Consider the following 144,179-nt stretch of genomic DNA (forward strand, 5'->3'; position numbering starts at 1 on the left):
TGTGACCCTTATTTGTGATGGGAATCACAACACAGCATCAACATGCAGCATCTGAGGAAATGCCAAGTACTGAAATGTTCATATTTATTTTATTTTGCATAATTTAGATTTAGTAGTTACTAATATGCTACCTTGTGGCCCAAGCCAGTTCGGCCATGGACTCTCTGCAGGTCAATGAGTTGTTTTAGATAGATGCAATGAAAAGCTGCAACAGTGCCAATATAATTTACTAATAGATAAGCAAAATATTCATGAAAAACTTTTCAATACTGTATAACTGATAATGAACCGCTTAGCATAGCCCATATGCATACTGCATTCCATGTACACCAACCTACTGTATATGCTAAGACCAATCCTTTTCTCTTTTAAGTGGTGGATGTGCTTTGCAAAGAAACAGTTCATGAACAAATCTCTGTCTGCTCCTGGGCAATAAGGAAAGAAGACAAAGAACATTGAAATAGTTGTCTTATTTTGTTTCAATTTGGAAATAAAGTTTTATACTGTGTTGTAATATGGCCAGCTGCAGCCAAACAAGGCAAGAAAACTCCGGCATTTTGGGGCGAATATTCAGTGTTAAGCTGGTGCTTAATAAAAGTGAGAAATCCTTTCCTTCTGAATGTTTGGTGGCTTTGTGCTTTAGCTGTCTTTCCACTGGTTGGAACAGTGATTTGTTACCATGCACATCTTCTGTATACCAATAAAAAGGTGTATACGTACCCTAACAATGGCTTGTTCTAGTTTCAGGAGTGAAAATACAAAGTTAGAAGATCTTGTCGGAAGGTATGCAGAGTAGAAAAACCAGGGGGTTAAGGACATGTTTTATGTATTCTGTTATTACCTCTATAAAAAAAAAATAAAAAAATAAATAAAAAATAAATACAGTGAAACCTCTCCAAAAGACCACTCCTTGTCAATACAAATATTTTGTGTGACCAATTTTCAGTCCACCTACGTTATGCATGGTGGCAATTTTCGTGAAGGCCACCCATTAAAAGACCAGTTTTTATAAAAATTTGACATGTACATTTACGTCCTGTGTCGTTAAGGGGTTAACACACCAGGACGTACATTTACGACCTATACATAACCGCGAGCATCAGAGCAATGCTCGGATCATGCGGGGCAGGTACCGGCTGCTGATAGCAGCCAGGGACCCGCCGGTAATGCCGGACATCCGTGATTTTAAGTTTAGCATTTTTTTTTTTTTTTAAGCTGTATAATAATAGAAAAGTATGTAATCATGGGTATCATTTTAATCGTATTGACTTACAGAATAAAGAAAACAGGTCTATTTTACCTTAAAGTGTACAGCATGAAAACAAAACCTTCCAAAATTAGCAAAATGGCGGTTTTCTTAACAATTTCCCCACACAAATTATTATTTTTTTTGGTTGCGCTATACATTTTACGGTAAAATGAGTGATGGCATTACAACTGGTCGCGCAAGAAACAAGCACTCCTACTAGTCTGTGGATGAAAATATAAAAGTTATGATTTTTAGAAGGCAAGGAGGAAAAAAACAAAAATGTAAAAATAAAATTGTCTGAGTCCTTAAAGGGGTACTCTGTCCCTAGATATCAGATCGCCGCTGCGGCACCCCGCTGTCATTACTGCACAGAGCGAGTAATGACAGGCAATACAGGGGCCGGAGCATCGTTACGTCATGCCCCGCCCCCTAAATACGAGTCTATGGGAGGGGGCGTGGCAGTCGTCACGCCCCTGCCATAGACTTGCATTAAGGGGGTGGGTCGTGATGTCACGAGGGGCGGAGCCATGACGTCACACTGCTCCGTCCCCTGTATCGCCCGTCATTACATACAGAGCAAACTCGCTCTGTGCAGTAATGATATCGCAGTGCCGCAGCGGCGATCCCGGGGCTCCCCAGCAGCGGGACCGCGGAGATCTGACATCTTATCCCCTATCCTTTGGATAGGGGATAAGATGTCTAGGGGCGGAGTACCCCTTTAAGGCCCAAATGGGCTGAGTCCTTAAGGGGTTAAAGAGGTTTCACTGTAAATAAAATGAACCCTTACAATAGATCTGGGGAGGTCACTTCTCAGCAGTCATCTTATTATAACAGACACGATTATAAGAAAAGGTTACACCTCACAGGATCACACCATTGCAAATAGGTGATGGTAAAATTCCCCTCCCTACACCGGTCACAGAGCACATCCACAATATTCTCCTTTTCTAAGGGAAGTTCCTTATAAACGTGTAAGTGCTATAAATCAGATCTCGACTGGCTGTACATAGGTCATAGAAGCAGTACGTGCAAAAAGGCTGCTCCCATGATATTGTAAAGGAAATAGATTTAAAGAAAACTATTAAAATATAAAAACAGGTCTTGTCTTCCTACCTAAACCTTGTTGGAGAGAAAAAACAACAATGAAACTCTTGTCCTCATATCCCAATCTCACATCATGTTCTTAGGTGGGGCTGAGCTATGATGAAGAGATTGTAGTCCAAAAATAGAAGTGGGTGTGGTTTTGCAGAGGCGTGGCTTGTAAGCCTGACAGACACATTCACCTGAAGATATGGAGTAAGGGGTGTTGAAGGATGTGATGTGGGTGTATCTGGCAAAAAATTTTTTGGCCTTGAGCTGAAACAAAAAAGGGCTATGAATAGAAGAGCATGGCACGTGAGATAAACCCTGCCCCTCACAAAAGGAGGTAGGATAGGGTTAATTTAACTGCCCAATATTTTTTTGTTGTTGACATATACATAACGTGTATCAAGTTTAACAAAGTAACTGAGAAGATGGGATCATGTGATATAAGAACCACATTAGGCCAAGTGAATAGTTGTGCGCATTAGAGATTCTGTAATCTGTTACAAAACAATACATTGACATTGCCAGAAGGTGAAGGGAATAGCAGGATAGGACACTAAGCTTCTATTTGGCTGCTTTGTACTTGTAGTTAATGAATGACCTGATAGAAAATATAAATGGTTCTTCCTGATAATCCCATTTCTGGTAATCCTCCATGACAGCACCTCAGGAGGTTGACTCCACCTCCTATTACGGACACCCCCACACAGCTCACTGGTGTATTTCCAATAGTTGTAAATGATCAAATAACACAAAGAAGGGAAGGAATTATGAATAATGTTGGGGAGGATTTCCAGAAATTGAATTATCGGAAAGAACTAATTCCATTTCTCCAGTCATCCTCCATGACAGCACCACAGGTAAATACCAAAGAAATGCCATATACCAGGACCACAGCTTGTACTACTTTTCTACCAAAGGAGAGGACTTCCACTGACAACTTATCAATGACAGCATCTCAAGAAAGTGTGAGCAGATGACCATGTGGCGGCTCTGCATTATCTGTACAATGGAGGTCCAGAAATCCAACATTGTTCTTTGAAGGACCAACCCAAGGTAGAGGAACACTTGCAGGTAGTTTTTATTTTTCCCCATTTGTTTGACAAGGTATTCTTGGAGATTTGCTTTTGTTTATTCATACCTTGACATTGAACAAAAAAGTTCTGGTCTTTGTGCCTGAAGTCAGGGATCTTTAAATACCTTAGAGTACCTTTCATTTGGAAAAACTTTAGCTATGGGCAACTAGGCAACTTTTCCTCTGCACAGGTTTTGATAAATCTCCCCCTAAATGTTTTGGTGCACCTTAGCTTGATAAGTATTTTCTCTGTACAATTTAGACAGAATTGTTACCAGATAATTTCCTGATGTAGATAGAACATGTATAGATACTATTTTCTTTATTTCCTTTCTTCCTATAAAAAGGATGAAAATAAAGGGTCCAAAAGGATAAAAAAAAAAAAAAAATTGCCCATAGCAAAGGTAAGATTGTCTTTACAGCCCCAGTGTATAGATGTGCATGCCACAGCCATCACAGAGCAAATCATAGTGATGCAGATGCACAAGGGTCTGGCAATAATATGCCAAGCTCAACAGCCAGATGTGTGCTTGGTATAGGTGTCCGGCTCTACACAATCCCTGCTTTTTCATTAACTAGAGGCAAAAAAAAATGCTATGAGATAAGAACACGTGACAATATTGCCTGTGCACTACTCAGTCCTGTTCTATGGGAGATGCATCCATGTCATTTTGGGGGTGGAAGGTTCTTGGCCTGGATGATGAGGTGGCTGTGCAACCTGCAGCAATCAGACATTTATGGTCCATAGATGTAGAAGGGGGAAGATTTATCTAAAACTGTGCAGAGGAAGAGGTGTGCAGTTGCCCATGGCAACCAGATTGCTTTCATTTTTAAAGAGACCTGTTAATAAAAAAAAAAAAAAGAAATACGCTGATTGGTTGGAAATGTATACCCCAGAATTCCTTAAAGAGCACCTATGATAGATCTTGTTAAATTTTATAATCTTCCCAGTTCACTGCCCCCCATCATTATAAACCACCCCCTGCCTTTTTTTTTTATATAGTTTTCTACCTTGATATTGCTCTGTATTTTCTGCTCAGTTAGATGCACAGACTGGGAAGGGGTGTTACCCAGTAGGTGTGACATCCTCTGAACCCACACAGCCCACAATAAGCCTGTATTGGGGAAACATTGGGTCACGGAGGTCTAGTGAACACTCACCCAAACCAATAGGTAATTACTTTTATGCACATTATCGCCCTGGGCTCTCAGCTTATAGCTCACTATTGTTAATTAGGTGAATCTTTTTTCTCTTTATTAGAGCATGCACTTTAGGATTAATTTCCCCAAATTTACTTTACTATACTTACCATGGGCATTTTACCCTCTGTGGGTCTCTGCTTTTTACATTTATAGCTGTTTGTTACCATAAGCTTGTTGAGCCCACACCAGACCCTCTTCCTACCTCTATGATCAGAGTTATATCTCTTACTTTCATATTTTATATGCTTTTAAATGTCTGATTTTTGTGCATTTTAGTACCAATAAAATTTGATTTTTTTTGCTACTGGGTCTATGCTTTTTTTTTTCTTTGATGTACACAGAGATGAGTGAACTTCCAGTAATTCAATTATGAACTTCTCAGCGTTTGCTGACTTCAGTCTGCATAAATGAGTTGAGCTTCCAGGTGCTACCGGAGTACCTGAAAGCTGAACTAATTTATGCAGGCTAAAGTCAAACACCAAGCCGAGAATTTCATGACAAATCGAATTACTGCAAGTTTGTTCATCTCTAGTACACAGCCCAGTGCGAGATGAGCTATGATTGTATGATTGGATAAGACTGTACACACCCCTCCCTCAGCATTTCCTGCTTTTAGACTTCTGCCAGGCCAGCAAGAGTACAAAGTCTGTGCAAGAGGTGGGGAAAGTGTACTCTGTCACGAGGTGTCTCCCTACTTGTCCAGCTTTTTTTTTTTTTTTTTTTTTTTTTAAACACACACACACAAAAAAAAAAAAAAAAAAAAAAGAGGAACTAAACATTACTTAACCCCCTCCACTAGAGATGAGCGAACTTACAGTAAATTCGATTTGTCACAAACTTCACGGCTCGGCAGTTGATGACTTATCCTGCATAAATTAGTTCAGCTTTCAGGTGCTCCGGTGGGCTGGAGACTCGCCTAGGACTGTATCCACCTTTTCCAGCCCACGGGAGCACCTTAAAGCTGAACTAATTTATGCAGGATAAGTCATCAACTGCCGAGAAGTTTGTGACGAATCGAATTTACTGTAAGTTCGCTCATCTCTACCCTCCACTAATAAAATGTTTAAGTTTGAATCACCCCCTTCCCCCCCCCCCCCCCCAATTTAAAAAGACAAAAACCACATATAAAAATTAAAACATGTATTGCCACGTATGTAAAATGTCCAAACTATAAAAATATATTGTTAATTAAACCACACTGTCAATGGCGTACGTGTGAAAAGAGTCCAAAAAAGCGTATTTTTGGTAATTTTTTTATATCGTGAAAAAAATATAAAGCGATCAAAGTCAGATCAATACAAAACCCCGTACGCGGAAAAATAAAACGTTATAGGGGGTCAGAAGACGACGATTTTAAACATTAATTTTCGTGCATGTAGTTATTTTTTTTCCAGGAGACAAAATCAAACCTACATAAGTAGGATATTTTAATCTTCTGGACCTACAAAAGATAACGTGTCATTTTTACCAACAAATGTACTGTGTAGAAATGGAAGCCCCCAAAAGTTACAAAATGGCATTTTCTCTTCAAATTTTGTCTCACAATGATCTTTTGGGGTTTTGACGTAGAGTTTTGGGTAAAATGACTGAGGTCATTACAAAGTAGAATTGGTGGTGCAAAAAAATAAGCCATCATATGGATTTTTAGGTGCAGAGTGCCCATTTAAAGGGGTATTCCAGGATTTTTTTTTTATTTGACTATACTACAGGGGCTGTAAAGTTGGTGTAGTTCAAAATACAAGTATACTGTGAAAATATAAATTACCCCACAGCGGGTACTTTTCAGGTATTGTCCTCCCAGCATTGAATCAAATACAAATAATAAGGGGGTATAAATGCCCAGGGGAAGTGCTCTAAAATTTAAAGGAGTACTCTGGTGCAGAGTATTCCTGCTCAGTCCTGCTCCCAAAAAATGAAAATAAACCATCTCTCACCTTCCTGGGTTCCCACGGAGCGCCACTACAGCTGATCGGTTCTCCGGTCCATCCTCTTCATACTTATGGGTGTAACGAAGTGTCACATGGCACTCAGCCTATTATGGGCCGAGGCAGAACATTGTGGCGGCTGGCGATAGTCTGAGCGCCATGTGATGCTTCGTTACACCCGGAAGTATGAAGATGATGGACCGGAGGACCGATCGGCTGTAGCGACGCTCCGCGAGAACCCAGGAAGGTGAGGGATGGTTTATTTTCATTTTTTGCAGCCTGGGCAGGAATACTCTGCACCAGAGGACTCCTTTAACCTTTTATTATGTTTGCTTAAAATTACACCACAAAAATCAAGTGACCCATAAAAGTCCAATTAAATTATAAACCTATTGTACCAAATATTTTGTCCCAACGCATTTCTGCTGCAAGCCACAGCTTCCTCAGGTGAATAGCAATGGTAGATACAATACACAGATATAGATATAGATAAAAGTCATTCTATGAAATACGATAGAGTGCAATAGCGGACCAATAGGTTTCCAATGAGCCCTCAATTCCGGAATCAGCGTAGGCAGCGAGCGCAACCCACAGTGGTGGGGAGCCAGGTTATGGCTACTGGCGCTCTGTAGCCAAGAGCCTGACTGATGACAGGGATCCTGTCTACTTCAATGAGTAGAGGGATCAATCTGCAACTAATGCAACAGCTGTAGGCACCCCGATTGAAAACCATAGGTCTTTGAAGGGATGCAGCTCATTTATGTTTCAATGGGTGGGGTGACTGTGTGGGAGGGAGGAAAATGGAATTGTGAGATTAGTAAAAAAAAAAAAAAAAGTCAGACAGGAAATACCAGTTCACAAAAAGCTAGCCACACAGTGTTATGGTAATCTCACAACAGCCATTTAGCCCCAAGACAAGCTCAGATCCTTCCTAAGCATGTCCATTACTGTCTGACAGGTACGTATTAAAATCACCTGATGGTGGATAACCCCTTTAAAAAGGGGTATTCCGGGCAAAAACCATCTTATCGCCTATCGAAAGGATAGGGTATAAGATGTCTGCTTGCAGGGGGCCCGCCACTGGGACCCCCCACGATCTCCCTGCAGCAGCCTGCATTCTATGCGTAGCTGCATCTGAAGTTTCGGAAACCTCCAGGCTTCCGAGACAGGGACGTGACACCACGCCCCCTCCATTCATGTCTATGGGAGGGGGCGTTGCTGCCGTTATGCCCCCCCCCCCTCCCATAGAAATGAATGGAGGGTGCACGCGATCAGACATCTTATCCCTATCCTTTTGATAGGGAATAAAATGTTTTTGCCTGGAATACCCCTTTAAGGTCTATGACAGGAATTCCTCTAAAACAGGATTCACAACAATATATGGGTGCCATATTACGGCCACAAGTGCAAGTCCAACTGTGGTCTGACAGCATTAGTGATCCTGATCTAGGATTCAGTCAATTCACATCATTAAATCTGCTGTAGTGCGAGGACTTGTGCTCATAAGGACACAGAAATGCACCTGTATTACTTTCATAAAAACCCAGCATGGTGTTCCTAGTGTTTCATGTGCTTTTACTATGCAGTAAGTATTGAGCTCAGGCCAATAGAAGTGTTTAAAACCCCCGGTGCTTATTACATTTTTACCTAAATATAAAAAAGTTAACCTTTGCCTAGGGCTCTATTCAATCAATGGAATGGTAACTTATGTGCTGCACCTAAGCTAGTGCAATGAATGCCAATTACTGGTAGGCATTCTAGCACATACCCCCCTTTACCATGTCGTACAGTTGGACATTGAAGTTTACATGAAAGATTAAAGAACAGTTATCAAAACATCTCAAAAATAGTTTAATTCTGTAACCAAATAGTTGTTTCACAAAACAAGAAAAACAAATTACACAAAGGGACATTATACAGCATAAGATTAATATAAAAAAAGATTTAAAGCATCTAGTCTATCAAGAGGTCCAAGTGTGGTCCATGAATCTTCCTGGTTCTATTAAAGGGTTGCAACATCCAGCAATCCATAAACTGTAGCAAAAGCCAAAATGTGTGTGACAAACTCAACTTCCAGACGCTAGCCAAGCAGGTGATGTGCTGTGGCTACAAGACTTGTTATGGGCAAAAGGCATTTAAAGCCAATGGTTTAGGCAAGGTTTCCCTGTAACTTAATGTGAAACATTGTCGCCGTTTCACTCCAAGACCTTTCACAATGCAAAGACTAGTGCTGTAAAGGAAGCCACTTCAGCTTTATTGAAGAAAATAATAAAGAGACATATGCAAAAATATATATTTGAATAAATAAGGAACTCCTGGTGGGATTGAAGATCAATCTGCAGGTTTGCAGTTAAAAATGTGAAGTCTATCATATATAATTTATAAAATAAACCAGTAAGTAAACTGCCCACTGAGGGTAAAACAGAGGTCAGTGAATCGCCACACACCCGGCTGAATTCTGCTTCTGCCTGCGAATGATATTGCTCTTCAGATGGCCAAGTCCACTGTAATGAAAGGAAATCATTTATAGTTACATGCGATTCTATCACAAAAGGACAACTTCAGGTAGTATTTCGTTTATTGGCAAGGGCTTTATAGGGGTACTCTGGTGGGAAAACAATTTTAAATCAACTTGTGCCAAAAAGTTAACAGATTCATAAATTACTTCTATTAAGAAATCTTAATCCTTCCAGTACTTTTTAGCTGCTGTATACTACGGAGAATTCTTTTTTCTTTGCATTTCTTTTCTGTCCACAGTGCTCTCTGCTGACACCTCTGTCCATTTCAGGAACTGTCCGTAGTATACAGCAGCTAATAAGTACTGGAAGGATTAGGATTTTTTTTAGCTTTAACTTTCTGGCACGAGTTGATTTAAAATTAAAAAAAAATTTCCACCGGAATACACCTTTAAAGGGTCACTGTCATGTAAAGAAATTTTTGACATATGTCCGAGACAAGTCAAAACTCTGGGTGCTAAGACCCCACCCTCAGAGCAAATTGGGAGAGGCACTCAGCTGAGAACTCTTCCCATTTGTTCTAGTGATCATGGGGGGGGGGGTCTCAACAATAAAGTTTTGAGATGTCAAGTTCTCTTAATTGACAGTAACACTTCTAGAAGCACCACCAGCTACTGGAGAATAATGTAGAGGGTCTTTTGTATGCCTTCTGCTTACCTGTTTTAGCTGTTGTGGCAGGCGTGAGTTTAGATTTGTTTGCTTGCAAAAAACACAGAATTTTCTAATGCTGCCTATGCTTCTAATGAACCCTCTTGGCTGAGGTTATGGAGCTTTATGTAACTGCAACTTGTCATCTAATCCGATTGCTGGAGTTCCACTTACTCATAAGTGGGTTAAGGTCAGTTCACATTCTGTGCAGTTTTATTATTCAGAGTTTGTTTTTAGAGAAATCCTGCCCTGAGGCAAAAGTGAATTGACCTATAACCACAGTTGTGCTTTATGAAGCTGTCTTTAGGCTGTGTTCACACATTGAATTTACTGCATTTCTCACACATTTGTGGTAAAAAAAAAAAGTACCTGCTTTTACTGTGATTTGTGCAGTCCCTTAAAAATGTATGGGTCTTTGAAGGTGAGGAGAAAAATATATATATAAAAAAAAAAAAAAAAAAAAAAAAAAAAAGGCCACAAATCAAGATTTAATGGGTCATAAAAGGGTTAAGCCATTACATTTTCAGTGTGTCATCCTGGTGATCATGTGTGCCAAAAGGAAACAGCGCTGTAGGACTAATTATTGAAAGTTTGCAAGATTTGGGATAAATAAACCCCATAGTGCTTCTTGTAAACAGACTAAGGCTGGGTTCACACTACGTTTTCTCCCATACGGGAGCGCATACGGCAGGGGGGAGCTAAAAGCTTGCGCTCCCGTATGTCACCGTATGCGCTCCCGTATGTCATTCATTTCAATGAGCCGGCCGGAGTGAAACGTTCGGTCCGGTCGGCTCATTTTTGCGCCGTATGCGCTTTTACAACCGGTCCTAAAACTGGTCAACCACGGTTTTAGGTCCGGTTGTAAAAGCGCATACGGCGCAAAAATGAGCTGACCGGACCAAACGTTTCACGCCGGCCGGCTCATTGAAATGAATGACATACGGGAGCGCATACGGTGACATACGGGAGCGCAAGCTTTTAGCTCCCTCCTGCTGTATGTGCTCCCGTATGGGAGAAAACGTAGTGTGAACCCAGCCTAACACATAAAAAACAACTGTACAACTTACTAGTTCATTCAAAAGCCATTTCTTGACTTTTCCTAACACAGCGAGCAACTTTTCTTTTAAATTCACCATTTGGATCTTCCCTCCATTCTTTCTGTTAAAGGGGGAAAAATGTAAGGATAAGAAGTTGTCATTCTAGGTAAAAAAAGGAGAAAATGTATGTTATCTGTTACCATTACAGTGATCCCTCAAGTTACAATATTAATTGGTTCAAGGACGACCATTGTATGTTGAGACCATATCTCTATGGAAACCTGGTAATTGGTTCTGAAACCACCAAAGAGTCATCCAAAAATAGGAAAAAGTGAGGATTAAAGAAAAATAAGTAGATAACTAATACAGATAAAGCAAGTCCTTACATATAAAAGAAAGAAAGATCTGCTGGAGCTGTAATCACTGTATATGTAGAGAACAGGAGCTTCTTCAGGGTCCTGTACAAAACCCACAATGTCCTAAAAAAGTAACATTGAGCCGCCCTCACCTAGTGTCCAAAATAGCAGCTAACCCTGGTACAGGTAAAAAGTAGTACAGAACATGTAGTACCCCCTGTACTGGAGGGGGCGCTACCAGACAGGAATTCAGTGCCTACACTTCAGTAATACAGGTGTTTTACATTGACACGTTTCACACGTCTGGACTGTCTGTAGCATTGTATGTTGAGTCTGGTTTCAAGTTACAATGGTCCAGAAAAGACCATTGTATGTTTAAACTATTGTATGTTGAGGCCATTGTAAGTTGAGGGATCGCTGTATTCTGGTTATTCCATATAACCAAATCTGAGTCCATTTAAAACTATAGCTCAAGAAAGGACCAGGAATCCGCTAGTAGAGATGAGCGAAGTTAGTAATTCGATTCATCACAAACTTCTCGGCTCGGCAGTTGCTGACTTTAACCTGCATAAATTAGTTCAGCTTTCAGGTGTTCCGGTGGGCTGGAAAAGGTGGATACAGTCCTAGGAAAGAGGCTCCGGTGGGCTGGAGACTCTTTCCTAGGACTGTATCCACCTTTTCCAGCCCACCGGAACACCTGAAAGCTGAACTAATTTATGCAGGTTAAAGTCAGCAACTGCCGAGCCGAGAAGTTTGTGATGAATTGAATTACTGTAACTTCGCTCATCTCTATCCACTAGAGCAGTGGTCCCCAACCTGCGGACCTCCAGATGTTGCAAAACTACAACTCCAGCATGCACAGACAGCCAATGGCTGTCTGAGCATACTGGGAGTTGTAGCTTTGCAGCATCTGTAGGTCTGCAGGTTGGAGACCACTGCACTAGAGTGTTTTACAGCATTTAAGGCTTACACCATTGTGTCCCAGCCAGGGTGCTGGCAGCTGTTGCAAAACTACAACTACCAGCAAGCCCAGTCGAAGGCTGTCCAGGCATGCTGAAAGTTGTAGTTTTGCAACAGCTGGAGGCACCCTGGTTGGAAAATACTTGCATACACAAACAACTGCTGCTCCTTTCCACTTTTGCACCTAAACAGCCTGTCCTTTTGCTCAATGAGACTTTAAAGGGCTACTCCGTTGCTACCCAAAGGATAGGGGATAAGATGTCTGATTGCAGGGACCCCCATGCGATCTCTGTGCAGACAGCCAGCGTTCTGAACATTATTTTCAGAACACTGGGTTAGGCACAGAGATTGCATGAGGGTCCCAGGTAAGATGTCTAGCAACGGAGTACTCCTTTAGCCAGAAGCAATATATGTCTATTGCCAGATTAAGACTTGGTAAGCCAGGACATTTGGGGGTTATGAACCAGAGAATAAACCACAATATTGAACACCGTTCCACGTATTCCTCCCTAGACATGCTGAAACAGTTAGCCAGCAACACCAAGCTGCCAGATCAAGGGGAAGAAATCCCCAAAGAAAGCCTCTACATGGCAAAGAACTGTTCAGAACTCAACCAAGAAGAAAAAAAAAAAAAAAAAAAAAAAAAAAAAAAAAAGTTTCCTGAAATCAAACTTAGCATAAATTGCAGAAGTGTACATGCATGTAGTGTTGAGTGGTACTCACTGCTGCATCTACATTGGCTGGAGAATCACTGTTTGGGTCGGCAAGCATAGAAATAACACTGATCATTATGGTCTCCACAGTGTGAATGGGTAGCCAGCGTTCTTCAGGTTTCTCATAGCCAAATTTATCTTCTCCGGGCTCATGAAGAATGGATATACAAACATCACCATTCTTTGCAACTGGTGGTAAAATGAATGACAGGTAAGAAGCAGGAAGCCGGGACAATCATTAAACTACTGCTGGATATTTCTTAAATGTCTTATTCAATGTATCCATGAAGTGTCAGCTGCTACTCTTATGAGACACATGACCATCAGGGTAATAGTTGCAGACAAAATTAATGTTTTTTGTTGTAAAGTTAAATGACCAGCTTCTAAGAGCAATTATCCAATTGATACTATTTATGTTAATCACCTCTTTACCTAAAAGAAAACTGCACTTAAAAGGGGTACTCTGGTGGAAAATAATATAAATATATCTCAAGTCAACTGGTTACACACCTGTAAATTTCTTCTATTTAAAAATCTTAACCCTTCCAGTACTTAGTTGCTGAATGCTCCACAGGAAGTTATATTTATCTCTTTCTGGAATTCTTTTCATGTCTGAGCACAGTGCTCTCTGCTGACACCTCTGTCCATGTCAGGAACTGTCCAAAGTATGAGCAAATCCCCATAGGAAACCTATCCTGCTCTGGACAGTTCCTGACATGGACAGAGGTATCAGAGAGCACTGTCAGAAAATTACAGAAAGAAATGCAACTTCCTGTGGAGAATACAGTAGCTGATAAGTACAGGAATGATTAAGATTTTTTTAATAGAAGTAATTTACAAATCTTAATTTTTTTTATATCAACTGGTGCCAGAAAGTTAGTTTTCCACCAGAGTACCCCTTTAAGGCTCAGCCACTAGGTGCCTTCCTTCCCTGTGATCTGCAATCCACTGCTTGTTAAGGCTATTCTCTGTCTCTAGGAACAGTCACAGCAAGACTACGCACAGAATGTAGGGGTAGAGCTTAGCTACTGCTTCATGAAGAAAAGCGTAAGACTGTACCTGCAAGCTGTGGCTGTTCTCTATAGGATCCTCACTTTTCCTGAAGGGTAAAATCAAGGCTTCCCTCATGCTAGCAGCATTTCAGTGCTAATGTAACCCATTCCTTGCTGTTATCCTGCTAGCTTGTTTAATTTCTGCCTACATAGCCCCTTGCAAAGACAGGACATCAGTAATCCTTCTCTATATTCCATCTATAAGAGACAGTACATTTATACACTGTACAATATGTAACAGTTACCAAAGCTGATCATAGACCAACATTTCTTGCTTATAACCACATGGCTGTTTCTCCATTATATGAGCCATTTGTATAGCTTCCTTGGCAGGAGCAGATACAACCAAAAGAGTACATAAACCTTTCCTTAGCTAGTCTCTGCACAATAATAAGATGGAACATGATTTTTCTTCATTCAAGTAGTATCTTTAGGGTGTATTCACACGTACAGTATACTGCACATATTTGATGTACAGGACTTTAACCCCTTAAGGACCAAGACAATTCAGTCTGTACGCCCCTTAAAGACCAGGCCTGTTTTTTCAAATAGGGGATGTCTGACTTTAGAGAATAACTCTGGTAACATTTTGCCAATCACGATAATTCTGACGTTTTTTGTCACAAGTTGTCCTTCAGGTACATAGTAAAAGTTTTTTTTTTTTACAATGCAAAAAATCATGACACAAAACTATTAGCTATTTTAACACTAATAGGTTGCATATATTTATACTTTCTGACCAAATAGTTTATGAAACTTATAATTTCAGATGTCTATTTTGAAAGCTTTTTTTGTTTTTAATTACATTGTAAAGCTTCTAAATCATTTAAAATGTTAACTTGAAATTTTGAAAGTTTGAAAAGTAAATTTTTTTTATGTGCCAAGGTTTGCAGAAATTTGAAGGTGGTAGAACATAGTACCCCCCCCCCCTCCCCTCCAAATGACCCAATTTTAAAAACTGTACCTCCTAGTGAATACCTTGAGAGGTCCAGAGTCTTAACACTAGGGATCGACCGATTATCGGTATGGCCGATATTATCGGCCGATAATCACGATTTTGGGCATTATCGGTATTGGCAATTACCTTGCCGATAAGCCGATAATGCCCCGCCCCCTGCACCGCCCCCCCCCGTAGTGCTGGGCGGTATACCGGTATGGATTTTTGCCCATACCGCTATACCGGTCGGGCTCCTCCCCCACCCTCCGTGTCAATAAAAAAATAAATAAATCAAACATTAACTTACCCGTAATGGGGGTGGTCCGGGCCATCCTTCCTGTAGTTTCCGGCGGCATTCCGGGTGGAGGGTGAACCGGTCCGGGCTGTCCTTCTCCGGGGGTCATCTTCTCCACTCCGGGCAGGCTCCGGCCTAGTACGCTGCATAGACGCCGCGACGTCAGGTGCGTCGCTGCGCACGGGCGTCTATGCAGCGTACTAGGCCGGAGCGGAGAAGAGGACCCCCGGAGAAGAAGGACAGCCCGGACCGGTTCACCCTCCACCCTGAATTCCGCCGGAAACTACAGGAAGGAAGGATGGATGGCCCGGACCACCCTGGCAGGTAGGGGGAGAGAAGCGGGTGGTGGCGGCGGCCTATAGCCCCGCAAAAGCCACTGCAGTGCATTGATTTAAAGTGCCCGCTTTAAATCAATGCTCTGCAGCGGTGTATAGGGGGGGGGGGGGGGGGGATAAATAGCCGATAACTTATACTGGAATATCGGTATAAGTTATCGGCTATCGGCCCTAACCTCCACCGATTATCGGTATCGGCCCTAAAAAAAACGATATCGGTCGATGCCTACTTAACACCATAGTTTGGCAGGAATTACCGTATTTTTCGCCGTATAAGATGCACTTTTTGTTCCCCAAAACTGGGGGGGAAAAGTTGGTGCGTCTTATATGGCGAATACCTGCGGCCATCAATGGCTGGGACCCGCCGCTAATACAGGACATCACCGATTGTGGCGATGCCCTGTATTAACCCTTCAGACGCGGCGATCAAAGCCGACCGCCGCGTCTGAAGCGAAAACAACACTAACCTGGCTGCTCAGTCGGGCTGTTCAGGACCACCGCGGTGAAATCGCGGCGTCCCGAACAGCTTACAGGACACAGGGAGGGACCTTACTTGCCTCATCGGTGTCTTCTCCGTGCCGGGATCCCCTGCACTCTCCTTCAACGTCATCACCCAATAGGAGCGGCACGCGTAGCGGCGTGACGGCTACGGAGAGCGTGGATCCCAGAGAAGAAGAAGTCCGGAGCGTCAGGGACACCACGGTGACAGAGCGACATCCAGGGAACCGGTGACTGGTCCGGAGCGGCAGGGACATGCAAGTACTACCTCTTATACCAGTGGTCTTCAACCTGCGGAGCTCCAGATGTTGCAAAACTACAACTTCCAGCATGCCCGGACAGCCAACGGCTGTCCGGGCATGCTGGGAGTTGTAGTTTTGGAACATCTGGAGGTCCGTAGGTTGACGACCACTGGTGGGTTCAGAATATTTTTTTTTTTTTTAGATTTGGCACCTATAAATTGGGTGCGTCTTATACAACGGTGCGTCCTATAGGGCGAAAAATACGGTACTACAGAGTCAGTGTTAAAAATTCGAAATTTGCTTTTCACAAATGCATCAATTGTGGGACTTATTTTTTTGTACATCACTTCTGATATTGAAAGAAATGCACCCTATATTTTATTGAGCTGCTTGTCCCGTGTTTGGAAATACCGCCACTTAGGCCATATTTGGTTCCCTTGCCGCGTGGTAGGACCCAGGAGAGGAGCGCCATTTGGCTTTCAGGGCACCATTTTAGGCCGAACTTCACGTCTGCAAAGGGTTTTAGCTGCCAGAACCATACAGAACCCCCCACAAGTGACCCCATTTTGGAAACTACACACCCTAAAGTATTCAACTAGACCAAAAGTGAGTACTTTGTATCCATTCCAGCCACACAAAAAGGACTCAGTCAGTGGAAATTGTTTTATTATTTTCTTTTCCCCCCCAAAAATGCATCATTTGTGGGATGTATTTTTTGTCCATTGCATCTGAAAAGTAGAAAATGCACCCCATATTTTATTACGCTGTTTGTCCAGTGTTCGGCAATACCCCTGTTTAGGCCATATTTGGTTGCATGGTCACATGGTGGGACCCAAAAGGAGAGGAGCACCATTTGTCTGTCTGTGACAGTTAAAATATTCCTAATGGATATATCCGTCATGTTGTGGGAACAAGCACCCACTCATGGCCACTGGGCTTTTTTTATTTATTTATTTTTATTTTTTAAACTGGTTTATTTTGTTTAGGGGGTGGAGGGTGGGGTTGGGCGACAGTCCCCATTCATACTGCATTTCTGCAGTATAGGAGTCTTGTCAAAAAAGGGATGCTAATGTATACTGTAGCAATCTCATTCAGTAATGAAGGGAGCTGCTACAGTATGTCAGCACCCCTTTTTCTGATGGATGCTGACGGATACCTCTAAGAGAGCCCCCCCCCCCTCCCTCAAAACTTACAGCTCGCAGTTGCTTCCGACCGCAGCTGTAAGGTTAAACTGCTGGGACCGAAGTATACTTCGGTCCAGGCAGTGCAGCAGGGTCCCAGCTGTGTGTTACAACAGAGTCCCTGCCGCGATCTTGTGTGCGCACTGGGCAGCACCCACGAGAACAACGGAAGTGTATACTTGTCCTGGAACTTGCATCCTGCCTGGGATGTGTATACACGTTTATGGTCGTTAACGTGTTAAGCTGCAGATTTAAAGCTGTGTTCAGTCATTTTATTTACATTAAACTCTGCAGCATAGAAGTTTCAGCTTCAAATCCTGCACAATAAATGTGCAGGAAACTGTACGTGTGAATATACCCTTACAGGGTTAATCCAGGATCAGCAAAACAGCAAGACACCTTTCCTCAGGAGGTGTATGGTATGACAACTCATTATTCACTTCAATGGGACTGAGCTGCAATCCTGGACACCAACTGAGAAAGAGTGGCACTGTTTTCAGAGAAAAGCAGCTATTTTTTTGATCCTGAATAACCCCTTTAAGGTGTACCAAGCCTATTTAGAGCTTGTAAGTACCACACCCAACTGTTGGAAAAGTCTAATGTACAACACGCAATTGTTTGGAACAGAAAACAAGTCACTCACCGTTAGGATGCCAGATTTCAGTTATAAATTTCATTTTAGGAGGTCTCAGTGGATAGTCAACTGGAAATGTAAGATGCACCTTAAAAAAGCCGCCCTCACTTGAAGAAAAAACATGCAGTTTAAAAGAAATACATTTGGTCAAATGGCAAACCAACAACATACCAAACTAAGGGAGGGGGGTGTAATTTAATATGTTTCTGGTATAGAAGGACTTACTAAAAAATACACCTTGAAACAGGCACAAGTTTTAGCAGAAGTCTTTGCCATCTCTGAGATGGTATAGAATTCACTAATAAGTCCCTGGATCAAGAAGTGTGCAACCCTTGATAAATCCAGTGCAATCATACATCAGGGGTTAACTTAGAGGGCATGTTTAACACCAGAATCCAGAATATGAAGCACCAGTCTAAGTGCACATTAATGTACGTAGCAAACCCCTTTAAATAAAAAACAAATGTTTTCCCCTCCAAGGTCCCAATTCTATCTGTAATACTTCTAAACTAAAAGTCTTGGTCACAGGAATACAGCTACACCATTACCAGCATTCTAGAATTTACAAGTATAGAGCAAATACTTACAATAAAGTGTCCTGTGGGCCAATAAGTAGCACCTCCCATTTGTAGATATCATCGTCATCTATCAGCCCAGCAGAAAATCCCTCAACAGGATTCTTGTTCAGTTCTGAAATGCAATTCATGAAAGTAAAGTATTTACACTGTTTAGGTTTACTCACTGTTCTTCCTGACGCTTTAAAGTGGAGTTTGTTTTCTAAATTTTTACCTCACACACTTATATCTGGCATTTTTTAATCCTAAAGAAACACCAAAACCAACCTAAAAAATGTAAACATTTCAAAGCAAATATGCCCCAAAAGGCACTGCAATACTGTGTACATTAGGCCATAGAGTGCTGAGGATAGAAGAAATGCCCTTGTTTCGCTGCCAATTCTGGCACAGCAATGGTGGACAGTATTACAGGCACCTGTACAAAAACATAAGCATGGTGGATTAGGCTGGGTATGTAATGGATTTCAATGAGCCGACCAGAGTGAACCGGTTGGCTCATTTTTGCCCGTATGTGGTTTTCTACTGGACCTAAAACCATGGTTGACTACGGTTTTATGTCCGGTAGAAAACTGCACATGGGCAAAAATGAGCCAACCGGTTCACTCTGGTCGGCTCATTGAAATACATTACATACAAGCAGCATACGGCAGGGAAACAGGAGCGCCCGGTTTTAGCTCCCCCAGCTGTATGCGGTCCTGTATTGGGAAAAACGTGATGTGAACCCAGCCTTACCAATAAACAAAATAAGCTGTTCTGTGCTTATAAAAGAAGCAGCACTATTTCTAGCACTTCTATAACTTGTATGAGATTTTTCAGCAGACTCCAACCATAATTTCCAGTTCTCCCTGATGTGGTGGGTGGAGTCTATTTGGAGACCACTGGTTTATGGTGTCTCATACACCGCATAAACAGAGGGAGAGATCCTGCACTGCTATGTCTCTGCACAGCCTAAAAAGCAGCTACCATAGCATGAGCAGTCTAAACTGTATATAAAACACTGAGGGAGACAGACAGACTTGTCTCTGTGCATGGTCATAGGAACTACCCATCCCCCCACCCTCTATAGACTTGTATCGCTTGTAATCTGACCCCTGACTAAGCTACAAGACAAACCCTGAGCAGACACAACAAAATTAAAGTGAAACTGACAGCCTGACAGGATCTGTCCCTCCAAAGTTAGTCTTCCATGTCCAGTAAATTGTGCACTAGAGGTGGTCCTGCCAGCTCAGTATGAATATTCACTGTCACGGGTCATGTAAGCGCTGTGCCGACGCAAGCGCCCCAGCCCCAGTGTGCAATTTACGGAGGATGAAGGCCGATCTTCAGGAGGGACAGATTTCCAGAGTGCAGGTACGTGAAAGGAGTCTGACTCCTCATCAGTCTCCTTTTCCCCCACACTATATCCCAGTGTATTAAGTTTAGTGTGGGTGAACAGGATGCCTGTTTTTCTTTAATTGCCGCTTTGCACAATGGAGGTGGGACCAGGCAAGGAGGCAGGGATGCGGAGTATGCAGGGTCCTGCCTCCAATGTGCAAAGCTGGTGATTAACATTAGTAATTCCAGTTAATAACTGGTCTCTTTCTGGAACCGAACAGCAGATCCAGGAAAGTGATACTTCATTCTACTGTTCACCCACACAACAACCCTGTGTATTGGGTATAACGTGGGTGAACTGGCTGTCTTGATTTAAATGGGCACTGTCAGGTTCAAATACTTTTGACAGCACTCCCCCCGTGCCCCCTCCTGCCCGACAGCACTCCCCCCGTGCCCCCTCCTGCCCGACAGCACTCCCCCCCGTGCCCGACAGCACTCCCCCCGTGCCCGACAGCACCCCCCCCGTGCCCCCTCCTGCCCGACAGCACCCCCCCCCGTGCCCCCTCCTGCCCGACAGCACTCCCCCCCCGTGCCCCCTCCTGCCCGACAGCACTCCCCCCCGTTCCCCCTCCTGCCCGACAGCACTCCCCCCCCGTGCCCCCTCCTGCCCGACAGCACTCCCCCCGTTCCCCCTCCTGCCCGACAGCACTCCCCCCCCGTTCCCCCTCCTGCCCGACAGCACTCCCCCCCGTTCCCCCTCCTGCCCGACAGCACTCCCCCCCGTTCCCCCTCCTGCCCGACAGCACTCCCCCCCGTTCCCCCTCCTGCCCGACAGCACTCCCCCCCGTTCCCCCTCCTGCCCGACAGCACTCCCCCCCGTTCCCCCTCCTGCCCGACAGCACTCCCCCCCGTTCCCCCTCCTGCCCGACAGCACTCCCCCCCGTTCCCCCTCCTGCCCGACAGCACTCCCCCCCGTTCCCCCTCCTGCCCGACAGCACTCCCCCCCGTTCCCCCTCCTGCCCGACAGCACTCCCCCCCCGTTCCCCCTCCTGCCCGACAGCACTCCCCCCCGTTCCCCCTCCTGCCCGACAGCACTCCCCCCCGTTCCCCCTCCTGCCCGACAGCACTCCCCCCCGTTCCCCCTCCTGCCCGACAGCACTCCCCCCCCGTTCCCCCTCCTGCCCGACAGCACTCCCCCCCGTTCCCCCTCCTGCCCGACAGCACTCCCCCCCGTTCCCCCTCCTGCCCGACAGCACTCCCCCCCGTTCCCCCTCCTGCCCGACAGCACTCCCCCCCGTTCCCCCTCCTGCCCGACAGCACTCCCCCCCGTTCCCCCTCCTGCCCGACAGCACTCCCCCCCGTTCCCCCTCCTGCCCGACAGCACTCCCCCCGTTCCCCCTCCTGCCCCATAGCACTCCCCCCGTTCCCCCTCCTGCCCCATAGCACTCCCCCCGTTCCCCCTCCTGCCCCATAGCACTCCCCCCGTTCCCCCTCCTGCCCCATAGCACTCCCCCCGTTCCCCCTCCTGCCCGATAGCACTCCCCCCGTTCCCCCTCCTGCCCGATAGCACTCCCCCCGTTCCCCCTCCTGCCCGATAGCACTCCCCCCGTTCCCCCTCCTGCCCGATAGCACTCCCCCGTTCCCCCTCCTGCCCGATAGCACTCCCCCGTTCCCCCTCCTGCCCGATAGCACTCCCCCGTTCCCCCTCCTGCCCGATAGCACTCCCCCGTTCCCCCTCCTGCCCGATAGCACTCCCCGTTCCCCCTCCTGTCTGATAGCACTCCCCTGCGCTCTCTCCTGTCTGATAGCACTCCCCTGTGCTCTCTCCTGTCCTATCAGACAAAGCACAGATGAGTGCTAGCCCACCCTCACTTACTGGACTTTGTCTATGCCTGTGCTTCAGCTTGGACAAAGCCATGATTTCTATAAAAAAGGAAATAATATTTTCTTATGAGGCCTATAGAAAGAACAGTTTAGGGTTAGTTTCCCACATACCACAGTACAGGCCTTTTCCAGCTGTGCTCGGCATAGCTTAGCACACCCTCCTGTAAGCTCTTTCCTATTAAAGGGGTAGTCTGGGGGAAACATTCTCAAATCAACTGGTGCCAGAAAGTTAAACATATTTGTAAATTACTTCTATATAAAAATCTTAATCCTTCCAGTACTTAGCGGATGCATGCTCCACAGGAACTTTTATTTCTTTCTGGAGTTCTTTTCTGTCTGACCACAGTGCACTCTGCTGACACCTCTGTCCATATCAGGAACTGTCCAGAGTAGGAGAGGTTTGCTATGGAAATTTGCTTGTACTCTGGACAGTTCCAGACATGGACAGCAGAGAGCACTGAGGTCAGACAGAAAAGAACTCCAGAAAGAAATACAACTTCCTGTGAAGCAGCTGATAAGTACTGGTAAGATTTTTAAATAGAAGTTATTTACAAATCTGTTTAACTATGGCACCAGTTGATATATATAAAAAAATTGTTTTCAACCGGAGTACCCCTTTAAATGAGGCCTTTATATGGAGAGTGGTTTAGGGTTAGTGTCCCTCAACCCACAGTATAAGCCCCCATCCACCAGCAGCACTACACTACATAGCCCAGCACACCCTCATATATTTAGGCTTAGTGTCCCTCAACCCACAGTATAAGCCCCCGTCCACCAGCAGCACTCTACACTACATAGCCCAGCACACCCTCATATATATATATTTAGGCTTAGTGTCCCATAACCCACATTATAAGCCCCCTCCACCAGCAGCACTCTACACTACATAGCCCAGCACACCCTCATATATATTTAGGCTTAGTGTCCCATAACCCACAGTATAAGCCCCCTCCACCAGCAGCACTCTACACTACATAGCCCAGCACACCCTCATATATATTTAGGCTTAGTGTCCCATAACCCACAGTATAAGCCCCCTCCACCAGCAGCACTCTACACTACATAGCCCAGCACACCCTCATATATATTTAGGCTTAGTGTCCCATAACCCACAGTATAAGCCCCCTCCACCAGCAGCACTCTACACTACATAGCCCAGCACACCCTCATATATTTAGGCTTAGTGTCCCATACCCCACAGTATAATCCCCCGTCCACCAGCAGCACTCTACACTACATAGCCCAGCACACCCTCATATATTTAGGGTTAGTGTCCCATAACCCACATTATAAGCCCCCTCCACCAGCAGCACTCTACACTACATAGCCCAGCACACCCTCATATATTTAGGGTTAGTGTCCCATACCCCACAATATAAGCCCCCTCCACCAGCAGCACTCTACACTACATAGCCCAGCACACCCTCATATATTTAGGGTTAGTGTCCCATACCCCACAATATAAGCCCCCTCCACCAGCAGCACTCTACACTACATAGTCCAGCACACCCTCATATATTTAGGGTTAGTGTCCCATACCCCACAATATAAGCCCCCTCCACCAGCAGCACTCTACACTACATAGTCCAGCACACCCTCATATATTTAGGGTTAGTGTCCCATACCCCACAATATAAGCCCCCTCCACTACATAGCCCAGCACACCCTCATATATTTAGGGTTAGTGTCCCATACCCCACAATATAAGCCCCCTCCAGCAGCACTCTACACTACATAGCCCAGCACACCCTCCACCGCCTCCATTGTGACGCTCTGAGAAGAAAGCCGAGGCCTGGCCGCCCGGGCCCCCATGACAGACGGACCCCAGGACCTCCGCCCGGCGGGCCGCGAGCAGACAGTAGCTGGACACCTCGTGGTTACCGGGTCGGAAACTAAACCCCCCCGGAGCTGCCATCCCACCCCAACATTTATGAACACAAATGAAACAAAGGCAAGCCATGAGCCATACCTGCGAGCTGCTTCCTGAGCAGGAGGACTGACTGTTCGGACATGTTGTGACCCCCTAGGCGCTCCCGACTACCTGTCACCACAATCTTCCCTGATCACCCCTCGCCTTGCACCACTTCCGCCCTTATAGATTTCAGTCCTCTCTCCGGAACGCACATGCCCCGCCCCTCTGTGGAACGCACGACTGAGGCCCAGGTCGCCGTTTTGAAGAGAGTAGGTGGCCTAGGGTGCCTGTGCGGTTGATGTCTAATACCACTACCAAAGATAGCGACCACGTCTATTCACTTTTTATAGTGTACACTGAAGAGTGAAACAAGAACGGGGAGGAGTACCGTGCAGTGTAGCCATGGCTACTGCTACGTGTTAAGTGCGCAGGCGCGACGCGGACACCTATGGTATTTTTTACGTTAGGTCGTCATCTAGCGCCATCATTTAACGCGAGCAGCGGTGCTGGGCGGAGCTCTTGTACTGTACAGTGTGTATTGGAGGCTGCGGGATCTTCTGACTGACATGAGTGTGATCGATCATGTACGGGACATGGCGGCGGCCGGGCTGCACTCCAATGTGCGCCTCCTCAGCAGCCTCCTGCTCACCATGAGCAACAACAACCCGTGAGTCCCCGGCAGTACTGCTGCAGTCCGTTATGTCTAGTGGGGCGCTATGTGTGGCCCATATACGGTGGGGTGGGCACTGACAGGCCTAGTGCAGGGGGCGCACATGATGTAAATCACATACCTGGTATCCCAAAATATGATCCCCCGACACTTGGAAACGGGTTGTCTAGAATAAGAGGAACAAAATACATCAAAAACCACCTAGTTATAGAACTGTATGACAGCAGATGGTTGTCATGATGGCGTAGTGAAGGCGTTTCCTAAAGCAACCAATCAGAGAGCAGCTTTCATTTTCAAAGTAGTGATCTGATTGGCTACTAGCGTTTACACATAAGGCCCAATGCAGTTTTTCAGGAAAATTTGCTGAGTTGCCTATAGCAACCAATCAGATCACTTCTTTCATTTTTCAGAGGCCATTTAAAAATGAAAGAAATAATCTGATTGGTTGCTATGGGCAGCTCAGCAACTTTTCCACTGGACAGGTTTTGATAAATCCCCCATTGTGTCTCCAGCAGTTGCAAAACTACAACTCCCAGCAGACCCAGACAGCCAAAGCCTGAGAACATGCTGGGAATTGCAGTTTTGCAACAGCTGGAGACACAGTGGTTAAAAAACACTGTACTAAAGCTTAGGTCTTCAAACTGTGAACCTCCTACTGCCTTATCTTATGAGTGATAAATCTGATAAACAGCAATGTGACCACCCCCTTCACATCACTGGTCTTGTCCCGAGCAGACAGAAATGGGAGAAGAGATGAGAAGCACATTGCATTTAGAGAGTGTGACAAGACCTCATGGCTACAAGCCTGACAGCTTAGCTCATATGGAGAGATCTGTGCAGTATGGCTAATAATATTATATTATTAAGTTGCTTTATTATACTTTTTCACACCATACGCAGGCTGTTCTTTTCACAAGGCAGCACGTTTAAAGAGGACCCCAAAAAGGAGACTGTGTTGTTGTTAAATAGCTTAGGGTGCCCTGATCACACACCTTTTTACAGGTTCTTGATGCACCCTTCTGTTCCTGAGATATGTGGGTTTATAGTTTTGTCTGACACTTCAGGGAATCAGTCAGATGGGTGTGAACCTAATTTTAATAATGGGAGTGAATATCAGGTGATGGGCGGGATTATACAGTCAGGGGGTGTGTATTGGGCATACACGCTCCTCAATGTACAACATTCACACCCCCTGACTGTATAATCCCACCTATCACCTGATATTCACTCCCATTATTAAAATTACATTCACGCCCATCTGACTAACTGAATTGTCAGACAAACTATAAACCCGCACACATCAGTACAGGAGGGCGTAAAGAAAGATGTGTAATCAGGACACCTTGTGCTATTCATTGATCGTAACGTCTCATATTTTGTTTTGGGTTGGTCACGAGTCCTCTTTAAATCTTCTGGCAACTTCGCAATCATAGACTTGATGTTTACAGGAATTGTACAAACTTTATAGTACCTCTAGTTATAGAAACAGTGTAAAACTGCAGCAGCCAGGTGGGGTATCCTGTGGATATGGCATAAATATTTGAGGTGGGAATGCCCCTTTAAAAGGGTACTCCGGTGAAAACCTTTTTTCTTTTAATTCAACTGGTGGCAGAAAGTTAAACATATTTGTAAATTACTTCTATTAAAAAAATCTTAATCCTTCCTGTACTTATTAGCTGCTGAATACTACAGAGGAAATTCTTTTCTTTTTGGAATGCTCTCTGATGACATCATGAGCACAGTTCTCTCTGCTGACGTTATTATAATAATAATAACGCTTTATTTATTGTTGTCCTTAGTGGAATTTGAACCCAAGTCCTCAGCACTGCAAGGCAGCAGTGCTAACCACTGAGCTACCATGCTGCCCTTAGCATACATCTGCTATGCATGGTTGCTAAAATGGACAGAGATGTCAGCAGAGAGCAGAGATGTCAGCAGGAATTTTCTCTGTAGCATTCAGCAGCTAATCAGTACTGGAAGGATTAAGATTTTTTAATAGAAGTAATTTACAAATATGTTTAACTTTCTGCCACCAGTTGATTTAAAAGAAAAAAGGTTTTCACCGGAGTACCCCTTTAAGAATCATCACACTGCAGTTAGCGAATGTCCCGCCTCGGCCGGTGATAGGCTGAGCGCAGCGTCAGGTAAGGAGCCCGGGCAGCAGAGAGAAGGCGGGCCCAGGCTCCTCATATGACACTGCGCTCAGCCTATTACTGGCTGAGGTGGGACATCGGACCAGAGTACTGAAGAGTTATATCGGTGCAAGGGGGAACGGAGGAAGGTGAGTTTATTATTATTTTTTTTTTTTTGTGGCGGTGGATTTACAGGCTTTATTCACAAACTTCATTAAAATCCAAGTGTAACATCGTGGAGATAGAAACATATACAAATGAAACGAACCCACGCGTTTTAACTTGTTAACAAGTCTTGGCACTGGTTTGTGACAAAACATTGCAATGTATACCTCATCTTTCCTGTTATGTCACGATGAGAAGTTCACGCCCACCAAGACAGGGCACCTCTGGCAGGGCACCCATAATATAAAAATACATACAACCTGGTCTGGCATATATAAATTATGCACATCTCAAATCACATGTAACATATATACAGTCATGGCCATAAATGTAGGCACCCATGAAATTTTTTCAAGAAAATGAAGTATTCCTCACAGAAAAGGATTTCAGTAACACATGTTTCTTCCCTTTGTGTGTATTGGAATTAAACCAAAAAAGGGAGGAAAAAAAGCAAATAGTTCATAATGTAACACCAAACTCCAGAAATGGGCTGGACAAAATTATTGGCACCCTTAACCCCTTAAGGACTCAGCCCATTTGGGCCTTAAGGACTCAGACAATTTTATTTTTACGTTTTCGTTTTTTCCTCCTCGCCTTCAAAAAATTATTATTCTTTTATATTTTCATCCACAGACTAGTATGAGGGCTTGTTTTTTGGGCGACCAGTTGTCCGTTGTAATGCCAACACTCACTTTACCATAAAATGCATGGCGCAACCAAAAAATACTATTTATGTGGGGAAATTAAAAAGAAAACCGCAATTTTGCTAATTTTGGAAGGTTTTGTTTTTACTCCGTACAATTTACGGTAAAAATGACATGTGTTCTTTATTCTTTGGGTCAATACGATTAAAATGATACCCATGATAACATACTTTTCTATTACTGTTGTGCTTAAAAAAAAAAAAAATCGCAAACTTTTTAACCAAATTAGTACGTTTAAAATCCCCCTATTTTGAAGACCTATAACTTTTTCATTTTTCTGTATAAGCGGCGGTATGAGGGCTCATTTTTTGCGCAGTGATCTGTACTTTTTATTGATACCATATTTGCTTATATAAAACTTTTAATCTATTTTTTATTAATATTTTTTTGGGAATAAAATGTTATAAAAAAGCAGCTATTTTGGACTTTTTTTTTTTTTTTACGTTCACGCCGTTCACCGTACGGTATCATTAAAATTTTATTTTAATAGTTGATATTTACGCATGCGGCGACACCAAATATGTATATAAAATATTTTTTAACACTTTTTGGGGGAGAAATAGGGAAAATGGGACAATTTCCATTTTTATTGGGGGAGGGGGTTTTTCACATTTTTTTACTTCCTTTTATTTTTACACTTTAATAGTCCCCATAGGGGACTAATTATAGCAGTCATTCGATTGCTAATACTTTTCAGTGCTATGTATAGGACATAGCACTGATCAGTGTTATCGGTCATCTTCTGCTCTGGTCTGCGGGAAGGCAGATCAGAACAGAAGACGCCGGGAAGGCAGCAGAGGCAGGTGAGGGGACCTCCGTCTGCCGTGCTGGATGATCGGATCGCCACGGCAGCGCTGCGGGCGATCCGATCATCCATTTTAGTGACCGCGATGCTGTAGATGCCGTGATCTGTATTGATCATGACATCTGAGGGGTTAATGGCAGACATCCGAGGGATCGCGGATGTCTGCCATCACTGGTGGGTCCCTGGCTGCGTTCAGCAGCCGGGACCTGCTGCGCATGATCCGGCATCGCTCCGATGCTCACGGTTATGCTTAGGACGTAAATGTACGTCCTGGTGCGTTAAGTACCAGCTCACCAGGACGTACCTTTACGTCCTGCGTCATTAAGGGGTCAAAAGGGCACTGTCAAATGCTAAAACTTTTGATATGTTGTAAAGCGTGCAAAACCAATAGGTTTTGCAATTGTTTTCATTAGAAAATTTTCAATATTTCATACTGAAAAAGCCAGTCAAACAACTGCCCCCCCCTGCCTGCTTGGACACATACTAGTCCTGTGTGTCCATGCATTATCACCTATGTCATGGACACACTTCCTTGATTGACAGCTGTGAGCGCAGGGATCACAGCTGGAGGAAAAATCCTCCCACTGTCAGCTTGTGTCCCGCTACTGTCAGTGAGGACAAGCTGGGAGTTGTAGTTTTGCTATTGCTAGGAGAGATGTGAGCATGCAGCATACTGAGGGAGGGGGCGGAGACCTGCACAGTGAGGCCACGCCCCCTCCCTTTGAGAGGAATTCAGACTAGTGAGCTAAATTAAAAGTGTAATAAAAAAAATAAAGGTGCTAGACACAAAAAAATTAGATGTACATGGTCAGGATTAGGTACGGAGTGATATATTAAAAAAAAAATGTTTTTGTTGGATCTGATGGGTACGCTTTAACTTAATATTAGGTTGCACACCCTTTGGAAAAAATAACTGAAATCAGTCACTTCCTATAACCATCAATAAGCTTCTTACACCTCTCAGCCGGAATGTTGGACCACTTTTCCTTTGCAAACTGCTCCAGGTCTTTCTTATTGGGAGGGCGCCTTTCCCCCTTCGCCATGACAGCACCACCTGAGAGAGGGACTCTGCCCCTAGGCACAGGAAACCTGAGAATAAAAAGAGACCTCCTCTCCAGCCTCAGTGTGTTTCCTGTCCCTATGGAAACCTGACTGAGCGGGAGTCCCTGTCTCAGGTAGTGGAAGAAGCTGGGGGTGTGAGCGTAATTTCCTTGTAGTTTCGTTGTTTCTCCTTTCCCCTGCATACCTCCCTGATATGGTGAGGTTGTGGAGACTGTGGCCACTTACTTGTTCCGGGTGCGGCCTTCAGGTGGGGAGCTCTGGTTGCCGTCACACGCGCTTCAGGCCAGAAGAGAAAGCGAAGGAGCAGCTGGTAGTTCCTGTTCCTCTGCACGTGCACCTTGCTACATCCTGTATGACGGAGGGACACAGGGCTGTGACGCTACTGGGCGGACCTGAAGTCGGAGGGGTTCAGGTGATCGGGACCCGGATCTGACGTCTGACGTCAGACGCGGGCTCAGCGGTATGGAAGTGCCTCCTGAATAGTATTTTGGAGGCCTCTTTGCAAAGTAGCGGTCCATTTGTGGTCCCAGCCAGCTACGAAGTATCAGCAAGTTGAAAACTCCTCTCATTATGAGCTCTAACAAAGACCCCGCCCTTGGTACCTGCAAAACCGACCTGAGTGAATGTACCTATTCCTTCCTTTTGGGGTTCATATGCTTAGTCTGGTTTGTTTCTGTTTTTTGTAGGGTGATGTTACTACAAAAAAAATCCAAGCATGCAGAATAGGGATCGACCGATATCATTTTTTTTAGGGCCGATAATCGGTGGAGGTTAGGGCCGATAGCCGATAACTTATACGGCGGTGCGGGGGGGGGGGGGGGGGGGGGCGGGGTGGGGGGGTGGTTTGGGAATTATCGGCAAGGTAATTGCCGATACCAATAATGCCCAAAATCGTGATTATTGGCCGATAATATCGGCCATACCGATAATCGGTCGATCCCTAATGCAGAATGTAATGCATGTAGGACTAAGCTGCCACAGGGATATGACAAACAGACTTGTTCTTCCTGTGTAGTTAAAGTTTTTTCTATTGGGGTGCCATCTCTGCTATCCTCGATGCTTGAGATAGGAATAAAGATTCAGAATTCTTGAAAAACTATGAATACCTCTGCACCCGTTTCTGTGACTGCTCCCTCTGCTCCTGACGCTCCTGTGGGTGATGCTTCGCGCTGTACAGGCTCAGAAGAGGGTATTATCCTGGGCTCTGTGGACTCATCTGCGGAAGATTCTACATCTGGGAGGCCTTTTTTTCTAGCAGAGGACACTGATAGCCTTGTCAAAAGCATAAGACATATCATGAATATTGAGGACCCCAAACAGGTCAAATCTGTACAGGATATCATGTTTGAGGGTTTGGAGCAAAAAAAAAAAAAAAGCGAAGGGTGTTTCCAGTACATAGAAGCATTACTTTTCTAATTAAAAAAGAATGCAGTAATCCAGATAGTCTTTTTTTTACCAAGGGCATTCAAAAGAAAATACCAGTTTGATGACACAGATCTAGTTTCCTGGGAGTAGGTTCTGAAAATTGATGCCTCTATATCTAAACTATCTATGAAAGGAGCACTCCTGATGGAGGATCTTGGGCTTCTAAAGGATCCTATGGACAAAAAAAAATTCGCTTTTTGAAGCGTGCATAGGAAGCTTCTACGGCTTGCTTTAAACCTAATGTTGCAGCCTCCTGGGTAGCTAGATATATGCTAATCTGGATTGACCAGTTGTCTATGGACATTTAAAATAATGTCCCTCATGAGCAGTTGTTGTCTTCTGTCCCATTAAGTAAAAAATCGGCAGCATTTTTTTTGCAGACACCTCTTCTGGTGCTTTAAGGCTGTCTGCCAGATCTGCAGTAATGTCCAACTCTGGTCGTAGCGCCCTCTGGTTAAAATTTCAAACCGCTCCTGGGTCTTAAACACTATAAAAAATGGCCTCTCTCTAGAATTTCTCATTCTCTACCCCCCCCCCAACCGGCTCGACTAAAGGTCACCGTAAGGCTAAGTTTCCACTTGTTTTTTTTTCTGGCAGTTTTTGGATATCTGCCACTGCAGTTTTTGAGCAAAAGTCAGAAATGTATTCATCATGGAACAGAGTCTGGAGGTTGTAGTACAGAGGCTGAGGGATTTATCTCATCGGGTCTCACTTCTGAGACCCGATGTGATCAGAAATTATTAAGCAGGGGAGCGGGCGGCATGGTCTGCTCCCCTGCGATGTATCCTGTTTTAACTTTCATTTTTAAATCCCCCGCGGAGAGCCCTCAATGGCTGGTACTGTGGAGCCATTCAGGGCTTTCAGCGGGAGATTTAAAAATGAACATTGTGAGTAGCAGGGGGGGGGGGGGGCATATCTATATTAAAAGCGCTGTGGGGGGAAAGATATATAGCGCTGCATGGGGGGGGGGGCAGACATATAGCCTTATATATCTCTGTACCTGCTATTTATCATGTAATTTTCATTTTTAAATCCCCCGCGGGGAGAGCCCTGAATGGCCTGTGCTGAGGAGCCATTCAAGGCTTCTGACGGGGGATTTAAAATTAAACATTGTGAGTAGTGGGGGGGGGGGGCATATCTATATTAAAAGCGCTGTGGGGGGCAAGATATATATAGTAACATAGTTCATAGGGTTGAAAGAAGACCAGAGTCCATAAAGTTCAACCTATAACCCTAAAGAGTCCCTACTGAGTTGATTCAGAGGAAGGCAAAAAAAACCTCATACTAGAGGTAAAAATTCCTTCCCGACTCCAAATATGGCAGCCAGAATAAATCCCTGGATCAACGTTCTGTCCCTATAAATCTAGTATACATAACCGGCAATGTTCTTACTCTCCAAAAAATGCATCCAGACCCCTTTTGAACTCTTTTACAGAGTTCACCATGACCACCTCCTCCGGGAGAGAATTCCACAGTCTCACAGCTCTTACAGTAAAGAACCCCCGTCTGTGCTGGTGTAGAAACCTTCTTTCCTCTAAACGTAGAGGATGCCCCCTTGTTATAGATGCAGTTCTGGGCATAAATAGATAATGGGAGAGATCTCTGTATGGTCCCCTGATATATTTATACATAGTTATTAGGTCTCCCATAAGCCTTCTTTTTTTTTTTTAAACTAAATAACCCTAATTCTGATAATCTTTCTGGGTACTGTAATCCTCCCATTCTCCGTATTACCCTGGTTGCCCGTCTTTGAGTACACTGGTGCCCAGTACTATACACAGTATTCTATGTGTGGTCTGACTAGTGATTTGTACAGCGGAAGAATTATTTCCTTGTTGTGGGCATCTATGCCCCTATTGATTCACCCCATGATTTTATTTGCGTTGGCAGCAGCTATCCGACACTGGTCACTACAGCTAAATTTACTGTTAACTAAGACTCCCAAGTTCTTTTCCACATCAGTCGTCCCAAGTGTGCTCCCATTTAATACATAATCCCAGCCCGGATTTTACCTCCCATGTGCATTACCTTAAATTTATCGGTGTTGAACCTCATCTGCCACTTCCCAGCCCAAACCTCCAACCTATCCAGATCCATTTGTAACAGTGCACTGTCCTCTATTGTGTTTACCGCTTTACAGAGTTTAGTATCATCTGCAAAGATTGCTACTTTACTATTCAACCCCTCTACAAGGACATTAATGAATATATTAGATAGGACAGGACCCAAGACTGACCCCTGTGGTACCCCACTAGTAACAGTCACCCAGTCTGTATAAGCACCATTAATAACCACCCTCTGTTTCCTATCACTGAGCCAGTTACTTACCCACTTACACACATTCTCCCCCAGCCCAATCCTTCTAATTTTATGCACTAACCGTTTATGTGGAACCGTATCAAATTCTTTGGAAAAATCCAGATATGCGACATCCAGCGATTTCCCCCTGGTCCAGTCTGGAGCTCACCTCCTCATAAAAGCTGATCAGGTTAGTCTGACAGGACCGATCCCTCATAAAGCAATGCTGATATGGAGTCATACATTTATTTTTATCAAGATATTCCAAAATAGTATCTCTTAGAAAACTCTAAAACAATTTACATACAACAGAGGTTAAACTAACAGGCCTATAATTTCCGGGGTCACCTTTTGTCCCCTTTTTAAATATTGGCACCACATTTGCCATGCACCAGTTCTGGGGAGCAGTCCCTGTCACTATAGAGTCCCTGAATATTAAAAATAGGGCTCTGTCTATTACATTACTTAATTCCTTTAGAACATCTGGACCTGGTGATTTGTCTATTTTGATTTTTTGTAGGTGGCACTGTACTTCTTCCTGGGTTAGACAGGTGACCTGTACTGGGGAGTTTACCTTATCTCGCTGTATTTCACCTGGAATTTCATTTTCCTTGGTGAATAGAGTGGAGAAGAATTTGTTTAATATATTTGCTTTTTCCTGTTCCCGTTTATAATTTCTTTGTTTCTTTGTTTTTTTTAAAGGGCCTACACTTTCATTTTTGACCTTTTTGCTATTTATATAGTTTAAGAACATTTTGGGGTTCGTTTTACTCTCTTTGGCAATGAGTCTTTCTGTCTCTATTTTTTGCGGCTTTTATCTGTTTTCTACATATTTTACATTTTTCTCTATAACTTTTTAATGCTTCTTCACTGTTGTCCTCTTTTAGTAGTTTAAATGCTTTATTTTTGTCATTTATTGTCCCCTTAATGGTTTTACTCATCCATATTGGTTTTCTTTTATTTCTAACCCTTTCATTCCCATAAGGTATATACATCTTACAGTGAGAGTTTAAGAAATTTTTAAAAGTCTCCCATTTAATTTAGTGTCAGTATTCTTGTTTTTGAGGACATTATCCCATTTTATATTATTAACCTCTTCAAGACATAGGGCGTATGGATACGCCCTGAATCCCGAGTCCTTAAGGACCGAGGGCATATCCATACGCCCGTGGGAATTCCAGCCCCCACCGCTAGCCGGTTGGGGACCGGAGCCGGATGCCTGCTGAAATCGTTCAGCAGGCATCCCGGCATATCGCCCAGGGGGGTCATTATGCCCCCCCATGTCGGCGATCGCCGCAGATCGCTGGACAATTCAGTCCAGCGATCTGCGGCGATTCCGGGTCAATCGGGTCTCCAGTGACCCGGTGACCCGGAATTACTGGCTGTTCGGGGCCGTCTCTGACGGCCCCGAACAGCCAGAGCCTGCAGGGGTGAGGTGGCACTGGTGCCACCTCACGATCGCCCTGATTCGTCGGCCGGATTACCGGCCGACCAATCAGGGCGCCTGCTGCGGGTGTCACTCCCGCACCCGCTCCGCCCCTCTTCTGGAGGACGTGAGCGGGTGCGGGACGTGCACCCCGGGTGCTGGGGACCCCGATCCCCGGCGCCCCTGTTGGGATCGGGGCCCCAGGAGCAGCTGCGGCGGCGGGACTGACCTGCAGCGTCTGGATCGTTGGAGGTGAGTGACAGCCTCCTGCTGTTGCTTAGCAACAGCTCCCAGCATGCAAAAAGGGCATGCTGGGAGCTGTAGTTATGCAACAGCAGGAGGCAGACCACCACAACTCCCAGCATTCCCTTATGGGCATGCTGGGACTTATGGTTTTGCAACAGCTGGAGGCACATTCTTTCTATGGAAAAGTGTACCTTCAGCTGTTGTCTAACTACAACTCCCAGCTTGCACAAACAGCTAAAGTGCATGCTGGGAGTTGTAGTGGTGCATCTGCTGGTTGCATAACTACAACTCCCAGCATGCCGTTGGCTGTCGGTGACTGCTGAGAGTTGTAGTTTTGCAACAGCTGAAGGCACACTGGTTGTGAAACTCAGAGTTTTTTTTTACCTAACTCAGTGTTTCACGACCGGTGTGCCTCCAGCTGTTGCAAACTACAACTCTCAGCAGTCACTGTACACCATGCACTGTACATGCTGGGAGTTGTAGTTTTGCAACAGCTGGAGGCACACTGGTTGTGAAACCCTGAGTTAGGTCACAAACTCAGTGATACATAACCAGTGTGCCTACAGTTGTTGCAAAACTGCAACTCTCAGCAGTCACCGACAGCCAACGGGCATGCTGGGAGTTGTAGTTATGCAACAGCTGGATGTCCCCCCCACCCCAATGTGAACATACAGGGTACACTCACATGGGCGGAGGATTACAGTAAGTATCTGGCTGCAAATTTGAGCTGCCGCAAACTTTCTGCTGCAGCTCAAATTGCCAGCGAGAAACTACTGTGAACCCCCGCCCGTGCGACTGTACCCTAAAAACACTACACTACCACATAATAAAATAAAAAGTAAAAAACACTACATATACACATACCCCTACACAGCCCCCCTCCCCTCCCCAATAAAAATGAAAAACGTCTGGTACGCCACTGTTTCCAGAACGGAGCCTCCAGCTGTTGCAAAACAACTCCCAGTATTGTCGGACAGCCGTTGACTGTCCAGGCATGCTGGGAGTTTTGCAACAGCTGGAGGCACCCTGTTTGGGAATCACTGGCGTAGAATACCCCTATGTCCACCCCTATGCAATCCCTAATTTAGGCCTCAAATGCGCATGGCGCTCTCACTTTGGAGCCCTGTCGTATTTCAAGGCAACAGTTTAGGGCCACATATGGGGTATCGCCGTACTCGGGAGAAATTGTGTTACAAATTTTGGGGGGTATTTTCTGCGTTTACCCTTTTTAAAAATGTAAAATTTTTGGGAAAACAAGCATTTTAGGTAAAAAAAAAATTTTTTTTTTACATATGCAAAAGTCGTGAAACACCTGTGGGGTATAAAGGTTCACTTAACCCCTTGTTACGTTCCCCGAGGGGTCTAGTTTCCAAAATGGTATGCCATGTGGGTTTTTTTTTGCTGTCCTGGCACCATAGGGGCTTCCTAAATGCGGCATGCCCCCAGAGAAAAATTTGCGTTCAAAAAGCCAAATGTGACTCCTTCTCTTCTGAGACCTGTAGTGCACCAGCAGAGCACTTTTCACCCCCATATGGGGTGTTTTCTGAATCGGGAGAAATTGGGCTTCAAATTTTTAGGGGTATTTTCTGCTATTACCCTTTTTAAAAATAAATTTTTTTTGGGAAAACAAGCATTTTAGGTAAAATTTTTTTTTTTTTTTTTACATTTGCAAAAGTCGTGAAACACCTGTGGGGTATTAAGGTTCACTTTATCCCATGTTACATTCCCCGAGGGGTCTAGTTTCCAAAATGGTATGCCATGTGGTTTTTTTTTGCTGTTCTGGCACCATAAGGGCTTCCTAAAGGTAACATGCCCCCCAAAAACCATTTCAGAAAAACGTACTCTCCAAAATCCCCTTGTCGCTCCTTCCCTTCTGAGCCCTCTACTGCGCCCGCCGAACACTTTACATAGACATATGAGGTATGTGCTTACTCGAGAGAAATTGGGCTACAAAAACAAGTAAAAATTTTGTCCTTTTACCCCTTGTAAAAATTCAAAAATTGGGTCTACAAGAACATGTGAGTGTAAAAAATGAAGATTGTGAATTTTCTCCTTCACTTTGCTGCTATTCCTGTGAAACACCTAAAGGGTTAATACACTTACTGAATGTCATTTTGAATACTTTGGGGGGTGTAGTTTTTATAATGGGGTCATTTATGGGGTATTTCTAATATGAAGACCCTTCAAATCCACTTCAAACCTGAACTGGTCCCTGAAAAATACTGAGTTTGAAAATTTTGTGAAAAATCGGAAAATTGCTGCTGACCGTTGAAGCCCTCTGGTGTCTTCCAAAAGTAAAAACACGTTAATTTTATGATGCAAACATAAAGTAGACATATTGTATATGTGAACCAAAAAAAAAATGTATTCGTAATATCCATTTTCCTTACAAGCAGAGAGCTTCAAAGTTAGAAAAATGCTAAATTTTCAAATTTTTCATCAAATTTACGGATTTTTCACCAAGAAAGGATGCAAGTATCGACAAAAATTTACCACTATGTTAAAGTAGAATATGTCACGAAAAAACAATCTCTGAATCAGAATGATAACTAAAAGCATTCCAGAGTTATTAATGTTTAAAGTGACAGTGGTCAGATGTGCAAAAAACGCTCCGGTCCTTAAGGCCAAAATGGGCTCCGTCCTGAAGGGGTTAAGGGCTTCTCTGAGTTGGTCAAACTTTGCCTTCCTAAAGTTCATTGTTTTTGTGGCCCCTCGAGAGATTCCCTTATTGAAGAACAAGTTATAATGTATTATATTGTGATCACTATTTCCTAGGTATCCTTCTACTTGCACATTAGTTACTCTGTTGGTTAATATTAAGTCTAGTAGGGCGCCCCCTCTAGTCAGGCCCTGCACCATTTGGGACAGATAATTGTCTTTAGCGATAGTCAGAAACCTGTTTCCATTATGAGAATCCCATGTCTCATCTCCCAGTTTATATCAGGATAGTTAAAGTCCCCCATTATTATCATGATCTTCTGCCTCTTCCATTATGTTTGGTGGCTTTTAGCAAACCCCTATCAGAATATTTTTATTTTTATCTCCATATATTTCTACCCATAATGACTCCACATTATCGTTTCCCTCCCATATATCCTCCCGCAGTACGGCCTTCAGACTGGTCTTTACATAGACAGACTCCTCCCCCTTTCCATTTTGTCCGATCCTTCCTGAATAGACTATAACCCTGTATGTTGACCGCCCAGTCACAGCTATCGTCCAACCATGTCTCTGTCATACCCACTATGTCATAATTCTCCTCAGACATTATCAACTCCAGTTCGTCAGTTTTATTGGACAGACTTCTGGCTTTAGTCAACATGCAATTCAATGGTGTATGTTTTTTCTTCCTTTGAAGCCTATCCCTTTTAACTATTCTAACGCCTCCCTTGGCTCCACCCCCAGGTACATTAATAAGTCCCCCCTCTCTATCTACACTATCTTCCCCTTCTATGTTGTAGGTTCCCCCCCCCCCCCCCCCCACCAGTCCCTAGTTTAAACAGGGACATCGCTGCGGGACATCGCTGCGGCCGGTGATAGGCTGACGGCTCTATGACATTCCCATCTCCAGGACCACAGCGGAGGGACCACGTCTGAAGGTAAGTTAAAGTTTGTTTTGTTTATTTTTGCAGCGTTATTTGTAGTACAGATTTCTAGCGCCAGCGGCCCACAACTCGTATGATGATGAGCAGAGGAGCGCACGCGGGTGACATGATGTGGGAACAGATGTGGGGACAGCGCAGCTTATAATTCATATGGGGGGGAGCAGAATAGCGCTCGCGGGTCAAATATGATTAGTTCCCCGGTGTGGGGACAGCGCGCTGCTGCGGATAATTCACTCATTCTCGGGGGGGAGGGGCCCAACTGGTATTGCGGTATGGGCAAAATTCATATCGTGAGGGGGAAAAAAATCGGTATTCGGTTACTTTGTCATTGGTGCCAATATGTACCATGACTGCTGGGTCCTCTCCAGCCCCACCCAGCAACCTGTCAACCCGATCCGCCATGTGCCGAACGCGAGCGCCAGGGCGACAACACACTGTTCGGCGATCCCGGTCTTTGTGACAAATCGCCCTGTCTGTCCCCCGTAATAATTGAGTCCTGCAGGGGGGGCAGACATATAGCCTATATATCTAGCCCCCCCAGCGCATTTATAATATATGCCCCCTGCAGGCGCATTAATAAATATATACCCCCCGCCGCGCATGTATAATGTGCCCCCCGCAGCGCATGTATAATATACCCTCCACAGCGCAGCGCATCTATATACATATGCCACCGCAGCGCTATATGTGAAAAGCATTCTAGCAGCAGCATCGGCCGCCCGATGCTGCTGATAGTAATACTTTTCATACATAGTGCTGCGGCGGCATATGTATATAGATGCGCTGTGGGGGGCAGATAACGCTATATGTCTGCCCCCCAGCACTTCTATATACATATACTGTACCCCTGCAGCGCTATGAATGAAAAGTATTTCTATTAGCAGCGCAGAGTACCAGTGGATAACGCTATATGTCTTATTGGTTGCAGTCACTTCGGCCAGGAGAGTAGGGGATCTGTCTGCTCTTTCCAGCCTAGAACCTTACACTAAAATCCTAGAGGATAGTATAGTGTTTTACCCAGATCCTGCTTATCTCCCTAAAGTTGTCTCTACTTTTCATGTTTCTCAAAATCTATTTCTGCCCTCTTTCTGTGATAAACCATATCATGACAGACAGCTTTCCCTAGATATTAGACAGTGTGTCCTCCAATATCTAGACAGAACTAAAGATTTCAGGAAATCCTCAGCTTTGTTTGTTCAGTTCGCAGGAAAAAATTTAAGGTAGCAAAGCTTCTAGAAATACCATAGCTAGACGGATCAGAAAATGCATTTCTCTAGCCTATTCAGCTTTAGGATTAGATCCTCCGCTTGGCCTTAAAGCCCACTCTACTAGGTCTGTGGCCTCATCTTGGGCTGAGAGGCGAGGTGCTTCTATAGAGCTGATCTGTGTAGCTGCCACATGGTCTTCTCCACATACTTTCTTTCGTCACTACAGGGTGTATGTGGGTAGTTCCTCTTCGCTTACCTGTGGACACAAAGTCTTACAGTCTGTCATCCCACCCTAGGTTGTATCCCTGATATTCTCTCAGGTGGTGCTGTCATGGTGAAGGGGAAAGCTGGTAATTACTCACCGGTAATGTTGTTTCCCCGAGCCATGGCAGCACCATGGCATTCCCACCCAATATTTATGGTGTTATTTTTTTCCTACACTTGGGTTGGTGATCACCTTTTTTGGTTATTATGTTTCTATTTGTATATACTAATTTTAGAAGGCTCTTCTGGTCTCAAAAATTCACTGAGGCTGGAGAGGAGGGCTCTTTTTATTCTCAGGTTTCCTGTCCCTAGGGGTGTAGTCCCTCTCTCAGGTGGTGCTGTCATGGCTCGGGGAAACAACATTACTGGTGAGTAATTACCGGCTTTCCCAACAGCAATGTTAAGATCTCTCCACAGGTGTTCAATGGAATTCAGATCTGGACTCATTGCTGGCTCCTTCAGAACTCTCTAGCGCTTTGTTGCCATCCATTTCTGGGTGCTTTTTGACATATTTGGGGGGGTCATTGTCCTGCTGGAAGACCCAAGATCTCTGACGCAAACCCAGCTTTCTGACACTGGGCTGTACAGTGCGACCCAAAATCCGTTGGTAATCCTCAGATTTCATGATGCCTTGCACACATTCAAAGCACCCAGTGCCAGAGGCAGCAAAACAACCCCAAAACATCATTGAACCTCCACCATATTACACTATAGGTACTGTGTTCTTTTCTTTGTAGGCCTCATTCTGTTTTCAGTAAACATTAGAATGATGTGCTTTACCAAAAACCTCTATCTTGGTCTCATCTGTCCACAAGAAGTTTTCCCAGAAGGATTTTGGCTTACTCAAGTTCATTTTGCCAAAATGTAGTCTTTCTTTTTTTTTTCTCTGTCAGCAGTGGGGTCTTCCTGGGTCTCCTGCCTTAGCATTTCATTTAAATGTTGACGGATAGTTCGGGCTGACACTGATGCTCTCTGAGCCTGCAGGACAGCTTGAATATCTTTGTAACTTGTTTGGGGCTGCTTATCCGCCATCCGGACTATCCTGTGTTGACACCTTTCATCAATTTTTCTCTTCCGTCCACACCCAGGGAGATTAGCTACAGTGCCATGGGTTGCAAACTTCTTGATAATGTTGCGCGCTGTGGACAAAGGCAAATCTAGATATCTGGAGATGGACTTGTAACCTTGAGATTGTTGATATTTTTCCGCAATTTTGGTTCTCAAGTCCTCTGACAGTTCTCTTCTCCTCTTTTTGTTGTCCATGCTTAGTGTGGCCCACACAGACACACAATGCAAAGACTAAGTGAACTTCTCTCCTTTTTATTTGTTTTCAGGTGTGATTTTTTTTTTATATTGCCCACACCTGTTCCTTGCCTCAGGTGAGTTTAAAGGAGCATCACATGCTTGAAACAATCTTATTTTTCCACAATTTTGAAAGGGTGCCAATAATTTTGTCCTGACCATTTTTGGAGTTTGGCGTGACATTATGTCCAATTTGCTTTGTTCCTCCCTTTTTTGGTTTAGTTTAAATACAAACAAAGGGAATAAACATGTGTATGCAAAACATGTGTTACTACAATAATTTTCTGTGAGAAATAATTCATTTTCTAGAATAATTCCAGGGTGCCAACATTTACGGCCATGACTGTATACATATTATGTGATTTGAGATGTGTATAATTTATATATGCCAGACCAAGTTGTATGTATTTGTATATTATGAGTGCCCTGCCGGAGGAACTTCTGGTCATGACATCACAGGAAAGAAAAGGTATATATTGCAATGTTTTGTCCCAAATCCGTGCCATAACTAAAACTTGTTAAAGGGGTACTCCGGGGAAAACCTTTTTTCTTTTAAATCAACTGGTCCCAGAAACTTAAACAGATTTGTAAATTACTTCTATTAAAAAATCTTAATCCTTCCTGTACTTATTAGCTGCTGAATACTACAGAGAAAATACTTTTATTTTTGGAACACTGTGCTCTCTGCTGACATCACGACCACAGTGCTCTCTGTTGACATTATTATAATAATAAAAACTCTTTATTTATATAGTGCTCACACGTATTTGTAGATGTTGTCCTTAGTGGGATTTGAACCCACAACCCAAATGCTGCAAGGTAACAGTGCTAACCACTGAGCGACTGTGCTGCCCTAACCATATATTTGCTAAAATGGACAGAGATGTCAGCAGAGAGCACTGTGGTCATGATGTCATCAGAATCTCCTCTGTAGTATTCAGCAGCTAATAAGTACAGGAAGGATTAAGATTTTTTAATAGAAGTAATTTACAAATCTGTTTAACTTTATGGCACCAGTTGATTTAAAAGAAAAAAGGTTTTCACTGGAGTACCCCTTTAAGTCGCAACACAATGGTGCATTTCGGTTGTATATGTTTTTATCTTCACGATGTTACGAATTGCGAATAAAGCTTTGGATTTTACTTGTTGTCGGGAGTCTGAAGTCCTTTACCTTTCCTGCTGATTGCCTCATCTGGGGACTCTGCGCTAGCGTCCTTTCACTAGCTTCCACATGGGAGGTTGTGTTGGTGCTATCTGAATGCTGGAGCGGTTGGTGAGCTGATCTGATTTAATGTATTTGCTTTGCCCAGAACTCTTGGCATTGTGATCATCCCCAGCCCCTCCTTTTAGCTATGACTGGTAGTTTTGTGCCTCAATCTTGAGACTGATCAGTTGAAAGGAGTGGTTGGGGACACTCACAATTCAGATCACTCTGGCTTCTAACCAGTAAACCCCCCTCCTGGGCACTTGTGGCAGCCAAAAGCTTCAACTTTGTTTATCTCAGTCGTGCAAGCTGCATGACCGAGACCATAGGTGTATGGTTGGACTCCTCTCCCAGGCCCCTGCATAGACCTGTCAACTATTTTGATTGCTCAGAACTATTTTAATATGGTGATGATCTATTGTGACCATCATACATAAAAACCAAGACCAATAAAAAAAAGTGTCCACACCAACCAGTCTTACCATCTTTTAGTTTTCTAGTCCTTTTGTGGAAAGATGGCTGCTATTGTTATATAAGACTTGGTTCACACTTGTGTCTGAGGCTCAGTCAGGTGTCCCCATTGCAGGTTCTATCAAAAATACCAGACATAATGGCCATCCCATGCTGTCCTGTTTCCTACAGAAGAATGCCAGACACCAAGCCAGAAACATGGCAGACCCCAATAAAGTCTGGGACCCTGTAGGTACCATCTGTGTCCGGCATGCAATAGACCCACAGGCACAGTTTTCTTTTTTATTCTGCTCCAATGACTGAGCAGATCAATTTCTTCTAATGCAGGTGTGAACTCAACCTTAGGGTATGTTCGAGGGTGAAATGTCCACCCAGAACATGCTGGCGCTAGAACAACTCGGAAATGCCCCATCTCCATAGACGGCAATGCATTTCTGAGAATATTCCGTCAAAGGAATTGACATGTCCATTATGTGCACTCTGGTTTGGATATACTGTCATATGAACTTGTGTTTAGAGTCAAGTGCTGTGATGTGTACATAAGGGAACAGGCTACATCAGGTTGGCCAGTTTCACCTGAACCTTATACAGTCTATGTTACAAAACTGCATACCGGCATAATGATATGCCAACGTATACAGGCAACAACCTGATTGGATTTGCGGCGGTATACCGCTCTGCCAACGTGTTTAGCAGTAGAGCAAGTGTGGCTAGTCTTACCGCTATAAGTGCTGTCCAGGACTTGCCACCATTATACTAATGTCAAAATGCGTCCATATTATGCTTTACTGAGACAGTAAATCTATGTAATATTGTTAATCAGACAGTGATTTTATTTATTTATTTTTTTACTTAGGGAAATGTTTTCCCCATCTCAAAAGTACCAACTTTTAGTATACCATGCAGACTCGCTCTTTCATGACAAAGAGTACAGAAATGCTGTCAGCAAGTACACTATGGCCCTACAGCAGAAGAAAGCTTTAACGAAGACATCTAAAGTAAGACCGTCGACTGGAAATGCTGCTACAATGCCACAGAATCAGGTATGATTATATGTAGGGAAAAATGAGAAAAAAATATATATATGGAGTTGCGCAATTTTGTGGGGCAATAATTTGTTTACAATGCGGTAAAACTGGCATGCTAACTTTTTTATATGGGTCAGTACAATTCTAATGACACTTAGGTTTCCTTTTATGATAAAAAAATAATAATAATAATTTAGAGAACTTGAAAAAAGCCTGTTTATTGCCATGTTCTGACCGCTATAACTTGTTGTTTTTCCACCTATGGAACTGTGAGAGGGTTTATTTTTGGGGTCATGATCTGTAATATTTCATAGTAGCACTTTTGGCTTTTTGATCACTATTTTTTAAGTTTTATTCTGTGATGTGACCCAAAATCACAATTTTGGCATTTGGAATTTCTGCATTTATTTTTTCTTTCACATTGTTTGGCCCCCTCAGGGCCCTTTTATAAGCCATCGGTCAATGGCTTACATAGATCCATGTAATCTGTGCTCTATTGCTAATGCTTGCCAAAGGCAATGGGGTTTCTAGACATGACTGGCATTTAATGTATAAATGCCTTGATTTGGTATAGATCGCACCATTTAAACAGTTAAATGACTGACATTGAGGCAATCTCCTGGGGTGCACCAAACTGCCCCTTCTACCTCATCCCAGAGATTTCCTTTAGTTGTTAAAGGGGTACTCCGGGCCCTAAGACATCTTATCCCCTATCCAAAGGATAGGGGTTAAGATGTCTGATCGCGGGGGCGTGGCTAGCTATGCATGGCGGCGGACGCATAGTTGCAGAGCTCCGTCAGTAACCGGCTATTACCGCGGCACACTGCGACTGCACAGCTGAACAAAGGGCTTAACAGACTCCTGAAAGCTTCAGGCATCGGCGGAAACTGCCGCAACCATGACCCGCACTAGAGCCAAGAAGAAAAGCCCTCTTAGACTGACTACCTTCTTTCCCGCTGCTGAGCGGAACCAAGATGGCGCTGACTTGCCCGGGCATTCCTCACCAGCGATGTCCCAGCAGGCTGTAGCTACTGCGCAACCTCCGGCAGTGGTGAGTCCTCGGGGCCGTTTATCCCCTGATCCATCAGGTGTATCAGTGGGTGCCTTGTCGGCTCCCTCACCCGAGCACGGTCCGGAAGCGCCCCTGGCCTTGCCGGGGTCTCAGGCCCAGAGACGCTCTCCTGCAATGGCGACCCCCAGCGCTGTACCCAGTACTCTGACTCACGCTGCCCGTGACCCTGCAGCTCCTATCACTGAGACTGCCATGAGACTTCTGCTGGCTGATTTACAGGTTCCTTTCAACAAGCCCTTCACACTGCTGTTCACAGCATCCAGCAAGAAATGCACTCCTTGGGCTCCAGAACGTCCCACATTGAGAATAAGATGTCTGAAATTACCGACCCCCCCCAATAATATGGCTGACCTCATTAACTCCATGGATGAGGAGCTCACCTCCTTGAGACTTAGTGGCAGATATGGAAGATAGGTCTCGGAGGAATAATCTCAGGGTACGGGGAATCCCTGAAGCTGTCAAGACTGAAGATTTAAAGGACTTCCTTACTGATTACTTTGCCGCAATTATCCCTCAGGCGTCTTCTCAAGATCTCCTCATCGACCGGGCCCACAGGCTCCCTAAGCCTAAGACCGTCCCTGTATCATCACCCAGGGACACCATACTCCGCTTGCATTTTTTCCATATTAAGGAACAAATCATGCTTCATTCCCGCATTGCTGCTCACCTACCTGAAAGATTTGCATCTCTTTCCATTTTTGCGGATCTCTCTGCTGTTACATTGGCGAGGAGGAGGGAGTTCGCTGCAGGCACCCGCATCTTGAGAGATCACTCCATCAGCTATAAATGGATGTTCCCAGTGAAGGTGATCGTGACCCATGAGGGAATGAAGCACACCGCCTCCACGCCTCAGGGTTTGCTCAGACTCTGTCAGGACTGGAACCTCTGCCCTGATGTGCCTTCTGCTCACCCCGCTATTAGAAGTGAACCAGCCCATCTTGCGGAGGAATGGATCATGGTCACCAAGAAGAAGAGGAAGACTACTTGAATTTGGACTGTCTGTTTGTCATGTATACACCTTCATGATCTCTATTTTGCTATACATTATGATTCCTAAGATGCTATAATCCTTTTTTTTTTTTTTTTTTTTCCTGATTCCCTTTGTTCACATAGCCTAAGGCCGGTTTAGTCACGGTTTAGTACATTGTATGTTCTAATGTACCCCCCGAGAGCGTACTCCACGCGCTCTTTCTGTCTGGTGACTATTTTCTTCTTTTACCTGTGGTCCCTCTGGACCGTTGTTTGTTCTGTTTCTTGTTTGTTCTCTGTTTGTTACGTGGTCTTCCTTTCTCTCTGTACTCATGTTATTTGTGACATTCAGTACCTTGTCAGGATTGGTGCTACTCGAGAAGTCACCTTGTGCGCCTCCTCTCATTATTTTTGGGATTGGGTTAATGTTGTTATGCCATGACTCTAAGGTTTGTCTCCCTCAACTGTAGGGGTCTCAACTCCCCCTTTTAAAAGGTCTATGGTTTGGAAGGAAGCTGGCAACCTCGGGGCGGATGTGCTCTGTCTCCAGGAGACGCACCTTCGCTCCGTGGACTCCCACAGACTTTCACACAGGTCCTTTCCTACTGTGCTCCATGCACCTGCCCCCCCAAAAAAAGGGGGGGGTGTCCTTAGCGTTGAAGAATTCCATTGCCTTGACTGATGTCCAGGTGGAGTCTGACGCAGGTGGTCGATATTTGATTGTGCGATGTTCTCTCAACAGCACACCATATGTGCTGGTTGGGGTTTATGCACCTAATGTTAAGCAGGTTAGCTTCTTACGAACAGTGCTGCGCAGGTCGGCAATCAGTCCCCGAGATAGGGTTATAGTTATGGGGGACTTTAACTGCCCTGTATGGCCCTCAGTTGACTCCTCATGCGCTAGGAAGGCTGCGGAGCACTCCCCTATGTTCCACACTATCCAGTCGCATGGCCTTTATGATGCATGGTGACTTATGCACCCGACTGATTCCGATTTTACTTTTTTTTTCCCATCCCCACAAAATTTATTCCCGCATAGACTATTTTTTGGTTAGTGCCCCCCTCATAGACTGTCTTCATCAGACACTTATTTCCACAATCACATGGTCCGACCATGCTCCCATTGTACTGTCGATTAAGGACTCCCTTGCGAAACCTGGTGATAGATTATGGCGTGCAAGTCCATATGCACTAAAATCCCCGGAATTCCGGCCTAAATTGGCATCCCTCATAACCTCTTATTTTGATACCAACCGTGGTTCGGTCTCTTTGAACTCTACCCTATGGTGCGCCTTCAAAGCAGTGGTGAGGGGTCAGCTTATTAGTCAGACCTAATTCCTCAGAAAATCTACTACTGCCAAACGGCTTGCTATTAACACTGAACTCGCCGACCTGCACAGACGCAACAAACTTACTGCATCCGCTGATATCACTACTCGTATCTCCTCTCTTATGGAGGAGCTACGACAATTAGATTTGTACCGTTTTGATTTAGTACTGAGACGGATGAAAATGAACTTTTATTGGCGTTCTAACAGACCTGGTAGCCTACTTGCTCGCCAGATTACTAAGAAACAGCAACATAGTAGGATAAGCTATTTGGAAGGTAACCTGGGGCGAAAATAGTGGATCCTAAAGGGATTGCAGACTCTTTCGCTGACTACTATACTTCTCTTTACAATCTTTCCTCTTCTGCTGATACTGCTCAACCTTCTCTCCCCTCTATCTCTTCCTTCTTATCTTCGATATCTCTCCCCACCTTATCCCATTCCCAGGCAGCGGACCTCGCTCTACCATTCACCAATGAGGAGGTGTTAACAGTCCTAAGGTCCTTTAAATCCGCCAAGTCCCCTGGACCCGACGGTCTTACTAATGACTTTTACACCACCCATGCACCTATGTTGTCCCCCCACCTGGTGGATGTTTTTAATGAAATAGCTCGCACTGGTTACATCCCTAGTGAAATGTTGTTGGCAGTAATAGTGACCCTGCCCAAACCGGGAAAATTACCCACCACTCCAGCTAATTTCCGCCCAATCTCGTTGCTAAATGGGGACATAAAGATATATGCGAAGTTTTGGGCCAACCGCTTGGCGAATGTCCTCCCATCTCTGGTTACTATGGACCAGGTGGGATTCGTAAAGGGGAGGCAGACTCTTGATGGCACCAGGAGATTTTTGGACCTCATATCGGTGGCCAATAGGGGTCGGACACCTTCTCTGCTCCTCTCTCTGGATGCGGAGAAGGCGTTCGACCGCGTCCACTGGGATTATCTGAGGGGGGTACTGCAGAAGTTCGGGTTTCTCTGAACCCCTGATTGCAGCACTAATGGTGCTTTATACCCAGCCATCTGCAAGGGTGTTTACGGGGGGGGGGCACTGTCCAGGGCATTTCCCATAACAAATGGTACACGTCAGGGGTGCCCGCTATCACCCCTGATTTTCGCCCTTGTCATGGAACCACTGGCTCAACATATCCGGTGTTCCCCTGATGTCACCGGCATTGTGGTGGGAGGTCTGGATCACCGCATCGGGCTTTTTGCTGACGATGTGGTCTTGTCTGTCACTAACCCAGTTTCATCCTTACGATCAATTATGCACACCCTCTCTTCGTTTAGCGAGGTTAGTTACTACAAGCTAAATTCCACTAAATCAGTTATTTTGCCCCTTAATCTGGATTCCCTTACAACCCAATTTCTAAAATCTAGGAACCCGTTCATGTGGGCGAACGATAGCATAACGTACCTCGGAATTAAACTGACCCCATCTGCCTCTACTCTTCTCTCTACTAATGTGCTTCACCTCACCGCCCTGTTGAAGACTGAGATTGCAAAGTACATTAAAATCCCCATGTCCTGGTAAGGGCGAATAGCTGTGGCCAAAATGTTTTTGCTACCCAAAATCCTCTACTTGTTCCGAAATCTCCCTATTCCTTTCCCTCTCTCTACTATACGTCGTCTGCAGTCCCAACTCATGGGATTTATCTGGAACCACTCCAGACCTCGTATATCAGCTAAAATCTTATACAGGCCTGTTAGATCTGGGGGTCTGGGGTGCCCCGACCTAGTGAGCTATTATAGAGCTGCTATCCTTACACAAGTTAACAATGGTGGGACACGGAAGTTACAGCTCACTGGGTTAATATCGAACGGGACATTTTAGGTGTGTCGTCACTTAGATCTCTTCTTTGGTCCGTTTACTTGAGACGTGATTTTGATCTGAGTTCTGTCCCTACAATACAAGCGTGTCTCACTGTGTGGTTGTACACTATTAGGCATAACTTTGTCTCCCCTGGCCTTTACAACACCACACCACTAGCGGCTATCCAGTTGTTACTCCCTAGTGCTGATTTTTCCCCGTGGATCGAGGCCGGGATGTGTTCCCTGGGTGACATTAGCACTGATAATACACTCGCTCAGTTCAGTACTATTTCCAATATTTGGTGGGCATGCCCGAATTTAAAGGTATTCTGGGATAATGTGTATGCCTTTCTACAATCACTGATAACGGAACCTCTCTCTTGGGGCCCTGGGGTTGCTTTATTGTCTCTCCACCCGGAAAAATTACTGCATTCCAACTTGTTAATTTGCTTTCACATACTCACTGTGGCTAGATTATCCATTGCTAGAAACTGGAAATCCCAGGACATATCGACTATAGCTGAACTTAAACAACATTTACTGCATACATGTACCATGGAAATTATGATTCTGGATAGGCTGAAGATGTCTAGATCTAATATTGCTACCTACCTTGTTTTGTCTGAACTGAAAGAAAAGTTGCAGGTATGATGTGTCATCGATAATGAAACAAATTATCTCTGACAAGGCTTGCTTTTCTTTTATTTCCTCTTATTAAGTGTAATTTGCCTTTACTTATGTAACCCTAACGGAATTCCACATATTACTGTTTTCCTTTGTGGTTCTATTGCTGTATTAGTGCTCGTTGCACTGAAAAGTTGCTTATCTGTATGGACCTGCGAGTCCGCAATGTTCTTGTACCACTTCTATTCTTTTTATGACAAAAAATTAAGTTTTGAATAAAAAAGATGTCTGATCACAGGGGTCCCGCCGCAGGGGACCCCCGTGATCTCTCATGCAGCACCCACCTGTGGGAGCTGCACACAGCGATGCAGCCTCAGTCTGCCAGGTCACGACTATGGGGCCGGAGTATCGTGACGTCTTGACTCCACAGGTGGGTGCTGCATGCGAGATCACGGGGGTCCCCAGCGGCGGGATCCCCGTGATCAGACATCTTATCCCTTATCCTTTAGATAGGAAATAAGAGGTATTAGGGCCGGAGTACCCCTTTAGAGGTTTTCCATGACATTAAAGGTAATTTGAATACTCAGTTGCTCCTTTCCAAGGAGCAGTGTGATCACTGCATGAAGTGTCCATTCACAGGTATCGGACAACCCAGCATGTGCCAATACCCCACCTTCACCAGCCTAAACTGTTGACACCGGACAGGAAGGGTTAATCAATTCCTACTCATTGTGCCAAATTTTTTTCCTCAAACATGGCGCAACAGAAATCTGGATTTATCTGTCCAGGCCACGAGCTATACTGTTTGCGTAACTCCGGATGTACACAGTGTAGCTTGCAGGGCTAAGCCTTTTTTTTTGCACAACTCCCATTCAAGTCAATGGGATTTATGCAAATTGTGTAACCCACTAGCTTCAGCTGTTTTCTACTTTCTGACCTCTCCTGGCAACTGCAAACAGGCCGAGGTTGGCTGGGGAGCGCTCTATCTGAAGACAGGTTCAGATCCCAGGGCTGGGACCTGCATATAGGGTACTTTTATGGCATATCCTGTGAGTATACTCCAGTAAAAAATAATGGGGGTATCCAGTGGAATTTGTTTCTTTTTATTATTATCCAAAAATAAAAATAAAAAACCTTTTCAGTCACCTTCCTCCGTTCCCTCGTAGTTCAGGTGTTGGAGCCCTTTGTCCATGGCCGGTGACTCTGCTTTCCCCAGAGCAGCAGAGCATAGTGTCTACAGCCGGGGGAACGGACAGTGCTATTCGCCAATCACTGGTTATAGATGGGACACTGCTGCAGCCAGTGTTTGGCAGAGTGGCGCTGTGACGTCACATCTACAGCTTCGGCCCGCTCCAGAGAACCACACTATCAGCAGAGATCGGGTGTCCTGATCCCGGAGCTACGAGGGAGCAGAGTAAGGTGAGTTAGTGTTTAGAATTTTTTTCAAGCAAGCAGGGGACAATGGCAAATTACAAAATTCCACTGAACAACCCATTCAATTGGAAAAAAGGGAGAGAAACAATAAAGATGTGATAAAAACATTTTGCCCTGCCAGACAAAAAAAATAAATAAAAAAACTGGAACCCTCAAACTTCACTATCTAGTGCAGTGTGCCAGCTACCATTTCCTGCTGCCATAACTGTGCCAACTATCTATCTCATCATGAGAGTGCAGATCCAGCCTAATCCATCATGGGCAGAGAATTTGTGAGGCATCTTTTAGGGAATAGGATGGGAAAGTCTGAACAGCGATGCCTGAAAGCGTAACAGTCCTCTGAAAAAAAAACTTTTGACACTTCGTCTAGGCTTGTCAAAAGTTTAGCTCACACTGTGTCTCAGTCCTGAAAACAGCTCTTATCGTATGTTTTATAAAGTGCGCGACAGCAGAGGTGTTAATAGTTGCTTCTGGACCCCAATGTAAAATCTGTAACAGGGTCCCATGTCTCCCATTTGCCATTTACACTACTGGTGTCTTCTCATAGAGCAAAGGTGCCGTAGGGCCCTCTCAGTCACAGATTGCTACCTCTGCATCCCTTATAGTTAGGCCCCCCGGATGACAGTGCTCTTTACCCCCCAGTCTCTGTCTGACTCATTTATTGCATAAACTAATGCAGTGCAAGAGTCAGATTTGAGTGACAGCTGGGAAGTGAAGCACACTTCACTGGCTTATAGCTTGCAATCCCATTGTGATCCAAACTATTGACGACACGTCAAATGTTTTTTTTTCAAATGACAGTAAAGATTTAAAGGGGTACTCCGGTGCTTATACATCTTATCCCCTATCCAAAGGATCGTGGGGGTCCTACCGCTGGGGACCCCCGTGATCTTGCACCCAGCACCCCAGTTAAAATCAGTCCCCGGAGCATATTCACTCCGGGTCTGATTACCGGCGACGTGTGATGTCACGCCTCCACCCCGTGTGACGTCACGCTCCACCCCTCAATGCAAGCCTATGGGAGGGGGCGTGACAGCTTTCACACCCCCTCCCATAGACTTGCATTGAGGGGTGGAGCGTGACGTCACAGGTCACCGGCCCCGTGGTCGCCGGTAATCGGACCCGGAGCGAACATGCTCCGGGGTCTGACTTTAACTCAGGTGCTGTCCTTTGGATAGGAGATAAGATGTCTAAGCGCCGGAGTACCCCTTTAACCACTGTAATGTTACCCTCTTTAAAAATTGTCTGTATATTTTTATTGTATTCAGATCCCATTCTGACTGTGCAGACCATGTGGAAAATGTTTCTGAGGTTTAAATGTATCCATCATGTAGCTTTTACCTATATTTCACTGTGGGGATTGCTGCATATTTACCTTTGCAACATGACCCCTGCCACAAATGTTGCAATGATGACTCTGTATGTGTAATACTGCAGCCGGTCAGTGGCCACATTACTCTGAATACCCATATTATATGTGTGCATGGCAGGCGTGTTTAAGCTGTGCATATCAATGGTGGAATCTGGCCAAAACGTGTTGCCATGGGCTTGTCATCCCTTACATTGATCCCTGTCCCTATTGAGGCTCCCAATCTGAATTCCATATTAACCTTTCAGTATGTGTTTTGAAGTATGGGAGAAACACCACAATAACAGGAGAGAGATCATACAAACTCCATGCAGATTTGAACCCAAATGATGCTGCAAATGACAAACATTAAGAAAGCAGGGGATGCTGGGGGATTTTTGCTTTGAGGAGGTGAACAATTCAATTTTTAATTTGGAATCTTTTACTGTACAGTCACTTTTACTTTTTGTTCATTTGTATGTAGAGTCTTCCCTCTGAAATTGAAGTAAAGTATAAAATGGCTGAATGTTACACCATGCTTAAACAAGATAAAGATGCTGTCGCCATATTAGATGGAATCCCTTCCCGACAAAGAACCCCTAAGGTGAGCTGATGCCCTAAAGAGCTGTGTGAATGGATGCTGCAAAAATGGGGGAGAGAAATAAAAATGTATGGGGAATGGGGGATAAATAAAACCGGTCTAGTTCTCTAAACAGTTTTAGCCCCTTAAAGATGCAGCAATTATTAATTTTTTGCGGTTTTATTTTTTATTAGTCATAACTCTTTCAATTTTTCACCTACAGACCCTATATTTTAATAGTTTGCATATTTCCGCACGCAGCGATACCACATATGTTTATTTATTTTTTATTGAAAACCAGGAAAATTATGGGCTAATTTAAACTTTGTATTTGGGAAGGGGCCTCTTTATGTTCATATTTTTATTTTTTTATTTTATCTTTTACATTTTATTCATAATTTTTGAATCCCCATAAGGGACTATTACATACGTTCTTTTGAATCCATACATTGAAAAATGCTGTGCCATAGCACAGCATTGATCAGTGTTATTAGCGCTCAACTTTTAAAGCTGCTGAAGCTGCTTGCACAATTGGACGGAAGGAAGCAAGTGACCTCCCTCTGTGTTCTAGGTTGATCAGGACCCTGTAGTTTCCTGTGGTAGTCAAGATCAGCTACCCTAAAGGACCGGGACATTGATTTTTGCACTTTTATATGCTGCAAACAAAATTGGGTGTGGGGGAAGGGAGGTATGGAAATATCCTGCAGCAATTACTACAACATTCTACTGTGATCTCCAGAAAGGAGACCCATCTCTCTCTGTACATGGAGCGGCATGTTGGCTAAAGACACGCCAGAGATACCAGAGTACAACACTCGTGTATCTCTGGCACTCTTAAAGAGAATGCAGTGGTCGTGTGCTGAAATGCTGCTGCGTGCAAAGGGACAGTCGGGGACCTGTTATGGAGGTTGGAGTGGGGAGGGGGAAGTTGTATCTCCAGCGAATAGGGAATAAGTTGTAAAGTAGTGGTGTACCCGATTAAGTCACTCCCCCTTTACAATCCCACTTTTCACAAATGATGCCACAATTAGTGCACACATAATAAAACTTTATTACTACAGTTCAGGGTTTATAATTATTTCTCATTTAATGATTACATTGCATCTATAACTTTCTCTGTTTTACAGATCAATATGATGCTAGCCAATTTGTACAAAAAGGCTGGGCAGGAACGATCTGCTGTGACAAGTTACAAGGAGGTGTTGAGACAGTGTCCTTTAGCATTGGATGCCATTCTAGGTATTTCTTAAACAGAATGTGTGATTAGAAATTTTTTTTTTTACGTTTTTATGTTAAAGGAGTACTCCGGCGCGCACTTTTTTCCTTTTATCCCGTCCGGGCTGCAAAATAAAAGGAAACACACTTTCTCTTACCTGCCAACGAGCCCCCGGAGCTCCGGTACACTCCATTATAGGTGTTCGGTCCCTGGGCTGTATTCTTCTTACTTCCTGTTAGCCCGGCACGTCACACGGAGCTTCAGCCTATCACCGGCTGCAGCGATGTCCCGCCTCGGCCGGTGATAGGCTGAAGCTCCGTGTGACGTGCCTGGCTAACGGGAAGTAAGAAGAATACAGCCCGGGGACCGAACACCTGTACCGGAGTGTACCGTAGGGGGCTCGTTGGCAGGTAAGAGTGTGTTTTCTTTTATTTTGCAGCCCGGACGGGATAAAAGGAAAAAAGTGTGTGCCGGAGTACTCCTTTAAACATATTTCTTTTTATTTTTTATCTTTTTTGTGTTATCTATGTAAAAAAAAAAACTGAAATCCATCTCTTTTCACCTGGAACCATTACAATAGACTGACCCTTCCATTCTATTGCAATCCTTCCTTTGAGGATAATGAGATGATGGCTGAGAAGTGATCTCTACAGAGAATAGAACGTGACACCTCTATTATAAGGATGGAGGAAGATAACACAGGATCCACCATTTGCCGTTGGTTATGGTCATAACTGATATAACATATGTTTTAACCCCTTAACGACGAAGGACGTATATTTACGTCCTCCGCCGGCTCCCGCGATATGCCGCGGGGTCATGCAGTGACCCCGCGTCATATCGGGTAGGTCCCGGCGGCTATCAACGGCCGGGAGCCGCGGCTAATACAGGACATCGCCGATCGCAGTGATGCCCTGTATTAACCCTTCAGACGCGGCGATCAAAGCTGACCGCCGCGTCTGAAGTGAAAGTATCCCGGCTGCTCAGTCGGGCTGTTCGGGACCGCCGCGGTGAAATCGCGGCATCCCGAACAGCTTACAGGACACCAGGAGGGCCCTTACCTGCCTCCTCTGTGTCCGATCGGCGAATGACTGCTCCGTGCCTGAGATCCAGGCAGGAGCAGTCAAGCACCAATAACACTGATCACAGGCGTGTTTATACACGCCAGTGATCTGTGTAAAAGATCAGTGTGTGCAGTGTTATAGGTTCCTATGGGAGCTATAACACTGCAAAAAAAGTTAAAAAAAAAGTGTTAATAAAGGTCATTTAACCCCTTCCCTAATAAGTTTGAATCACCCCCCTTTTCCCATAAAAAAAAAAATAAAACAGTGTAAAAAATAAATAAATAAATAAACATATGTGGTATCGCCGCATGCGTAAATGTCCGAACTATAATAATATATAGTTAATTAAACCGCACGGTCAATGGCGTACGCACAAAAAAATTCCAAAGTCCAAAAAAGCGTATTTTTGGTCACTTTTTATACCATTAAAAAAATGAATAAAAAGCGATCAAAAAGTCAGATCAAAACAAAAATGGTACCAATAAAAACTTCAGATCACGAAGCAAAATATGAGTCCTCATACCGCCCTGTACGTGGAAAAATTAAAAAGTTATAGGGGTCAGAAGATGACATTTTTAAACGTATACATTTTCCTGCATGTAGTTATCATTTTTTCCAGAAGTACGACAATATCCAACCTATATAAGTAGGGTATCATTTTAACCGTATGGACCTACAGAATAATAAGGTGTAATTTTTACCGAAATATGCACTGTGTAGAAACGGAAGCCCCCAAAAGTTACAAAATGGTGTTTTTTCGTCGATTTTGTTGCACAACAATTTTTTTTTCCGTTTCGCCGTGAATTTTTGGGTAAAATGACTAATGTCAAAGTAGAATTGGTGACGCAAAAAATAAGCCATAATATGGATTTTTAGGTGCAAAATTGAAAGGGTTATGATTTTTAAAAGGTAAGGAGGAAAAAACGAAAGTGCAAAAACTGAAAAACCCTGAGTCCTTAAGGGGTTAAACCACCAGAGCGGTCATTTAGTGGATGCTGCCCTTGGTGTCTTATATTTTGTGAAACAAATGCTGAAAGTCTAAAAAAAAAATTGTGCAATCCAAGGCCAGTCATAGTAGAAGTAAAAGTCTTCTGTGTTTTTGTTGTATTTTTATTTAGTTCCTATTTATATAATATAAATAGTTTAGCTTTTTTTAGTTTCTAGGCATGAAAAACTTTATTTACTTTTTTACTTTTAGAGAAGTTTAAAAATAAGTGTTAATTTGTTCTTTTTTTTGAATGATTAGAATGGCTGCGTCACCAATACTTAAATTAAACAAAAGCTGTAATTGGGAACTATTGACTTCCTCTTCGCGTGGATATTTTTGTCTGCACGGAGAGAAGAAACATTAAATATATTTTAATGCAGCCGTGCAATTAAAGCTGGAGGGACGCTGTGCTTTATTGAGGGATCTGAAATGGCTGGTGCCGGGTGGGGTCTGACACAAGGCCTCCCCGCAGAGAAGATGCTGGGTATTGATTGATTTGTGGGCGATACAGCAAGATGTAATTTTAGAAGCAGTGCCTCACACCAATGGAAATAAGCTGCCCATATTCTTTGAAGTATAATTGCAAATGCATTACTTAAGAGACAAAAGTACAACCCCAAGAAGAACCAGCCATTTATGGGAAGTCATCCTCAGGACTTAATGCCCTAATGACTTATAAGGCATCAAGTGGATATAGATCCGGAAAACAGGACTTTGCCAGGCGCTTCTCCTCAAAGGAATGACAGCCTAAACCAAACCATGGTAAAGTCCTGTTTTCCGGATCTATATCCACTTGATGCCTATCCAATACTGAAGTGACCCAGAGCCACTTGAGAAGGACGCTACGGCTAGCTGACCTCTTCATTGCGATTCTACATGCAATCCACGGTGTTGTGTCCGTAGCACAACAGCCTCTGGTAAGCTTACTACATATTATTTGGGGGCACCCACTTACCTGAAACCTCTATACTAGGAGCGCACCTTTTGTTTTCTTTTTCTACTTACTAATGACTTGTTAGGGCATTTTTTTTAAATGCAGATATTTGAAGATTCGTTTTACAACCTGACTAATATTGTGTTGCAGCCTGCCTTTATGTGTAGACTGTTGTGCAACTGATACGTAAAAACATTCTGTACTAGCAATTACGGCATTGTTATTGACAGTATTACTCTCTTGTTTTGCTATACTGTAAGGTGGTTTTAAAAGGAGGCACAACGGTTTCAGTATGAATCCTGCTGCTCCGTGATACAGAAGCCATCACGGACTATTCTAGCTTCAATAACCTCTTGGAATATGTTGGTGCTTTTCAAAGATTGTGTCCTTGTCATTTAATGAAAATGTTGATCTGTCTGGTTGTATGTTCAGACCCCCACTGGTCATTAACCCATCTAGTGCATGGTGTTAACCGCACAACCCTGCACCTATACTGCTTGTTGTAATGATCTGTAGGGGTCCGAACACTGACCAATCAACATTTTCTACATGTCTTTGACAAAGTTTTGTTAAATGGCAGGGACACTTAGGACAAGCTGTATACTATATGTTGTCTGTTTCCTTTTTGCAGGTTTGCTGTCTCTTTCGGTGAAAGGTGCAGAAGTAGCTTCCATGACACTAAATGTTATTCAGAGCATACCTAATCTGGACTGGCTCTCTGCCTGGATCAAAGCGTATGCATTTGTACATACAGGGGACAACACAAGAGCCATTAATACGATCTGGTAAGCCACCAGGAGAAATCTATGGCCTCATCCAGCTAAGAAAATCTATACACAGCATTGAATAGTTTGTAGGCCTTGTAAAGGCTCACTCTGCCTCTCACAAGAATAAATGGAGAAACTGACTTCCTGTACACAAATTAGATGCTGTAAGGTTCAGTAAGCCTTACCAAACATGTGTCCCAGCCCAGCCCAGGGCAGGAATGAAGGCACTAGTAAAAAAAATAAAAAAAAATAAAAAAATTTGGTAGTTTAGTAACTGGCCAGGAAAAACAAGTTTTGTGGTCATGATTTTTGAGGACTTCTCTTAAAGTGGTATTCCACTGCTCAGCGTTCAGAACTAAATCTTCCGAATGCTTCCATCCAGCGCCGGGCGCTCCTGATATCACGGCCCTGCCCCCTCAATGCAAGTCTATGGGAGGGGGTATGGTGCCGTCACACCCCCTCCCATAGAATTGCATTGAGGGGGCGGGGCCGTGACGTCACCAGGCACCGGCTCTAAGCATTTGTAACATTTTGTTTTGAACACTGAGCCGCGGAGTACCCCTTTAAAGGGGTATTCCAGGAAAAAACTTTTTTTTATATATATATCAACTGGCTCTAGAAAGTTAAACAGATTTGTAAATTACTTCTATTAAAAAAATCTTAATCCTTTCAGTACTTATAAGCTTCTGAAGTTAAGGTTGTTCTTTTCTGTCTAAGTGCTCTCTGGTGACACCTGTCTCGGGAAACGCCCAGTTTAGAAGCAAATCCCCATAGCAAACCTCTTCTAAACTGGGCGGTTCCCGAGACAGGTGTCATCAGAGAGCACTTAGACAGAAAAGAACAACCTTAACTTCAGAAGCTCATAAGTACTGAAAGGATTAAGATTTTTTAATAGAAGTAATTTACATATCTGTTTAACTTTCTGGAGCCAGTTGATATATAAAAAAAAGATTTTCCTGGAATACCCCTTTTAAGCTCTCCACTATAAACCTAACCATGTGTAGCTGCTCATAACCATACCCATAGACAATGCTATGTTTAAGCCTGGTAGATTTTCTTTTTGCATTTTTTTTACCCATTTATACAATACATTTTCCACTGTGGATACGTAGCATGTTGCAGAGGGTGATGCCAATTTAAGACAAAACCTAAGTCGTATAACTATATCTAGCATAAGAAGCAATTCTTTCTATTAAAATAATTAGCATTGAACTGAGCTCCTATAATAAAGGGGGTGTTCATTTATTTTTCCAACAATAGGATCCATTTCACATACTGGTATATTGTAGCACCATAAGCCACAGACTTGTGAATGCCACAGTGGATTGTACTGTAGGCTGTAACTTTGTACCCTTGCTCAATTGTTTATAAAGATTTGTAGATTAAAAATGATGTGCTTTACATCACTGTATTATGGTACTAGCTTTTTATTTTTTTACTAGTTTTTATTCACACTACTTTTTTTCTCAGTTCTTTAGAAAAGAAATCTTTGTTGAGAGACAATGTGGACCTACTGGGAAGTTTGGCAGACCTATATTTTAGGGTGGGTGATAATAAAAACGCCATTCTGAAGTTTGAGCAGGCCCAGATGTTGGACCCCTATTTGATTAAAGGTATGTATCTGTGTTTCAGGGAGGGTTTCTTTATTCCCGTATATCATCTCTGTACTGCTCTGTCTGTCTTGCTATGTACTAGAAATATTAGACAGGTTGTCATTCTAGATGATAATGCCATAGGATGAAACAATAAATTGACACCAATTTGCAGCTTGATCTCTCCCTTGATATATGAGGACCAAAGATATTATTCACAAATAATGAAGAGAACAGAAAATGATCAACCATCAGAAATCTCTATTGTATGGCCAGTGTCACTGTATTGTATGACGCAGTTGGCATGATAGTTCTTTACAACAGAAATTAGGCCTCGTGCTGTGAAAATGTTGATGTCAATTGCAACTACTCAGTCAAGTATTGTATTGTTCTAGATGCACTAGGAAATTTTAACTTAAATGGGCACTGTCATGAAGTAAAAAAATGTATATGTTGTAGTACTTAAGTACTACAACATATCTCTAATATACTTTAATAAAAAAAAAGTGATTTTAAACAAGTTTTAAATTACTTTTAAATTCGGCCACTAGGGGTGGCCCTCCTAGTGGCCGAATGCATTCAGCAGTGACGTCACCACTGAATTTCGACTCATTTCAGCCTGGCAATGAGTCGAAATTCAGGCACTGCTGTTCTCGCTCCCGCCTGTCAATCAAACAGGATTTCTCTATGAGGCTGTTTCTAACGACAGTAATGCTTTAAAACTAAAATGTACTCTCCTTCCACGATATATCCCTGCCGCTACCCTGACAGTGCATAGTCCCACTGCTCCTAGTCTGTGTCTTTGTATATAGATATATATATTAAAGTGTACCTCTCGTTATCAAAAACTTTAGATATAATGTAGATAATACTATATGTATGTTTGTAATATACATTGATTAAAAAATGGGCATATTTTTGGGTGAAAAAATGCTTTCCCTGCAGCTATTGCCTTTGTGTCTCTATGAGAAGTCCAAATACAGGAAGTGAGGGCAGGACAAGCAGAGCTCTGTGCAGGCTCCTGACTTGTCAATCATCCTGATGTGTGAGCTGGGAGCATGTCACAGAGCCTTACTGCACAGAGCCCTGCTTGTCCTCAGTGTACAGAACCCTGCCTGCTTGTCCTCGGTGCCCAGAGCCCCACTTGTCCTCGGTGCCCAGAGCCCCGCTTGTCCTCGGTGCCCAGAGCCCCGCTTGTCCTCGGTGCCCAGAGCCCCGCTTGTCCACCCACACTTCCTGTATTTGAACTCCTCACAGAGACACACAGACAATAGCTGTAGGGACACATTTTTAACCAATGTATATTACAAATATACATAAGATGGTATTATCTACATTATATAAAAAGTTTTTTGTTAATGACAGGTAAACTTTAATTTTTATCTGGGGTGGGGGGGGGGGGGATGAGATCTTGAAAAACATTATTTTAGGATGAAAACTTTAAAGGAAGATATTTTGAACTCAACATTTTATATTTTAAGCTTTCCAAAAGTTATTGCACTGAAACTATAGACACACATATATTATTGTCTGTAACTTGTTAATTGAAGAACAGGAAGGTGTGAACGATATAAAAATACACCATAACATGTATGATGAACAATATGAATATAGTATAGTATTAGGTCAAGGTGGCCCCTCCTGGTCGAGGCCTAGAGGCTTCATACTGTAATACATGTATGGCTAGTTCAGGATTCCCAGTATGAAATCTGTTTCAACCGATATTTAGTGGATCCGTGATGGCAAATATAGTGGGATGAGCAGTCTCCCTGCAGCAATAAAGTATTTCAGCACTGGGGTTTGGCAATAAATCTATTTCTAGTAAAAGAGGAATATTAGTTTAGTCATACAGTGTTACATTGTTGAATTTATAAAGTTGTCCTGTTTCTCTGTAGGGATGGATATATACGGATACTTGCTAGCTCGAGAAGGGCGACTGGAGGATGTAGAAAATCTTGGCTGTCGATTATTCAACATATCTGACCAACATGCTGAGCCTTGGGTGGTGTCAGGGTAAAAATGATGTGTATAATGTGTTCAAGATAAAAATCCTTCTGCAGATTTTCAGATTATAGGAACATTTTAACTGGTGCACAATTTACTAAGTTGTAAGACCCATTAATGGGAATATTAGAAGTCATTTCTGGTCATCTGCAGCCATGTCTGGTAAAATCCTCTTCTTTCTAAGAAATCTGTCAATAGACAATTGCTGCCAAAGGATTGTGATTTTGACCACTTGATACAGGGGTTAATTTATGCTGATATGTCCCATTTTCAGCTACAGAGTTAAAGGGGTACTCTGGCCTTAATACATCTTATCCCCTGCAATCTGTCATTCAGCACCCACCTTTGCAAGCTCTCCGCAGCCCTGGAGGCTCTGAGTGTGCAGCGTGATGACCACGGACCTGGCGTATCGTGACCTCATGCCCCTCCCCCTCATTGCAAGTCTATGGGAGGGGGCGTGACAGCCGCAAAGGTGGGTGCTGAATGACAGATTGCGGGGGTCCCCAGCGGTGGGACCCCAGCGATCAGACATCTTATCCCCTATCCTTTGTTTCTTTCTTTTTTTTTTCTTTTTTTGACTGTGAATTTTTATTAAGGTTTTTCAGTACAGTAATAAAACAACACAGAATATATTCTAAAACAAACATGAGTCAGAAATAGGCAGCAGGAGTATATCAGGCAGTAAATAGGACAACTGAGTAAGTAGTTTCACAGGTACCTTTCATGCAATACTCAGTTGGCAAACAGTGCTTATACTTCAACAAATCTCCTGGGAGGGCCCCTCGTCGGGCCCCTAAGAACAGTAAAGAACAATTCTTTACAAGACAAAACAGTACCTCACAAGTAAGAAAAGGAAAGTAGGCAAAGAGGGAGGAAGGGGTTGCTTCCAGCATTTTGAGATAAGGGTTTTAGACCGCTAGGACCATGTGCATGAACAACTTGAAAGGCCGTTTGGGTAAGGACCTAGTGGAGAGGTACAATAAGTAGACCAGGGTGTCCAAGGGGGGACCTGACCTGCATGCACTTCTGCTGCCAGCCTTTTCACCATTTCCCAATAAGTAACAATCATAGAGCAGGACCAGAATATGTGAAAGACCGTGCCTAGCCCCACACCACAACACCAACATTGAGGGGGAATACTTAGGTTCAATTTATTAAGCAGTGTAGGGGTATGATACTAGCCCATTAAAATCTTAAATTGCGTTTCTTTATAGGCTGTCCAAAAGGAGGCCCTTTGCCAAATAATCCACCATTGGGGCAGGGGGATAGTGGTGTTCAAAACCTCCTTCCAACGACTCATGTAATGATGAGTTGGGGCACTCCCATCAGGGGGAGCATTAATAATAGAGTAAATGTCTGAGAGAAGACCCTTCGTCTATGGCCAGATCTCAAAGGATGGCAGTGTGTGGGATAGGGGGTCTACTATGTCACCCCATTCCCTAATCATACTGGAAGTGAGGCTCGGGGGGAAAGCTGGATGGTAAAGAAAAGACAGCAGGGGGGAGACACAGTAAAAAAGCCAGAATTTCCTGGAGCAATACTCCCATACATATCTGGAGAAGGACCTGTGTCCTAGTAAGAGGCCTGGGAGAACTGTAGGGGGGGAGGGACTCCAGTGGAATGTATTTGGGTGGATCGGTGCCAACCACAATTTCGCAAGTTCCATCCAGCGGCTATAAGCGTGATATGCGGTCCAGGCAGCTAGATGGCGCACATGAGCGGCCCAATAGTACTTAGACATCCGGTACCGACAACCCCCCCATATGCCTACCCGCCAACATAACAGACATCGGGAGGCGATGCCTCTTATCATCCCAGATAAAATGAAAAATAGCTGATTTGGAATGTTCGCAGGGCAGACAACAGTACTCGAACGGGCATTGTTTTGAAAAAATAAAGACATTTTGTAAGAATGGTCACTTTAACCACCGCTATACGAATGAAAAGGAATGTTTACTGGGACCGCCACTTTTCCATGAGTGATCAAAGGTGTCGGAACAGAGGACAGTAGTTAGCAGTGTAGAGAGGAGTAGCTTGAATTGAGGTAGACACCAAGATAGGTAATAGCAGTGGGGGACCACTGGAAAGAATAGGCAGCTCATAGTTGAGCGGAAAGAGGAGTCGGGAGATTCAAGGGTAGGACCTCAGTTTTAGAGTGATTAATTTTGTAGCCAGAAACACCATAAGAACATAGAACCCTATAGAGGTTAGGAAGGGAAGTTAAAGGACTCGTGAGGGTGAGAAGAACATTGTCAGCAAAGAGGCAGATTTTAAACTCTCTATCATGGAGAGCAATTCCAGAGATATCCGCATTCCCTGGATCATGGCAGCTAGGGGCTCAATACATAAAGCAAAAATCAGGGGAGATAACGGACACCCCTGTCTAGTTCCATTGGACAGAGGAAAAGGCGAGGAAGAGGCATGAGGAAACTTAAAGGAGTAGTCCAGTGGTGAACCCAGTGGTGAACAACTTATCCCCTATCCTAAGGATAGGGGATAAGTTTGAGATCGCGGGGGTCCGACCGCTGGGGCCCCCTGCGATCTCCTGTACGGGGCCCCGACAGCCCGCGGGAAAGGGGTATGTCGACCTCCGCATGAAGTGGCAGCCGACACCCCCCTCAATACAACTCTATGGCAGAGCCGAAGCGCTGCCTTCGGCAATCTCCGGCTCTGCCATAGAGATGTATTGAGGGCGCGTGTCGGCCGCCACTTCGTGCGGAGGTCGACACCCGCTATCTGGCCGTAGGGCCTGGCCCCCTTACAGAGAGATCGCAGGGGGCCCCAGCGGTCGGACCCCCTGCGATCTCAAACTTATCCCCTATCCTTAGGATAGGGGATAAGTTTTTCACCACTGGACTACCCCTTTAAGAGAGGCCGTAGGTAGAGACCCCACAGGGCAGTAAGGAAATTACCCATAATCCCAAATTTCCGAAGGGGAACAAAAAGGAAAGTCCAGCCCAGCCTATCAAAGGCCCTTTCGGCATCCAGACTAGGACTAGGTTAACCAGATCTATCAGATCAATCACCCGCCTCGTGTTATCACCCCCCTGACGGCAAGATATGAAGCCTACCGGAGACTGGTTCTGGGTAATGGAGGGTCTCCTGGAGGACCTGCGGGAGGTCTTTCCCATAGAGCTGCTGGCGGTCAGTGCTTAACCCCTTAAGGACCAGGACCATTTTGGCCTTAAGGACCAGACCAATTTTATTTTTGTATTTCCGTTTTTTTTCCTCCTCCGCCTTAAAAAAAAAATCTCAAACCATTTTAACAAAATTAGTATGTTTGAAATTTCCCTAGTTAGACCACCTATAACTTTCTAATTTCTCGATCGGCTCCATTGGGGGGGACACAGACAGTGGGTGTATCTTGCTGTCTCTAGGAGGTGACACTATGGCAACAAAAACAGTTGGCTCCTCCCAGCAGGATATACCCGCCTTCAGGCTCTTAGCTAATCAGTTTAAGCTTAGTGTCTGAGGAGGTGGACGGGTCTGGGTAGCTCCAGACCAGGTCTTCAAATTTTTTTTTGTTTTCCTAGTTAGGGACGTGTTCGTTTTTTATTCCTTTTCTTTTCTGTTTTCAGGTGGGGACTCAGGGACTGCGGTTCCCCGTTTCCCCATTGCGAGTGAGGGGGCACAGACATTGCGTATATGCACTGTTAACCCCCCCCCCCCCCCCCTCGCCAACGGTCAGCGCTTGGGTGGTACCTCACGGGTCCGGGTCCCCCTATTTCTCTGCTCGCCTCGCTCGCGCATAGCAGCCAGGCGTGATGCAGTTAACTAATGCTGACTGAAGAGTTCACTGAAGACTCCAGTAGGTAAGTTCTTCTGACTGAGGTAAGTACTTCCCCTTTTTTCTCCACAGGTACGGACTCGCAGCAGCTGAAGACCCCCTGTTTTGGCCCACCCGTTTTTTGGGGGCTAACTTACAGGGGCTACACTTTATTACAGGCTGCACTTTTATTTTTGGGGGAGCAGTGGCACCTGAAGGGGCTTCATATAGGGGGGCACTTCACGTGTGTGTGTGTGTGTATGGGTGCACGTCCATAGCGCCTTATTCCGACGCTTCACTTGTGTGTGTTAACCTTGTCTCACAGCGCCTTATCGCGGCTGTTAGCCGCGGCGCTGTCCCGGGCTGGGCGCTTTTCAGCGCCGGCTTAGTTTCACTTTGCCGGCAGCGCCTTATAAGCGGCTCACTGCCGCGGTGCTGCTATTAGCAGGCGCTTCTGCTTACTTCTTTTGACATTCTGGAGACCGCATGGAAACATCCAGACAAGAGGTTCCCGGGAATCAAGACCATTCAAGATCGTTATCCATTTGACAAGGTCTTTGTCACTAAGGTGGTTTCTCCTCCCTCAGTGGACCCACCAGTTTCCCGGATCAATAAGGCGACTACACAGCCTCTGGCAGATGCCGCTGCCTTCAAGGACCCCACGGACAAGAAGGTAAAATCCTTAGAGAAGTTTGCTACGGAAGCTGCGGGCTCTTCTCTTCTTCCCATCTTCGCCTCCACATGGGTGTCCAAGGGCCTGTCGGAGTGGTGCCAAAAGCTCCATCAGGATATCTTAGCGGGATCCCCCCCGGAGGATCTATCTGCTTCGGCTCTCCAATGTTGTAAAGCCGGGGATTTTCTGTGTGCAGCTTCCATGCAAGCAGCCCGTTGTGCTGCCTATGCTGTGGGTCATCTAGCGGCCCTCCGCCGCTCTATGTGGCTTAAGGCTTGGAATGCGGATGCCGCTTCCAAAAGATCACTCACTGAGCTTCCCTTTACGGGTGGCCATCTTTTTGGCAAACGCCTTGATGAGATTATCTCCAAGGCAACGGGAGGTAAGAGTTCCTTGTTACCTCAGAATAAGGCTCGCCCTACTTCCCAAAGGAAGACCTGGTCCTTTCGGACCTCCAGCTCCAACAAGGGATCTGGGCAGACGCCTTCGCGGGACAAGAAGGCTCCCTCGTTCCGGGCTCGCCCGTCTTGGAAGTCGGACTCCAACCGGTCCGGCCGTTTTACGCCCAAATCAGGCAACCGCAAGCCCACTTCTGCATGAAGTGAGGCCCCCACCCGCGGTTTCTTCTCGGTTTTTCGAGACATTTGGACCTCTCACATTCAAGACTCTTGGGTGAGGGACGTGGTGTCCTACGGTTACCGGATCGAATTTGCATCCCTTCCGAGGGATCGCTTTTTTCGATCCCGGACCCCCCGGGTCTCCTCCTCTGGCGAAGCAGTTTCGAGCGGCTCTCCAGTCCCTGCTTCTCCAGGCGGTTATCGTTCCTGTTCCTTCAGGGTTACGTTTTCAGGGTTTCTATTCAAATCTTTTTGTGGTCCCCAAGAAGGACGGTTCTGTGCGACCAATCCTAGACCTAAAGCGTCTCAATCTTCATCTTCTCATCCGCCACTTCCGAATGGAATCCCTCCGTTCGGTAGTGGCGTCCCTGGAACAAGGGGAATTCCTCTCATCGGTGGACATCAAGGATGCTTACCTCCATGTGCCAATATTTCTGGGCCATCATCGGTACCTCCACTTTGCGGTTCCGGAGGGGCACTTTCAATTTGTAGCTCTCCCCTTTGGTCTAGCCACGGCTCCTCGGGTCTTTAAAAAGGTCCTTGCGCCGGTGATGGGCCTGTTACGGTCGAGAGGAATATCTGTGATACCCTACCTTGACGACCTTCTCATCAAGGCTCCAACCAGGGCCCAGACTCTGGAGAATCTGGACATCACTCTCCACACTCTTGCTCGCTTCGGGTGGATGATCAACCAGGACAAGTCAGTCCTCCGTCCTACCCAGTCTCTAACCTTTCTGGGACTTCTCTTCGACACGGCCTCTGCCCGAATTCGCCTTCCGCCGGACAAACGTCTAGCGCTCCGGTCGGGGATCCGCTCCCTTCGGACCCAGGTATCAGTCTCCATTCGCACTTGTATGGAAGTACTGGGTCGGATGGTGGCAACTATGGAGGCCGTACCTTTCGCCCACTTTCATTACCGTCCCCTCTAACTGGCTATTCTCTCTCGGTGGAACAGGTCTCCTCTGTCCCTCGATTGTCAGATTGTTCTCCCTCGCAGGGTCCGTCAGTCTCTGCTCTGGTGGCTCCGCTCCCCCCTTCTTCTCCAAGGGCGGTCGTTTCTTCCCCTTCACTGGCAGGTTGTTACAACGGATGCCAGCCTGTCGGGCTGGGGCAGCGTGTTCAGGGATTGGACGGTTCAGGGACTCTAGTCTCCCCGAGAGACCCTTCTTCCAATAAACATATTGGAATTATGGGCGATTCTTCTTTGTCTTCTTCATTGGGAGTCCCATCTTCAGTTCCGTCCTGTCCGCGTTCAGTCGGACAATGCCACGGCTGTGGCGTACATAAATTGTCAGGGCGGCACTCTCAGCTCGGCAGCCATGGCCGAGGTGACCAAGATTCTCTCCTGGGCGGAGAGCAAGGTTCCGGCCATCTCGGCAATTCACATCCCGGGGGTGCTCAACTGGGAAGCAGACTTCCTCAGTCGGTCCTCTCCCAACCCCGGCGAGTGGTCTCTACATCCAGAGGTCATCGCGCACCTCTGCGACCTGTGGGGTATTCCGGACGTGGACCTCTTCGCGTCCCGACACAATCGGAAGATCCTTCCGTTTGTGTCCAAGTCCCGGGACCATCAGGCTCTGGCCGTGGATGCCCTAGTGATTCCTTGGGCGGGGTTTACCCTACCCTATCTGTTCCCTCCTCTTCCGCTTCTTCCCAGGGTGCTGAGGAAGCTCAAGGCAGAGGGCATCCCCGCCATTCTGGTAGCTCCAGATTGGCCCCGAAGGTTGTGGTACGCCAATGTAGTCAGGCTCCTGGGCGACCCTCCACTGCGCCTTCTGCTCTGTCCGGACCTGCTCTCCCAGGGTCCCCATTGCCACCCCAATTTACAGTCGCTGCATTTGACGGCGTGGCGGTTGGGACCGCGGTTTTGAGGGCCCGCGGGTTCTCTTCCCATGTCATTCGCACCATGCTCAAGGCTCGTAAGCCCTTCTCTGCAAGGATTTACCACCGTACTTTGCGGTCTTCTTTTCGTTGGTGTGAAGCACAGGACTTCTCCCCGGTGACCTTCTCGGTCCTCCGTCTTCTCTCCTTTTTGCAGTCGGGATTGTCTCTCAGTTCTCTTAAGGGTCAGGTTTCGGCCCTTACAGTTTTTTTCCAGTGGCCCCTGGCTTCTAATCCTCATGTCCGGACCTTACTTCAAGGAGTGGCGCACGGTGTTCCTCCTTATCGGTCACCTTCTCCCCCTTGGGACTTGAATTTGGTCCTGAGTGCCCTCCAGGGTGCACCCTTCGAGGCCCTTAGAGAAGTGTCTCTCCGCCTCCTTTCTTGGAAAGTGGCGTTTCTGGTGGCTATCACCTCCATCCAGAGGGTGTCTGAATTGGCAGCCCTTTCCTGCCGTTCTCCGTTTCTGGTGATTCACCAGGACAAGGTTGTTTTCCGGCCAGACCCTTCCTTTTTACCTAAGGTGGCCTCAGCCTTTCATCTCAAATGAGGACATTGTCCTCCCGTCATTTTGCCCGGCTCCTTCTCATCCTAGGGAGTGCTTACTGCACAAGCTGGACTTGGTTCGGGCTGTTCGGTCTTATCTCTCCATCACTTATTCCTTTCGTCAGTGTGATTCCTTTTTCGTCCTGACGGAAGGTCATCGCAAGGGACAACCTGCTTCCAAGGCCACCATTTCTAGGTGGATTCGGTCTGCCATTTCGGAAGCCTATCGCTTTAAGGGGAAGATTCCTCTTTTCAGGGTTGTGGCTCATTCCACTCGTTCTTTTGGGGCATCCTGGGCTCTCCAAAATAGAGCCTCGGCCTCGCAGATTTGCAAGGCGGCTACCTGGTCGTCTTTGCACACTTTCTCGAGGTTTTATCGGGTTCATACTTTCGCATCTGCTGATGCTTCCCTGGAGCGTAAGGTGTTGCAGGCGGCAGTGGATCAGTCATCTGCCTGATTTACTTATCTGCCCACCCAAGGGACGTCCCACTGTCTGTGTCCCCCAATGGAGCCGATAGAGAAAAGGAGATTTTTTAACACTTACCGTAAAATCTCTTTCTCGAAGGATCCATTGGGGGACACAGCTCCCGCCCCTTTTGTTTTGTTTTTTCCTTTTGGTTCTCTGTCCGAGGGTGTGTTCAGTTGTGTTTTTTCTTCTGGTTCTCGGACAGTTTTTGGGTCTTTCTTGAACCTATTGGTCTCCTCCTATTGCTCTGGAACTTAAACTGACTAGCTCAGAGCCTGAAGGTGGGTATATCCTGCTGGGAGGAGCAAACTGTTTTTGTTGCCATAGTGTCACCTCCTAGAGACAGCAAGTTACACCCACTGTCTGTGTCCCCCAATGGATCCTTCGAGAAAGAGATTTTACAGTAAGTGTTTAAAAAATCTCCTTTTTTCCATGTATGAGGGCTAATTTTTTGCGCCATGATCAGTAGTTTTTATCAGTACCACTTTTGCCTAGGTTTTACTTTTTATAAAAAATGTTTTATTTAAATAAAAAAAGCTGTAATTTTTTACTTAAACATATTTTTTTTTTTACATTTACCCCGTTCACCGTACGTGATATTTAACCATATATTTTAATAGTTCAAACTTTTACGCACATGGCAATACCAAATATGTGTATTAATTATTTTTTTTTACGCTTTTTCGGGGGTAAAATGGGGAAAACGGCCGGTTTACCTTTTTTATTGGGGGAGAGGATTTTTCAAATTTTGTATTTTACATTATTTGACTTTTTTTTTTTTACACTTTAATAGTCCCCAAAGGGGACTGTTTATGGCAATCATTTGATTGCTAATACTGTTCAGTGCTATGCATAGGGCATAGCACTGATCAGTGTTATCGGCGATCTTCTGCTCTGGTCTGCTCGATCTCAGACCAGAGCAGAAGGCCCCCGGGAGACAGCCGGAGCCAGGTGAGGGGACCTCCAGCTGCCATGCTGGATGATCAGATCCCCGCGCCAGCACTGTGGGCGATCCGATCATCCATTTAAAGTACTGCGCTGCCGCAGATGCGGTCATCTGTATTGATCATGGCATCTGAGGGGTTAATGGCGGACATCCGTGCGATCGTGGATGTCTCCCATTACCGGCGGGTCCCTTGCTGCTGATAGCTGATGGGGCAGTTTTGGGGTCTAATTTTTTGCACCATGATCAGTAGTTTTTACCAGTACCACTTTTGCCTATGTTTTACTTTTTATACATTTTTTTTTTTTAATTTAAATTAAAAAAAGCTGTAATTTTTTACTTAAAATTTTTATTTTTTTATTTTTTTTTACTTTTACCCCGTTCACCGTACGGGATATTTAACAATCTATTTTAATAGTTCAGACTTTAACGCTTTTTTGGAGGGTAAATTCGGGAAAACGGACGGTTTACCTTTTTATTGGGGGAGAGGATTTTTCAATGTTTTTTTTTACTTTTTTAGTTTACATTATTTTGCGCCTTTTTTTTTTTTTTTTTACACTTTTTAATAGTCCCCATAGGGGACTGTTTATGGCAATCATTTGATTGCAAATACTGTTCAGTGCTATGCATAGGGCATAGCACTGATCAGTGTTATCGGTGATCTTCTGCTCTGGTCTGCTCGATCTCAGACCAGAGCAGAAGACCACGGGAGACAGCCGAAGCCAGGTGAGGGGACCTCCAGCTGCCATGCTGGATGATCGGATCCCCGCGCCAGGACTGTGGGCGATCCGATCATCCATTTAAAGTACTGCACTGCCGCAGATCTGTATTGATCGTTGCATCTGAGGGGTTAACGGCGGATATCCGCGCGATCGTAGATGTCTGCCATTACCGGCGGGTCCCTTGCTGTTGATAGCAGCCGGGACCTGCCGCTCATGACGCGAGCACCGTTCCGGTGCTTGCAGTCATGGCGGAGCATAAATGTACGTCATAGTGCCTTAAGTACCAAGGCACCATGACGTACATTTACGTCCATTGTCGTTAGGGGGTTAATATGGCTGGCAGAGGGCCTCGTGGCACCGGAGCTCTAGCACTGAGCAGCCATTTTCCACGGCGCCTCGCCACATCCCCCCGGGAGGACCTTGGTTTCATCATGTGTGTGTCCTTGTCTACTGTAAACAAGGCAGAGGGGGAGGCTCCTGCTGCAGCCAGTTGTATAACAGCCAGACACAAGACTTTGAGGAAGAAGGGGGCATGGCTTTTCTCTTCGGACTCGTAGGGGAAGATTAATCAAAATTTGTGCAGAGGAAAAGTCAACTAGTTGCCCATAGCAACCAATCAGATCGCTTCTGTCATTTTTGAAAAGGCCTCTGAAAAGGAAAATAAGCAATCTTATTGGTTGCTATGGGAAACTGGTCAACTTTTCCTCAGCACAGGTCTTGATGAATCTTCCCCATAGTCCTAATGTAAAATTTTAATGAGACAAATTACGATAAAGGGTGCATTCACGTTACAATTTTGGCACACCGAATGGAGCTCCGCGCCAATGTGCACTTAGCCTTGTATACATCAGTCTAGTTTATTTTCGATTTTATACTTTAAAAATCATATACTGTATCTAGACTTATCCATTGACTTCTGTTGACAAATAGTATCCAACACCGCATCTATTTTTGTCCATTAACTTTTTTTCATCCGATTTTTATTCCGCAAGCAAAAGTGTTGTTGACCACACATGTGCAGTACTTTTTGACACAGTCTAGAAATGGTGAAAAATATAAAAACTGATTTTATATATATATATATATATATATATATATATATATATATATATAATCTCTTTCTGTTTGTGTGTGTGTGTGTATACTTTTTATAATATGGAAATGATTAAATATGTGTGAAAACATAATACCATACAATTTTAAGCCACCATACACAATTTAAACACCATACTATTTTAAGCCACCAGTTTTAACAACACATTTGACTGACCGATACAGAGATTGTGATGTGAATGCAACCTAAAGTGAGGAGGAGCTTGGGATATGTATTAAATGGGACTGGAACTGCAGAATGTGCTACATTTGGACGTACAAACATATTTATTCAACTTTTTTTTTTCTTTTGCATTTATACCAGGTGCCACAGCTTTTATACAAAGAGACACTCCAGAGCTCTGTATTTGGGAGCCAAAGCAATCCAACTGAACAGTAACAGTGTTCAGGCATTGTTATTGAAGGGGGCAGCTTTAAGAAATATGGGTAGAGTGCAAGAGGCAATCATTCACTTTCGGGAGGCTATCCGCCTAGCTCCCTGTCGGTTGGACTGCTGTGAAGGTAAGTGATGGTAAATTGTATATCTAAACTTGGGCACTTGCTGTCCCACAACACGTTAATGAATACTTACCCAGTTTACATTTTGGTCATATTCCATTACCAATCTCCTGCAGCAAGATTGAAAAGGTAATGAGCTGTGCTTCTCCCGGTTCTATTTGACGATCGGTGAAGATCTGAACTCAAAGACCGTGACCGATCAAAACTTTTGACATGTCTTTGATAGGGTTAAAAAGTTGATTGTGATTAAAATGGTAAAAGAAATATGTATTATGCCTTTGTTTTCCATTTTGTTAGTGGGATTCTGATAGATGGGTCACAGATTGTGGATTTAAAGAGAATATACTGTGGGGATCAAGTTTGGCCACCCCAGGTAAAAATTTGTATTAATGTGCATAAAGAAGCCAAGGAAACATGGAAAAATCTCCAAAAGGCATCAAATTACAGATTAGACATAATATGTCAACAAAAGTTATATTTTATTTCCATCATTTACACTTTCAAAATAACATAAAACAAAAAAATGGCATCTGTAAAAATTTGGGCACCCTGCAGAATTTATAGCATATACTGCCCCCTTTGCAGAGCTGAGAACTCCCAGTGTCACTGATTGTTCTCAGTCATCATCTGGGAAGACCAGGTGATGTCAATCTCAAAGGTTTTAAATGCCCAGACTCCTCTAACCTTGCCCCGACAATCAGCACCATGGGCTCTTCTAAGCAGTTGTCTAGAAATCTGAAACCGAAAATAGTTGATGCTCACAAAGCTGGAGAAGGCTATAAGAAGATAGCAAATTGTTTTCAGATGTCAATATCCTCTGTTCGGAATGTAATTAAGAAATGGCAGTCATCAGGAACAGTGGAAGGTAAAGCAAGATCTGGAAGACCAAGAAAAATATCAGACAGAACAGCTCGCAGGATTATGAGAAAAACAATTCAAAACCCACGTTTGACAATCCCTCCAGAAAGATCTGGTAGACACTGGAGTTGTGGTACACTATTCCATTATAAAGAGATACTTGTACAAATATGGTCTTCATGGAAGAGTCATCAGAAGAAAACCTCTTCTACGTCCTCACCACATTTTCCCATTTTGGGGAATAAGTTTTGTGGACCGATGAGGTTTAAAATTGAACATTTTGGCTGGAATGAGCAAAGGTACGTTTGGAGAAGAAGGGGAACAGAATTTAATGAAAAGAACCTCTGTCCAACTGTTAAGCATGGGGGTGAATCAATCATGCTTTGGGGTTGTATTGCAGCCAGTGGCACAGGGAACATCTCACGAGTAGAAGGAAAAATGGATTCAATAAAATGTATTCAAATTTTGGATGCTAACTTGATGCCATCTGTGAAAAAGCTGAAGTTAAAGAGAGGATGGCTTCTACAAATGGATAATGATCCTAAACACACCTCGAAATCCACGGGGGATTACATCAAGAGGCGTCAACTGAAGGTTTTGCCATGGCCTTCACAATCTCCTGACCTCAACATAATAGGGATAGACCTTAAAAGAGCAGTGCATGACAGACAGCCCAGAAATCTCAAAGAACTGGAAGACTTTTGTAAGGAAGAATGGGCAAAGATACCTCAAACAAGAATTGAAAGATTCTTGGCTGGCTACAAAAAGCGTTTAAAAGCTGTGATACTTGCCAAAGGGGGCAGTACAAGATATTAACTCTGCAGGGTGCCCACACTTTTGCAGACGCCATTTTCTTTGTTTTTTGTTAATTAGAAAGTGTAAATAATGGAAATAAAATGTAACTTTTGTTGACACATTATAAGAATGTCTAATCTGTAATTTGATGCCTTTTGGAAATGTTTCCATCTTTACTTGGCTGCTTTATGCACATTAATACAAAATATTACCTGGGGTGCCCAAACTTTTGATCCCCACTGTGTGTGTGTGTGTGTGTGTGTGTGTGTGTGTGTATATAATATATATATATATATACACAAACAAAGATGCCGACCGCAGCACTCCAAGTAAATGTGCAAAAGAATTTATTCCAAGATAAATACAGGCAACGTTTCTGTGGCCTCACACCACCATTTTCAAGCAGTGACTGAGTGATTCAAGGAGCCTTAAATAGCAACACACATCAGGGCTCATCATACATAATTAAAAGTGAATTATAACAAAAGAAACAGTAACATAATAAAAAATTATAAATAGTGGTACAATATAAGAGGCCTGGAGGGCCAGTATACATAGTGTTAAAGTGCTGCTACAATAAAAGTGACGCTAGTGCATTAAAAACATACATTCTACTAATAAGAATCAAGAAAATCAGGTGGTACAACTAATTAGATATAAAAAGGGAGGCAGAGCTTACCGCACAGAGGAGCAATAGAGAGTCATAAACGCCATACAGTAATGTGTGTTGGCGTGCAGCGGCGTCCACGCTGCTTCCACTTCCGGGAGAGTGACATAGCATAGCATTGATCAGTGTTCTCTGCGCTTTGCTGCTCTAGCCTGCTGAGCAGACTTGGAGCAGCAGATCGCCGAACGGACGACAAAGAGGCAGGTGAGGACCCTCTCGTCATCCAGTAAGCTGATCAGGACATCTCGATTTTGTCTCAATAGTCCCGATCAGCTCCGCTGAGCTGCCGGGATAGTTTTAGTTTTCTTTTTAGACACCGCAATCAACTTTGATTGCGGTGTCTAAAGGGTTAATGCTGGTTCTTTCTTGCCAAAACAGCACCACTGAGTTGCAGTACTACCACATAACCGGTGGACAAGAGTGTTGCCGTTTTTGCAAAAATGAAGGAGCATTTTTCTAAGCCTGGACAACCCTTTTAACAGCATTCAGAGATATGCTTCACAGCAACCTCATTGGCATGGCTCCTTGACTTTTAAAGGAGGGAGTTGCAGGCATGCTTTGTGACCTGTGCAGAGTTTACTTTGCGAGGGGGGGAGGATTTATGCTTGTCCATCACCTATTATTTTGTATCTCATCATAATCCTGCCTGTGACGATAAGAATAACCTGCCTGCGACCATCCCCTCTTCACTGATATGCCCACCCACCTCATGAATATTCATGGGACATCTTTGCCCAGGTACCAGGCTGGCAGGCACTGGAGGGGATGCAATCAGCTAGTTATACTCGGTCCTACCTCCATAGCACAAAGAAGGCTATTTAGAGATTAGCAATGCCAGCTAATACAGCATGTATCGCCGTTACCGGACCGCTGATCCAGGTAAGTGATACCTCATAGCAATCACACTATAACTCTGTGTATTGGGTTTAGTGCGGGTAACCCCACTGTCAATTTCCTCTTGGGGATGCATCCCCGATCATTAAGGACTCAGGGCGTACCTGTATGCCCTGGTCCGGTATAACAGGTTTAAACCATTCTCACCGGCGGAGAACGAGTTAAACCCGGTTGCTATGGCCAGCCAGGACACACTGCTAATGCCGGGCACAGCCGATCGGGCCGATGCCTGGCATTAACCCTTTAGACGCTGCGCTCAAAGTTGATTGCGGAGTCTAAAACGAAAGTAAATGAATCCCGTCAGCTCAGCGGAGCTGATCGGGACTATCGCGACAAAATCTCGATGTCACGATCAGCTTACCGGACGATGGGAGGGTCCTCACCTTGACTCTCCATTGTCCGATCGGTGATCTACTGCTCCATGCCTGTGCAGCAGGCTAGAGCAGCAGATCGCCGGTTACACTGATCAGTGCTTTGCAACGGCATAGCACTGATTAGTGTATGCAATCAGAAGATTGCATGTTTTAGCCCCCTATGGTGATGTCATTGCAAAGTACAATTGGGGACTCAAAAAAATTAGCCCCTATATGGGCCTGTAGGTGCAAAATTTAAAGCGTTATGATTTTTAGAAGGGAAGGAGGAAAAAGCGAAAATGCAAAAACGAGTCCTTAAGGTGAAAATCCCTAAGGGGTTAAAGTGCTGCTGTGATTTTCATGTCTCATGGTAACTCAGAATGCAGTCCCTTAGTCTGTATACTGTTCTGCATGCAGGAGACATATCCGGTGATTACTGAATGATGGAGCGGAGCCATTGTTCTGCACTGCTGCTCTGTACTGTATAATTTTTGCTTTTATTTAAGCTTGGCATGTTACAGGGAGATCTGGCACTGTTGCCTTAACCATTTTTTTTTTTAAGTCAAATTGCTACTAAGCAAACGCTCGTCTAACAGAGACCCTTTGTTCTTCTTTCACCAGGGCTCATTGAATGTTATCTGGCATCTAATAGTGTCCGGGAAGCTATGGTCATGGCCAATAATGTTTACAAAACTCTTGGAGCCAATGCGCAGACACTAACTCTTCTGGCAACAGTCTGCTTAGAAGATCCAGTAACTCAGGAAAAGGCTAAATCTCTTCTAGACAAAGCACTTTTTCAAAGGCCGGATTACATAAAGGCTGTCGTAAAGAAAGCTGAGCTACTGAGTAAGGAACTTGGTCGGGCCACTAGTCATGTGTGGACTACCTGATCACGTAAAAGTCTCAATTACAAGTATGCAATGTAGAAACCATGCAGTGACACATGCGGGTTGATTTACCCTTACATATTCCAGGACCCCACCAGTCAACAGTACCTGACACAGCCACATCCAAATGTACTTTGCTGTATCTGATACTGCGGCCAAACCTGTTCACTTGAGCTCTATGGCAGTACCAGACATTGCCACATATATATATGGATGTCAGTGATTCTTACTTCCTTTCTGCTTGGTAGGTTGCATCAGGCTCTTTGGTGGCAATAGTGCTCCTGCACAAAATAAAACATCACTCAAAAGGCCGCAGCATATCTGACACATCTTTCTCAAAATTATAAATATATTAGACTAACCACAGCAGTGTATCCAATCTTTATTAGTAGAATGCATTGTGACACTGCAAACAATGGCAACGTTTGGTTCTCTCAGGCCTTGTGTGAATAATAATTATATATACATAAACATTACCAAACTCTACAGGGGTCAGGGTAATGAAATGAAGTCCTACTGGCAGGCAGAAGCAGTCTAGCTTAAGTTACTTCTAAACCTTGGGCAATCCACACTGCTAAATTTCTGCTGGTGAAATTCCAGTTCCTTTGTATTTATTTAATGTGATTTGGCTGCAGAGTTCACACTGCTGATTTTCTGCTGTGGAAAAACTGCAGTGAAATTTCAAGATTAAGGAACTGACGGAATTTCAGTAGACTGCATTGCTGTCTACCACTGATGATTTTGGCTGTGCCCACTCCAGAAAGAATCTCTGCCCAAAATATCTTCATGTGGAGATTCAGCAGTGTGGATGGGCTCTTGATATTAGGGGGCTAGTGTTGTCAGACACATAGCTATACTAAATGACAAGTCAACTGAGCAACGCACTACATTGGATTGTCTTTTTAAATGTATCACAAGATTTTTCAAGAATATTTAAATGGACACTGTCGGATTCAAAAACTTTTTATAAAAATGTTATTTCCTTTTATAGAAATCATGGCTTTGTCCAAGCTGAAGCACAGGCATAGACAAAGTCCAGTAAGTGAGGGTGGGCTAGCACTCCTCTGTGTCTGATAGGAGTCCCATCAGACAGGAGAGAGCACAGAGGAGTGCTGTCAGACAGGAGATCGCACAAAGGAGTACTATCAGACAGGAGAGAGCACAGAGGAGTCCTATCAGACAGGAGAGAGCACAAAGGAGTACTATCAGACAGGAGAGAGCACAGATGAATACTATCAGACAGGAGAGAGCACAGAGGAGCAATATCCTAAAGGAGAGAGCACAGAGGAGTCCTATCAGATAGGAGAGAGCACAGAGGAGTCCTATCAGATAGGAGAGAGCACAGAGGAGTCCTATCAGACAGGAGAGAGCACAGAGGAGTGCTGTCAGACAGGAGATCGCACAAAGGAGTACTATCAGGACTCCTCTGTGCTCTCTCCTGTCTGATAGTACTCCTTTGTGCGATCTCCTGTCTGACAGCACTCCTCTGTGCTCTCTCCTGTCTGATAGGACTCCTCTGTGCTCTCTCCTATCTGATAGGACTCCTCTGTGCTCTCTCCTATCTGATAGGACTCCTCTGTGCTCTCTCCTTTAGGATATTGCTCCTCTGTGCTCTCTCCTGTCTGATAGTATTCATCTGTGCTATCTCCTGTCTGATAGGACTCCTTTGTGCTCTCTCCTGTCTGATAGGACTCCTCTGTGCTCTCTCCTGTCTATCAGACAGGAGAGAGCACAAAGGAGTACTATCAGACAGGAGAGAGCACAGATGAATACTATCAGACAGGAGAGAGCACAGAGGAGCAATATCCTAAAGGAGAGAGCACAGAGGAGTCCTATCAGATAGGAGAGAGCACAGAGGAGTCCTATCAGACAGGAGAGAGCACAGAGGAGTACTATCAGACAGGAGAGAGCACAGAGTAGAGCTAGCCCAGCCTCACTTACTGGACTTTGTCCATGCCTTCTTCAGCTTGGACAAAGCCATGATTTATATAAAAAAGAAATAACATTTTCTTATGAAGTATATTACTTTAATGAAGGTTAATGTTTTGCCAAGATGTACAACATATAAACATCCAGTCATTTATAATGTGGCTGTGTACTTGCAGGCCGGGAACAGAAGTATGAAGAAGGCATAGCACTACTACGAAGCACTCTTGCAAATCAAAGTGACTGTGTCCTGCATCGTATGCTGGGTGATTTCCTTGTTGCTGTGAATGAATTTCAGGAAGCTATGGATCAGTATAGTATTGCTCTAAGGTACTTTAATTATTCATTATGCTAGAAAAGTGGTCCTCATTCCAGTGCCGTTCCTCTGTTATTCCTTCTAAGTATTTATGAACAAATTGACATCTGGAAGTAACAGTTCACCTTGTTGTTCTGCTATTCTGTGTAACACCCAGTTGTAAAATGATTCATACATTTATAGTAACCTAGACTGAGCAGAGTACATTCGGCCTGATCTGACTGGAGATAAAGCTTCACGCTAGGCTGTTGGGTCACGTGTATGATGCTCAGCGAGTACTGTGCACACGTCCTATTCTAATAAATGGGACCTGTACGCAATATATGCTGGACATTGTTTATTAACAACCCGACCACCAAGCACCCATTTGCATTTTGTCATCTCATGTAAGATCATTATGTTTGTAAGGTTCTCTTCATACAAACATTATTCTCTATTTTTCTGTTAGAGTTAAAAAAGCAACTTCTTAAAGAGGACGTACTCAAAAAAGTATTGATCAGATAGCTGGGAAGGGGGGTGATCACATACCTTTTTATAGCATGTCCATCGGCCCCTGTTTCTGAGTAATAGTGCTTTGTTGCCCCTCAGACAATTTAGACAATGGATCAGTGGGGCAGAATGTGATTTATAATATGGAGGGTGTTCAGTGCTGTTAGACTGTGTACTAGGGGGTGTGAATATTTAATGTCCGGGTTGTGTGGCCACGCTCTTATTGGACAGTAAATATTAATGCCCCCTGTTACAGTAACCACACTGAACACAGCCTATATTATAATCATGTTGCTGCCCCTCTGTCAAATTGCCTCAATCCTCAGAGGTGCTACAAAGCACTATAACTTAGGAACAGAAGACCAATAGACATGCTATAAAAGGTATGTGATCAGGACCCCCTAAATTATTTAAAGGATATACCAACTCATTTTTTTAGGAGTGACCAAAGGTCTTAAACCACACCTCTTAGAGAGGTACATACTGGAGCCCCGTGCCAAACTGTTTTCTTAATCCTGCTGGATTTCTAACCATTACTGTCCACAAGGTACAAGGTGTGTGTTCCACTTCGGAAGTGGCCATAGTGAACTCTGTAAAAGAGCTCAACAGGAGCCTGGGCATATTTCTGGAGAGTAATAATGTTACAGGTTATCTGATTGCCGTGTTGAGAGACAGGAAGGAATTTTTCCCCCTTTAGGCCCCCTTTACATATGTCAGGAGTCAGTTGTCAGTTCCCACCGGCGCTGCAAAAGCTGCGCCGGAGGGAACATGAAGCCAGAACCGATCCATTCATTTGAGTGGGACCATTCACAATCATCCGATGATTGGACTCGCCGGACTGGCACAAACAGGGAAACGTGTCTTGCTTTTTCCCCCATCCGACGATCACAAACAATGGCCACGTGAGGATGCACAACTGATGCACTTCTGGCATCAGTTGGTGCATCAGTTGTGGCAATTTTCATCCAGTTTTGCCAGAGCCCGATATATGTACACCTAGCCTTATGGCACAATTGGCATCACCAGAGATTTTTTTTGCCTTTCCCTGGCTCAACAGGATTGACATCATAGGGATATAGGTTGAACTTAATGGACTTTGGTCTTTTTTCAACCTTCTGAACTACACTGCTCAAAAAAATAAAGGGAACACTTAGATAACACATCCTAGATCTGAATGAATTAACTAATCGTATGAAATACTTACCCTGGAGGTCTCTATATGGAAAACCACACTACAGGCTGATCCAACTTTTGTTGTAATGTCCTTTAAAACAAGTCAAAATGAGGCTCAGTAGTGTGTGTGGCCTCCACGTGCCCATATGATCTCCCTACAACGCCAGGGCATTCTCCTGATGATGAGGTGGCAGATGGTCTCCTGAGGGATGTCCTCCCAGACCTGGACTAAAGCATCCGCCAACTTATGGACAGTCTGTGGTGCAACATGGCGTTGGTGGATGGAGCGAGACATGATGTCCCAGATGTGCTCAATCGGATTCAGGTCTGGGGAATAGGCGGGCCAGTCCATAGCATCAATGCCTTCCTCTTGCAAGAACTACGGGCACACTCCAGCCACATGAGGTCTAGCACTGTCTTGCATTAGGAGAAACCCACTGCCAACCGCACCAGCATATGGTCTCACAAGGGGTCTGAGGATCTCCTCTCGGTACCTAATGGCAGTCAGGCTACCTCTGGCAAGCACATGGAGGGCTGTGCAGCCCCCCAAAGAAATGCCACCCCGCACCATTACTGACCCACCCCCAAACCGGTCATGCTGGAGGATGTTGCAGGCAGAAGAACGTTCTCCACGGCATCTCCAGACTCTGTTATGTCTATCACATGTGCTCAGTGTGAACCTGCTTTCATCTGTGAAGAGCACAGGGTGCCAGTGGCAAATTTGCCAATCTTGGTGTTCTCTGGCAAATGCCAAACGTCCTGCACAGTGTTGGGCTGTACGCACAACCCCCACCTGTGGACGTTGGGCTCTCATACCACCCTCATGGAGTCTGTTTCTGACTTTTTGAGTGGACACATGCACATTTGTAGCCTGCTGGAGGTCATTTTGCAGGGCTCTGGCAGTGCTCCTCCTTGCACTACAGCCTCCCCCACGTCTCCTGATGTACTGGCCTGTCTCCTGGTAGCGCCTCCATGCTCTGGACACTACGCTGACAGACACAGCAAATCTTCTTGCCAAAGCTCGCATTGATGTGCCATCCTGGTTTAGCTGCACTACCTGAGCCACTTGTGTGGGTTGTAGACTCCGTCTCATGCTACCACTAGAGTGAAAGCACCACCAGCATTCAAAAGTGACCAAAACATCAGCCAGGAAGTATAGGAACTGAGAAGTGGTCTGTAGTCACCACCTGCAGAACCACTCCTTTTATAGGGGATGTCTTGCTAATTGCCTACAATTTCCACCTGTTGTCTGTTCCATTTCCACAACAGCATGTGCAATTGATTGTCAATCAGTGTTGCTTCCTGAGTGGACAGTGTGATTTCACAGAAGTGTGATTGATTTGAAGTTACATTATGTTGTTTAAGTGTTCCCTTTATATTTTTTGAGCAGTGTAACCTCTTTCATATGCAGGACTTATGTGGACATACTTGTGAATGCCTTTTATCTTGTTGGAATTTATATATTAATATATATAATATATTAATAAATATTCATATTTGTATTAAAAGATCTTTGCTGTGATTGGATATATGTGATGAGGAGCCATGAAGAAGATTAAGGCAATGCATAGAGATTGTAGAGGTGACCTGGTAGAGCACATTTAATGTGTTGCTGTAATGCACCATCCTGCAGCAGCGTGTGGAGCATGTGCATTATATAGCAGTCTGCAGCATAACAATTGGCACTTTCTATAGTAGACATCCGTGTGTCATTTTATCTGTTAAAGGTATAAGAAAATATAAAAAAGATAAAGCACATAAAAATCTCAGATTTTCAATTTTCTCTAGTTCACTTTTTCTGGGACATGATGTGACAAAAAATCAGCAATTCTTCCATTCAGAATTGTTTCTTTTATACCATTAACTATTTAGTTTAAATAAACTTAAATTTTAACAGTTCAAATATTTCCGCACACGGCAATGCAACGTATGTTTTTACTTTTTATTTTTATAGAAAAGTGTGTGTGTGTGTGTGTGTGTGTGTGTGTGTGTGTGTGTGTGTGTGTGTGTGTGGAGGTGTATTTTAATTTTATTAAGGGGAGTATTTTATATTTTTAAACCTTTTTTGTTAAAAAAAAAAAAAAAAAAAAGAGAATACATTTTTGTCCCCTTATGGACTTTAGTAAGTTGCTTACACTATTTAATGCAATGTTACGGCACTGTGCTGATTAGTGAAATTGGTGTTCTACTAGTTCAGCCTGCCTGAGGCAGTGTTCTAGTAAAGTCTAGAAACCAGTTACACAGGCTTTCAGAAGACCTCTGACTGTATGTTTACCGATCAGTATCCCACGATTATGTTGTAGGGGTGCCTATCAGGACAGCCAACACCCGCTGTATATAGAGCTCTATTTTCAGCGACTGCTAAGCGCTGTAATAAGGTGTATCAGTAGTCATTAATAGATCAAAGAAATTGCTCATAAAGACAACCCCCTTTTCATATATGTTTTTAGGGCTTATGCATGTCAAAGGGGTGGGCCTTTGCATAGGATTTTCCTTATTGAGCCTCAATGAACATGCTCTCTGTAAGACTTGACATATCCATGCTATATATGGATTTCCAAAGTTCATCTAGATAAAAGAATTCTGCATTGTGATTTATTGATATGGGTCATAATGTCAGGTTTAAAGGGGTATCCCTTTAAGGTTAGTTTTGTTAAGCAAGGTGGTACTTTTTGTACTTCATAGCTGGACTGTTGTGTTAAAGAATTAGTGCAGTGAAAAATAACTTATTCCCTATCCAAAGGTATAGATCGTCGGGGGCCCACTGCTGGGACCCCCCACGATCTTCTGAACGGGGTCTCGGCAGTCTCCCGGAAGTGGCCGTTCTGATCCCCACAGGTTTCAGTAATAGAGAGAAGGTAAAAGATGCTTACCTTTTTTGTGTTGCACAGCAGGCACAATACTGTTTAGAACCTAGGTTTTAGCTGCTAGCTGCTGATATTGGTCGTGCAGAAAAAAAAGACTCCCACAAAATCTAGCTGTAGACAACATCGCTAACCAGTGATGGAAATGATCATGTAAGGCAGTGGTGATCGATCATTGATTTGATTTCTTTTTCGAATAGTTATGTACTACAGGTTTTTAAAGGAAAGCCACATTTTTGTGGATTTTTTTATAATTTTTTTTGTTGTTAAATAAACAAAACTCTTGTAAAGTCTTACCAATGAGGAATGAAATACATATTTTATTAGGCTTTCACCATGCTTGGATTGTGACGGACTTTTGCTTCTTTATTTTTTTAGTTTGGATCCAAATGATCAGAAGTCACTTGAGGGAATGCAGAAAATGGAGAAGGAAGAGAGCCCAACAGATGCTACTCAGGAAGAAGATGTGGATGACATGGAGGGAAGTGGAGAAGAAGGAGACTTAGAAGGAAGTGACAGTGAAGCAGCTCAATGGGCAGATCAAGAGCAGTGGTTCGGGATGCAGTGAGGTGGTACGTGAATGCAATGTATCCTAGTTCTTAAGGCCTATAATCCATGTCCCAATGAGATATTGGAGCAGCCATATGGATCCAGACTTCAGAACCTCTTGTGATGAAGAATTACGAAATACCCTTTTATTTTCTGAATGGACATATTTTCTGTAATATGTATGGCAGCAGTTTTTATTTCATTTTGTGGGGTAAAGAATGCAGATGCAAGAGCAATTCGAGTGACCTATAGTTTATAGCAAAATTTGAGAAGATCTTTGGGAATAGCATACCTCTGCATTTTGGCATGTCTACGTAAGGTGAACCCCCCCCCCCCCCCTAGGATTTTTGTCATATTATGGTCACTGCATCAGCCATCACCACAAGCAGTCATGAAGGGAACAGGTGGCTGGCACGGTGGACTGGACTTAAAGTGTACCTGTTGCTTTTTAAAAATCTCTTGTCCTGGAGACTTGTCAAAAGCTTTGATCGGTCAGATCCAAATTGTCAGCTAGATATAGTCAGAAGAAAAGCAAACCTGACAGACAGTCCCATTGACCTAAATGAATGGTAAATTTCTCTCTTAGCGTGCTGTTCTCCCAGCTAGTTTTAGCGATCTATTGCCATTTGTAGACTCCGACTTGATTGATCAAAAGTTTTACATGTCTTTACAGCATGACAAAAGAAGACAGTGGCCATTTAAACACTGACATAAGCAATTCCATGATGTGTATATAGCAGCCTTGGGTGCATTGTAGCTTTTAGATATTGAAGAGTCCTCCTTTATAAGGCAAGCACCCAACCAAGTACATGGGATTTGTGTAATGGGATAAGTATTTGGTATTGTGTGTCTAGTTTCCTTTTCTCCATTTTTTTTAATTCTCTGTGTTTGTGTATATGTGTGGCAAATGGATATATTTGTTTGCTTTGTAGACCTAATATATTTTGATAAGAAATACATGTTTATAAGTATTATTGGGCTTAAACAGAACTGAAAAGAACAAGGGTTGAGTGATTGTATACAATGTATACTAATTTGTTGTACACCAGAGAGTTGCTTTTTCTATTAAATAAAAGACAACCTTTTTATGTGAAGAGTCTTTATTGACCTGCCAATTTAAAGTGTCAGAGTTTCTGTAAGATTTTAAGAAACTTAAAAGGAGTTTTACCATGTATGAAAAATGTTGGCTTCCCAACCAACCTATTGATGTGAGTGGACACTATAATAATGAACTTATCTGTACAGTACTGTATAATAATCCCTGGGAGCAGGGAGATTGAACACTTACTGCCAGGTAAGATTACAGCCAATAACTGGGGTCCCACCAGAGGGATACTGTAAGATCAGCTTCTAGCAAACAAGAAAAATCCAAAGATGACAACCCCTTTAGTCTCCCTACATTGTAATGGACTTGGTTATACACAGTACATGCTGCCACATCCAGGATTAAAGGAAAACCTGGTCAGCCTGTTTCCCCTCCACTAAACCCAATACACTGTGTTTATAGTGTGGGTAAACAGGAGTCGCTTACTTAAAGGGGTATTCTGGTGAAAACATTTTTTTTCATATCAACTGGCTCCAGAAAGTTAAACAGATTTGTAAATTACTTCTATTAAATTTTTTTTTTTTTTTTTAACGTCAGCAGCTGATAAGTACTGGTAGTATTGAGTTGTTCTTTTCTGTCTGACCACAGTACTCCCTGCTGACACCTCTGTCTGTCTCAGGACTGTCTGTCCAGAGCAGCAGAGGTTGGCTCTGGGTATTTGCTCCTACTCTGGACAGCTCCTGAGACATACAGAGGTGTCAGCAGAGAGCACTGTGGTCAGACAGAAAAGAACAACTGAACTTCAGCAGCTGCTAAGTACTAGTAGGATTAAGATTGAAGATATTAAGAGCCAAATAATATGGGGACATTTTTTTTTTTTTTTTCTACCAGAATACCCCTTTAAATATGTCCAATAGGTCCTGAGATATTTCCCACAGAACATCCTTTGCTGAATTCATTGAATTGTGTGCAGGGGCGGTTCTTCACTGGCTTAATTTACATATTCATTGTCTGTGACTCCACATCCTAGTGAAGTGGAGTCACAGTAAATGAATATGTAAATTGAGTTGGCGGACCCCTGTCCCTGCACGTGAATTCACTGAATTGAGCAGTGGATCTTCTGGGGGACATATCTCAGAACCTACTGGACATATATAAGTAAGTGACCCCTCATTGGTCTGTTCACCCACACTATAAGCCAGTGTATAAGGTTTAGTGTGGGTGAACAGGCTGACTGTTTTCCTTTAAAGACCCCATGCAGTGGCTGCATTCCTTCCAGGTTGGTTGTTAGTCTATTACCAAAGTATGATATAGACAGGACCGTCCTAAGGTAATGTGTTGCCTGGGTAAGAGAATAAAATTCTACCCCCCTCCCTTACTCCCATGACCAATATTACCAGTATACAAGGAGCCCCATCTATAGGCTCCCAAACTATAATGATGTCCTACTTGGTGGGATTCTTTACTGTACTGTAAAAGCCGTGAGATTATGGAACTCTTCCAGAAGAAATTATCACGGTGGACTCACTACAACAGTGCAAGGAGCCTGGATACATTTCTGGAGTGTAATAATACAGGTTATAGTAACAAGATTCAGGAGAAGCATTGTTGATATAGGGATCATCTGAATCAACACGGTAGTGTAATAGGCAGAACTGGATGGCTGTATATTTGTTTCAGCCTTACAAAATATATCATGCTAGTGTCATGGTATATGTTTTAAAAATAAAAGCACAAAATTAGGGATCGACCGATATCGATTTTTTTTTAGGGCCGATACCGATAATCTGTGGAGGTTAGGGCCGATAGCTGATAATCTCTATAATGCTCTGGGCAGTATCATACAAATTATGCTAATCACACTTAATATGCTTAAAGGACATCTGTAGTGCAATATAACTTATCTCCTATCTGAAGGATAGGGGATAAGTTATAGATCGCGGGGTGTCCGAGCGCTGGGGCCCCTCGGGATCTCCTGGACGGGGCCGCAGAAGTATGCTGGAAAGGGGGCGTTCCGTCCCCGCATAACGCAGCGGCCGACACCCCCCCTCCATGTACCCCCATAAGGATACATGGAGGGGGCGTGTCTGCCGTGGCTTTCTACAGACTGCCGCGGCCCCGTCCAGGAGATCCCGGGGGGCCCCAGCGCTCGGACCCCCACGATCTATAACTTATCTCCTATCCTTTGGATAAGGGAATAAGTTATTTTGTGCTGGAATACTCCTTTAAATACACTGCTTTACAGGCAGTATCAAACATAATAATATACTTGGATACACTGTTGTAAAGTCAGTATCACACATACTAACTAGGGCCGCAGGCGGTATCACACACATTATGCTTACATACTTTGCTGAGAGCTTGCAGTATCACATATATTGGCCCTCATTTACTATTCTAAACCCGACTTGTTTTGTCTGTTTTTTTGTGCTTTGTCTGCGACATGTTGCAGAAATCGTGCGCCAGTCTGCGACACGATGTGAAATTTTTTCCCGACGGACCCGATGTGGATTCTCCCAAATCCAAAAAAGGGCGTAACCCGACATTTCTGAGGTTTCCCACGTATTTATAAAGGTTTCCAACCCTAATTTGTTGAATTGTTGTGGATTTTTTCCCGACAACTCAGAGGAGTTGGAAACCAAAACCAAAAAAACCCACGTGCGACAAACAGGATGTGACATAATAATAAATACCAGGGGAAAAAAGCAGTCGGGTAAGAAAGCAAGATAAACTTACAACCCGATTTTCTAAGTAAATGAGGGCCATTATGTTTAGATACTTAGCTAAGAACTGTGCTCTGAGCTGCTGGTGTTGTGTACTGGAACTGAGTAGGTCTGCTGGTTAGGGAGCAGTGAATATAGATGAGGGAAGTGTGTGTGTGGCCTCAGTCAATTAGGGACAGTCACACACTACTCAGCTCCCGTTTGGCTGTAGTGATGCAATCTTGTGATGTCCCGGACCCAAAATGCCACCGCAACTGAGAATAACGCCCTGACATACTAAACTGCTCTCTGCTTCCTGCACAGAGGAAAACAGTGCATTTTTAACACTATCTTAGCTTACTGTCAGATACTGGTAAGTGACCAATATTATGTATGTTGCAGTCCTAGCAATAAGAAAATATTTTACTGGAGTACCCCTTTAAGTGATGTGTCTATTGTAATGCTGTGGTCTCCAAACTGTCTGTCCAACAACTGCAAAACTTTAATTGGGAAATTAAGTTCTTCAACAAGTTGTGATGATGATAAAGCATCTTTAAAAAAGAGAGAGAAAATGAAGCATGTCAGTCACTCTCTGGAGCAGCAGGGAGCCAGCTGAGCTCATGAATATGTTGAATATGTCCGCTTTAAGGACTGTGTAAAGCATGCTGGACTTGTCTGCCAACATATTAGCATATTGGGCACAAACATTTTGCAGCTGTTCTTGAGAGATATCCTTCATTCTTTTAGAAAAATAAGTGAACCTTAACCTTCGTTGTAACAGCGCTATATGGGGCTTTTACTGCTCGCTGGTCTGCTCAACCAGTTATGCCTTTTTTTGGTTTTGTTTTTTTTAGTTTTATATTTCAGTTAAACAAAGAAAAATCAAGTAAGATAAAAATCAAGATTTCAGGCTTTGGAAACAATATGGGTATTGCAGACCATTTACCATTTTTGGATACATAGCCATTTCCGTTGCATAGTCCCTATTACACATGTAAGCTCTGTAATCTAGTTCTTATACACTCTACATAACACCAAGTTTAACCCCTTAAAGGGGTACTCCACTGGGGAAAATAAACTTTCTGGCACCAGTTGATTAAAATTTTTAACAGATTTGTAAATGACTTCTATTTAAAAATCGTAATCGCTCCAGTACTTATCAGCTGCTGTATGCTCCACAGGTAGTTCTTTTGTTTTTGGATTTCCTTTGTCTGACCACATTGCTCTCTGCTGACACCTCTGTCCATTTTAGGAACAGTCCAGAGTAGGATTAAATCCCCATAGCAAACCTAACCTGCTCTGGACGGTCCCTGACATGGACAGAGGTGTCAGCAGAGAGCACTGTGGTCATACCGAATGGAAATTCCAAAAGAAAAGAACTTAATGTAGTAGACAGCAGCTAAGTGCTGGAAGGATTGAGATTGTTAAATAGAAGTAATTTACAAATCTGTTTAACTTTCTGGCACTAGTTGATTTAAAGAAAAATGTTTCCAGTGGAGTACCCCTTTTAAAGACACGTTGATTATTTTTTTTTCCTCTGCGCCTTCTAATAGCCATAATGCTTTTAATTTTAATTACAACAATACCCAATTTATATAGCTTTTGTCTTATTTTACTACTTTTAAAATGTATTATCTTTTTATGTATTTACCGGTACTTAAAATTGTCCTCCTTTTTGGTATATAGGGCTGTAGTTTTTATCGGTACCACTTTTTAGTTTCGAATGGACTCTTTGATCGCTTTTTCTCATTTTTTTTCTGAGATATGAAGTGACCAAAAATCAGCATTTGGACTTTGGTATTTTTTTACATTTACGGAATTCACTGTGCAGCTTTATTAACATTATTTTAATAGTTCAGGCTTTTTGACGAGCAGCAATATTAAATATGTTTATTTTTATTTCATTTGAAAAATGGTGAAGTTGGATGTGTGTTAAGCCCGCAGGGCTGTATTTGTGGGAGGGGCATGAGCCTATATAAGGTCCACAAACCTCTGCTTTGGGGCGTGTGTTTGGTTTGCAGTGATCTCTTCACAGAAGCACTGCTGTTAACTCATACGCTCGGAGTGAGAGGAGTTTGTGTGTCTTTTGGTTCTTGTACAAAGTTCTCCAGTTGGCCAGAATAGGTAAGTGCTGTTGCCTCGTTAATACGGGTACCAGCGTGGTTATGTTTCCACTCGTTTTAACTTTACATGCCCACTGTGGTATTTACACTGTTATTCATGCTGTGCCTTGCGGTTGGTGGTGTTCAGGCATCGGCCGGCCATGTGTTTTTATAGGTTCTTATTGTCGCAAGGTTATCATTGGTGGCTCAGTGTTATACATTACTCATTTACTTGGGCCAGCTCTCCGGTTACAGGCTCCGCCTCTTTTCAACTCAGCTACGGGCATGGTGGCGCCGCAGCAGCGCTGTGCAGCCAGGCTCTGAAGTACGTGCTTGCTCAGGACAGGCGCAGGCCGGGTGCGTCATCGGGGTACCAGGCTGTTACGTCCTGCGGCTGTACGCTGGGGTCACGGGTTACCAGCTTGTTGCATGTGCTCCTGCACTGGGTACAGCTACTGGTGTTTTCCCTTCGTTGGTGCTATGCACTGGATGGAGGGAGATTCAAGCTGTACTTAACTCTGGGCCAGCGGGGATTGCAGCTGCAGGGCTGTCGTTGTACTCAGGCGGATGCACAGGCAGCATGTAGGGGGCACAAGGGAGTCACATCTGCATGTCTCATTTGTTGCGCTGCAGAGCTATAAATAAGGGTATCAAATGTGGTAGCTCTCAGTCATTCCCCTATATACACTGACTGGTAATCTGCCTGGGCACAGTCTCGGGCTTTCTGCCACATAGAGGGGACATATTACATGTCTTGTGTGTTATAAAGCTGGGGATTAGGGCACTGGAGATTTGATGGCAGTCCATGTAGTTCCATATACTGCATGTGTCAATGAAGTAAGTGTCTTGTTCAGTGGTGGCTAGGGAGAAGTGCTATTATGAAGGCTTGGAGATTTTACAATGGAGTCACAATGATATCTGCTACAATGTATACAATTCTAATAAAGCATTTGCAGTTGACCTAGTTTGGGGTTTGTTCACTCAGATGGCAGTATTTAGCAAGTCAAGGCTAGGTTACCTATCTGTGTTCCTTTTTAGGGAGCCATAGGCTCAGTCAATTCTCAGCAGGTTGAGTGGTTAATAAAAAAAAAAAAAAAAAAGCTAGTTTTCACTTCTGATGGTTATTTTCCCTGTAGTTTGGATTAGTGTGGTTCAGTGTTCTGGGACTTATACATTGTCAGCGTCTTGCCAGTCACAGGTGTGTTAATTAAAAAAAATATATATTATAATTTACATCCAAATGCATCTGATATGGTCACACTCATCATCATTTTTCAGCTTTGCAAAAACTCCCATTTTCAGTACATACGGTTGCCTATCATACCTGGCATACTTCAAGGAGCGGCATCCACTTCATTGTTACTGACATGTCTTCAGAGCAATATTGTTCGCATTGTAGTAGCATAAGTGACTTGCCCATCATACCTGACATGTCTTCGGGGGGAAGTTACTTGCATTATATTATTACTGACATTTCTTCAGAGCAATATCGATTATGTACTACATGGTGGGCCATTTATATGGATACACCTTAATAAAATGGGAATGGTTGGTGATATTTACTTCCTGTTTGTGGCACATTAGTATATTTGAAGGGGGAAACTTTTCAAGATGGGTGGTGACCATGGTGGCCATTTTGAATCCAAGTTTTGTTTTTTCAATAGGAAGAGGCTCATGTGACACATCAAACTTATTGGGAATTTCACAAGAATACTGGAAGCCTGTGCTAGCATTTCTCCTGCGGTGTTGCTATCAGTGTGTGAAGAGTGGGAGAAGAGTGTTGCATTGACAATCCAACACAATGGGCAGCACATTGAACACATTTTATAAGTGGTCAGAAACTTGTAAATAACTTGTGAAAGAATAAAGTTACGTTAAAACCAAGCACATCATTGTTTATCTTGTGAAATTCCCAATAAGTTTGTGTCACATGACACGCAACAGCTAGGAAGGCTGAGCTGTACAAGCTTCTGATGAATAATAAAGCCACAAGCAAAAAAGAAAGGGTATATGTACATCAACTGTAATCCAACCGCAGTGGGTGTAGTACACTATAACCCTGTCAATGAATAAGTGCACTTAGATGACCTCCCAATAATATACCATTAAAAAACAACTGGAGTCATTTGTGAAAAAATAATAAACATACTTTATTAGAAAATCTCAATGTCTAAAAAGACTAAAATACTGGTATATAATGTATATGTAGAGGAATATAGCAGCAAGAAAAACAAGTAGGGAAAACCCTGATAACATGTATAGTAATCAATGGATTGCTGATAGCAGCAGAGGAGTATTGCACATATAATTATAATGGTAATAAAGTTGCATATCTCCAGAAGGCCCACATTATATTATACATATCCATGATAAGATAGCTGGCAACACCACACACTATACAGACCAAATAATGAAAAGTTTCCCACAGTAGTAAAATGGGGGGAACCCACTCTCCAAAGTCTGTTTCGGCACAAATGCCTTCTTCCGGTAGTCTCCACCAAAACAGTTTCTTGCGGGGAGGTGGCTGTGATGTTTAAAAGCAGGGATACCAGACTCTGAATTTGTGGTCACATTCAGCATGTACCGAGATGTGGTGTGTTCTGTCAGGCCGGACAGACGGCAGGAGTTGGATACATACTTGTTCAATATTGCAGACTTGAGCATGAAATATGGTGGCTCAACTTTCTATGACTATCACAAGTCGTTTTTTCATTCAAAGCTGCGGCAGCTTTAATACAACATAACAAGGGAGCTAATTGGGCGAAAATTGATACAGAACTATTCTGCAGGCATTTTGCTGGGTTGAAAGCACCAGCATGCACATATTGTCAGTCAATTTCTCATTCCACTGCCTGTTAATTGGCAAAGGAAGATATAGTTGGTGACAGACCTTCAGCAGTTGCAGGTCCTTCAGGCCAGAGAGCAGTCAGCTGGGTGGATAGGCTGGGCAGGCCGGTTAGGTTCCTAGGACAGAATCAGATCTGTAATCACTTTAATTTATCCACTTGCACTTTTAATCAGTGCAGACTGCTGCATATTTGCTTCAACTGTTACAGGGCACATCCTCGGTCAGCCTGTACACAAATGAACGCTCAGTCCTGACTAGGCGTGGTGGATGTTGAGATCCTTGGGTACTTGTTGAGCACTCATCCTGAACCTAGGTTGGTCAGATGGCTGTTTGAAGGATTTACTAGTGGCTTTCATACAGGCCTGATAGCCCTGCCACAGAGCACGTATGAGTGCAGAAATCTTTTGTCTGCGTGCAGTGACCCAGGAACATTGGCCATATTGTTAAAGAATGAAGAGGACAAAGGGTTTATGATTGGCCCCTTTGTTTCTTCACCCTTCTCCTGCTGGAGGGTTATGGGGCATAAGCATAGTGTCCGGCAAGTTTAATAAAAAGAAGCATTTTATCTACAATTTGTCAGCGCCTCATTCCTCTGTCGTCCCCAGTCTGAACTCGTAATCCCATCAGAGGAGTTCAGCATAAAATATGCGTCAATCGATGAGGCAATACAGATCATCTCAGAGCTGGGTCAAGGGGCATGGTTATCAAAGGCAGACATCGCTGATGCTTTTAAATTCTTGCCAGTTAGTAAAAATCTGTGGAAATGGTATGGGGTTAAGTGGGAGGAGTTGTATTACTTTGGGGTCAAATTAACATTCGGGTCAAAAAGTAGCTCGTGGTTGTTTGACCAATTCGCCATAGCTCCTCAATGGATTTTAGCGAACATAGTGGGATGCCAAATTGTCATTCACTATTTAGATGATTTTTTGTTATTAGAAGGTCTGCAGTCAGTCCCTCACGAACTCACAGATTTACTCACGGTATTTCAGCAAATAGCAGTTCCGGTCTCCCCCACCAAGATAGAAGGCCCTTCCCATGTGTTGACTTTTTTAGGCATAGGTTTAGACTCAGAGAAGATGGAGGCCAGGTTTCCACATGATAAAGTAGTTAGGATCAGGGAGACTATTTCCACTTTCAGTAGATTGCAGGTAAATAATAAAGCCAAGGTGCAGAGTCTTTTAGGGATGTTAGCCTTCGCTATGAGGATTATACCGCAAGGACGGTCATTTATTTCTAGGTTACTGGAACTAATGTCCCCTCAGCTCCCACCAGTCAGCATAGTGTAGTTTCCCTAGGTGCTGCCGCAAGGTCAGATCTAGCGATGTGGCAGATTTTTCTCACCAACTTGAATGGCATTTCATTCTTTCTTCCATCCGTGTCTGATTCCTCTCCAAAAGTATTCACTGATGCGTCTTCTAGCATAGGTTTTGCAGCAATATGTGATAATTGAAGATTTTTCCTATCCTTGGTGACGGAAAATATAGATTTTATAAAAGACAGAAGGCGAGCATTATTGCATTTAACTTTCTTTACTGCAACTGATAGCTGCAAAAATATATATGTTAACATAGGTATTAAAGAAAAAACTTTGAATACACATAGTACAGGTGTACAGGTATACAAACATGCTAGGTGCAGCAATAGCCAATCAGGGATCTGGATAGGTGATATAAGACTGCGCCTCATGTAACAGGTCCTCTTTCTTTGAGAATTATTTAGAGGATACAATCAACAATAGAACTACAAGTCCATAATGAAGAAGTAAGTAGAGTCTCTTGACGTCTGAGGAATGAATCCGGGTTATGTTTAACCGAAGAATCAACGTCGAAGATGAAGAAACATCTGGGAGACGAACATGAACATCATCAAACATGGGATGAAGTAAGATAAAAAGGCCCAAAACTTTGAAGATCTAGGAAGCTGAAATGAAAAGAGATATGTTAGTGGGAAGGGAATTGGGAGGGATAATGCTCGCCTTCTGTCTTTTATAAAATCTATATTTTCCGTCACCAAGGATAGGAAAAATCTTCAATTTTATTGCAAGACAGAAGGCCTCGCATTATTGCAAGTTCAAAGCTAAAATATGCAACTAAGCGATACATCAATTACATTAAAATACATTAAGTAGAGACATAGAGACATGTGATTCGGGTCTATAATATAAAGTCTTAAAAGTAGAATCTGAAGACCAGTTAGCTGCTTTAAGGAGCTCAGATAGGGAAACTCCTGTTTGGTATAGTTTTGTAGATACTGCTCCCCTAGTAGAATGTGCCCCAAATATAGATATGTCAATGTTGGCCAATGACATAGCTAGTTTGACCCACCTGGCTAGAGTGGTGGAAGACACAGGCAAATGAGGTTTGCAATAAGATATGATAAGTTGATTATGAGAAGGATGTCGAAGGTTGGCAGTTCTATTCTCATAAGCTTTAAGACAACGAACCACACATAATTTTTCATTGTGGGGAAAAGAAGGATAGAATACTTGATGTAAATTGGTTTTAGTTCTTCTGTGAATGGTAAATACAACTCCGTGAGGAGAGTATTGTCTAAAAGATAAATCTAATGCTCTGACGTCTGAAAGACGTTTTATGGAGATCAAACAAAGGAGGGTAGAGAGTTTTATAGATATCCCAAGTAGAGTCATATTTGGGAGAAGGAGGACGTTTAAAACGGATTCCTTTAAGAAGTTTACAGACTAGAGGATGTCTGCCAACAGGAATGCCATTGATTGGATCATGGTAAAAGGATATGGCAGATCTATAAAGATTTAGAGTTCTATAGGCTTTGCCGGAATCAAAAGAGGCCGATAGGAAGTTCAAGATGTTGGGAATAGATGCATGAATGGGATCCAGGTCCCGTTGAATGCACCAATCAGCCCAAAGTCTCCAGGCTGATCGGTAAGCAGTCCTGGTACCTGGAGCCCAGGCCTCTGACAAGATGTCTCTAGTAGATTGTGAAAATTCCGCGTCAATTGATTCTGACCCGAAATTAACCACGCCACCAGAGGGAGTTGGTGGGATAATATTAAAGGATGAACATTCCCTGATGGACCTACAAGAAGGTCTGGAAAGGATGGAAGAATCCGTGGATAATCTATCAGCATGCCTAGGATCAGGGGAAACCAGGACTGTGTTGGCCACCAAGGAGTGATCAACACCAAAGATGACTTCTGAACTAAGGTTTGAAGAAGGACTCTGTGAATGAGAGAAAAGGGTGGAAACGCATATAGCGTTTGTGGAGGCCAAGTTTGGGAGAGAGCATCCACCGCTAGGGCTTCCAGATCGGGTCGCCAACTGAAGAACAGCGGCAGTTGACGATTTAGTCGAGAAGCAAAGAGGTCCAACTGCAAAGGGCCCCAAAGAAGGTTGATCTGTTGGAAGACTAGAGGAAGAAGTTGCCAGTCGCTGGAATCCACAAGATAACGGGAATTCCAATCTGCTACGACATTGGCGAGACCTGGAAGATATTCTGCTTTTAGAACGATGTTTCTGTCCAAGCAGAAGTGCCAGAGGTCTTTGGCAATATTGGCGAGATGCATTGATTTCGTTCCACCCAGGCGGTTGATGTATTGAACTGCCGGGATATTGTCCATCCGAATCAGGATACAAATGTGAGATAGATGTTTCGCGAAACTTTTCAGAGCAAAGAAGGCCGCTAGTAATTCCAGACAATTGATGTGTAGGGATAACTCCGAAGGAGACCATTTGCCTCCCGTGGAGAGAGATCCACGGCGAGCTCCCCATCCATTGAGACTCGCATCCGATTCCAGAATGATATCTGAATTGGAATTGAAAATGGCTTTGCCATTCCATTCCTGGATATAACTGAGCCACCAATTGAGCTCTTCTCTGGCTTCTGTGGAGAGAGAGATCTCGTCTGAGTATCCCAGACCTTCTCTGAGATGACGAATCTTTAACCTCTGAAGCGCCCTGTAGTGAAGGGGCGCTGGGAATATGGCCTGAATTGAAGCTGAAAGGAGACCTACCACCCGAGCGATGGAACGAATAGAAATCATCTGCTTGTTGAGGATGGAGCGAATCTCCTTCCGGATGACCTTCAATTTCTTCGATGGAAGACTGAGAAGGGTAGTATGGGTGTTCACTGAGAAACCCAAGAATTCTACCTCTTTGCAAGGAAGTAAAATGGATTTCTCGTGATTGACAATGAAGCCAAGGTCTGATAAGAGGGCAAGAGTCCAATCTCTGTGAAGGGAGATCAGATGAAGAGATTCCGCCATGATGAGGATGTCGTCCAGGTAAATGATTAATCGAACTCCCCTGGAACGAAGAGATGCTACCACTGGTTTCATCAGTTTGGTAAAGCACCAAGGGGCAGAAGAAAGTCCGAAAGGAAGGCAAGAAAATTGCCACTTGAGATTGTTCCATATGAACTGTAAGTATGGTTGAGAGATTGGATGGATAGGGACTGTCAAGTAAGCGTCTTTGAGATCGATCTTGACAAGCCAATCTTCTTTTAGTAGAAGATCTCTCAGAAGATGGATACCCTCCATCTTGAAGTGACGATATTGGACATAATTGTTGAGAAATTTGAGATTTATGACCGGTCGATGACCGCCGTCTTTTTTCTTTACAAGAAAAAGATTGCTCACCAGCCCCATAGAATCTAGAGGAATATTTATAATGGCATTTTTTGCTTGAAGTTCTGCAACTTCTGCATTGATCAGGATTTGGTCTGTTTTGGAAAAACGAATGGGGTGTGGAAGCCGAAACTGAACAGGTGGGGATATGAATTCTATTTGGAATCCTAACACTGTATTGAGAATCCACTGATCGTTTGAGATTTTTTGCCAGTTTTGGAAAAAATGCATGAGCCTTCCTCCTATTGGTAAATGGGAAGAAGACTGAAGATGGCTTACCTGATGGTGGTCTGGAGCGGGATGAGCCTCGATGACCCCTAGCCCTCCAGGGCCGTCCTCGGTAGGGGAAGAAGGGTTGGGTCTGAGGAGCGGGAGGATAGAAGGATTGCCTATCTTGATGGAAGGCACCACGATATTGGGACCGAGATTGGTTTGGGCGGCTGGGAAAACGGCCCCTATGTTTCCCAGCCTTTCCAAAAACCTTGTTGGAAAAAACTTTTTTCAATGAGGCCTGAGCCTTATCTAATGAGGAAAATAATCCCACATATTTAGATATCTCCTTAATGAAGCTATCACCAAATAGCATATTATCTGAAGGAGAGGATGATTCCGTAGTAGCCAAATGGGCTAATTGTGGGTCCAATTTCATTAAAATTGAGCGTCTACACTCGATGGAAATGGATTCACATGCATTTCCTAGCAGGCAGATGGTTCTTTGTGCCCAACCTTGCAGAGTAGTAAAATCAAAAGGTTTGTTGGAAGTATTGGCTTCTTGAGCCATCTCTAAGATTTTTGTAGCTGGACCAAGGACGTCTAAGACCCTGTCCTGGCAAGTCTTAAAGGCTCTATCTATCCCTTTCCTAGGGTTTTTACCCGATTTTTGTAAGTATTTAATTAAAATCGGATCAAGTTCAGGGGTGGAAGTATCCACAGTGGAAAGAGAAGGGCGGGGGCATTCCGCTCTCAGCTTATTCCTAGACTTCTTGTCTAGAGCTTTTTTGATCCAAATGGACACATACTGATCAACAAGGGACTCTGGGGTCCATTCACCCGATCTGGGGTGACTTATCTGAGAAGGGTCAAAAAGTGGATTCCCAGATTTATCATAGAGGATGGTAGTGTCATTAGTGTCAAATTCCTCAAAATTAGACTCATGTTCATCAGATTGACCCTGGTGGCAAGATGGATCATTAGAGTCTGAGGAGACAGAGTCCTCTGTAGATGAGTCGCCCGATTGTTCCTGGTAAGAGTTAGGTTTTGACCTCTTTGAGGTTTTTGTATCCCGTTTTTTAGTTACTTCCTCACGGGTAGAGGGTGAATTATGATGCGATGAAGCACCTGACATATGGCTGCAACAAGAGCGATTTCCTGAATCGTGATCCTGTCTTTCCTCAGAGGAAACAGTTTTCCTATGTTTCTGAGGTTTGTGGCCTGCAGAATCAGATCGTCTCTTAACCGGAACCTTTTTGCCACTTTTGGAAGTCTGGGCTGACTGTTGTGCAAATGATTGAGTTATAGACTTAGCCACTGATTTGACTAATGAGTCTTGCATATTTGCCAAGGCAGAATCTACTGCTTTTTGGACAGAGACTGACACTGACTGATCCACAATACCTTGAATGTGGTCAGCATTAATGCAGGAACAGTCCTTAGATTGGACAGACATATTTGCTGTAAAATATATAATAATATACTATTGTATAATATTAATTGAATTAAACTAAATTAAGTATTATTGAAGTTATTAATAGAAGCTGCTATCAGCAATATTAATGATGGAGTGACAGTAATAAAAATTATCAGAGCTGCACTGCCCTGAAAAGGACAGCAGGAGGCAGCAGAGTAAGTAGAAAAACTTTTTGTCAAATGGTGTGCTGAAAACAGTTAAAATTTAGTCAGACTAGTGGGTAGGAGTGAAGCCGTTGCCTTCCGACGCTGTCTGTGACAGGATTCGGAGGCGGGAACAGAGCAGTTGAGTCAACTGCTCTGAAGTCTCGCGAGACTTGCGCACGTCACACAGAAATGGCGCCGCTGGACGGGAAGACCGTGAACTCCGTAAGAAGGAGAGGACCGGAACGCCGAAAAGGTAATTATACAAATAGAAGGGGCGAAATAGCGACGGACGCAGTGTGGGCTTCTCTGGCTTCTGACGAACAGATAGAACTATGTATGCCGACAAGGATGTAAGCGCGGCATAGCTATAAGGAGTACTGGAGAAAAAACGGAATTATTGCTGATAATAATTAATGTATAATAATTAGATATGATTAATTAATAAGACAATATGCTAATAACAAGAAGTATATGGATACTTATCCTGCGGTAGCAGCAAAGAAAGAGGACCTGTTACATGAGGCGCAGTCTTATATCACCTATCCAGATCCCTGATTGGCTATTGCTGCACCTAGCATGTTTGTATACCTGTACACCTGTACTATGTGTATTCAAAGTTTTTTCTTTAATACCTATGTTAACATATATATTTTTGCTGCTATCAGTTGCAGTAAAGAAAGTTAAATGCAATAATGCGAGGCCTTCTGTCTTGCAATAAAATCAGGGGTTAGCGGACACATGGCCACACCAGGTTAAGAGCATGTCTGGTTTCAATCAATCTTCAGCTGCTTTTGAGATTTTTCCAGTGGTGAAGGTGCTGTGCCATGGGAGCATACTTAAAACTGTTGTGTATATATGTGACAACCAAACCTGTGGAGATTTTAAACAAAGGCCGGTCAAAGTCTGAATTAGTTATGATGTTTTTAAGGAGGTTGGTATGGGTCGCCCTTAGTCACAGGTTTCATTTCACAGCAGTACATATTCAGGGATCCAGGAACATTGCAGCTGATCAAGGTTGAATTTTCTTTTTTTCAGACCATACTGGAAGCAGATCGGGTGGGAATGTCAGTTTCCTCAGTCCGGACTCTAATGATGGACTAAGCTTATACAAAAAACTGGCAGATGGCCTCATCAGAGATTCTCTGGCCATCAACACTAAGAGGTCCTACGATGTAGGATGGAATAACTATTAAAACTTCATCAAGACGCACAAGGCAGCTGATACTGATTATATTGAATTCTTCGTATGCTTTGTCGCTTTTTGCCATTATAATTTGAAACTATCCCATAGTACCATCAAGATATGCCTATCTGGGGTGCAGCATCATTTCTCCATGCAGTTTCCCAGTAGACCATCATTGTTCTCCGCTCATCCGGTCAGAGCCATACTAAAAGGTATGCGAAACATAAGTCAGTAAACCCCTGTCTCAGTTGGCAGTTTAAGGGAGTTGTTTAGAAAGATGTCTGACGTGTTAGACAGTTCCCCTTTTGGCTTCATAAATTGTTTGGTTTTCAAAGCAGCAATATACTTAGCCTTTTATGGGTTCTTGAGACCAGGGGAGTTCTCCAGTGCCAATCTTCCAGTGCCAGTCGACATCCCTGTTAAGGTCCCAATTGGTGTTATCAAATATTGTGTTTGTGTTGACTCTATTGTCCACTAAGACCTCTAGGGTAGAAGTGCAGGTACAGTATTTCCAAACAGGTCACAAGTGGTGTCCTGTCCATGTTTTCGATTCCTTATCGATTGCCATGGTTGATAGACCTGCCAATGCACTGCTGCTTCCCTTCAATAATGCTTCTTTAACAACTAATAATATGTCCAACACATTCGTATTGTTGCTATGAGCTTGGATCATGATCCCGCCTCTATTTCCGGGCATTCTTTTAGAATCGGGACCACCTGGGCTGCATTACAGCATAAGATCCCAGCGCATATTATTAAAACCATGGGCAGATGGATTTCATTCTGCTATGCCAGATATGTACCAAACTTGCAGCTTGAAATGTCGCAAATGTTTAAAGTTCTGGCTATGTAATGGTGTTATTAAATAAATGTTTATTATACTTACTTGTCTTGCTTTTTGCCCTCTACAGGCATACCCCCGTTCGCGGCCATGGCACAGTTCCTAAAATGGACAGAGGTGTCAGCAGAGAGCACTGTGGTCGTGACAGAAAAGAAATCCCAAAAGAAAAGATTTTCCTCTGTAGTATACAGCAGCTGATAAGTACTGGAAGGATTAATAATTTTTAATAGAAGTAATTTACAAATCTGAACACCAAAGAAACAATTACTAGGTATACCAAAAAATAATGCAAAAAATACATCTTTATTGAATCAATACATAGACATAAAAATTCACATAAAAGAGAAATGGCACAGCAAAGTAGCACCATGGATAGCATATACCTAAGGTAAGCCGTAATTACATATAGGTTAACAGTCTAGATAGAGGGTCTCCTTCAGAAAGCATAAGTGCAGCAAGTAATGAAATAAACAAGTAGAAGGTACAATGAAGACATAAGCCAGACTAGTATACCAATACCATATGACATAACAGGTCTTACCCAGGGATATGCACAACCCCTGCATATATTTCGCTGCTTCGAGCTTCCTCAGGGACTTTGCTGTGCCATTTCTCTTTTATGTAATTTTTACGTCTGTATGTATTGATAAAGATTTGGTATTTTTTTTATTATTTTTTGGTATACCTAGTAATTGTTTCTTTGGTGTTCATATCTTAGTCTGTTACTAGCCCTTTACTTCCCTGTTGGGACTTTTCGTCCCACAGGATTCTTTTTGGTGTATAATATAATTTACAAATCTGTTTAACTTTCTGGCACCAGTTGATTTAAAAAAAAAATAATAATAATTTTCCCACCGGAGTTCCTCTTTAATAACATGAATTTCTACCTTATATTATTGTTTGCACCGTAAAGGCCTTGGTTATCTTAAAGGTGTTATCCGGGAAGAGAAAAAGTAATACCTCCACTTCCTACCTAGTTCTATTTTGGAATGTATACTTTTAATATGGTAGAGGTAACTGTATCACGATCACCGCCTACGTCATAACTAATGGCTGCAACATGTGCGCCCATTGGTCACAGCATGCGAGCATGGTTTCATCCACATGCGATGATTGTGATGTGTTAACCTTCCTCCCGTCTCAGAAGGTCTACTTCCAAGAGGGGTTTGGGGTGGAAGGGGAATGTAGGGAACGGGGATAACCTTTTTAAGTCCTACACACATTTGTACTGGTTGTACTTTTACATGATATATGTCTAATCATTAAGAAATATATTAAACATAAAATGTCATCTTATTTCATGCACAGACAGTAAAGTATTGATTTAATATATAAAACACACATTCATGTGTGCTTCAGAGGTCTCCTAGCAGTACTGTATACTGATGTAGACGAGTATATAAATATAACACATTATTGCTATGTGACAACTCAGAACATCGCAGTTTCTCCTTAATCCCAAAAAAGAAAGATCCCACTAAACCAGCTTATTACTAGACAGACATGGCATTATGTGAACAATATCTTCTGCTGTGAGGTAATTCTAGAAAGTCTCAGTCTGTAAAGGATCATTAATAGCATACAGCATTTTCTTGACACTAGACAAAAGAACATTACATAATAATATGCTGTAATGCTACCATAGAGCAGCCAGTTATGTGATATCCCTTCTTGCCAAACAGTGTAATAGTTAAACATTAGTTCTCTACTACACTTATATCATTGGCTTAACAAAATTGGGGGGGGGGACTATGATTACTTACCATTAATGCTTGCTAGCCATTTGTCCTCTGCCAGTGGAGGAACTTAAAGGGGTACTCTGGAGGAAAAAACTAATTTCAAATTAACAGGTTACAGAGAGTAATACAGATTTGTAAATTATTTCTATTTAAAAATCTTAAGCCTTCTTATCAGCAGCTGTATGCTCCAAGGAAGTTGTGTAGTTCTTTCCAGTCTGACCACAGTGCTCTCTGCTGCCACCTCTGTCCGTGTCAAACTGTCTGGAGCAGGAGAGGTTTGAATGGGGATTTGCTAATGCTCTGGACAGTTCCTACATGCTCTAAAATTATGGTGCATGTGCAACAAGAGACAAATTTAAAAATGAACATGCAAAAAAATTATACATTTGTGTACATGTATGTGTTTAAAACTATTTTTTCTCTGGTTGAAGAGTCCGTGTTCTCATCCTTAGAAGATTAATCACTGTTCCAAGTATTCTACATTTGTAGTCACTGTGGTTTTTTGTTAGCATGTAAAGGGGTGTAAATGGCCCACCCCAAAGTTTAGAATTGTTAAGAATCTTACAAAACGTACAGCTGGTTCACCTGCTTTAACCCCTTGGGGATGGGGCCCATTTTGATCCTAAGGACGGGAGCATTTTTTTCAATTCTGACCACTGTCACTTTAAGCATTAAAGGGGTATTCCAGGCAAAAACTTTTTTTTATATATCAACTGGCTCCGGAAAGTTAAACAGATTTGTAAATTACTTCTATAAAAAATCTTAATCCTTCCAATAGTTATTAGCTTCTGAAGTTGAGTTGCTGTTTTCTGTCTAACTGCTTTCTGATGACTTACGTCCCGGGAGCTGTCCAGCTCCTATGGGGATATTTTCCCATCATGCAAGGGATATTCTCCCATCATGCACAGCTCCCAGGACGTGACATCATCATTGAGCAGTTAGACAGAAAACTTCAGAAGCTAATAACTATTGGAAGGATTAAGATTTTTTAATAGAAGTAATTTACAAATCTGTTTAACTTTCCGGAGCCAGTTGATATATATAAAAAAGTTTTTGCCTGGAATACCCCTTTAATAACTCTGGGATGCTTTTACTTTTCATTCTGATTCCGAGATTGTTTTTTCATGACATATTCTACTTTGTTAGTGGTAAATTTTCAGCGTTACTTGCATAATTTCTTAATGAAAAATATAAAAATGTCATGAAAATTTTGAAAATGTTGTATTTTTCTAACTTTGAAACTCTCTGCTTGTAAGGAAAATAGACATTACAAATAAATTATATATTGATTCACATATACAATATGTCTACTTTATGTTGGAATCAGAAAGTTGACATGTTTTTACTTTTTTTTTTTTAAAAAACATTAGAGGGCTTAAAAAGTAAAGCAGCAATTTTTCCAAATTTTCATGAAAAATTCAAAATATGATTTTTTCAGGGACCAGTTAAGTTTGAATTGGATTTGAGGGGCCTTTCTGTAATAAACCCCCCATTGTGGACCCCATTATGAAAAGTGTACCCCTCAAAGTATTCAAAATGACATTCAGAAACTTTGTTAACCCTTTAGGTGTTTCACAAGAATAGCAGGGAAAAAAATCTAAATCTAACATGTTCTTGTAGCTCCATTTTTAGACTTTTTACAAGGGGTAAAAGGAGAAAATGACTCCTAAAATGTGTAGACCAATTTCTCTTGAGTATGGCAACACCTTATATGTTGATATTAAGTGCTCTGTGGACGCACAACATGGCTCAGAAGGGAAGGAGCAGCTTTGAGATTTTGGAGAGTGAATTTTGTTGGAATGGTTTTTGGGGGGCATGTCGCATTTAGCATTTCCCCAGGGTGCCACAACAGCAAAAAAAAAACACATGGCATACTATTTGGGAAACTACACCCCTCAAGGAACGTAACAAGGGGTACAGTGAGCCTTAATACTTCACAGGTGTTTGACGATTTTGCGTTGAAGTTAGATGTGAAAATGGAAAATTAGATTTTTAACACTAAAATGATGGTATTACCCCAAATTTTTCTTTTTCACAAGGGAAAATAGGAGAAAATGGACCCCAAAATTTAAAGCCCAATATCTCCCAATTAAGAAAAACCCCCATATGTGGACATTAAGTGCCCTGCTGGCGCACTACAATGCTCAGACGACAAGGAGCAAAATTTGGCTTTTTGAAAGAGAATTTTACTGAAATGGTTTTTGGGTGGTATGTTGCATTTAGGAAGCCCCCATGGTGCCAGAACAGCAAAAAAAAAAAAAAAAAAACACATGGCATATGATTTTGGAAACTACACCCCTCAAGGAACGTAATAAGCATTACAGTAAGAACTTATACCTCACAGGTTTATTGAACAGTGGGTTGTAAAAGTGAAATATTAGATTAACACTAAAATTCTTGTGTTACCCCAAATTTTTCATTTTAACAAGGTGTAATTGAACAAAAATCCCCCCAAAATGTGTAGCCCATTTTCTCATGAATAAGTAAATACCTCATATGTGGACGTAAATTGCTCAGCGAGCGCACTACAGGTATCAGAAGAGAAGGAGCGCTGTTTTGTCTGGAATTGTAGTTGGGGGCCATGTGCATTTTCAAAGCCCCCATGGTGGCAGAACAGAGGATCCCTCCCAACTGTGCAATCTTTTTGGAAAGTACACCCCTCAAGGAACATAACAAGGGGTACAGTGAGTATTTACACCTCATAGGTTTTTGGATCAGTGGGCTGTAAAACTGAGAAAAATCCACAAAAATGTTTAACCCAATTTCTCCTGAGTAAAAAAATACCCCATATGTGCATGTAACATGCTGTGCAGGTACATAACATGGCTCAAGACTCATAGAGCAATGTTGGCATTTGAGGCCTATGGCATATCAGTAGCTGACTGTTACATTCAGAGGAAAATAAAAGAAAGGAACACCCACATGTGACACCATTACAGAAAGTACAACCCCTGAGCAATCTTTATAGGAGTAAAGTGGACATTTGGAACGGTCGGGTGTTTCTTAAATTTATTTTCCAGGTATGGATGAAATGTATTTTTGGAAAAATGAAAATTGCAATTTTTCAACTGATATGTTATATGTGTAGGGAGTATGATGACCCAGAGTAGAGATGAGCGAACTTACAGTAAATTCGATTCGTCACGAACTTCTCGGCTCGGCAGTTGATGATTTATCCTGCATTAATCAGTTCAGCTTTCAGGTGCTCCGGTGGGCTGAAAAAGGTGGATACAGTCCTAGGAAAGAGTCTCCTAGGACTGTATCCACCTTTTCCAGCCCACTGGAGCACCTGAAAGCTGAACTAATTTATGCAGGATAAGTCATCAACTGCCGAGCCGAGAAGTTCGTGAAGAATTGAATTTACTGTAAGTTCGCTCATCTCTAACCCAGAGCATAGGCAAAAGTAAAACCCTATGCTCTGCTTCATCATTATGGGAATGTGCTTTTGGGTGGCCATCCCTAAATGGTTACCTGAAAATGCGCACACCGCTCAGGGGAGGAGAAAGCACTGAAAAAAAACAGCCACATGTGACACTATTTTGAATGGACGGGTGTTTCCTAGATTTATTTTCCAGGAATGGATGAAGGGTAGTTTTTTGAAAAATGAAAATTGCAGTTTTCATAATAATTTGAAAATTGGGTACCCAGAATGATGCCCCAGAGTATAGCCAAAAGTAAAAATTATGCCCGCCCCAAACCCTATACTCTGATCCCTCATTCTGGGAATGTGATGTGTGTGGTCGTCCCTATTCTGTTAGCCCAAATGCGCACCCCGCTCAGGTATAGAGAGAGCGCTGCGCATTTGAGGCAACCTGAAAACCACTGATGCAAATGACTCTGATACCAATACCACCAGAGGTCTTATCAGGCGTATTATGTTATTGTTTTTTTTTTTTTTTTTTTTGTGGTGGTGGTGGTGGGGGGGGGGGTAAAATTTGGAGGACAATGTGCTCTGGACTTGTACATTGGGGTAAAATCAAGGAGAATTAAAATGGGGAAAGATGATTTAAAAATTTTGTGCTACTTGGAAGTGTGATACTCCCTGAAGCAATTTTTTATGCAGAGGCCCGGATGATCGGGGCAAGTGTTGCACTGAGTGGTGTTGTCCTTCCGAATCCCCCTCCTGCGACACACTCTGCATTTTTTCTGGGATCGCCCCTTCTTTCCAGTGAGGGGGATCTCACCTAGAAAGTGTTGGCCGGGGACGATCCTGGCACCTCCAATTTCGGACGTGCTCGGGGCAGCTCTCCCCTGACCGCCAAAGATCAGGGCCTTTATGAACACCTCCTGGAACTTGAGAAATCTCCCTGTGTTGCCAGCGCTCCGGTATAGTTTAAATGCATTGTACATGGCAACCTGGACCATGTAGATTTCAACCTTTTTTGTACCATGCCCGGGTTTTGCGCATGGCATTATATGGCTTGAGGACTTGATCAGAAAAATCAACTCCCGCCATATACTGATTTTAGTCCAGAATACAATCAGGCTTGAGGACCGCTGTCGTGGTACCTCGCACAGGGACAGGGGTGCTGCCGTTCCCATGAATTGTGGTGAGCATAAGGACATCCCTGTTGTCCTTATACCTGACCAGCAACAGGTTTTCATGGGAAAAGGCACGGGTCTCACCTCTGGGGATTGGTGCCTGGAGGGGATAGGTCGAGAGGCCTCTGATTTTTCTGCAGGGTCCCACAAGCGGACGTAGATCTGGCAGCGGGGGATTTGAACAGAAGGATACTAGTATAAAAGTTATCCACGTAAAGGTGGTATCCCTTATCTAGTAGTGGGTACAAAAGGTCCCACATGATCTTCCCACTGACACCCAGAATGGGGGGACATTCTGGGGGTTCAATACGGGAATCTCGACCCTCGTATATTCTAAACTTGTAAGTGTACCCGGAGGTACTCTGACAGAGTTTATACATCTTCACGCCATATCTCGCCCGCTTGGATGGGATCTATTGGCGGAACATGTCTCCCCTTAAAACTGATAAAAGACTCCTCAATTGAGACCTCCCTTTGGGGAACGTAGGCCTCCAAAAACTTGGCCCCAAAGTGATCTATGACCGGCCGTATCTCGTACAGGCGGTCATAGGCTCAATCATCTTGGGGGGGGGGGGGGGGGGGGGGGGGGGGACATGCTGCATTGTCATTGAAATGCAAACATTTTCTTATGGCCTCAAAACGTTCCCGTGCCATGGCCATACTGTAGAGCGAGGTCTGGTAGAGGACGTCCCCGTTCCAGTACTGCCTGACCCTGTTTTTTTTTACTAGGCCCATATGCAGCACGAGGCACCAAAAGGTCCTCATTTTGGCTGCATCGACTGGGGACCAGCCATTGGGCCTAGCCAAAACCAAGGCTGGGTGAGCGGCGACAAACTGTCGTTGTCTATGTCACCATCATGTTGACAAAGTCGTCACTGAAATAATGCCAAAAAAAAGTCTATTTCCGTGAACCCGGCAATGTCAATTTTGGATTCCTGGGTTGCCAACAAACCCAGGAATCACGGGCTCAAAGTTCTCTGGGGTAGTCCAGACAGGTTCACCGGTAGAGGGTAGACTTGCCTGGTGGGCTGCCATACTAGTACTGGCGACAGGATCGCTAGTACTAGTATGGGGCACAGGCTAAGTTGCATGGGGGGGTTGTGGTCTCGCACGGCGGCGTCTCCACCGCCTTGGGGGCTCATCATCACTAGATGATGAGGAGTGCGAGGAAGAGACCAGGAAAGTGGAGTCTTCCTCGCCCTCACTGGCACTTTCAGAGTCGGAGGCAAGTAAGGCATATGCCTCCTCCGCTGGAAACGCCCTGCGAGCTATTGCCTTACACTTATGGGAAGGGGGGGGAGTGTATATGTGTGTGTTTTACTTTGTGTGTGTGTGTGTGTGTGTGTGTGGGGGGGGGGGGGTTCTACTTTATGCCAAACCTAACAAAGAAAAGAAAAAAAAATGCAAAAAAGTAGTAAAATAAAATAAAACCTATATAAATTAGGAATCCTCGTAACCGTATGGACCTTTACACAATAAATATATGGTGTCATTTTTACCGAAAAGTGGACTGCGTAGAATCAAAAGCCCCCAAAAGTTGCAAAATGGCATTTTTTTTTCCAATTGTGCCCCACAAATATTTTCTTTTCTGGTTTCACCCTAAATTTAGATACTGTGCAAGGACAGCCAAAAGTAATCACCGGCTGGTGTTTTACTCCAATACGTTTTTTTTATCGTACTGTAGCGCATTTTTCTGCCCTCATAAGTGCATACCCTATACGTACATCTAAGTAGTGTACTATTTTGTACCTGTTAATCTGTCAAGGGCCTAGATACTGTGAAAGGACAGCCAATATTACACACCTGCTGCTGTTCTAGACAAATACTGTTTTAAAACTAGTGAAGCGTATTGTACTCCTCTCATATACGCAATATGTATGTCATGCAGAGTAGTGCCAGGACGTGCACAGAGGAGTGGCAGCAGGCGCAGTCAGAGGTCTCAGCAGAGTAGGAATGTGTGGCAGCCTGAGTCACAGCGAGAGGTCTGAGCTCCCGATGTCACAAGCAGTCGTGTCTCAACCAGCAACCCAGCAGTCGTGATTGATCGGTTCACTCGGTCATCCACTTCATCCCAAGTGACATCTGACACCCCCAGTCAACAGTCGGTAGGTTCCTCAGACTCAACCCTCAGTTGGCATGGCCCTCATGCTGCCGCTGCCACCTCCAGGCTCTGTCATTGTGCCACAATATGGTCTCCTCATGCTGATGCTGCAGCCTCCAGGCTCTTTCATTCTGCTCTATGGTTTCCTCATGCTACCACCTCCACGCTCTGTCAATGTGTCAACATATGGTCTCCTCATGCTGATGCTACCACCTCCGGGCTCTGTCATTGTGCCGCCATATGGTCTCCTCATGCTGATGCTGCCACCTCCAGGCTCTCTAATTGTTCTGGTCTATGGTCTCCTCATGCTGATGCTGCCATCTCCAGGCTCTCTCATGTTGCTGCTCTATGGTCTCTTCATGCTGATGCTACGCCTCCACATTCTGTCATTGTGCCACCATATGGTCTCCTCATGCTGATGCTAACACCTCCAGGCACTGTCATTGTGCCGCCATATGGTCTTCTCATGCTGATGCTACCACCTCCAGGCTCTCTCATTGTGCTGCCATGGATATTGCAAAACATAATTAAGGATGCTGGTCACCAGTTTCAGAAATTCCTCTGCATTAGACCACAAAAAATTATTGAGGATATGCATTACGTAAAACGTAACTTTTCTTAGGATAAAATATATGGACCCCAAATTTTTTTTAAATATAACAAAAGGAAAGGTGTGCAAAAAACACCATGTGCCACCAATACCGTCAAGTATTTATGCAATGGAAAGACCTCGAAAAGGTTGGAAGGGAACAACGTATGGTCCATTGTAACAGATGTGGGTAAAAACTTTCCCTGTAAGGCCCTACTCTCGCACTATTAATTCCCTTAATGGCAAGTGTTACTCGTTTAAAAAGGGCAGCCCCACACAGGAACCTCTCCCTATTTCCAACTAAAAACCATGGGAAATGGCAGTGTTTTTAGGTGGAAATAGGGAGAGGTTCCTGTGTGGGGTCGCCCTTTTAGAGTTTTACGTAATGCATATCCTCAATACTTACTTGTGCACACCAATACTTTGACAAAAAAGACCGTTTTCTTCTGCCTACCTGCCTCAGCTACTATTCTGATCCTTCCACCCACCTGATGCCACACATCTGATGCCAAGTTCTCCTTCTTTCACCCACCTTCGTCACTGGGTACTGGTATTGCCACCCACCGCACCACTCTGTCACCAGGTCACTTTCAGGACTCCTGATGCTGCTGCTGCCACCTCCAGGCTGTCTCATTCAGCGACTATATGGTCTCCATGCTTCAGTCACCTCTAGTGTTGAGCGGCATAGGCCATATTCGAATTCGCGAATATTCGCGAATATATGGACGAATATTCGTCATATATTCGCGAATATTCGCATATTCGTTATATTTTCGTTTTATTTTCGCATATGCGAAATTTCGCGTATGCGAAAATTAACATATGTGAAAATTAGCATATAGGAAATTTGCATACTTGAAAATTCGCATATGTGAAAATTAGCATACACTAATTTTCGCATATGCGAAATTTCGCACGCCAGTCTCACACAGTAGTATTAGAGCCTTCTTTACACCACACAAGCTGGAAGCAGAGAGGGGTGATCACTGTGATGTGTACTGTGAAGAAAAAAAAATAAAAAAAATGAAAATTCGTAATTACGAATATATAGCGCTATATTCGCGAAATTCGCGAATTCGCGAATATGCGATATTCGCGAATAATATTCGAATTGCGAATATTCGCGAGCAACACTAGTCACCTCCAGGTTGTGCCATTCAGCCACTATATGGTCTCCCCATGCTTCAGCCAACTCCAGGCTGTGCCATTCAGCCACTATATGGTCTCCTCATGCTTCACCACCTCCAGGCTGTGCCATTCAGACACTATATGGTCTCCTTATGCTTCAGCCAACTCCAGGCTGTGCCATTCGGACACTATATGATCTCCTCATGCTTCAACCAACTCCAGGCTGTGCCATTCAGCCACTATATGGTCTCCTCATGCTTCAACCACCTCCAGGCTGTGCCATTCAGACACTATATGGTCTCCTCATGCTTCAGCCAACTCCAGGCTGTGCCATTCAGCCACTATATGGTCCCCTCATGCTTCAGCCACCTCCAGGCTGTGCCATTCAGACACTATATGGTCTCCCTTTATGGCTTCAGCCAACTCCAGGCTGTGCCATTAAGCCACTATATGGTCTCCTCATGCTTCAGCCAACTCCAGACTGTGCCATTCAGCCACTATATGGTCTCCTCATGCTTCAGCCACCTCCAGGCTGTGCCATTCAGACACTATATGGTCTCCTCATGCAGCCACTATATGCTTTCCTCATGCTTCACCACCTCCAGGCTGTGCCATTCAGACACTATATGGTCTCCTCATGCTTCAGCCAACTCCAGGCTGTGCCATTCAGCCTCTATATGGTCTCCTCATGCTTCACCACCTCCAGGCTGTGCCATTCAGCCACTATATGGTCTCCTCATGTTTCAGCCACCTCCAGGCTGTGCCATTCAGACACTATATGGTCTCCCTTTATTCTTCAGCCAACTCCAGGCTGTGCCATTCAGCCACTATATGGTCTCCTCATGCTTCAGCCACCTCCAGGCTGTGCCATCCAGACACTATATGGTCTCTTCATGCTTCACCACCTCCAGGCTGTGCCATTCAGACACTATATGGTATCCTCATGCTTCACTACCTCCAGGCTGTGCCATTCAGACACTATTTGGTCTCCTCATGCTTCAGCCACCTCCAGGCTGTGCCATTCAGACACTATGGTCTCCCTCTATGGCTTCAGCCAACTCCAGGCTGTGCCATTCAGCCACTATATGGTCTCCTCATGCTTCAGCCAACTACAGGCTGTGCCATTCAGCCACTATATGGTCTCCTCATGCTTCAGCCACCTCCAGGCTGTGCCATTCAGACACTATATGGTCTCCCTTTATTCTTCAGCCAACTCCAGGCTGTGCCATTCAGCCACTATATGGTCTCCTCATGCTTCAGCCACCTCCAGGCTGTGCCATCCAGACACTATATGGTCTCTTCATGCTTCACCACCTCCAGGCTGTGCCATTCAGACGCTATATGGTCTCCTCATGCTTCACTACCTCCAGGCTGTGCCATTCAGACACTATTTGGTCTCCACATGCTTCAGCCACCTCCAGGCTGTGCCATTCAGCCCCTATATGGTCTCCTCATGCTTCAGCCAACTACAGGCTGTGCCATTCAGCCACTATATGGTCTCCTCATGCTTCAGCCACCTCCAGGCTGTGCCATTCAGACACTATATGGTCTCCTCATGCAGCCACTATATGGTCTCCTCATGCTTCACCAACTCCAGGCTGTGCCATTCAGACACTATATGGTCTCCTTTTATGGCTTCAGCCAACTCCAGGCTGTGCCATTAAGCCACTATATGGTCTCCTCATGCTTCAGCCAACTCCAGGCTGTGCCATTCAGCCACTATATGGTCCCCTCATGCTTCAGCCACCTCCAGGCTGTGCCATTCGGACACTATATGGTCTCCCTTTATGGCTTCAGCCAACTCCAGGCTGTGCCATTAAGCCACTCTATGGTCTCCTCATGCTTCAGCCAACTCCAGGCTGTGCCATTCAGCCACTATATGGTCTCCTCATGCTTCAGCCACCTCCAGGCTGTGCCATTCAGACACTATATGGTCTCCTCATGCAGCCACTATATGCTTTCCTCATGCTTCACCACCTCCAGGCTGTGCCATTGAGACACTATATGGTCTCCTCATGCTTCAGCCAACTCCAGGCTGTGCCATTCAGCCCCTATATGGTCTCCCCATGCTTCACCACCTCCAGGCTGTTCCATTCAGCCACTATATGGTCTCCTCATGCTTCAGCCACCTCCAGGCTGTGCCATACAGACACTATATGGTCTCTTCATGCTTCACCACCTCCAGGCTGTGCCATTCAGACACTATATGGTCTCCTCATGCTTCACTACCTCCAGGCTGTGCCATTCAGACACTATTTGGTCTCCTCATGCTTCAGCCACCTCCAGGCTGTGCCATTCAGACACTATGGTCTCCCTTTAAGGCTTTAGCCAACTCCAGGCTGTGCCATTCAGCCACTATATGGTCTCCTCATGCTTCAGCCAACTACAGGCTGTGCCATTCAGCCACTATATGGTCTCCTCATGCTTCAGCCACCTCCAGGCTGTGCCATTCAGACACTATATGGTCTCCCTTTATTCTTCAGCCAACTCCAGGCTGTGCCATTCAGCCACTATATGGTCTCCTCATGCTTCAGCCACCTCCAGGCTGTGCCATCCAGACACTATATGGTCTCTTCATGCTTCACCACCTCCAGGCTGTGCCATTCAGACACTATATGGTCTCCTCATGCTTCACTACCTCCAGGCTGTGCCATTCAGACACTATTTGGTCTCCTCATGCTTCAGCCACCTCCAGGCTGTGCCATTCAGACACTATGGTCTCCCTTTATGGCTTCAGCCAACTCCAGGCTGTGCCATTCAGCCACTATATGGTCTCCTCATGCTTCAGCCAACTACAGGCTGTGCCATTCAGCCACTATATGGTCTCCCCATGCTTCAGCCACCTCCAGGCTGTGCCATTCAGACACTATATGGTCTCCTCATGCAGCCACTATATGGTCTCCTCATGCTTCACCAACTCCAGGCTGTGCCATTCAGACACTATATGGTCTCCCCATACTTCACCACCTCCAGGCTGTGCCATTCAGACACTATATGGTCTCCTCATGTTTCAGCCACCTCCAGGCTGTGCCATTCAGACACTATATGGTCTCCCTTTATTCTTCAGCCAACTCCAGGCTGTGCCATTCAGCCACTATATGGTCTCCTCATGCTTCAGCCACCTCCAGGCTGTGCCATCCAGACACTATATGGTCTCTTCATGCTTCACCACCTCCAGGCTGTGCCATTCAGACACTATATGGTCTCCTCATGCTTCACTACCTCCAGGCTGTGCCATTCAGACACTATTTGGTCTCCTCATGCTTCAGCCACCTCCAGGCTGTGCCATTCAGACACTATGGTCTCCCTCTATGGCTTCAGCCAACTCCAGGCTGTGCCATTCAGACACTATATGGTCTCCTCATGCTTCAGCCAACTACAGGCTGTGCCATTCAGCCACTATATGGTCTCCTCATGCTTCAGCCACCTCCAGGCTGTGCCATTCAGACACTATATGGTCTCCTCATGCAGCCACTATATGGTCTCCTCATGCTTCACCAACTCCAGGCTGTGCCATTCAGACACTATATGGTCTCCTTATGCTTCAGGCAACTCCAGGCTGTGCCATTTGGCCACTATATGGTCTCCTCATGCTTCAGCCACCTCCAGGCTGTGCCATTCAGACACTATATGGTTTACTGATGCTGCCTGGCCTGGGACATTACCTAAAAATATTTTGTGGTAGCACTAGCTACCATAAATCTTCAATTTAAATTTTAAAATGTATCTTTTTATCTTAAGGATTGTGAAGCCCTCATGCTGCTGCCACCTCTAGGCTCTGTCATTGTGCCGCCATGTGACTCCTTGTTAGATTGGAGTCACATATGGTCTTACAGTATTAGTTCAAAGTAAACACTGGGACATTAAACTTGGGAATCTAATATAAAACTTAATTTAAATTTAAAAAAATCGATGTAATCTTTTCAAGACTGAGGCCCTATGGTCGTCTATTTCATATTATCTGTGGAATTATCACAAGAATCCAATGGAACATCTTGGAGCGATAACAATGAACCATAACTGATTAGATGAAACATTTGCACTTTCATAGTCGGGGGGGGGGGGGGGGGGGTGCTCTGAGGCAGGGGCTGGAACAGGTGGTATCTTGCCTGGCTGAGGACTGCCAGCTTGATGCTCACCAGAATGTGTAGTCAACATTTTTTTATAAATTCAAATGAAATTAAAAAAATCAAAATTACATAATAAAATCTCTTTATTCTCTTCAATTATGACACTGTATGGTCTCCCTGCTGCCACATTGATGCTCTGCAGCAGTGATTCTAATAGCAATGCCTGTAATCTGCATGTCATACTGAATAACAGTATTATTTCACTAACACAGCACACACCCTATGCGTGTTAGGACAAGGCAAAGTGCTATACACGCCTATTGAGGCTCTCTGTAGGCCAGAAATAGCCGTTTTTAATAGCGATTCACCGCAAATAAATTCGGTCCGAAACAAAAAAAAAATCTGCGAATTGGCTGAATTGAATTTTCAAAAGTTCTCTAATCTCTAATTATTATTTTAACCTCTTCAGGACACAGGGCGTATGAATACGCCCTGCATTCCAAGTCCTTAAGGATCAAGGGCATATCCATACGCTCGTGGGAAATCCGGTCCCCACCACTAGCCGGTTGGGGACCAGAGCCGGATGCCTGCTGAAATAGTTCAGCAGGCATCGCGGCATATCACCCAGGGGGGGGTCATTATGTTCCCCCATGTTGGCGATGGCCGCAGATCGCTGGACAATTCAGCCAAGCGATCTGCTGCGATTGCGTCTCTGACGGCCCCGAACAGCCATAGCCAGCAGGGGTGAGGTGGCTAGGACTGGGTCTTATAGTTTTGCAACAGCTGGAGGCACATTTTTCTATGGAAAAGTGTACCTTCAGCTGTTGTATAACTACAACCCCCAGCTTGCACAAACAGCTAAAGTGCATGCTGGGAGTTTTAGTGGTGCATCTGCTGGTTGCATAACTACAACTGGTTGCATAACTACAACTCCCAGCATGTAGTTTTGAAACAGCTGAAGGTACACTGGTTGTGAAACTCAGTTTTTTTTTTTATACCTAACTCAGTGTTAGGTGTGCCTCCAGCTGTTGCAAACTACAACTCCCAGCATGCACCGTACATGCTGGGAGTTGTAGTTTTGCAACAGCTGGAGGCACACTGGTTGTGAAACACTGAGTTAGGTCACAAACTCAGTGATACATAACCAGTGTGCCTACAGCTGTTGCAAAACTACAACTCTCAGCATGTACAGTCTGTCAGCGCATGCTGGGAGTTGTAGTTTTGCAACAGCAGGATGTCCCCCCCAATGTGAACGTACAGGGTACACTCACATGGGCGGAGGTTTACAGTAAGTATCCGGCTGCAAGTTTGAGCTGCAGCAAATTTTCTGCCGCAGCTCAAACTGCCAGCAAGAAACTACTGTGAACCCCAGTCCGTGCGACTGTACCCTAAAAACACTACACTACACTAACACAAAATAAAAAAAAAAGTAAAAAACACTACATATGCACATACCCCTACACAGCCCCCCTCCCCAATAAAAATGAAAAACGTCTGGTACGCCACTGTTTCTAAAACGGAGCCTCCAGCTGTTGCAAAACAACTACTCCCAGTATTACCAGACAGCCACTGACTGTCCAGGCATGCTGGGAGTTTTACAACAGCTGGAGGCACCCTGTTTGGGAATCACCGACATAGAATACCCCTATGTCCACCCCTATGCAAATCCCTCGGCCTCAAATGCGCATGGCGCTCTCACTTTGGAGCCCTGTCGTATTTCAAGGCAACAGTTTAGGGTCACATATGGGGTATCGCTGTACTCGGGAGAAATTGTGTTACAAATTTTGGGGGGTATTTTCTGCTTTTACCCTTTTTAAAAATGTACAATTTTTGGGAAAACAAGCATTTTAGGTAAAAAAAAAATATTTTTTTTTTACATATGCAAAAGTCGTGAAACACCTGTGGGGTATAAAGGTTCACTTAACCCCTTGCTACATTCCCCGAGGGGTCTAGTTTCCAAAATAGTATGCCATGTGGTTTTTTTTTGCATTCCTGGCACCATAGGGGCTTCCTAAATGCGGCATTGCCCCCAGAGCAAAATTTGACAACTCCTCTTCTGAGACCTGTAGTGCGCCAACAGAGCACTTTTCACCCCCATATGGGGTGTTTTCTGAATCGGGAGAAATTGGGCTTCAAATTGTGGGGGGTATTTTCTGCTATTACCCTTTTTAAAAATGTAACATTTTTGGGAAAACAAGCATTTTAGGTAAACATTTTTTTTTTTTACATTAGCAAAAGTCATGAAACCCCTGTAGGGTATTAAGGCTCACTTTATCCCATGTTACATTCCCCGAGGGGTCTAGTTTCCAAAATGGTATGCCATGTGTGTTTTTTTTTTGCTGTTTTGACACCCTAGGGGCTTCCTAAAGGTGACATGCCCCCAAAAACCATTTCAGAAAAATGTTCTCTCCAAAATCTCCTTGTCGCTTCTTCGCTTCTGAGCCCTCTACTGCGGCCGCCGAACACTTTACATAGACATATGAGGTATGTGCTTACTCGAGAAAAATTGGGCTACAAATACAAGTAACATTCTTCTAATTTTACCACTTGAAAAAATTCAAAAATTAGGTCTACAAGAACATGCGAGTGTAAAAAATGAAGATTTTGAATTTTCTCCTTCACTTTGCTGCTATTCTTGCGAAACACCTAAAGGGTTAAAACACTGACTGAATGTCATTTTGAATACTTTGGGGGGGGTGCAGTTTTTATAATGGGGTCATTTATGGGGTATTTCTAATATGAAGACCCTTCAAGTCCACTTCAAAACTGAACTGGTCCCTGAAAAATATTGAGTTTGAAAATTTTGTGAAAAATTGGAAAATTGCTGTTGAACTTTGAAGCCCTCTGATGTCTTCCAAAAGTAAAAATTCATCAATTTTATGATGCAAACATAAAGTAGACATATTGTATTTGTGAATCAAAAGTTAGAAAAATGCTAAATTTACAAATTTTTCATAAAATTTGGGGATTTTTCACCAAGAAAGGATGCAAGTTACCACAAAAATGTACTACTATGTTACGTTAAGTAGAATATGTCACGAAAAAACTATCTCGGAATCAGAATGATAACTAAAAGCATTCCAGAGTTATTAATGTTTAAAATGACAGTGGTCAGATGTGCAAAAAACACTCTGGTCCTTAACCCCTTCCCGCAGAATGGCATATATAAACGCCGGGTTGTGCAGTGCGTTCGCGCATCCCGGCGTTTATAAATGACACTCAGTTAACCCGGCGATGCGCAGCATCGCACGGGTTAACTGGCAGAAGTCCCGCTGTTTCCAGCAGGGGACAACTTCTGCTTCACCCCCAGGACCATCAATTGATGGTCCTGGTCAGCGATCACTGTGATTGGTCCCTGTGGACCAATCACAGTGATCTGGGGTGAAAGTTCAGATCCCCCGCACTGCCCGCCCCTGGAAGTCGGGCAGAACGGGGGACGATGGCTGCGGGGGCTCGCGGGGACCTGCGGCACACGGGGGGGAACAGGAGGGGACCGGCGGACTTACCTGATCCAGCGGCGGGACCGAGGAGCAGCGCGGGACCGGCCACGTGGACGAGCAGCGACGGGTGAGTATATGGTCCTCAGAAGCAGCAGTGAAGATCTTCACTGCTGCTTCTAGGAGTCTGAAAACTACAACTCCCAGCATGCCTAGACAGCCTTTGGCTGTCTGGGCATGCTGGGAGTTGTAGTTTTGCAACATCTGGAGGGCCTCAGTTTGGAGACCATTGTATAATGGTCTCCAATCTGTGCTCTTCCAGCTGTTGCAAAACTACAACTCCCAGCATGCACTGACTGTCCAGGCATGCTGGGAGTTTTAGTTAAGCAACATCTGGCCCTTCAGATGTTGCCGAACTACAACTCCCAGCATGCCCTTCAGCTGTCTGGGCATGCTGGGAGTTGTAGTTTTGCAACAGCTGGAGACACACTGGTTGGGAAACATTGTTTCTAACTCAGTGTTTCCTAACCTGTGTGCCTCCAGCTGTTGCAAAACTATAACTCCCAGCATGCACTAAAGACCATGCATGCTGGGAGTTGTAGTTTTGCAACATCTGGAGGGCCCCAGTTTGGAGACCATTGTATAATGGTCTCCAATCTGTGCTCTTCCAGCTGTTGCAAAACTACAACTCCCAGTATGCACTGACTGTCCAGGCATGCTGGGAGTTTTAGTTCAGCAACATCTGGCCCTTCAGATGTTGCCGTACTACAACTCCCAGCATGCCCTTCAGCTGTCTGGGCATGCTGGGAGTTGTAGTTTTGCAACAACTGGAGACACACTGGTTGGGAAACATTGTCTGTTTCTAACTCAGTGTTTCCTAACCTGTGTGCCTCCAGCTGTTGCAAAACTATGACTCCCAGCATGCACTAACAGACCATGCATGCTGGGAGTTGTGGTTTTGCAACAGCTGATGCAAGCCCCCCCCGCCCCGCCACCCCCGTGAATGTACAGGGTACATTCACATGGGCGAGGCTTTTACAGTGGGTTTCTCGCATCTTGAGATGCAGCAAATTTTGCGCTGGGAAACTCGCTGTAATCCCCCGCCCATGTGACTGTACCCTAAAAACACTACACTACACTAACACAAAATAAAATAAAAAGTTAAAAACACTACATATACACATACCCCTACACAGCCCCCCTCCCCCAATAAGAACGTCCGGTACGCCACTGTTTCCAAAGCAGAGCCTCCAGCTGTTGAAAAACAACAACTCCCAGTATTGTCGGACAGCCGTTGACTGTCCAGGCATGCTGGGAGTTTTGCAACAGCTGGAGGCCCCCTGTTTGGGAATCACTGGCGTAGAATACCCCTATGTCCACCCCTATGCAAATCCCTAATTTAGGCCTCAAATGCACATGGCGCTCTCACTTTGGAGCCCTGTCGTATTTCAGGGCAACAGTTTAGGGCGACATATGGGGTATCGCTGTACTCGGGAGAAATTGCGTTACAAGGTGTGGGGGGCTTTTTCTTCTTTAACCCTTCATGAAAAGGAAATGTTGGGGTCTACACCAGAATGTTAGTGTAAACATTTTTTATTTTTTACACTAACATGCTGATGTTGCCCTATACTTTAAATTTTCACAAGAGGTAAAAGGGAAAAAAGCCCCCCAAAATTTGTAACGCAATTTCTCCCGACTACAGAGATACCCCATATGTGAGCGCAAAGTGCTCTGGGGGCGCACAACACGGCCCAGAAGGGAGAGTGCACCATGTACATTTGAGGTGATTTGCACAGGGGTGGCTGATTGTTACAGCGGTTTTGACAAACGCAAAAAAAACAAAACCCCACATGTGACCCCATTTCGGAAACGACACCTCTCACGGAATGTAATGAGGGGTGCAGTGAGAATTTACACCCCACAGGTGTCTGACGGATCTTTGGAACAGTGGTCCATGAAAATGAAAACTTGTACAGCCCACTGTTCCAAAGATCTGTCAGACACCAGTGGGGGGTAAATGCTGACTGTACCCCTTGTTACGTTCCTCAAGGGGTCTAGTTTCCAAAATGGTATGCCATGTGTTTTTTTTTTTGCTGTTCTGGCACCTTAGGGGCTTCCTAAATGCGACATGCTCCCCGAGCAAAATTTGCTCTCAAAAAGCCAAATATGACTCCTTCTCTTCTGAGCATTGTAGTTCGCCCATAGTGCACTTCAGGTCAACTTATGGGGTACCTACATACTCAGAAGAGATGGGGTTACAAATTTTGGGGAGTATTTTCTGCTATTAACCCTTGCAAAAAGGTGAAATTAGGGGGGAAACACACATTTTAGTGGAAATTATTATTATTTTTTTTTACATATGCAAAAGTCATGAAACACCTGTGGGGTAATAAGGCTCACTTTATTCCTTATTACATTCCTCAAGGGGTCTAGTTTCCAAAATGGTATGCCATGTGGGTATTTTTTGCTGTTCTGGCACCATAGGGGCTTCCTAAATGCGACATGCCCCCCGAGCAAAATTTGCTCTCAAAAAGCCAAATATGACTCCTTCTCTTCTGAGCATTGTAGTTCACCCATAGTGCACTTCAGGTCAACTTATGGGGTACCTCCATACTCAGAAGAGAAGGGGTTACAAATATTGGGGGGTATTTCCTGCTATTAACCCTTGGAAAAATGTGAAATTTGGGGGGAAACACACATTTTAGTGAAAAAAAAATATTTTTTTTTACATATGCAAAAGTCGTGAAACACCTGTGGGGTATTAAGGCTCACTTTATTCCTTGTTACGTACCTCAAGGGGTCTAGTTTCCAAAATGGTATGCCATGTGAGGGTTTTTTGCTGTTCTGGCACCATAAGGGCTTCCTAAATGCAACATGCCCCCAAAAACCATTTCAGAAAAACGTACTCTCCAAAATCCCCTTGTCGCTCTTTCCCTTCTGAGCCCTCTACTGCGCCCGCCGAACACTTTACATAGACATATGAGGTATGTGCTTACTCGAGAGAAATTGGGCTACAAATATAAGTATACATTTTCTCCTTTTACCCCTTGTAAAAATTAAAAAATTGGGTCTACAAGAACATGCAAGTGTAAAAAATGAAGATTGTGAATTTTCTCCTTCACTTTGCTTCTATTCCTGTGAAACACCTAAAGGGTTAAAATGATGACTGAATGTCATTTTGAATACTTTGGGGGGTGCAGTTTTTATAATGGGGTCTTTTGTGGGGTATTTCTAATAAGAAGACCCTTCAAATCCACTTCAAACCTGAACTGGTCCCTGAAAAATAGTGAGTTTGAAAATTTTGTGAAAAATTGGAAAATTGCTGCTGAACTTTGAAGCCCTCTGGTGTCTTCCAAAAGTAAAAACTCGTCACTTTTATGATGCAAACATAAAGTAGACATATTGTATATGTGAATAAAATTTTTTTTTTATTTGTAATATACATTTTCCTTACAAGCAGAGAGCTTCAAAGTTAGAAAAATGCAAAATTTTCAAATTTTTCATCAAATTTTAGGATTTTTCACAAGGAAAGGATGCAAGTTACCACAAAAATTTACTACCATGTTAAAGTAGAATATGTCACGAAAAAACAATCTCGGAATCAGAATGATAACTAAAAGCATTCCAGAGTTATTAATGTTTAAAGTGACAGTGGTCAGATGTGCAAAAAACGCTCTGGTCCTTAAGGCCAAAATGGGCTTGGTCCTGAAGGGGTTAAGGCCAAAATGGGCTTGGTCCTTAAGGGGTTAAAAAGAAGGATATAAATGGATGAAAAACTGATGCAAAAGGATTCCACTTGTCTCTCTCTTTTTTTTTTTTCTTTAATTAAATAGTCTGTTAAAATAACAGACAAATGGCATCCATTTGAATCCTTTTGCATCTGTTTGACAGTATGGTCTGTTCAGCAGCAATAACGGGAGAATAGCGTGGTGGGAGAGAATGGCCATGTGAACCTAGCCTAAGGCTAAGTTCACATCAGCATTGTGCTCTGAGCACAACGGACACTGCCAGGTCCCAACGGGTTCCATTGACTTTGAATGGAGTTTCGTCAGGTGTTAGTTGCTTTAGCTAAAGTCCTGTAATGTAGGCGGACTCAGAGATGAAGCTTCTCACAATGGAGCACAATGCTCATGTGAACTTAGCCTAAGTTGAAGCATGTGGAGATGAATGTTCTGTATGTGGTATTTCATAGAACAAGAGTAAGGCTCTCTTTTCTACTGTAGCCCTCTGAGGAAAGCTCGGCATACTACTCTTCTCTACTCTACTCTTCTCTACAAACTTACAGGACCCCATTAGCCATCAGTAGTCTCCCAAATTTTTTAACACCCCTAGACTTCTTGACACTTACTCAACTCCACAGACAGAGCATGTCATTGGTCTGGTTTTCCAGTGCTACCATTCTACTGCAGACTCACAGCCTTCCAATAGTGCCCAAAGCAAGGCTCTTTATAGGCCTCACACTCCCCCTAGTGGGCCTCAACTTAACCCATGAGACATCAACAGGGCTCCTGGGCAACCAACTTTGGACCCATTAAAATGTATAAATATATTAACCAAAATGGTTGTTTTGCTACCACTGCACGACAGGGGACAGAAGTACCATCAAACATGTCTGTCGTACAGATACAAACCTAATTAAATTAAGCAGTTTTAAAAGATTTTTTATTACATTACACAACAATAACTTAAGGCTATAAAATATTTGGTTTAAAGGGAAACTGACAGCTGGTTCACTCGTACTAAACCCAATATATAGGGTTATAATGAGGGTAAAGCGGATTAAAATAAAATATACATTATGCCGATCGGTGCCACCTTTCAGAAGGTACAAGAAGTGTTAAAGGGGTAGTCAGGCAAAAAACAACCACAGGATAGGAGATACGTGTCTGATTGCTTGGGTTCCGACTGCTGGGACAATCCACAATCTCCTGCACAGCGCCCCCGCTTTCTATAGACGGCACGTGCTCCATTAATTTCTATGGTTGTGCCGGAGATGCTCAAGTACAGGGTCTCTTTAACACTCCCATATAAAATGAATGGAGCTTGTGCCGTCTGTAGCATGTGCTCCTCTCAGAGAGCCGGGTGCCGTGCAGGAGATTTTGGAGGGTCCCAGCGGTCTGACCCCCCCTTGATCAAACACTTATCTCCTATCCTGTGAAAGTTGTTTTCCACCAGACTAACTCAGGGTTTTTCCGTTTTTGCTATTTCGTTTTTTTCCTCATCACCTTCTAAAAAGCATAACGCTTTAAATTTTGCACCTACAGACCCATGTGAGGGCTTATTTTTGCACAATAAATTGTACTTTGTAATGACATCAATCATTTTGACAGATTAACAGGTACAAAATAGTACACTACTTAGGTGTATGTATGTGGTATGCACTTATGAGGGCAAAAAAAATGCGCTACAGTACACTTAAAAAAGTATTTGAGTACACCAGCCGGTGAGTACCTTTGCCTGGCCTTTCACAGTATCTAGGCCCTTGACAGATTAACAGGTATAAAATAGTACACTACTTAGATGTATGCATGTGGTATGCACTTATGAGGGCAGAAAAATGCGCTACAGTACGCTTAAAAAAACTTATTGGAGTAAAACCAGCCGGTGATTACTTTTGCTTTGCCTTTCACAGTAACTAGGCCCTTGACAGATTAACAGCTACAAAATAGTACATTACCTAGATGTAGGTACGTGGTATGCACTTATGAGGGTGGAAAAATGCGCTACAGTATGCTTAAAAAACTTACTTTTGCACAACACCAGCAGTACACAACAGTGCTGGAGCACAAAAAAGCTGTGTACTTAACTTAAAATTGCACTCTGTCAAAGACTATTAGGAATGGACTGATGGGTATTATACTGTCCACAGACTAGTATAACCAGCAGATTTGTTGTGGAACAGACACACAGAATTGTGCTGAAAAATTATTCCTGTCTCCTCTGCTAAGGTTTATGAAGTTGAGGAAGCTTGTTGAAATGTATGAGGCAACACGCAGCTCTCTGCCCCTCTTTGTAATAAAATGCTGTAGAAAGTGACTAGGAGGTTAATGGTTGCAGTAAAAATCTTTTTCAGTGAGAAAGAAAAGCACTGCTCTCTGTCCACCAGAACGCTGATGTAACTAGGAGGTGGAACACTGCTGTAATAAGCTTTTCTGTGTAACACACACACACAGGCTGTCCGTCCTATCTCTCTGCAGTGTAATGAATGAAGTGACTGGCCGCAAAATGGCTGCCGATTATATAGGGCTGTGACATCACGGGGGTGACTGGCTGCTTATAGGCTGCATCCTGCATGTGATTCACGGTCATCCTGCCTACCTGCCTTCCCGCCTTCCCAGAGTTCCTTGCCCCAAGTCCTCACATGTGGATCCGCCATTTTAGATGCCCTGGAGCCTGGACCGCACTAAATGGAGTTTAATGAAGCGATTCGATTTTTCAAGAAGTTCGTAACAAATTTCGGATTCGTCAGCTTTGATTCGCTCATCTCTAATAATAATCACAATCTTTATTCATATAGTGACAACATAGTCAACAACAAAGGGATGGTACATGCACAAACAAAAGTATCTATATAGCTATAGCTTCTGCTATTATCATACATATTAGGGTAAATGGATAAACATTGCATGGCATTATGTAATAAACCGGATCACTGAATTTTGCCTTCAATAGTATTGATTTTTAATTTTCTCTTTCAAAGATTTTATTAAAGTTTTAAAACAACAAAGTAAACAAGCACATACATTCAAGTACTGGACCGATAAATTGCATTAAGAGTATACCGAAGTGAGGGCAACTCGAGTGGAGGATCAAGGTTCAGGAGCAGCCAGCTTGAAAAAAGGCGTTGGTTACCTCTGTATGTGCTGGCAGTATTTATCCAGGGGAGGGGGCCGATGGGCCACTTGACCAAGTCCAGTGTATCAAGTGGTATAAAATAACAGAGGAAAGCAATCGATAAGTATAATAAAAGAACAATTCAACATAAAACTCCTGGGATCCAGGAGGAAAGACAGACACAAGGTGGGGGGGGGGTACAGACAAGACATACAGATTTGGGGAGGGAAGAGGGGAGTTAGTGGTAATCCCTACCTCTGCATGGAGGTTATACATAGGGAAGTAAGGAGGTGCGTCTAAGGGGAGTTGCCTAGATACTCCATCCATGGCAGCCAAGTAGTGCCACAAGCTTTTTGATTATCCATAAAGATACTAGTCAATTTGTCATTAGCCATAATCCAATTCAGTTTGGATCTGACCAAGTGAAAGGGAATCTATTGAGTTTTCCAGCTCATGGCTATAGCAATTTTGGTTGCCAAGAAGATGTGGTAGATAAGTTTCCGGCTCCTTCTAGAGGCCTCTGGTAAGGGGGCATTCAGCAAGGCCTGCCCGGGTCTCTTTCAAATATTGACTCTGGTGACAGAGTAAATTAGGTGGTATATGCGGATCCAAAAATGCAGCACCTTGGAGCACTCCCACCAGATATGGAGCATAGTGCCCCTATTTTGACATTTGCGGAAGCGTAATGGGAAGGCAGAGGGTAACATCTTAGCTATCCTTGTTGGGACTAAGTACCATCTAAGCAAAACCTTCCAGCCCCCCTCCTGCAAGTTCACATTAATAGAAAGTTTAGAAGTTGTGGTAGCCATTTGGGCCCAATCTTTTGGGTCAAAGGAGTGGCCCAGGTCTGATGACCGTAAAGGCTCCTTTCCCTTAGACTTCACTGTTAAATGTATTATATCAGTTTCTCTTCCGTTTTTGTTTTTTTAAGACAAGACAAAAATCCTGCATGCACCTTCTTTTTTTCCTGTTAAAAAAACGGAATAGAAACCGAACAGAGCAAATGGATGACAAAGGACATCAATGGGATCCTTTTACATCCGTTTGCAAAAGGCTTGAACAGATTTTACTAACAGACATGACTTAACGGAGCCAGATGTCATTGTGAAGTTTACATTTTATCTATCTTTCAAGGTCATTTTTTATTACATACATGGTAAATGTTTTTGGTTGCATATTAATAATGAAGGGACATGTTTGCCTCAGGGGCAGGGCTCATTCTAGGGCCTTATGCACAACCAGTGGACAAGTATGTATATTATCTTATGTAATTTATGCAATTTCAATGTTCTAGAAATATTTTGCCTTTCTAGACTCTGAACTAGTGTTTCCCAACCAGTGTGCCTCCAGCTGTTGCAAAACAACAAATCCCAGCATGCCCGGACAGCCGAAGGCTGTCCGGGCATGTTGGGAGTTGTAGTCTTGCAACAGCTGGAGGCACACTGGTTGGGAAACAATGTTTTTAATAATCAATATTTTGCAAATATTCTGAGGAAATGTAATTCAAAGATGCCAACACCCCAGGGAACACATAACGCTTTCTTAAAGGGGGTACTCCGGTGCTTAGACATCTTATCCCCTATCCAAAGGAGATCCCCGTGGGGACCCCGGTGATCTTTCACGTGACACTCCGTTTGTAATCAGTTCCCGGAGCGTGTTCGCTCCGGGTCTGATTACCGGAGACCACAGGGCCGACGGCGTGTGACATCACGCCTCCGCCCCCGTGTGACGTCACGCTCCGCCCCTCAATGCAAACCTACGGGAGGGGGCGTGATAGCTGTCACACCCCCTCCCATAGACTTGCATTGAGGGGCAGAGCGTGAGGTCACATGGGGGCGGAGGCGTGACGTCACACGCCGCCGGCCCCGTGATCGACAGTAATCAGACCCGGAGCAAACACGCTCCGGGGACTGATTACAAACGGGGTGCCACGTGCAAGATCCCGGGGGTCCCCAGCAGCGGGACTCCCGCAATCAGGCATCTTATCCCCTATCCTTTGGATAGGAGATAAGATGTCTAAGCACCGGAGTACTCCTTTAATGATTGTACGAATCAGAGCTGATCACTTCATATCCTTCTCTGTAAAAACCTATTTCTTACTCCTAATTTCAAAGATTTGCTTATGAAGCAGAAATGCTTCATAATCGGGCGATACTGCTCTTCTGCTGAGCGGATGGTGAGTCTAATAATAGTTGAGCGTTCTTGTAGAAGAGAACTTGTCTGAATAAAGGAAATAAATTGCCATCATTTAACTGTCGAGCAAACAGTTTTAGCAAGTGTCAGATGAAGGAGATCTCTGCCTCAGCGCCACTTATAAAGAAGACAGGTCGGGGCCCTCCACGTTTTATGACATGCTAAAAAGTTAGCATTTGTCCTTTTCTGTTGATTTAAGGCTAGGTTGACACTACCATTTGGAGCCGCCCCGTTGTAGTCCCATTAAAAAAGAACAGATCATAAAAAAAACTGATCATAATGGAAGGCGAATGTCCGCTATTTTAACGGATATTCCGCTAAATTAACAGACATATGTCATCCGTTACTGTCAGTTATACCATCCATTATTGGATGGTATATCCGTCCGGATATCCGTTATCCATTATTGGCCATTAAATGAACCCCCTAATACCTGTCTCTACCTGTTTAACCTTTTAAACTCTGCCTCCTCTGACCACAGGTAGGTATAAAAGGCTAGAACTAAGAGGTAATCTCTGTCTGTGTTGAAACATTGACCGCAAAGAACAACAAATCGCACTCTCTCTCTCTCAGACTTTATTGCCTACGCTTATTTTAATCACGTTGCCTGCTCACGTTCTATTTAGTTACAACGTCCAGCTGATCTGTGCCCAAAGGAGAAGGCAACAAGCGGAGATCTGTCATCGTCACTACTGGATTCACCCGATCACTTTGGCTCGCATGACATGTGGGGTGTATAGCACACTTTATGTCGAGCTACGTTAGCACCCTGCAAAGTTTTGTGATTACCTGAGGATGTCGGTGGCCAGATTTGATTATCTACTTATTCGAGTTTCTTCCCAAAACGAGCACCAGGACACCCATTTCCGTAGGAGCATTTCACCGGAAGAACGTCTCATTGTCACCCTGAAGTATGTAGCCATATTGCACTTTTTCATGTTTTCATGTTTTGCGTTAAATACCAAATAGGTGTTTTTTAATTACAGGTTTCTGTCCACCAGAGAAAGTTATTCCTCACTGCATTTTCAATTCCCCCTTGGAGAATCAACAATTTCAGCCATTGTTCTGGACACCTGCAAGGCCCTGTGGGAGTGTTTTCGTGAGGAGTTTTTCCACATCCTTCAGCGCAGCAATGGATTGCCATTGCGGACAAATTTTGGGAAGTCCCACAGTTCCCCAATTGTGTTGGTTCAATCGATGGAAAACACATCAGGATTCGGAAGCCACTAAACACCTTGTCAGACTTCTTCAGTTATAAGAAATACTTTTCCACCATCCTTATGGCCATTGTACAAATTTATTGCTGTGGACATAGAGTCATATGGAAGGACAAATGACTTTCGGGTGTTCAAGAACTCTGCCATGGGGAGGAGATCTATTCAGGTGAGATGGAGCTTCCTGCTGCTAGGCCCTTTCGTGGGACTGATGGACCTCCAATGCCTTTTGTTTTTGTTGCGGATGAGGCCTTCCACATGTGTGCCAACTTGCTGAAGCCGTACTCCTCCCGAGGCCTAAACCACCGCCAAAGAATGTACAACTACAGACTGACACGTGTCAGAAGTTTTCTAGAAAGGACCACACTTATTCCCGAAAATAACATATCAGGTATTTTTTTTTTCTGCTCCAGGTTGTATATGTTTTCTTTTAGGAAAGAGTGAGGGTCCCTTGTACCCCCCCCCCCCCAGTATGATTATTACAATGGGGGGTACAGGAAACCCTTCCTTCTCCCTGGAAGAAAACTTAATTTTAAATTGAAGAAAAATACAAACACACATTGTAAAGTAAAAAAAAAAATTTACTAGTAAAAATGTAATTTTTTATTTTTTCAAAACCAACTTGTAATTTTGGTTCAATACAAATAAGGCATATCTTTTCGTTATCAAAAGGTAAACTACCAGCTTCTCCATCCTATTGCTGGTCAAACTGGGGCTGGTCAATGGGGGTATAGGGTCTGGATGCGCTCCTTGGGGCGCCACATTTGTTTGGTCCCTCAATTCAGAAGACCACCAGCAAATACGGTATGGGTATCCAGGGAATAAGAATGAGAATATGAATAAGATTGTATGAAGGGTGTGCTGGGGGGTAGGAAGAGAAGAAGGTTGTTGGGTAGTGGGTGGTGTATTGGAATAACTATGTGATGTAGGGCCTGAGGTACATGGAGTGGACTGGGAGGTGGGGTGGTTAGGGGATTCCAGCTGGGTCAGTATTTGGACCATACTAACACCCATAGAATGGGAAGGGGCCTGTGATTTGTCCATATGCTGCTCATGTCTCAGAGAGTGGGTCAGGAAGTAGGTGTGGGGCTGTGGCTGGGAGTGGGCATAAATTTATGGGGGGCATAGGACTGGGGAGGGGAGCAGGAACAGTGATGGGCAAAATAATGGGAAGGGGACTGTGGTGGCAGGCAGTGGCGGATCTTCTGAAGCAGTTGTACCAAACCAATGCGGAATTTGCTTTGCCGATCAATTGACAGACTCTCCATCATGGGTGCTAGGCTCTGGAGAAACAGCATAAAGTCAGTAGGGGGGCCTGTAGATGGCACTGCCCCCTCCTGCTGTGACTGGCAAAACTCCTCTTAGCACCTGACCCACTAGGTGCTGTGGCCTCCTCGTTTAGGTTGCAGATAAAGTGATCCCTCAATGAATTCCACCTCACTTTTATTCTTTCCTGGAAGAAGAAGAAACAAAAATAATAATAATATCTTGCCTTAACCCCTTAAGAACCAATCAGCATATTTTAGCATATATAACGCTTGGCAATGCGTTATATATGTTAAAATCATTATCCTCACCATCCCCAGGGGACGTTTGTGCCCCCGGGCATGGTGAAGTATTAAGTTATAAAGTCCCACCTGCTGCCTGGCAAGTAGTCCTCTGGGTGGGGACTTCTACTTACCAGTTCCATTCACTGCGGCTGTGACCCTGCCCCGATGGCTTGAATGATGGCTTGCGTCACCACTCTGCTCCATCTGCTTAGGGAGCAGAGCAGTGATGCGAGCTGTCATTCAAGCAGTCGGGGTGGCATCCACATAGGGAATTTCCTTACTCAGAAGAATTGGTGTTACAATTTTGGGGGGGGGGGGGAGGGGGGATTTTCCTGTTACCCCTTGTGAAGACGAAAACATTTTGGAAAAAAAGAAAATGGCGGCAGCACACTTGGTCAACAAAATGGAGGCTTTTAGCGCATTTTTTTAAATCAAAACATGTCCCCCCATCCACCACGCGGAGGTGGCCTCATATCGGATGGGACCCTAACATTATTATTATTATTTTTTTAATAATTATTAAAACATTTTTTGCTGTGCAATTTGGGGGGAGTGGCTCCCTCTGTAGCCGTGCATCCCCTCCCCTATTTCACAGGAGGTGAAATAGTGAAATAGGGTTTTGGGTTGTTAGTGAATCAAGCATGTCACCCAGCCTGAGGTGAGTGAATGTTAGGCTCCCATCCGATATGAGGCCACCTCCACGTGGTGGATGGGGGGACATGTTTTGATCAAAAAGTTCGCTAAAAGCCTCCATTTTGTTGACCAAGTGTGCTGCTGCCATTTTTTTTTTTTTACATGTTTTGTACTTGCCACAGCAGTGTGCACCCGTGTATTGGGTGTGTTTTTTTTTTTTTTTTTTTTTGCGTTTATGTCAGAACCGCTGTAACTATCAGCCACCCCTGTGCAAATCATCAGTTTAGGCCTCAAATGTACATAGTGCGCTCTCAGTCGTGAGCCCTGTAGTGTGCCTGCAGAGCACTTTACACTAACATGCTGGTGTAGCCCCCAACTTTTTCTTTTTATAAGGGGTAAAAAGGAAAAAAATATATGTATATATTTGTATCGCAATTTCTCCCAGCATGCCCAAACGGCTGTCTGGGCATGCTGGGAGTTGTAGTTTTGCAAGATCTGGAGGACCACAGTTTAGAGACCACTGTACAGTAGTCTCCAAACTGTGGTCCTCCAGCTCTTTGCGGTCACTCCAAAACTGCCAAATTACTCCGCCACTGCACTCCACTGACGTCGCTCGCATGGATCGCTGCTGGCTCCGCTGCCTGGACACAGTAACCGCTGCCCCCAAGTTCCCCCACTCTGCCCGGACACCCATTGGTGGGCAGAGTGGAGGAACTGAACTTTAACAGCCCCCCCCTGCCCCCGATCTGCGGTTGGTCATTTGTTTGTGACCGATCAATTGCAGGGATAGGAGGGGTGGCCCAAAGGGTCAAGTCCGGGGAAAAAAGTGTGGGAACTCACCGAAGATCTCCACTCAAGAGCTGGTCCTTCAGGATTCCTTCTAATGGGAATAGTGTTCCCGCTGTGGAAAAAGTGCAGGAACTCCATTCTTATGCATTCCTGCAGGATTTGAGCCATGGGTGGCACCCCTGCCACCTCACTCCTATCCCTTCAGGGCGATCGGAGCTGTCTCGGACAGCAACGGATATCGCCGGTCTGAATTGACCGCCCCAGGCGTTTGCATGGGATGCCTGCTGAACGATTTCAGCAGGCATCCCATTCCATTCACTGCATGGTTACTGGCAGTGAACAGAAACGTATAGGGTGTACAGGTACGCCCTTGGTCCTTATGTCCAAGGACGCGAGGGCATACCTGTACGCCTTTAGTCCTAGATGGGTTAAAAAATATATATATATATTGTGATATTCCTTTTGAAGGGTTGTAAGCTCCTCCCATGTGTTGCAAATGTTTGCAAGCACATACTTCCATAGCCTTCTTGTTGCTGCTTGGTCAGCATGTTTGTGGTCTGTGGTGTCCCAGAGAGCATGCCGGGCATGTATGAGCTCAATTAAGAGCTTGTTATCAATGACGATCTCCTCCACTGCCACTGACCTGCCACCTCTGGAACCCTGCAATCAACAAAGGAAAAGATATATTTTTAGAACATATTTGGAGATTTTTTTTAAACCTGTGCCTTATTAAATTGTCCCAATTGCGGATAGCAAGCAATCAGTTCACATCCATGACTGTAAAACAAAAAAATAAAAATTATATATTTCCGGTTGCTATGAGCAACGGGTCAGCTTTTCGTAACCACAAGCTTTAAAAATTATCAGCAAAAGGCTATGAAATACACTCACCCGACCATGTCCCTTGCCACGGCCTCTTTTCCCCTTTTCAGGCTTGGCTAGTCCCCTGGGAGGTGGAAGCTGGGTCTGGTAGAAAGACAAAACAAAAAATAAAACAAAAAAAAATTTGTGATTCATGTATACCATGCTATTCAAGGTGCACATCTACATGCAGCATACACTTCATACCATATGGTCTCAAGAGGAAGGCTCTCAGGAGATTCCTGGCGCAATTCAGGCTGCTGCATTCGCCTTGGTTGGGTTTCTGTCGAAAAACTACAATATTGTAAACTCAATTTCAGTATCTTTATTAAAAAATAAAAAAAAAGAATATATATATATATATATATATATATATATATATATACTCACATTTTCTGACACAGATGACGATTTCTCCTCATCTGAATAATCACTCTCCACTGTCTTTGCAAGTATCCCGTGCTACACATATAAGTAATCCTATTGAACCATGCCATCCATAAAGTGAGAACAACAGACCCGCGTAGACAAAACATTAAATGATATAACATACTTAATCTGAGATTTCGTGTACCAGTAAGGCAGTATCCTCATACTTGCAGGTGTAAAAGAAGATTATTACTGCTGCACCCTGAGGCCTATCACAAAAGAAAATATACATGACCAGCAGGTAACAAAGACCAATAAGGGCAAATTTCCCAACAGGTACACGTTTGACAAGACAAACATACAACAAAAGGCCCAGAAGCTATATCCACACCAAAGAAGTTAACACTAAGACATATACAACTAAGACCACAATCAGACACATAGTAACAAACATGGAGATGCTAACCACATGAGGCTTGTGGACTGACGGTGCAATCTGCCTCGGAGAGAGAATCGTATGTAACACAGAAACAACATGAGGCTTGTGGATTGTCAAGCAATCTACCTCTAACAGGGGCGTATATAACATACGAAAACATAATTACGACAAGAGGCTCGTGGATTGATGATACAATCTGCCCCAAACAAGAACGTTTGTAATGTACAAAGGAATGACAACGATATAAGGCTCAAGGATTGACTGTCAGCCCCTCACAGGAGCGTGTGACGTACTAAAGGCATGTAAAGTGACGGCTTAAAGCTTACCTGGAACGCCGACATCAAACTGGCAGTAACAAGACGTGTGTAATGACCAGAAAGTAAACTATAAAGATGAGGCTTTACGGATTGACGACAGCAACCAGCCTCCAACCACACCGAACATATAGAGCTAAGAGGTAAAACAACCTGGTCATAGAATAATACCTGCTTGGGTATCCTAGGAATGTTGCCAACTATAATCACGTTAACCATACCTGATCTGCCTACAGGAACAACGTGACGCTATAACAGCCTAATATACCCGACCTAAGCACATGAAAACGTGAGTGTAATACTATGACCACAGCCTAAGATACTTGACTAGCGTACATAACGTGAGCATGACGTGACATAACTGAAACTAAAGAACAGGACAATAAACTATGAAACGTACACTGTAAGGAACTGTATGCGTATTACCCTGTAGGGAAAAGTATGTATGTCACACTGTAAGGAATTGTATGCATATTACCCTCTAGGGAAAAGTATGTATGTCACACTGTAAGGAATTGTATGCATATTACCCTGTAAGGAAAAGTATGTATGTCACACTGTAGGTAATCGCACGTATGTCCCACTGTAGCTTGCCTTATGTATCATATGTATGTCACACTGTAAGGAACTATATGCGTATTACCCTGTAGGGAAAAGTGTGTATGTCACACAGTAGGTAACTGGATGTATCGTATGTATGTCACGCAGTAGGTAACCGGATGTATCGTATGTATGTAACACTGAAGGTAACCTGATGTATGTCCCACTGTAGGGAGTTGTATGTATGTGACACTGTAGGGAACCATATGTATGTGACACTGTAGGGAAGCGTTAACGTTGAAGCATGGTATATCACTTGAAGTAACATACGCACAGTATAACATCAAGGCCCAGTATATGAGCTTATAGTAATGTAAGCCCTGAACAACATTAATGTTCAGCATAACAGCTAAATTAACCACTAATACACAGTATCTATATGAAACAATGACAAACACAAATTATCAGCAATAGAAACATAGGCCCATATGTCAGCTAAAATTATGTTAAAATGCCCAGTATATTCTGCTACAGTAACATAAGCCCCGGGTAGCATATAGTTACTAGTTACGTAACGCAATTATCAGCTATAGTAACATAAGCACCATATGACTGCTATAGGAATGCACCATATGACAGCTATGGAAACGTAAACACAGTATTGGCTGTATTAACACCAAGCCTAGTATATCAACTATACCAAAACAGGCACAGTACATCTGCTATAGTATCAACACCTGGTACTGTAAACCGATAAAATAATGTGAAGCACGGTATCATGGAGCATAAACATAGAACACTATGTGGAAGTTAAGCGTGTTACACTATGTGGAACATAAGCATGGAATATTATGTGATAAGGTAAGCGTGGTACGCTGTGTGGAGCATAAGCATGGAACAGTATGTGGAAGTTAAGCGTGGTATACTGTGGGACATATGCATGGAACACTATGCAGAAGGTAAATGTAGTATACTGTGGGACATAAGCATGGAGCAGTATGTGGAAGTTAAGCGTGGTATACTGTGGGACATATGCATGGAACACTATGCAGAAGGTAAATGTAGTATACTGTGGGACATAAGCATAGAACAGTATGTGGAAGTTAAGCGCGGTGTACTGTGGGACATATGCATGGAACACTAAGCAGAAGGTAAATGTAGTATACTGTGGGACATAAGTATGGAACACTATGTGGAAGGTAAGCGTGGTATACTGTGGGACATAAGCATGGAACACTATGTGGAAGGTAAGCATGGTATACTGTGTGGGACATAAGCATGGAACACTATGCAGTAGGTAAATGTAGTATACTGTGGGACATAAGCATGGAACACTATATGGAAGGTAAGTGTGGTATACTGTGGGACATAAGCATGGAACACTATATGGAAGGTAAGCGTGGTATACTGTGTGGGACATAAGCATGGAACACTATATGGAAGGTAAGTGTGGTATACTGTGGGACATAAGCATGGAACACTATGTGGAAGGTAAGCATGGTATACTGTGTGGGACATAAGCATGGAACACTATGTGGAAGGTAAGCATGGTATACCGTGGGACATAAGCATTAGTGTTGCTCGCGAATATTCGCAATTCGAATTTTAATCGCGAATACCGCATATTCGTGAATTTTGCGAATATAGCACTATATATTCGCAATTACGAATATTCGCTTATGGGTATTGGGGATAATTGTAACTGGATGTAATGTGTAAGGCTGGGTATGAATGAATGAATGAATTAATGAATGGGAGGTTAAGAAACATAGGGGGAGATTCATCAAAACCAGTGTAGAGGAAGAGTGGTGAAGTTGCCTATAGCAACCAATCAGATTGCTTCTTTCTTTTTTAACAAGGCCTTTGAAAAATGAAAGAAGCAATCTGATTGGTTGCTATGGGCAACTGGGCAACCTTTACTCTGTACAGATATTGATAAATATCCATTATAATGGGAAATATCCCATTATAATGGATATTTATCAATCCTGTGCAGAGTAAAGGTTGCCCATAGCAACCAATCAGATTTCTTCTTTCATTTTTCAAAGGCCTTGTTAAAAATGAAATAAGCAATCTGATTGGTTGCTATGGGCAACTGCATCACTCTTCCTCTACACTGGTTTTGATGAATCTCCCCCATAGAGGGAGATTTATCAAAACCTGTCCAGAGGAAAAGGTGTCCGGTGGCCCATAGCAACCAATCAGATCGCTTCTTTCATTTTGCAGAAGCCTTGGGAAAAATGAAAGAAGCAATCTGATTGGTTGCTATGGGCAACTCAGCAGCTTTTCCAGGAAAGTAAAGTTTAACCACAACACTATAACACTCCGTCCCACCCCGGGACTCGAACCACCACCAGGGGCTCCCATCCACTGTACTGCCGGGACAATATTCGTGAATATGTTCGCGAATGTGCGCATATATTTTTGCACATGCGCAAAAAAAAACAATATGCGAATTTCGCAAATATATGATGAATATTCGTCTATATATATTCGCAAAATATCACAAATTCGAATATGGCCTATGCCGCTCATCACTAATAAGCATAGAACACTATGTGGAAGGCAAGCATGGTATACTGTGTGGAAACGTATGGCAGTACGTGTTTTTGCTCTTTATTTGCTATTGCAACTAGTGGAAACACAAACGTGGTGCAGTAGTGTAGAATGTAGCTGTGACACAAGAAGCTAAGTGATGTTAGTACCCTAGATGAAATGAATATGTGTTATCTTCTATGAACTGTATGCGTGATAAGTGCACGGAAACATAGGCGTATATGGTAACGTAACACAGAACGCTGTAAGGAAACATAAGTGTGGCATATTGTGAAACGAAAATGTGACATACCATGTGGTAATGTCAGCAAGGACATCCTATCACACCTGACCTCCAACATGAGCACAATGAATCAGCTATGGTATCATTGCCCAAATGACTTGGCCATGTATGCGTGCTGTGCTAGCTGTAGAAAAGCATTCCCAAGGTCACATAAACGTACCTGCTATAGTGATGTGTGTGGTGAGAACAAATGGGTAAAATGACTCGTTTCCAAAGAAAAACATGACAGCGATAAACATAAGAGAAAATGACAACATAAGCTATGAAGACAGCACTGTAGGAATAGATTGCTAGTTGAAAGAACTTAATCGTATTTACTGTATGCATGTTACAGCGAAAGGGGAACATTTGCATGTCCCCTGTGGAACCATGCAAGTACACTATGAGAAAACCTAAGCTTGGTATCCTGTGTGGAATCACTTAGTAGAATGTAAGCATAGTACACTGTAAGGGAACGTTTGGATGAACATTGTTTTGCTCATCATCTGCTATTGTGACGTAGGAGTAGTACATCCAAATGGAACGTAAATGTTGTACAACTGTGTGCAATGTAACGTAATACAGGGAATAAACTAATGCAAGTCATCCTGTATGAACCATATATGTCTAAACCCCTTGGGGTCGGAGCCCATTATGTCCCTAAGGAAAGGAGCATTTTTTTCAAATCTGACCTTTATCACTTTAAGCATTAATACCTCTGGGATGCTTTTACTTATAAATTTGATATGACAATTTAACATGGAACGTGGTCAGGAACATAGCGGGATATGTTGTGGTAACGTGAGCGTGGTGTGTTGTATAGTCACGGAAGCATGGTACCTTGTGTAAAACGTAAGCTAGGTACACAATAGGAATGTAAGTGTAGTATACATAAGCGTGGCACATTGTATAAATGAAAACATGGAATACTGTAATAAAATGTATGGACACAGTGACCCCATCAGCAGAATAATGAGTACAGCTCTGGGGTATAATACATGATATAAATCGAGATTTTCCTAGCTTGTGACGGAAAATATTAGTTATATGAAGACAGGAGGCGAGTATCTTATGCATTAATCTTCCTTTATTAATGCCCATAGCAGAAATTCAAACTTCGGTTTAATGAATTCTACTAGAAAAACTTTTAAAACTTTAAACTACAACTCCCAGCAGTTCATTGGATGTATCTTCCACTCCCTGGCTGGGATGCTTGGTATATAAGGGACTGCCTCCATAATCTCCTCCTCTTTCTTGATGCGAATCTGCAGCCGCAACTGGAACCTGGAATCACGACAGAACTCAAACCGGATCCATAGAACTCCGAATCACCGGACCGAACCTATGTCCCAACGGGGACACAATAACGAAGAGGAAAACTCCGGAACGCCTCATCCTCCGTCTCGTAGAATGCAGTCTTCAGTAGCCTGGAAAAGAAAAAGGATACCATGACAGGGTTGGGTGGGGGCGGGAAGATACTCGCCTCCTGTCTTCATATAACTAATATTTTCAGTCACAAGCTAGGAAAATCTCGATTTATATATCAGACATAAGTATGACACAGAATACATAATGGAAACAATAAAGCAAATTACAGAACCGACATAGATATGTGTTCCTCCGGTCGAAAATAGAATTGACGGAAGGTGGTCTTGGAAGACCAATCTGCCGCCGTCAATAGATCTGCAAGGGAACCTCCAGAGGGCACCAAACAGGGAGATGTCAATCCCTGCGAATGCCATAGAACAACGTACCCACCTTGCTAGGGTAGCCGAAGACACCAGTTGATGAGGGCGGACGTAGGAGATGAGGAGTTGGGAAGACTCCAAAGTACGCAACAAAGCCGTCTGAGATTCCTATGTCTGAAGACAGCGGACAACACACAGTCGTGGATGCGCGGGGAAATATGGATAAAAAATCGATTGAAGTCCGTTTTTTGTCCTACGCACGACAGAGAATTTAACTCCCAACGGCGAGAATTGTCGCCTGGAGATGTCTAAGGCCCTAATGTCCGATGCGCGCTTAATGGAAATCAGACATAATAGGACCGTAAGCTTAAAAGACAGCAATTTAAGGGAAAGTGCGGCATTGTCCTCCCACGCTGAGAACATGGTCCGGACCTTGGCCACGTCCCAAGTGGCCTGATATTTTGTGCGAGAAGGACGTCTAAATTTAACGCCTCTGAGAAGGCGGCACACCAAAGGGTGTTTGCCCACTGGCAAAGAATCTACTGGTGTGTGGTAAGCTGATATTGCCGATCTATACACATTACTAGAACTATAAGACTTTCAGGATTCAAAAGAATCCGCCAAGTAGTTGGCTACTACAGATACAGGCGCCTGAACGGGATCAACCTGCCGTTGATCACACCAACGTACACAGAGTCTCCAGGCTGATCGATATGCCGATTTAGTCCCGGGGGCCCAGGCCAAGGCAAGGAGATCCCTAGCTGATCTTGAAAGGTCGCTATCTGCGTCTGGCACCCTGAAACCAACCATGCGAGGAGATGCAGGTTGTGATCTCTGATCAGAGGGTGAAGACCCCCGCTCGGATTGGAGAGGAGATGAGGGAACTGAGGGAGCAATCTGGGAAAATCCCCAGTCATCCCCAGCAGGAGGGGAAACCATGGTTGTGTCGGCCACCAGGGAGTGATGATCACAACCGACGCTCTCAGGTTCGCTATATGCAGAAGGACCCTGAGGATCATCGAGAACGGGGGTAACGCATAATGCGTCCCACAGGGCCATATGTGGCGCAATGCGTCTACCGCATAGGCTTCCGGGTCCGGCCTCCAGCTGTAAAAGCGGTGCAGCTGATGATTGAGGCGGGAAGCGAACAGATCTATAGAGAATGGACCCCACAGGTGGCAAAGGGCCAGGATGATCGACCGGTCCAGCCACCAGTCGCTGGAGTCGGTCAGATAGCGAGAATTCCAGTCCGCTATCGTGTTTGATGCACCAGTGATGTATTCCGCTAGGGGAACGATGTTGCGTTCCAAGCAAAATGCCAAAACTCCTTCGCGAGATCCGCCAGGGTTCTAGATCTGGAGCCCCCCAAGCGATTGACGTATTGGACCGCGGTCACATTATCCATGCGCAATAACACACAGCAAAGAATGCCGCCAGGAATTCTAGCGTGTTGATGTGCAGCAGAGATTTCTCTGCGGACCAAGTCCCTCCTGTTGAAGAGAGACCGCACCGAGCGCCCCAGCCATGGCAACTCGCGTCCTACTCTATGATGATGTCCGGATTGGAACTGAAGATAGTCTTGCCATTCCATTCGACGGCTTGACGTAGCCATCACCGTAGTTCCTCCACGGCTTCCGCATCTAGCGACACTTCGTCCGCATAGCGAAGCCCCTGTCGTAAATGCAACGCCTTGAGTCTCTGTAGGGGCACGATAGTGGAGAGGGGCCGGAAAAATGGCCTGGATAGAGGCTGATAACAGCCCTACCAGTCGCGCCAACCCCCGCAATGACACTCGTTTTTTGGACAACACAGTCCTGATCTCCTTGCGGATGGTAGCCACTTTGGCCTTGGGCAGGTGGAGGACAGCCCGATTGGTATCCACCAAGAATCCCAAAAATTCCATCTCTTCAGCCGGAACGAGAATAGACTTCTCGTGATTGATGAGGAACTCCAGATCTTGTAACAGTCTGACAGTCCAGTTGGCATGTTCGCCTGCTTGATGGCTGGATCGAGCCATGATGAGCAGGTCGTCCAGGTAAATGATCAATCTCACTCCCCTGCCACCACAGGCTTCAACAGTTTGGTGAATGAGAGACCGAAGGGAAGGCAGGTAAATTGCCACATTCTGTCTCTCCAAAGGAAGCGTAGCAAGTGTTGAGAGGTCGGATGAATAGGAACTGTGAGGTAGGCGTCTTTTAAGTCTACCTTTACCAGCCAGTCCCCGGGATGTAAGAGATCCGGCAGACAATGGATCCCCTCCATTTTGAAATGTCGATAAACGACATGCTGGTTCAGATTTCTCAAATTTATAACGGGGCGATAGCCGCCACTTTTTTTCCTGACTAGGAAGAGGTTGCTGAGGAACCCCGGGGAGAGTGGGTTGACCTCTACCACTGCTCGTTTGGCCAGGAGGTCCTGGAGTTCATTGTCTATAAGAGCAACGTTCAGTGTTGAAAACCTGATAGGATGAGGAACCACATTCATGTCTGGTAGAGAGTATAACTCCACTAGATATCCCGCCACTGTATTGAGTATCCACGCGTCTGCCATTATCGCAGACCAGGCATGGATAAAATGTTGCAGTCTTCCCCCTACAGGTATGTGAGAAGAATTTAGGTGTGTTGTACTCACCGGTAGTTGGGCGGGAGCGGGGATAGCCTCTCCCACCACGTCCCCTCCAAGGGCGTCCTCGGGGCGGGAAGAACAGCGCTGGTTGCGCCATTGGCACGGGGTATGACTGCGGAGCCTGGCTGTACTGCGGAGCGGGAGCTCTATTGTATGGCCTGTTTGCAGAATAGCGGCCGGCAGAACGGCCCCTGTTTTTGCCGGCCTTGGGAAAAAGCTTAGTAGTGTCCGACTTTTTTAAGGATGTTTGGGCTTTATCAAGACTGGTATACAGTCCGACCATCTTATTGATGTCCTTAATGAGGGTATCCCCAAAAAGCATACCCTCGGCGGCTGGGCCGGGTCCTGACTCGGCCAGATGAGACAGTTGAGGATCAAGCCTCATCAAAATTGAGTGGCGACGCTCTGTTGAACAAGTTGTGTTCGCACACCCCAGAAGGCACACTGCCCTCTGGGCCCAGCCCCTGAGTTGAACCAGGTCAACTGGCTGATCAGATGCCGTTGCCTGTTCTGAGATATTTAATATCATAGTAATAGGGCCGAACAGGTCCAGGATTCGGCCCTGAATGGACCGAAAGGACCTCTCAATGCCCTTTTTGGAGTACTTCCCGTGCTTGGTGAGGTACTTCAAAAGTACGGGGTCCACCTCGGGAGTACACACTACTTTCTTAGGGATGCAAGGTCGAGGGCATTCCGCTTTCAATTTATTTCGGTTGGCCCTATCCACCGACCTGCGAGCCCAGTATTCAATATATTGGGCCACCTCAGGAAGGGGTGCCCAGTCTCCAGAGTGCGGATGTGAAATCGCTTCTGGGTTGAAGAAAGGCTCTCCACGAGAGTCCAAAATGGTTTCACCCTGGGGTACAGGGGTGGCGTCGTCAGGGAGCGCCATATGCCCACTATCCTCATCTTCACCCTCAGACTCATAGGCGTCTGCCGCCTCGGATTCTGCGGATGACTCCTCTGAGTCCACAAACGAATCCGGTTTCGCCCGCCTAGCGGAGCGATGCCTCTGTTTCTGCAACTCCCCGAGGCTCAGGGGTCGGTTTGAGTCTGGAGGAATAGTGGGTCGGCAGTCCGGGGGGGGTACTGCCCGGTACATGAACTCTACTTCCCCGGCCGGGGAGTCGGATATCATGGTGACATGTTTGCGTTTTTGACAGTAAGGGACAAAAAGATACAGGTGCAAGCCTGACAGGAGAATAAGGAAATATAGAATAAGAAAATATATAATAGTACTAGACCAATTCACTGTATAGAATAATACTTATCTGAGTTCTGCTATGAGCAGAAAGAAAGAGGAGGAGATTATGGAGGCAGTCCCTTATATACCAAGCATCCCGGCTGGAGATTGGCCTATACATCCAATGGACTGCTGGGAGTTGTAGTTTAAAGTTTTAAAAGTTTTTCTAGTAGAATTCATTAAACCGAAGTTTGAATTTCTGCTATGGCCATTAATAAAGGAAGATTAATGCATAAGATATGAGCCTCCTGTCTGATATATAACTCAGGATCAGTACAGGATAAGTAATGTAATGTAAGTACACAGTGACCTCACCAACAGAATAGTGAGTGCAGCTCTGGAGTATAATACAATGTATAACTCAGGATTAGTACAGGATAAGCAATGTCATGTATGTACACAGTGGCCTCACCAGCAGAATAGTGAGTACAGCTCTGGCGTATAATACAAGATATAACTCAGGATTAGTACAGGATAAGCAATGTCATGTATGTACACAGTGGCCTCACCAGCAGAATAGTGAGTACAGCTCTGGAGTAAGGTTGGGTGTGTCTGTGCTCCTGTGACTTCCAGCAAACTTCCAGAGAAGCAGACTTTTCTTCCGCCCCTCCCCAGGTGTGTGGCAGACTCCTGGGTAGGGGTCTCTGCTATGGAGCCCCGGGAATCCAGGACTTCATTTTGCGCTCCCCGTTCTAGGCCGGAGGGGTGTGTGCGCGAACATGCAACGGCCAGTAGCCAGGATGGGGTCAGAAGATCGACCAGGGCCCACAGCAATGTGGGGCCCCCTCCCCCATCCCCAGCTGGGAGCTGCAAAGCTTCTAGAAAAAGTTCATCCAGGCCAAGAAGCTCATCCAGGCAGAGGAATGGAGTAAAGGCATCTACATCAGTTTCCCCAGAACCCCAGCAATGGGGGGTAAAGGGGCCAAGGGAATCCCTGGC

The 144,179-nt window shown here is 44.1% G+C and overlaps 3 protein-coding genes and 1 long non-coding RNA gene across 6 annotated transcripts in view; 2 read left to right on the forward strand and 2 right to left on the reverse strand.

Annotated features, from left to right (window-relative positions):
• The window catches only part of ARPC3 (actin related protein 2/3 complex subunit 3), a 9,313-nt gene extending 8,701 nt beyond the window's left edge, over window positions 1-612 (forward strand). The window contains exon 7 of the mRNA XM_056552345.1: window positions 374-612. Coding sequence (XP_056408320.1) covers window positions 374-436 — 63 coding nt within the window. The 3' untranslated portion in view covers window positions 437-612. The remainder of the gene's footprint in view (window positions 1-373) is intronic.
• Window positions 613-8,375: 7,763 nt separating this feature from the next.
• On the reverse strand, window positions 8,376-24,575 carry LOC130284261 (ubiquitin-conjugating enzyme E2 G1-like). 2 transcript variants are annotated; one of them, XM_056534450.1, is made up of 6 exons: window positions 24,419-24,575; window positions 18,530-18,632; window positions 17,952-18,049; window positions 12,779-12,957; window positions 10,770-10,860; window positions 8,376-9,042 (listed from the first exon to the last, which is right to left on the reverse strand). In XM_056534450.1, the coding sequence occupies exons 1-5, from the start codon at window positions 24,486-24,488 to the stop codon at window positions 10,774-10,776; spliced, it is 537 nt and encodes a 178-aa protein (XP_056390425.1). In that variant the 5' UTR covers window positions 24,489-24,575; the 3' UTR covers window positions 8,376-9,042; window positions 10,770-10,773. The 2 variants fall into 2 exon arrangements, with proteins under 2 accessions (XP_056390425.1, XP_056390432.1); XM_056534457.1 differs by lacking the exon at window positions 24,419-24,575 and adding an exon at window positions 23,685-23,878.
• On the forward strand, window positions 23,774-85,452 carry ANAPC7 (anaphase promoting complex subunit 7). Of its 2 annotated transcripts, none has more exons than XM_056534439.1 (11): window positions 23,774-23,896; window positions 43,471-43,657; window positions 52,713-52,832; window positions 53,936-54,047; window positions 57,642-57,795; window positions 59,248-59,390; window positions 61,265-61,382; window positions 72,406-72,602; window positions 76,788-77,012; window positions 79,159-79,309; window positions 84,200-85,452. In XM_056534439.1, the coding sequence occupies exons 2-11, from the start codon at window positions 43,475-43,477 to the stop codon at window positions 84,387-84,389; spliced, it is 1,593 nt and encodes a 530-aa protein (XP_056390414.1). In that variant the 5' UTR covers window positions 23,774-23,896; window positions 43,471-43,474; the 3' UTR covers window positions 84,390-85,452. The 2 variants fall into 2 exon arrangements, with proteins under 2 accessions (XP_056390414.1, XP_056390406.1); XM_056534431.1 differs by lacking the exon at window positions 23,774-23,896 and adding an exon at window positions 23,958-24,294.
• Window positions 85,453-130,033: 44,581 nt separating this feature from the next.
• Window positions 130,034-133,844, reverse strand: LOC130284276 (uncharacterized). The gene is made up of 6 exons (XR_008846967.1): window positions 133,758-133,844; window positions 133,595-133,648; window positions 133,412-133,487; window positions 133,235-133,309; window positions 132,858-133,003; window positions 130,034-130,824 (listed from the first exon to the last, which is right to left on the reverse strand). It is a non-coding gene; the product is annotated as an uncharacterized LOC130284276 (long non-coding RNA).
• Window positions 133,845-144,179: the final 10,335 nt, after the last annotated feature.

The sequence above is a fragment of the Hyla sarda genome, chromosome 1, assembly GCF_029499605.1.
Source record: "Hyla sarda isolate aHylSar1 chromosome 1, aHylSar1.hap1, whole genome shotgun sequence".
Classification (NCBI taxonomy): Eukaryota; Metazoa; Chordata; class Amphibia; order Anura; family Hylidae; genus Hyla; species Hyla sarda.

Coding starts and splice junctions, on each gene's coding strand:
- ANAPC7 (XM_056534431.1), top strand. CDS start 24,194: ATGAGTGTGATCGATCATGTACGGGACATGGCGGCGGCCGGGCTGCAC. Junction 52,833..53,935: donor CCCGACAAAGAACCCCTAAG/GTGAGCTGATGC, acceptor TCTGTTTTACAG/ATCAATATGATGCTAGCCAA. Junction 61,383..72,405: donor GAGCCTTGGGTGGTGTCAGG/GTAAAAATGATG, acceptor CATTTATACCAG/GTGCCACAGCTTTTATACAA.
- LOC130284261 (XM_056534450.1), bottom strand. CDS start 24,488: ATGTATTTTGTTCCTCTTATTCTAGACAACCCGTTTCCAAGTGTCGGG. Junction 18,633..24,418: donor ATCATATTTTGGGATACCAG/GTATGTGATTTA, acceptor ATTGCATTTCAG/AACTGAACAAGAATCCTGTT. Junction 18,050..18,529: donor GGCCCACAGGACACTTTATT/GTAAGTATTTGC, acceptor TTTTTCTTCAAG/TGAGGGCGGCTTTTTTAAGG.